Raw genomic sequence first — 144,179 nt, 5'->3', positions numbered from 1 at the left:
CTACCAGTGGTTTCCCTGGCTCCTGTCTTTGTTATAGTCCCTGTTTTCTAGTTTCCTGGGTTTTGACCCTGCCTGCCTGCCTACTGTCCTGTACCTTTGCCTCTACTGTGGATTACTGACCTCTGCCTGACCTGACCCTGAGCCTGCCTGCCGTCCTGTACCTTTGCCTCTACTGTGGATTACCGACCTCTGCCTGACCTGACCCTGAGCCTGCCTGCCGCCCTGTACCTTTGCCTCTACTGTGGATTACCGACCTCTGCCTGACCTGACCCTGAGCCTGCCTGCTGTCCTGTACCTTTGCCTCTACTGTGGATTACCGACCTCTGCCTGACCTGATCCTGAGCCTGCCTGCTGTCCTGTACCTTTGCCTCTACTGTGGATTACTGACCTCTGCCTGACCTGATCTTGAGCCTGCCTGCTGTCCTGTACCTTTGCCTCTACTGTGGATTACTGACCTCTGCCTGACCTGATCCTGAGCCTGCCTGCTGTCCTGTACCTTTGCCTCTACTGTGGATTACTGACCTCTGCCTGACCTGATCCTGAGCCTGCCTGCTGCCCTGTACCTTTGCCTCTACTGTGGATTACTGACCTCTGCCTGACCTGATCCTGAGCCTGCCTGCTGTCCTGTACCTTTGCCTCTACTGTGGATTACTGACCTCTGCCTGACCTGATCCTGAGCCTGCCTGCTGCCCTGTACCTTTGCCTCTACTGTGGATTACTGACCTCTGCCTGACCTGATCCTGAGCCTGCCTGCTGTCCTGTACCTTTGCCTCTACTGTGGATTACTGACCTCTGCCTGACCTGATCCTGAGCCTGCCTGCTGCCCTGTACCTTTGCCTCTACTGTGGATTACTGACCTCTGCCTGACCTGATCCTGAGTCTGCCTGCTGTTCCCCTGCTTTACACCCTCTCTGGATTATTGACCCCTGCCTGCCTTGACCTGTCGTTTGCCTGCCCCTGTTTACAGAATAAACTTTAGTTTCTTCAACACTGTCTGCACCTGGGTCATACCTGAAATATGATAATCCTATTGAAATATATTAGGCCAAGTGCTCTTCAGACAAGGGGGTTTGTGTGATTTGTTTTTAGAATTATAGGGTTTCATCTTTCGTCTTTATCCCACAGTGAGGCACTCTCCCTCTTAATGATAATCTAGATCTGAGAGAGAGATATAATGAGTATCTGTAGAAGGTTAGACATCATTAGGCGCGATTGTCCTTTCCCTTAAGAGCTACTCATATGATGAGAGCTACAGTGAACAGGGTCTATCTCACAGCAGACGTTGAGTCAGCACACTTTGAACAATATGCACTTCAGCTTTACAGACTGTTGGACGTATGGCCGTACAACATCTCATCTGCAACAGATTGAGTTGCTGAAATACATAATCCTTTATGATATGTAGCTTTAAATGGTCATCTGAAGAGTAATAAACCATTGAAAATATATAGCTATTCTATGTGTTGTTATTGATGGTGCATGGTAGATTGGGATGTCTGTTTGAAAAGACCGGCTGAAATTTCTGCCTGTTTTGGTGGGATGGAGTTTTTGCTTGCCTGGTGTCATCACCAGGCGGTTTAGACCGATAAGAAAGAGAGCTCCAATCTTCTCTGCCAATAACAGCTAGTTTTCAGTTTCCCCTCCCCAGTCAGACCACTCACAGACAGTCCTAGCAAGATTATTGCTTCAGAAATTGCTCTTTGTTACTTTTTGACCATTTCAATTGAAAACAATCACAGTAAGGTTTTGCACCACTGCCAACTTAATTGTTACCCAGAAATGATTTGATATTGAGATGAATACGGCTGCATCGGCACTTTAAAACACACAGACATAAGGCTAGCCGTAGTGGGGATCTATATACTGTAGGTCTGAAGGGGGGCTGACACTGATGCTGACTAAAAGTGACTAGGGATTGGAATCCATTAGTATTAACATTGGTCAGTGCAACATGAATGCACATCCACAACCATGATGATATAATCCAAGAGATAGACTACACCATCTCAGTTGGATTTATTTTGAGGGGCAATATTATTCATAAAAAATGTACTTTCATTGTAAATCCAACAAGTGCGTCTTGGAAATTGGAAATCTTTGAAAAATGTATCTAGCGTGTAGCCATAGCTAATACACTAGCCAGTCATCTGGATTTCATGATATATTGACCTGTCTTTAGAGGAGACTGTTTATGAAAGGCTTCTTCATGGCATTTAAACAAAATGATGAATTCATGACCAGCTTTCATATGAATGCAATGTTTTATTGTTGGATTTGACAGAACACCAATACAATGCATCACATGAATTAACATGTGAGGAACTGAAAATGTGCAAATACGGTCTATACTGTTTATATTACAAATGGGTCCTTAGCAAAACATGCTGAAGTAGAGAATGCATAATCAAGATAAATCTGTAAGCTGTAGAAATGTCTTGATGGTTATTTCCTGTAATGTAAAGGGTATCCTACTATCCTTATTTTGTGATAGAACAATCACTCAACCTCCTGAGTCGTGAAGTGTTTCCCCACAGCCGACATTGAGGTTTGACTCCTGTGGCATGTTTCTGTGAGGCTGTGGAGGATGAGGATGATACTGGGGAGATGGTTTGCTGTATCTCCTCCTTTGGTGCTGCTTCAGTCTGTGAGATACTATATTCTCTGGAGAGGTGTTGGACAGTAGACGACCGTCTGGAGGCATTGTGTTTGATGTGAATGGCCTGTGTCCTGTGGTGGACACTGTCCTCGTCCTTGTGTAGCCGCCGGAGCCCAGCTTGGAACAGCAGAGCCTCCTCGTTGGCCATCTGAGGGCTCTGACTCAGGGTGACAAATCCGTATGGGGTGGTGACCTTGGCAAGGTGAGGCAGAGACAGGGCAGCTCTGGTCGTTGGGTCGGGACACTGCTCAGGTTCCAGGTAGGGGCTGGGGTACGAGCTCTCCTTGTGGAGGGGAGACCGCTTTTGGATGAAGGGGTCTGAGATGGTCCGGTGGGCTTTTCGCTCAGTTGGAGACACAAAGTTTGAGGATGACGCTGATAAAGATAGCGAAGAGGCTGAAAGAGATAAACAGCCGTTGTCCACTTCAGGGCTTCCAAAACCTTCATCTGCCTCCTCTCCATCATCCTCTTGGGAATGGTGAAGACTGGGAATGGTAAACTGTGGAATACTGCTAGGTGTCAGAATATTGCTGAAGATGTTGTCCTTACTTGAGTGGCAGTCTGATCCAAAGGAACTCCCTAGAGAGCGCGCGCTGGAGGTGGCCCACAAAAGCGCACGCATCCTTGCGCAACTGGGTTTTGCACTACTGCCTATAGTTCCAATGCTGATGGTGCGTGTCACTGTCATATTCTTGTTCATTGTGATTGTTGTGTGTGTGTGTGTGTGTGTGTGTCTCTCCTGTTCACCAGTGCGCGTCTTGGGAAGGCTTGGCTAGATTGGTCTGGAGAGAAACCAGCGGGGCTTTATACCAGTGTCTTCCCCCTCACCCCCTCATGATCTCCCACTTTGGAGTACCGTGTGTGCGTACATGTGACGGTGTTTGTCTAGTAGCGGAAGCTCTAACCAAGTGTGGTTATTTCTGTTCAGAGGGATGGACCTAATTAACTAAATTAAATACATATACTAAATATTTGTGTGTATTGTAGTGTATTGTTAGATATTACTGCACTGTTGGAGCTAGGAACACAAGCATTTCACTACACCCACAATAACATCTGCTAAATATGTGTACAGTATTTTTAATAAGAACAAAACAAAGCAAGAAATTCCCCTGTAAAGAAGAAGCTGTTGACATTATTGCTAATGTTGTGCTTTTTTGTTCAGTTTATTATATTTATTCTGTAGTCTACTCAGTTTCAATAATATATTATATATTATGGTCCTAAAATCAGTGGTGGAAAAAGTACTCAAATGTTATAAACTCAGCAAGAAAAGAAACATGCCCTTTTCAGGACCCTGTCTTTAAAATATAATTGGTAAAAATCTAAATAACTCCACAGATCTTCATTGTAAAGTGTTTAAACACTGTTTCCCATGCTTGTTCAATAAACCATAAACAATTAATGAACATGCAACTGTGGAACGGTCATTAACGGTAGGCAATTAAGACGGTAGGCAATTAAGACGGTAGGCAATTAAGGTCACAGTTATGAAAACTTAAGACATTAAAGAGGCCTTTCTACTGACTCTGAAGAACACCAAAAGAAAGATGCCCAGAGTCCCTACATCTGCAGTCCGCATGCTGCACGGAGGCATGGGGACTGCAGATGTGGCCAGGGCAATAAATTGCAATGTCCATACTGTGAGAAAACTAAGACAGCGCTACAGGACGGACAGCTGATCATCCTCGCAGTGGCAGACCATGTGTAACAACACCTGCACAGGATCGGTACATCTGAACATCACAGGATGGCAACAACAACTGCCCGAGTTACACCAGGAACACACAATCCCTCCATCAGTGCTCAGACTGTCCGCAATAGGCTGAGAGAGGCTGGACTCAGGGCTTGTAGGCCTGTTGTAAGGCAGGTCCTCACCAGACATCACCTGCAACAATGTTGCCAATGGGCACAAACCCACCGTCGCTGGACCAGACAGGACTGGCAAAAAGTGCTCTTCACTGACGAGTCGCGGTTTTGTCTCACCAGGGGTGATGGTCGGATTTGCGTTTATCGTCGGAGGAATGAGCGTTACACCGAGGCCTGTACTCTGGAGCCGGATCGATTTGGAGGTGGAGGGTCCGTCATGGTCTGGGGCAGTGTGTCACAGCATCATTGGACTGAGCTTGTTGTTATTGCAGGCAATCTCAATACTGTGCGTTACAGGGAAGACATCCTCCTCCCTCATGTGGTACCCTTCCTGCAGGCTCATCCTGACATGACCCTCCAGCATGACAATGCCACCAGCCATACTGTGTGTGATTTCCTGCAAGACAGGCATGTCAGTGTTCTGCCATGGCCAGTGAAGAGCCCGGATCTCAATCCCATTGAGCACGTCTGGGACCTGCTGGATCAGAGGGTGAGGGCTAGAGCCATTCCCCCCAGAAATGTCCGGGAACTTGCAGGTGCCTTGGTGGAAGATTGGGGTAACATCTCACAGCAAGACCTGGCAAATCTGGTGCAGTCCATGAGGAGGACATGCATGGCAGTACTTAATGCAGCTGATGGCCACACCAGATACTGACTGTTACTTTTGATTTTGAAAAGTAAAGCAGGGACTCAACTTTGGTTTTAGAAGTGGGGGGGTGTACAGTTGAAGTCGGAAGATTACCGTACATACACTTGAGCCAAATACATTTAAACTCAGTTTTTCACAATGACATTTAATCCTAGTACAAATTCCCTGTCTTAGGTCAGTTAGGATCACCACTTTATTTTAAGAATGTGAAATGTAAGAATAATAGTAGAGACAATGCTTTATTTCAGATTTTATTCTTTCATCACATTCCAATTGGGTCAGAAGTTTACATGCACTCAATTAGTATTTGGTAGAATTGCCTTTAAATGGTTTAACTTGGGTGAAACGTTTCGGGTAGCCTTCCACAAGCTTCCCACAATAAGTTGGGTGAATTTTGTCCCATTCCTCCTGACAGAGCTGGTGTAACTGGGTCAGGTTTGTTGGCCCCTTGCTCGCACATGCTTTTTCAGTTCTGCCCACACATTTTCTATAGGATCGAGGTCAGGGCTTTGTGATGGCCACTCCAATACCTTGACTTTGTTGTCCTTAAGCCGTTTTGCCACAACTTTGGAAGTATGCTTTGGAAGTTGCGACCAAGCTTTAACTTCCTGACTGATGTCTTGAAATGTTGCTTCAATATATCCACATTATTTGACTATTTTGTGATGTGCACCAGTCCCTCCTGTGCTTCACGGTTGGGATGTTGCTCTTCGGCTTGCAAGCCCCCCCCCCCCCCCTTTTCCTCCAAACATAATGATGGTCATTATGGCCAAACAGTTCTATTTTTGTTTTATCAGACCAGAGGACATTTCTCCAAAAGGTACGATCTTTGTCCCCATGTGCAGTTGCAAACCGCTTTTTTATGGCGGTTCTGGAGCAGTGGCTCCAGTGTCTGAGCAGCCTTTCCAGTTATGTCGATATAGGACTCGTTTTACTGTGGATATAGATACTTTAGTACCTGTACCTGTTTCCTCCAGCATCTTCACAAGGTCCTTTGCTGTTATTCTGGGATTGACTTGCACTTTTCGCACAAGTATGTTCACCTCTAGGAGACAGAACGCATCTCCTTCCTTCCTTCCTTCCTTCCTTCCTTCCTTCCTTCCTTCCTTCCTTCCTTCCTTCCTTCCTTCCTTCCTTCCTTCCTTCCCCAACACTAATCCAGGGTTCTAATGATTTAGTTCAGAAATCCAAGCCAATCAATAGTTTGTCAAAATTGGCTGGCTGTGCTTGCCTTCCATGAGCAGCTGTCCTTACTTTGCATCTGTCTTGGATATGTGAGGCCCTTTTTTTTAAACATGTTTTTTTTCTCCTTATCTACCATGTCTGCAGATGACTGCTCTCTGTAGGTTTTGGTGGCTGAAGACTTTCACTGCTAGTGAGGATGACCACACTAGTTCAGTCCGCCAGTGTCTATCAGGCCACAAGCGTCGGGCCAAGTCCATACTGTTGGCTATCCTGCCCCGACCTTTACAGAGCGCCCACGGCTATCTCATCTGCACCAGCATCTGCTGGTCCTTATCCACAGGCATGTATATTTAAGGTTTCCATATAGTGTTTAGTCTGGAATGGTAGTGGGGAAGTAGCTATGTTAATGTTTGCTGTTTATTCCAGAGTTAGTCTCCCCCACTAAGCCCAGTGGGTAGGGAAACAAGAGAAGGCAGGATGACATTGATGAAGAGAAGCAGCAGACCTGGGTTGAGGCCCTCACTCAGGAGCTAGTGGAGGATGAGGACCCTTTTGTTGATCCTGACTATGAGGCGGGTTCTCTTGCTATGGGTTGCTTGACTGGGCCCAACCCTTCTCTTCTCACATTGGTAGTGTAAATGCATGCAATAAACCAATTTCTTCACACACTTGTTTTCCATGGTTCTTGGATGGATTTTACACTTGTGTACCACTCCCAGACAAACCTAGCAAAATTCATGCTTGATAAATGTATCTTTGCTAAGAAGCTATTTTTGTTTCTTTTTGACCATTTTAATTGAAAACATTAACAGTAAGGTACTTAATTGTTACCGGGAAATGATTTGATATTGAGATAAAAACGTCTGCATTGAACCTTTAATAACGTCAGACATGCAATGTAAGAACTGAACAGCAGATGGCAGTACCTGATTTTGGTTAAGCCTGAAACATCTAGCTGTTTTGAAAGGTGGATGACTTGATAAGCTTGCAGTTGATAGTTGTCACCATATGTAGGGAAACATAAGAGATACAATCATAACACGAGTACAAAGAGTTGGTTGCTACTTGACCCTTAGGTGTCAGTTAAGTAACATCCTATTTGAGATGCACGAATTACTCGTACACAAAATGCCAGTTAGATCTCGTCTTTGTACTTGTATTGACGCATTCAAAATCAGTTGGCAGTACGTGCATATCTAAGTTAAATACTGTACAGTTCAGATTATTTGGTTCAGAAATTGAAATGAATGATTTCCATTGCAGAAAGCAAGGTCCTTTGGATAGAGTTTTTAGGTTAGCTGTCAAACAACGGTTCTGAGCATGTACTGTGATTACGTCATTGCCACCCACAGGCCTTCACCCCTCAACGTATATGGTCATGAACATACATAACTTAAACGGAAGCATCAAAACAGCTTTGTTTTCCTGCAAAAAAATAAACTTGTTTTAATGAATCAGTGTCACATATGACAGATGAAAGCTAATTGGCTCTGTGGTACTTATGTGTCTGACAGGATACAGAGATGGGGGCAGGATGAGTTTGCAAAGGTCACCGGTGCCCTCCCCCAGCCCTGTGCCCTCCCCCAGCCCTGTGCCCATGCTCCTCCAGGGTGCCAGGCTCTAGGCTGAAGAGGACCATGTGCCCTCCCCCAGCCCTGTGCCCATGCTCCTCCAGGGTGCCAGGCTCTAGGCTGAAGAGGACCATGTGCCCTCCCCCAGCCCTGTGCCCATGCTCCTCCAGGGTGCCAGGCTCTAGGCTGAAGAGGACCATGTGCCCTCCCCCAGCCCTGTGCCCATGCTCCTCCAGGGTGCCAGGCTCTAGGCTGAAGAGGACCATGTGCCCTCCCCCAGCCCTGTGCCCATGCTCCTCCAGGGTGCCAGGCTCTAGGCTGAAGAGGACCATGTGCCCTACCCCAGCCCTGTGCCCATGCTCCTCCAGGGTGCCAGGTTCTAGGCTGAAGAGGACCATGTGCCCTCCCCCAGCCCTGTGCCCATGCTCCTCCAGGGTGCCAGGCTCTAGGCTGAAGAGGACCATGTGCCCTCCCCCAGCCCTGTGCCCATGCTCCTCCAGGGTGCCAGGCTCTAGGCTGAAGAGGACCATGTGCCCTCCCCCAGCCCTGTGCCCATGCTCCTCCAGGGTGCCAGGCTCTAGGCTGAAGAGGACCATGTGCCCTCCGTCTGAGAGGAGTAGGTAGGAGGTGTTGGAGAGCCCCTCGAAAACCCTTCAATGTATTTCCAGCACTCACCCATTTTTGTCAACAACCAACTTCTCTCTGTATACAGTGGGTGAATCTTCTCTTTCTACGTTCTACTCATAAAGGTGAGCTTCAGGCAGCAGGTAGCCTAGTGGTTAAGAGTGTTGGATCAGTAACCCAAAAGTCACTGGATTGAATCCCTGAGCCGACTAGGTGAAAAATATGCAGATGTGCCCTTGTGCAAGGCACTTAACCCTAATTGCTCCTGTAAGTCGCTCTGGATAAGAGTGTCAGCTAAAATGTAGCAGAAAGTGCACATTTTTATATGGACTATGGAACCAATAACCAAATTTGGATTAAACTTAGTCACTAGTGTAAAACTATACTGTTTAGTTTGGCAGGAAACCTTTTTGATTGCCAAATCATTTTCTCCACAGTAATCTTCAGAATAGAGCTAGATGACAAATTGGAATGAATGAAAAACTGGTTGTTTTTGGTTGTGGGAGGGAGAGAGGATGATGCAGTGAGAGCTGGATACAAAGCAGGGACTGATGGTCTCTGGGGATTCCTTTGGCTGTCTGGGTGTTTGAAGGAGAGCCTGCTCAGTCTGGGAGTGTTTGTACTTCGCTCTGGAGACAGCCTGTCTGGCTTTACACCACACGCACTTCCTCACTCTCTACCTTTCAACTACAATGTGCTTTTGAAACACAGTGCTGGGAAAGGTCATGTGTGAAAGTAAATGTACATGCATAGTTTCAGCTGTGCAAGGTTACCTGGGCATGTGGGCAATTCTTCCACAGTGTGTTGCTTTTGTCGTGCCACTTTGTCCCCTAATGAATGACATCACGCAGAGTGATGTGTCAAGGTAATCAGTTTACATGCTGTGTTTTTGCACTGAGGTTTTTATGTCTAACATGATCTAGATGCCCACACTAACTTCCATACAGGATGCTTAATGAGAGACACTGTTCAGGCCCCCTGTGGCTTGGCACAGCACACTGCAGCCATCAGCACATTGTGACATGGGCACATTGTCACCTTGACTGAATGGCAGCAGGTGCTGCCTCCTCCCCAGGCACTCTGTCTGACCTGCAAGCTATTATCTAATAGATTACAATGTGACTCTTTAATGTCAGGCTACAAAAGGGCTCTCGTACTAACTCTTCCTCCTCTTTCTCTCTGTTTCGGTCTTTCTGCTCCCTCCCTAAGCCTCTCTCCGAGACACACACAGTCTTGTACAACTAACCTTGTGGGGACACCATTCAAAATCTTATTTTCCCTAACCTTCACCCGAAAACCTAACCCTAGCTCCTTATGCTAATTCTAACCGTAACCCTAAACCTCCTAGAAATAGCATTTGATCTTGTGGGGACTAATGAAAATGTGCCAGTTGGTGAATTTTTTGTTTTACTATTCTTGTGGGGACTTCTGGTCCCACAAGTATACTTAAACATGTCCACACACAACATCTAATGACCAATAGTCCCCTTGGATTTATGCAGCCATCCATAATCTGTATAAAGGCTTTATAGAGAGCAGGGAAAGAGAGCCAGAGAACTGGCTGGGTAAAAAGGACGGGGACAAATGCAAAGAATTCCCATTTTTGGCCCTCACTGTTGAGTGCAGTGAAGGGACCCTCCAGATGACTGGCATGGTTACCTAAGGAGCCTGTAAATCACAATGAAGATTAAAGTGGGAACATTTAAAGCTGCTGTGGATGTGCAGTGCCCACCAGAAATTGTGTGCAGAAACATTTTTAATAGGTAGACATTTTTTGGGGGGGGGGGGTGTCTCATAGAGTTGATAATAGTTTGGGATGCAGATGGAGGCTCTTGAGCCATCGGGCTCCAAAACATGGACTTGTCCTTGACGTAATCTCCAATTTTTCAGCTAGAGCAACTCAGTGGTGTAAAGTACTTGAGTAAAAATACTTTAAAGTACTACTTAAGTAGGTTTTTTGGGTATCTGTACTTTACAATTTTATATTTTTGTCAACTTACTTTTACTTCACCACATTCTTAAAGAAAATAATGTACTTTTTACTCCATACATTTTCCCTGACACCCAAATGTATTCGTTACATTTGGTATGTTTAGCAGGACAGGAAAATTGTCCAATTCACGCATTTATCAAGAGAACATCCCTGGTCATCCCTTCTGCATCTGATCTGATGCACTCGCTAAACATAAATGCTTTGTTTGTAAATCATGTCTGAGTGTTGATGTGCCCCTGGCTGTCGGTTAAACAAAATTGTAAAATCGTGCCGTCTGGTTTGCTCAATATAAGGAACTTGAAATGATTTATACTTTTGCTTTTGATACTTAAGTATATTTCTAACAAAACTTTTAGACTTTTACTCAAGTAATATTTTATTGGGTGACTTTTACTTAAGTAAACTAAACTGTCTAAACTGTCTTTACTTAAGTAAAAGTCACCCAATAAAATATTACTCGAGTAATTTTCTATTAAGGTATCTTTACTTTTATTTTTAATAAAATAATCTGAATGCCTTGAAGGCCAGTAGACTAGGTTTGGCTGTACGACGTGCACCTTGTGTTTTGGTCCATCAGCTCATCATACCTACACACGGGATTAAATGGCAAGGCTGAACTCTCAGTCCTGAAGGTAGCAGGCCAGATGTGGTCAGTAACATCTCTCCCCAACAGCCCGACTCACTGAAGTGAGAAGCAAGAGATCAGGGCTTGGCTCTGGTGTGTGGGGCCGTCACCTCTCCTTCTCAGTCTGACCATGATGTCAATCCCTTTCACACATGCAGCAAACCCTCTTAGAATGAAGATGGATCATAAGAGGACACTGTGCACCTGCGGCAGACATTCTAGACTCTGATTCTTTTTTGTTAATGAGCAAATTTATGAATGCATGGTTAATGTCTAAACTGTCTATCAAAGAACTGAGAGGTACTGGTAACTGCGAAAATAAAGGAAACACCAACATTAAGTGTCTTAATAGGGCGTTGGTCCACCACAAGCCAGAACATATTCAATACACCTTGGCTTAGATTCTACAAGTGTCTGGAACTTTATTGGAGGGATGTGACACCATTCTTCCATAAGAAATTTCAGCATTTGTTTTGTTGATAGTGGTGGAAAGCGCTGTCTCAGGTGTCGCGGCATTCTCCCATTAGTGTTCAATTGGGTTGTGATCAGACAGCCATGGTTTACATCATTTTGATGCTTGTCAAACCATTCAATGACCTCTCGTGCCCTGTTGATGGGGCCATTGTCATCCTGCCTAGAAGGCCAGCATCCCAGAGTCTCCTCTTCACTGTTGAGGTTGAGACTGGTGTTTTGCAGGTACTCTTTAATGAAGCTGCCAGTTGAGGACTTGTGAGGCGTCTGTTTCTCAAACTAGACACTGTAATGTACTTGTCCTCTTGCTCAGTTGTGCACCGGGGCCTCCCACTCAAATCAAATGTTATATTCTTTATATTCTGGTTAGAGACAGTTTGCACTGTTCTGTGAAGAGAGTAGTACACTGCTTTGTATGGAATCTTCAGTTTCTTGGCAATTTCTCACATGGAATAGCCTTAAATTCTCAGAACAAGAATAGACTGACGAGTTTCAGAATTAAGGTCTTTGTTTCTGGCCAGTTTGAGCCTGTAATCGAAGCCACAAATGCTGATGCTCCAGGTACTCAACTCGTCTAAAGAAGGCCAGTTTTATTGCTTCTTTAATCAGAACAGTTTTCAGCTGTGCTAACATAATTGCTAAAGGGTTTTCTAATGATAAACTTGGATTAGCTAACACAACGGAGTGATGGTTTCTGATTATGGGCCTCTGTACATCTATGTAGATATTCCATAAAACATCTGCCGTTTCCGCCTATGTAGATAATCCATAAAACATCTGCTGTTTCCAGTCATTTACAACATTAACAATGTCTACACTGTATTTCTGATCAAGTTGATGTTATTTTAATGGACAAAAAATGTGTTGTTCTTTCAAAAACAAGAAAATGTCTAAGTGACCCCAAACTTTTGAACGGTTGTGTACTTTTATGACTAATTTACTCAAGTGTTTCCACTATTTTGGCAGTTACCTTTAATTCACACACTAGGAGCCTCACAGTTTGAGAGCAGAGACAGCTTGTTAAGTCACTATATTTCACAATTAGGGCCAGGAATGCAGATGGCCTGTTCTGATTGTCATTTGCTTGATTGGAGGACAGGCTCTTTGATTCAATATGCTCACAACACCTGCATTACGTGTCACTTTATGTTTACGTCATGCTGATTTCATTACAAGATAATTGAGAGGACAACTTCTGACATGATGTTTTTGTGAAATTGTATCCATCGTACATTTGAACTGGTGTAAAAAAAAGTACCTCATTAAAAACGAGACTTTCTGTTTGACGCTTTTGGAACATTCCCCATGAATAATGATGATGCCGCTTGTACAGAGACCTAATTTGCTTGTAGCTAACGACTTCTGGCCTCTGGATCCAAACACCAAAATAGTTCCTATTAAGACTGACGGCCAATTACAGCCATTTAACAACTGCATTTAGGCTGCGTTTAGACAGGCAGCCCAATTCTGATAATTTATTCCACTAATTGGTCTTTTGACCAATCACATCAGATCTTTTCACATCCGATCTTTTCACATCAGATCTTTTTCAAAGCTGATCTGATTGGTCAAATGTGAGAAGAAAAAAAGATCTGAATTTGGCTGCCTGTGTGAACAGGTCCAAAGCAGCCGTTTTGATATAAATATCAAATAATTTCTGGGTAACAATTAAGTACTTTAGTGTGATTGTTTTCAATTAAAAAAAGCTTCTTAACAAAGAGCAATTTCTCAAGCTAGAATTTTGCTAGTACTGTCTGGGAGTGGTCTGAGTGAGGGTCCTAATTGGATGAGCCTAATGGGAGGGATATGTAACCTGAACTAGCTGTCATTGCCAGAGAGGTTTGAAACTCTCTTTGTTATTGGTCTATTAACTTATACCGCCTGGTGATGTCGCCAGGCAGGCCAAAACTCCATCCCACCAAAACAGGCTGAAAGTTCAGGCGGTCTTTTCAAACAGCTCTTACACTAAAATTACATTATCATCATTTTCACAATTTCACAGTATCTTTCCAATCTAAGGAAAATCAAGTTCGACTGCATTGGGCCTTTAACATACACAGCACCACAGAGATGGCAATGCAATAACACAGTGAGTTCTATATATGCATAATTTCATTCTGTATATGCCCCTTGCTTGGGGATTAGTGTTTGGAAGGTGCTGCTGACTCTAGAATGTAGGGCAGAGAGATGAAGGGAGAGCTGGGATGGAAAGGAGGTCAGCACTGGTTAGAGACACACCATCCAGGAGATCTCATTCTCTCACTTTTAGGGTTGCAAAATTCCAGAATTTTCTCAAAATGTACAGGTTTTCCAGAAATCCCAGTTGGAAAATTCTTGGAATCGGGAGGGAATAAGCAAGAAATCCAGAATTGTCTAACCATGACTTCTGAAAAACCTAGGGGTTTTGGGAAAGTTACTGACATTTTGCAACTCCACTCACTTTTAAGGCTTTTTTTTATATTTGACAAAAATAGCAGCTTTAGTTTTTCTAGTTTTATAGAATATGGTTAATTTATGTGAAACAGGATAGCACAGTGGAGGGTACTAGTCCATTACTAATGGGGTGGATACAGATGTTTATAGCCTTATGTACTATATAGTGTCAGTTCATTACCATTTCTCATGTAGTCCCCTATTCCTCAGTCTGTGGGGTCTACGCGATATAAACAAAGGTTATGCAACATCTCTAGTGAATGTTTGTTTTCGTCTCCCCCAACAGACATTCATAGATGTTCTCTGCCTGACAGTACAGTAGCAGACAGGGTTGGGTGACAGTGATGGTAATATGCAGAGTGTGTGTACCTCCCCCTTTAGTCAGAGGCCCTACCTCAGCTCTTTGATGTGCCCACCGGAAGTAATGGGATTTGTCATGTCTTCAGACTTCACTGTATCTTCACTCACTCCTGTTCTGTCTGTGTACAAGAGATACAACTGGCCATTTCCCTGTTGCCTGAGCGATGCTAGGCGACAACCGATGAATGATTCAACTCATTACAAATATGTATTTCCTCTCTGGACCTGTACACACAAAGTCAAGTTTGGTATTTGAGATGAGGGCATCGCCTTAGTTTGACCTGATGGAGCTGGGGGAGAGGATGTGGAGGAGTGTTACACTCATGTTTCAATAACCTCATCGAGAGCTCATTTTCACTGACTTAGTGTCTGGAGATGAGATTTCAGATTGGTCTGCCTTGCCAGCAGGAAATTAAAGTTGGATGGTGTGAGATTTCTGTGACGCTGTCTATGTGAAGCGAGCAAAATCCACTTCTGTTTCTGACAATAATTTCTAAAGAAAGTAGGCCTATGCCGTCAGAAAATAAAATATCCCCCAGCCTTAGTGCCCTGTATAGCTTGGTGATCTCATTTGATCATTTTCTCACAAAAAGGCCATTTTGTGACAAGTAAGTTTTCATCCTGCCTTGCCTTGGCTGGCAGTTGATCATTGGACATAATAACAGCTATTTATTTATTTGTGCAGCCAAGAGAGAATTTATGGCTCCCTAAAAGCGTGTGATGGATATAAACTCTGGAAGGCCAAAACAATCTACCATTCCTTTATGCGTGTGTGCTCCCAATATTGGTATTTGTCAAATTGAATAGAATGAATGCTCTGCCAGTCATGTTATTTGTTTTAGAATGGGAAAAGGAAAACCGATACTAAGACTAAAATGAATGCAGAACCAGGGACGTGTCAGGCCAGGGTGAGTGTAGCAATGTGTTTTTGAAGCACCACGGCCTATAGAGAGACCGGAGGAGGGAGTTTTGTGAGGCATCAGTCTGGTTTTATAGTGCTGCTGGTACGCCAACCCAACATGGCAACTACAGCCAGGGTTCTTATGTAAGAAGCCATGAACAGGGAGCTCTGAATAGGACTGTTGAACCGCTAATCATGAAAAGGAGTCCCAACTACCTTCACTCACAACAAAACAAACCGTTTGACTGAAAATAAGCTGGAAGGGAAAAATGTGGAAAGGGGAGCGGTTACATAAGGGGAGCGATTAGTTTCCTTCTATGGGGTTCGAGTCATTCAGAGCACTGTGCTCTGACAATACAATAACTGATATATATTATACACTGTACGTACATACATACATACAGTTGAAGTCGGAAGTTCACATACACCTTAGTCAAATACGTTTAAACTCAGTTTTTCACAATTCTTGAAATTTAATTTAAGTAAAAATTCCGTCTTAGGTCATTTAGGATCACCACTTTATTTTAAGAATATGAAATGCAGAATAATAGTAGAGACAATAATTTTTTTCAGATTTGATTTCTTTATTCGCATTCCCAGTTAGTCAGAAGTTTCCATCCACTCAATTAGTATTTGGTAGCATTGACTTGAAATTGTTTAACTTGGGTCAAAGGTTTCGGGTAGCCTTCCACAAGCTTCCCACAATAAGTTGGGTGAATTTTGGCCCATTCCTCCTGACAGAGCTGGTGTAACTGAGTCAGGTTTATAGGCCTCCTTGCTCGCACACGCTTTTTCAGTTCTGCCCACAAATGTTCTATAGGATCGAGGTCAGGGCTTTGTGATGGCCACTCCAATACCTTGACTTTGTTGTCCTTAAGCCATTTTACCGCAACTTTGGAAGTATGCTTGGGGTCATTGTCCATTTGGAAGACCCATTTGCGACCAAGCTTTAACTTCCTGACTGAGGTCTTGAGATGTTGCTTCAATATATCCACATTATTTGACTTCCTCATGATGCCATCTATTTTGTGAAGTGCATCAGTCCCTCCTGCAGCAAAGCTGCCTGAGGGCTATGACGGCTGCGTGGTCCCGTGGTGTTTGTACTTGCGTACTATTGTTTGTACAGATGAACATGGTACTTTCAGGTGTTTGGAAATTGCTCCCAAGGATGAAACAGACTTGTGGAGGTCTACAATTTTTTTTCTGAGGTCTTGGCTGATTTCTTTTGATTTTCCAATGGTGTTAAGCAAAGAGGCATTGAGTTTGAAGGTAGGCCTTGAAATACATCCACAGGTACACCTCCAATTGACTCAAATGATATCAATTAGCCTATCAGAAGCTTCTAAAGCCATGACATAATCTTCTGGAATTTTCCAAGATGTTTAAAGGCACAGTCAACTTAGTGTATGTAATCTTCTGACCCAGTGGAATTGTGACACAGTGAATTATAAGTTAAATAATCTGTCTGTAAACAATTGTTGGAAGAATTACTTGTGTCATGCACAAAGTAGATGTCCTAACCGAATTGTCAAAACTATAGTTTGTTAACAAGAAATGTGTGGAGTGGTTGAAAAAGTAGTTTTAATGACTCCAACCTAAGTGTATGTAAACTTCTGACTTCAACTGTACATACACCAGAAACACAAAGCCACCTTGTCCAAGTTTGTATTTCGTATAGCAATGCCCACACTAATACCAACAGTATATTCTAGCACAAACAGAGTAAAAGCAGGCATAGAAAAGTGATTTAGTTGCGCTTAACACCACATCACCTAATGGGTTCTCATGGCTTGACTGGAGCACTGCCAGGCTAAAACAAAATGGAGCAGTGGTCAGCACACTCTACAGTACAGACTCTCTCACAAAACAAGCAAAAGAACCCAGTCCGGGATATTCATGCCTTGCATTTGATCTTTGTGTTTGTGTGTGTGTGCATGAGAGTGTGGACAAGTGCACGGTATGCATGGGTGTGTGTATCAGTGTATATCCATAGAGAGAATCATTCTCATTCATGAAGCTCACTTAACGTTATCTAAAAACCATTCAGCACTGAACACCCAGTGATAATTTTTTTTTACACAGCCTGGAGGTGTGTTGGGTCTTTGTCCTGTTGAAAAACAATTGATGGTCCCACTAAGTGCAAACCAGACGGGATTACGTATCGCTGCAGAATGCTGTGGTAGCCATGCCTTGAATTCTAAATAAATCACAGACAGTGTCACTAGCAAAGCACTCCCATACCATCACACCTCCTCCTCCATGCTTCACGGTGGGATCCACACATGCAGAGATCATCCATTCACCTACTCTGCGTCTCACAAAGACAGATTTCCACCGGTCTAATGTCCATTGCTCGTGTTTCTTGGCCCAAGCAAGTCTCTTCTTATTATTGGTTTCCTTTAGTAGTGTTTTCTTTGCAACAATTCGATCATGAAGGCCTGATTCACACAGTCTCCTCTGAACAGCTGATGTTAAGATGAGTCTGTTACTTGAACTCTGTGAAGCATTTATTTGGGCTGCATTTTCTGAGGCTGGTAACTCTAATGAACATATCCTCTGCAGCAGAGGTAACTCTGGGTCTTCCTTTCCTATGGCGGTCCTCATGAGAGACAGTTTCATCATGGCGCCTGATGGTTTTTGCGACTGCACTTGAAGAAAGTTCAAGAAGTTCTTGAAATGTTCCGTATTGACTGACCTTCATGTCTTAAAGTAATGATGGACTGTCGTTTCTCTTTGCTTATTTAAGCTGTTCTTGCCATAATATGGACTTGGTCTTTTACCAAATAGGGCTATATTCTGTATACCACCCCTACCTTGTCACAACACACCTGATTAGCTCAAATGCATTAAGATGGAAAGACATTCCACAAATGAACTTTTAACAAGGCACTCCTGTTAATTCAAATGCATTCCAGGTGACTACCTCATGAAGCTGGTTGAGAGAATGCCAAGAATGTGGAAAGCTGTCATCAAGGCAAAGGGTGGCTACTTTGAAGAATCTCAAATATAACATATATTTTGATTTGTTTGACACTTTTTTGGTTACTACATGATTCCAGAGAAGGTGTGTCCAAACTTTTGACTGGTACTGTACATACACATACATATAAATACATATACACACACACATATATACGTATATATATATATATACATATTTATAAAAATAAATATATTTTCCTTTATTACTTTCTAACCCTATCACCCCTCCCCTAAACTCAGCAACAACAAAAAAACTGTCTTTCAAATAGAATTCGTAAAAATACAAATAACTTCACAGATCTTAATTGTAAAGGGTTTAAACACTGTTTCCCATGCGTGCTCAATGAACCATAAACAATTCATGAACATGCACATGTGGAACGGTCGTTAAGACACTAACAGCTTACAGACGGTAGGCAATTAAGGTCACAGTTATGAAAACTTAGCACACTAAAGAGGCATTTCTACTGACTCTGAAAAACACCTATAGAATGATACCCAGGCTCCCTGCTCATCTGCGTGAATAAATTGCAATGTCCGTACTGTGAGACACCTAAGACAGCGATACAGGGAGACAGGACAGACAGCTGATCGTCCTTGCAGTGGCAGACCACGTGTAACAACACCTGCACAGGATCGGTACATCTGAACATCACACCTGTGGGACAGGTACAGGATGGCAACAACTGTCCGAGTTACACCAGGAACGCACAATCCCTCCATCAGTGCTCAGACTGTCCGCAATAGGCTGAGAGAGGCTGGACTGAGGGCTTGTAGGCCTGTTGTAAGGCAGGTCCTCACCAGACATCATCGGCAACAACGTTGCCTAACCCACCGTCGCTGGACCAGACAGGACTGGCATAAAGTGCTCTTCACTGACGAGTCGCGGTTTTGTCTCACCAGGGGTGATGGTTGGATTGCCGTTTAAGACATCCTCCTCCTTCATGTCGTACCTTCCTGCAGGCTCATCCTGACATGACCCTCCAGCATGACAATGCCACCAGCCATACTGCTCATTCTGTGCGCGATTTCCTGCAAGACAGGAATGTCAGTGTGCTGCCATGGCCAGTGAAGAGCCCGGATCTCAATCCCTTTGAGCACATCTGGAACCTGCTGGTTCGGAGGGTGAGGGCTAGGGCCATTCCCCCCAGAAATGTCCGGGAACTTGCAGGTGCCTAGGTGGAAGAGTGGGGTAACATCTCATAGCAAGCACTGGCAAATCTGGTGCAGTCCAGTTTTGACCCCCCTTTGTTCAGGGTCACATTATTCCATTTCTGTTAGTCACATGTCTGTGGAACTTGTTCAGTTTATGTCTCAGTTGTTGAATCTTGTATTTTTCTGAAAATAAACACAGTTGACGTGAGAGGACGTTTCTTTTTTTGCTGAGTTTACTATATTGTCTATATTGTAATTGTTTTTAAATGACCTGCCCAGGGACTGAGGTTGAAAATTAGCCGGATGGCTAAAACCGGCACTTTTACTGAAACGTTGATTAATGTGCACAGTCCCTGTAAAAATAAAATAAACTCCAACTCAATATACATTTTGTGGACACAGTCTATTTTAATAGTTCTCTTTTGTTTGTTTTTGGTCCTGTCCTTCCTCTACCCTCAACCTCTCCCATCTATTTCGGATGTCCATCCGGTTTGATTTCTTTTTGCCATATCTTTGAAACTGTGCTCTTAACCCATATACATTTTATTGGCATAGTATGTTTTACATTAGTTATCTTGTTATTATTTGCTGTTATTAGTCCCAACCTTAAACTCCATTCAACTCCTCCCATCTATCTCTTAACACCATCCATATTGGATACCATTTTTCTAGTAAATTCAGATTGTATAAACTATCTCCTTTGTGTTCATCTAATTGTGAAATCATGTGAATTCCTGTCCTCGTGTGAAATCCTCCTGGAAACCACAGAGAAATGTGATCCTCTCCACGGCGTTCTAATCCACCCACCATCCTCTTGTCTCGGCTCGGCCTCAATCTGCATACTGTGTGGGTGGCCTCACTGATCTGTATGAATAGTTACATTGCTCTCAGGTACACATGTATGCGGACACACGCACGCACGCACGCACGCGGACACACACACACACACACACACACACACACACACACACACACACACACACACACACACACACACACACACACACACACACACACACACACACACACACATAAATAAATCACTCCCCAGGGACATTGGGGACTATAATCAAGGCCTGGAGAGAAACAAAATGATTTGCATTGTCAGAACTCCGCAAGAAGGGAAACATTTCTATTGCAGATTTTAGAAATAACTTAATAAATAACTCCCTTATTAAGCCTTGAATATTTCCGATTGATTTTGACGTTGCATGCTAATCTCAATAAGCCAATTTAACATCTGAAATAACACCCAGGGGATTGTGCAGCATGAGCAGTTGTTACCATCCAGTTGCATCTCGTACTGTAGCTGCAGTGTTCGTAGCATACGCTTGACCTTTCAAATAAGAGGATACACTTTCAAATAAGAGGATACACATGTTGCTGAGGGGAAGTTTATCAAGGAAAAACCAGAGACATATTTCCGGGCTCTGTGAAACTGTTGCTGGGAATAGCTCATCTCCCTCTTTCTCTAAGCTCCTGTATGACTTTACCTTCCTACTGAGTATAATTCACTGGTGGAATATTTTAGACCTGAATTTTTTTAGATTCTTTACAGACTTCAGAAGTTCTTGCGAATTAAGAGGAATGGGATCATTGAGAAGCTGATTGCAGGCATGATGCTAGAGCTCTAGTAATAAGAGAGAGTGCTTTGTATCTGGAATGAGCAGAATGCCTTTAAGGAGTAGACAGTCCTCATGAAATATATTTTCTCCATAATCCCCATTTAGCTCATAAATTTCCATCGTTTGGATATTTGTGTTTGAAATCTGTATTGTGTTTAGGCTATCTCTTTCCGGTTCCAAGCGGTTTAAAGGCTCTCTTCCTTTGATAGTAATGGGAGGAATGAGCTGCCTCAGAAAGCAAAGCGGGGTTCACTAATCCTGCCCTCTATCTCCTTCCACCCATACACTTCTTATTTACTCATGACAGCTCCAAATTGAAACTGTGATCACATTTTTCACACCATCACTCTTCCCCCACTTCAATCTTTAAGCTGCTCTCTTCCCGAACACAGAAGTAGCATTTTTGCTTTCTCTCTTCCTGGCTGTCTCCTCCAAGGTTGCCTTCCTGCGTTGAGGGCGCTATCAATATCTGACCCCTGTGCGCCCCTGTTCACCCTGTCACAGTCTATGGAGAACACTTCATCTGTTAAGATGGAGGACTGCGGTGTTGGTGGAGAGCAGTGGGGTGGATTAATCACTGCTGATGTATTTCTCCCTCTGACAGCTACAGCCAGTCTTGTCATTACCAGCAGATAAAGATGAAGAGAACCAGTGGCTGGGAATTGACTGGGCCATTTGTCCTACCACTCCTCTATCGCTGGTCGTGTTGTAGAACACTTGGTGTAAGGTTTAAAGTGTAAACAGTGGCAGACTTCTGCCAGGCTCACCCCAACAACCGCTGGGTTAAATGCATTAGTTAGGAATGGTGTATATTGGATAAATACTATACCCAATGCAATGTATATAGCCTAAAGCACATTTTTGTGTGTACACACACACACACACACACACACACACACACACACACACACACACACACACACACACACACACACACACACACACACACACACACACACACACACACACACACACACACACACACACACACACACACACACACACACTCTTAATGGGATAACACAATGTATAAACAGCCGTGGCCTGTTGGTGGAGCGTAAACTGGGTGGCTGTGACAGCCGGTTTGTGTGAGGTCTGGCCCTGAGCCCAGGCTTGCTCTGGCATGTGGTTGTGGGCAGTGCGCTTGACTAGGCTTTGTATTGCTCATGAAATCCTCCATAGGCACACAGGCCAGCTCTCAGGCAGACTTCAAACAGAGACCGAGACGGGCAGCTCAGCTGTCCATATGGAATCTTCTCCCTCTACCTCTACCCTGCAGCAGGGCTCCCCACTCATTAGTCTACTTCAACCTGCGTGATGTTGGCCAGATCCACCTGCCTCTGATGAGAACTAATAACTAGCTAGAGGAATGCTGATACACAATTCATTTGCATGATCATTCAGCACAGCAGCCTGATTCATGAAGGGGACAATGAGTGGGATCAACAGCCATTTTATAGAACATAGCTGAATGGATTATGTTTTAGATTACAGTAGTACATAAGCAGGCATGTGAATACTGCAGAACTACAGGGAATGAGAAAGGGGTGAAATGTTCCCATAGAGCTAAATGTAATTGTTTTGATAATCGTAACAGCTGTTGGAAGGAGTGGATGACCAAGGTGCAGCATGGTACGTGTTCATCTTTATTATTTGGACTGAACACTGATTAACAAAAAAAACAAGGAAGAGACTGAACCGAAACAGTTCTGTCTAGTGCAGAGAGACACAAAACAGAAAACTACCCACACCACACAGCTGGGAAAAGGCTACCTAAGTATGGTTCTCAATCAGAGACAACGATAGACAGCTGCCTCTGATTGAGAACCATACCAGGCCAAACACACAGAAATAGAAAACATAGAACCCACAACATAGAATGCCCACCCCAACTCATGCCCTGACCAAACCAAAATAGAGACATAATAGGTTCTCTAAGGTCAGGGCGTGACAATAATGCTGTGTTTTTTTGCTGCCAGGGGCCCAATAATTGTCTTTCACATGCTGCACATTTGCATATAAAAACAGAGAAACAGCCAATTAAAGGTGACTTTTTCCTTGTTTAAATATAATCCATTTCCGTATGCCGTTGTTCCTTGTCGTTGCTACAAGTCAAGTACACAACCCACAACACCTACACTGTCTTCACTACAGAGCTTTCACTGTCCATTGATTTTAATGTCATATTTTCATTTCAGTAGAGAATTGCTGTGTCTGAATGTGAATTTTGTGTACAGGTGGCAAATATGTCTACTTGTATAATTTGCTTAGCTGAGGATAATATGGGCTTTGTTGAAAAACATAATGGCCAGCTGTGTATACACCATGAGCATCAAATACATTTCGATTTGTCACATGCTTTGTAAACAACAGGTGTAGACTAACAGTGAAATTCTTACTTACGGGCCAGAGAAAAATGATAGAAAAAATAAATACACAATGAGTAACTATAACTTTGTGTACACGGGGTACCAGAACATTATACAAAATCCATGTAAGAGCATGTAAATACCACGACTGTCCGGCTGGATCTGTCCCTACTGTGTTGAGCAGAGCGGCCGGGTAGGAGATCCCTGTGGGTTAGCCACTACTAATACAGGGCTTTGCTGACCTAGTGGCCAGGGCCAAGTTTAGCTGTGTTTAAGACAGTGATGAGGGACATACAGCATCTGACTAGACAGGTGGGTGATGATGATGGTACTGACCCAGTGAGCTCCAGACACCATCCACCCTACTATAACACTCCCAGGGACTGGACAAACCAATACAGACTAAACATCATAGATAGGCTATTTCCCATGTGGTCTGGGTGCCTGTTGTCTTGCATGGCAGTTACTATGTATCCTTGTTGAATAGAGATACAGCCAGGTACTCAGGTTATTTCTCATGGTGATCTCAGTGTGTTTATAATTTATTTTCCAGACCCTTGCCTCCCTCTTCCTTTTCTGTCGACTTCAGCATTATCGGGGCACGTGTTCCTGACTGATATTCACCGCCACCTTCATTTGCTGGGGCAGCTGTTTCCCGCTAATAGCGTAGGGGATAGATGTTTCATACTGTCGTGTGAACGTATAGCTGCAGTCATGTCTAATGTATTATTTTGTTTCAATTATGTATCTGTCTGTCGTGAGGATATCCATATCGAAATACTAAAGCAGGAAATTCCCAGCTCTCTCTCTCTCTCTCTCTCTCTCTCTCTCTCTCTCTCTCTCTCTCTCTCTCTCTCTCTCTCTCTCTCTCTCTCTCTCTCTCTCTCTCTCTGTGTGTGTGTGTTTACTCCACAATAAATTACAGATTTTAAGACATTTAAATCTTCTGCTCTCTCCATGACAGACTGACCAGGTGAAATATATGTTCCCTTATTGATGTCACTTGTTAAATCCACTTCAATCAGTGTAAATGAAGGGGAGTAGACAGGTGAAAGAAGGATTTTTCAGCATTGAGACAGTGTACTTGTGCCATTGAAAGAGTGAATGGGCAAAACAAAAGATTTAAGTGCCTTTGAACGGGGTATGGTAGTAGATGCCAGGCACACTGATTTGACGGTGTCAAGAACGGCAATGCTGCTGGGTTTTTCACACTCAAATGTTTCCTGTGTTTATCAAGAATGGTCCACCACCCAAAGGACATTCAGTCAACTTGACACACGTCAACTTGGATGAAATGGGTCCCATTATTTCTGATGAAAACCAAACACTGCATTCCACAGTGAGAACCTCATACCAATGGTCAACGACCAACGGTCGTCATCAAAATCAAATGTATTTACAAAGCCCTTCTTACATCAGTTGATATCTCAAAGTGCTGTACATAAACCCAGCCTAAAACCCCAAACAGCAAGCAATGCAGGTGTAGAAGCACGGTGGATAAGAAAAACTCCCTAGAAAGGCCAGAACCTAGGAAGAAACCTAGAGAGGAACCAGGCTATGAGGGGTGGCCAGTCCTCTTCTGGCTGTGCCGGGTGGAGATTATAACAGAACATGGCCAAGATGTTCAAATATTCATAGATGACCAGCAGGGTCAAATAATAATAATCACAGTGGTTGTCGAGGGTGCAACAGGTCAGCCACTCAGGAGTAAATGTCAGTTGGCTTTTCATAGCCGATCATTCAGAGTATCTCTACCGCTCCTGCTGTCTCTAGAGAGTTGAAAACAGCAGGTCTGGAACAGGTAGTACATCCGGTGAACAGGTCAGGGTTCCATAGCCGCAGGCAGAACAGTTGAAACTGGAGCAGCAGCACGGCCAGGTGGACTGGGGACAGCCAGGTAGTCCTGAGGCATGGTCCTAGGGCTCAGGTCCTCCGAGAGAGAGAAATAAATAATTAGAGAGAAAATACTTAAATTCACACAGGACACCGGATAAGACAGGAGAAATACTCCAGATATATCAGACTGACCCTAGCCCGCCAACACATAAACTACTGCAGCATAAATACTGGAGGCTGAGACAGGAGGGGTCGGGAGACACTGTGGCCCTGTCCAAAGATACCCCCGGACAGGGCCAAACAGGGCTAGCACTGGAGTAATATGATCAAATTTTTTGCTTCTAGTCAAGATTCTAGCAGCCGTGTTTAGCACTAAGTGAAGTTTATTTAGTGCTTTATCTGGGTAGCCGGAAAATACAGCATTGCAGTAGTCTAACCTAGAAGTGGCAAAAGCATGGATACATTTTTCTGCATCATCTTTGGACAGAAAGCTTCTGATTTTTGCAATGTTACATAGATGGAAAAAAGCTGTCCTTGAAACAGTCTTGATATGTTCGTCAAAAGAGAGATCAGGGTCCAGAGTAACGCCGAGGTCCTTCACAGTTTTATGATGTTGGTAGTGTGATGGTTTGGGGATTCTTTGCTGCCTCAGTACCTGGACAACTTGCCTTAATAGAAGGAACCATGAATTCTGCTCTGTATCAGAGGATTCTACAGGAGAATGTCAGGCCATTTATCTGTGAGCTGAAGCGCAGCTGGGTCATGCAGCAAGACAATGATGCAAAACACACAATCAAGTCAACATGAAAATGGTTAAAACGTTACACACTTGAAGTTTTGGAATGGTCTAGTCAAAGGTCAGACCTAATCTTAATTGTGATGTTGTGGCAGGACTTGAAATGAGCAGTTCATGCTTGAAAACCCACAAATGTCACTGAGTTAAAGCAGTTCTGCATCCAAGAGTGGGCCACAATTCCTCTGCAGTGATGTGAGAAACTGATGAACAACTACAGGAAGCATCTGGTTGCAGTCATTGCGTCTAAAGGTGACACATCCAGTTATTGAGTGGAAGGGGGTAATTACTTTTTTACACGGGCAATTTGGGTGATGCATAACTTTGTTAATTAAATAAATAAAATATGCGTCCATTTTTTGTTGTTGTTATTTGTAAACTCAGGTTCCCTGTATCTAGTATTACATTTTGGTTGAAGATCTGAAACCATTCAGTATCAAAAATATGCAAAAATAGAGAATCAGAAAGGGGGCAAATACTTTTTCACGACACTGTACATATCAACCTCAATTACCTCCTACCCCTGCACATGGACTCAGTTCTGGTACTCCGTGTATATAGCCATGTTATCGTTGCTCATTATGTATTTATTACTTGTGTAGTCATTTTTCTAGTTCTTTTTCTCTCTGCGTGGTTGAGAAGTGCCCGTAAGTAAGCATTTCACTGTTAGTCTACACCTGTTTTTAACGAAGCATGTGGCCATTTTTCTGTTTTGATTTGTTGATGTTAACATAATAACATTACATTATAGAATCATATTGTATATCATTTTAATTCATGGACATCAGTGAATGCTTCTCCAAAAATGTTTCAAGTGTTTTAATGTAATGTATTTGAAACAGTTCCAAAACAAAACATCTTGGTGGCATATCTGGTCATATTTTGTTAAATATATATAACTGACATGCTTGATCCATCGTTTTCGGTTGTCCTCATTATTGGCTTTATTAACCCAGTTATTTATTCAGGTATGGCCATGCAAAATCTTTGACTCTATAAAGCAAAAAGTAATTTGGTGAAGTTATCATATAGGGTGCCATGTGGTAATATGGTACCATACCAATACTGTCCATTCTGACTCATCATACCCCAAAATGCATACATGTATGACCTTTGACCCCCCCTCCCCCAAGGTGAGCCCATAGGGATGTCATTACCATTCCAATTGTTTCATACCTTATTGTGTTATGAAGTTAATAACATATAAAATTGCCTTAGTTTGAGAAGATAATACAGAATTACATTTCATACCCTCAATCCTGTTGGCCCAACTAACCGCATAGGGGTCATAACATACACTGAACAAAAATGTAAACGCAACATGTAACATGTTGGTCCCATGTTTCGTGAGCTGAAATGAAAGATCCCAGAAGTTTTAAATTGCTTAAATTTTTAAATTTTAAAAGTTTTTAATTTTTGTGCACAAATTTGTTTACATCCCTGTTAGTGAGTATTTCTCATTACAGCAATTATAATCTGGCCTGTGGATTTTTTGTTGTTGTTGTTAATTTATTAATTCTAGACACGTTTCATGGGAACATTGCAGGAACATTTCTGTGTATCATTTGTTAGGGCGCCACCTGATGGTCCCAAAGAAACATTCTCCCCGAAAAAAATGAATTAGACATCACTCCTTGTTACGGTTGCCAAGCCAATCAAGGCTCTGAACCACTGATCAATTTGTAGCTCTGTCTGTTGGTAAGGTTAGGGATACTTACACACAGGTGCTTTTAACATACAGTGTTTTCAAGTTACATATTTGAAGTAGGTGATTATTAATCATGTCCTCACCTGGGTTTCTCAACATCTTGGGTCATGGTACCCCGGTCTTCCCGCTACGCCACCATGTCATTGTAAGGTATCGGTTAATCTGACTATTTTCATAATTTGACTTGATTTACAGTACTTTTTTTTGCGATTTAAGGGCTTTCTGTACAGTTGTCTAATGTTGGTGGGGCATATTAACATGTTTTTTTTGTGTTTTAAGGGCTTTCTGTACAGTTGTCTAATGTTGGTGGGGCATATTAACATGTTTTTTTTGTGTTTTAAGGGCTTTCTGTACAGTTGTCTAATGTTGGTGGGGCATATTAACATGTTTTTTTTGCGATTTAAGGGCTTTCTGTACAGTTGTCTAATGTTGGTGGGGCATATTAACATGTTTTTTTTGCGATTTAAGGGCTTTCTGTACAGTTGTCTAATGTTGGTGGGGCATATTAACATGTTTTTTTTGTGTTTTCTTTTTACATTTTTACCCCGTTTTCTCCCCAATTTCGTGGTATCCAATTGTTTAGTCGCTACAACTCCCGTACGGGCTCGGGAGAGACGAAGGTTGAAAGTCATGCGTCCTCCAATACACAACCCAACCAAGCCGCACTGCTTCTTAACACAGCGCGCATCCAACCCGGAAGCCAGCCGCACCAATGTGTCGGAGGAAACACCGTGCACCTTGGTTAGCTCGCACTGCGCCCAGCCCGCCACAGGAGTCGCTGGTGCGCGATGAGACAAGGATATCCCTCCCGGCCAAGCCCTCCCTAACCCGGACGACGCTAGGCCAATTGTGCGTCACCCCACGGACCTTCCGGTCGCGGCCGGTTACGACAGAGCCTGGGCGCGAACCCAGAGTCTCTGGTGGCCCTCAACCACTGCGCCACCCGGGAGGCCCTATATTAACATGTTTTAATGAAATCCTGAATCACTATAATAAATAAAATAGCTTTTCTTGAGTGTACTTTTAACAGAGCTGAGATTTACTTCAAAGTGCATTCACTCTATTGTGTACACCAATCAAGTTGTTTCAGCTACATAAGTGCCTAGGGAGACGGGGTTAAGGTTTATTCTGGACAGGGCCTAACTATACTTGCCCAATAAGCACATGCCCTAAAGATATCCCTTATTTGGACAATGGTTAGGGTGTTCAACGTTGGTGCTGGTGGCCTGGGTTTGAGACCTGCTGGTGGAGTCACCATACTCTCACATTCTTAGCCATATACAATGTGTATACACAACATTAAGAACGAATGCTCTTTCCATGACATAGACCGACCAGTTGAATCCAGGTGAAAGCTATGATCCCTTATTGATGTTTTTAAGCCTTGAAACATGAATTGTGTACATTATGTGTGCCATTCAGAGGGTGAATGGACAAGACTAAATATTTAAGTGCCTTTGAACTGGGTATGGTAGTAGGTGCCAGGTGCACTGGTTTGTGTCAAGAACTGCAACACTGCTGGGTTTTGCAACGCTCAACAGTTTCCTGTGTGTATAAAAAGGACATCCAGACAACTTGACACAACTATGGGAAGCATTGGAGTCAACATGGGCCAACATCCCTGTGGAATGCTTTCGACACCTTGTAGAGTCCATGCTCCGACGAGTTTTTGTTGTTCTGAGGGCAAAAGGGGGTGCAACTGAATATTAGGAAGTTGTTCCTAATGTTTTGTCTACTCAGTGTAAGTAGACAGTATAACCTGCAGCCATTCATCCTCCCTGTGCTCTTGTTGCAGAAGTAATTATTCAGTAATGATAAGGCTTTGCTGCTGGTAAATGGTGTGTGTAGTGTAATCACATTCACACAGAGAGGCAGTCTCCCAGTGGGGATCTGTATTTAGTAAACATTGCCCCCCGCCCACCGAGCACCCTCCTTCAGCGTGTAGGCCAACGGGTGCAGCTAGCGCTGGCTGTCTCCAGGGCCCACAGACTTCCCTTCCCTTCTCTCTGCAAGCTGGCAGTCTCTGTGGATGTTGCAGGATGCACAGCCTACACACTCTCCCTACAGACCCCTCTTTATCTCTCCCTCGTCATCCAGCTTTCACTCCACCTCCTACCCCGTTTTCCATTTCATTCTTTCACTCATCCCATTTTTACTCACTCTCCCTCATCTACCATCTCTCTCTCCTAGTCTCTGGAGGCTACAGGGTACACACACTCCACACCCGCCTTTCTTCCTCCCCTCCCTCCTCCCCCTCCCTCCTTCCCCTCGCTCCTTCTCTCCCCTCCCTCCTCACAGGCCACAGGGTCTCCAGCGTCAGCTCAGGCCAGTGTGAGTCACCACCTCTCTCGCATAAACCACCACCGTGTCACGCACGCAGACACACACTCACCGGTACGCTAATCACCATGACTCTGCACCAAGGCACACATTTGTTCAGTTTGGGAATATGTTTCAGGTGCCAGAGGCAGTGACACTTGCAATAACCCAGCTCCACTCCACAGGTGTCAGATGCTGCACCTTTCTGCTCCTAACATCCAAAGCCTTGTCTCAGTAATCGGGATTTGATCAGAGATGCGTTTCTCTGCCCTCACAACGACCTTCCTACTGATATCTGTAGTGAGCATGCTCCTTATGTGTTTTGATAGTGTTTGGCCAGTCACACAAATCATACAGCACCCTAGTTGAGGTCAGCATACCAACCTCCCAGTCCTGGGAGTGTGTGTTACTGTGTTGCTGTGTGCCACCCCAGATCGGCCTGGTCCGCAGGGCGTGAACGAGCAGCAGGATTACTCGGCCCCTTTCACAGCTGCAGTGAAGGAGCAGTGAGGCTGCAAAAGCTGTTTACCCCCCAGCACAGCAGCTTCCTCCCTAGGGCAGACATGCAGTTGATAACAGCAGTCACACTGTTGTGGCTGAGCCACACAGACAAACTCGTGCATGTATGCTCACGCACGTATGCACATACAAATTCCAGTGCCCCTCACTATAAAAGCTGCACTCATCTGTGATTGCAAGGGCACATAGTTGCAATCCGGTCCATTTATCAGTTTTCTCAGTCTATTAAACTTCTTTCTCTCTCTTCTTTCCCTTCTCTCTTCCTTCTCTCAGTCTTTTGGTGTACGAGGATGTTTGTGAGTGTACTTAAAGTTGCCCAGAGCCAGTAGATAGACTATTACTTACTTCAAAAATGAGCGTGTTGGATTGAACATATCGAGAGCATCTGTATGGGCTTGTTGACTGCATTGATTAGAAACTTTCACTCAAGGTGAAATGTGATGGTTGACTTTGCACCAACATACGTATGCTTCTCAATATCACAATAGCTCAGCATCACATGCAAGACATTGACTCAGAGAACACTTGACTCCAACATCCATGAGTACACTTGACTCCAACATCCATGAGTACACTTGACTCCAACATCCCTGAGAACATTTGACTCCAACATCCATGAGTACACTTGACTCCAACATCCCTGAGAACACTTGACTCCAACATCCCTGAGAACACTTGACTCAAACATCCATGAGTATACTTGACTCCAACATCCCTGAGAACACTTGACTCCAACATCCCTGAGAACATTGGACTCCAACATCCATGAGTATACTTGACTCCAACATCCCTGAGAACACTTTACTCCAAGATCGTGCAACCTATGCCTGCCTCTTGCCTGGGGAAATACATGGGGTGGAGAAATCCCTAGCAGGGCTTCAGAGACCAGAGCTTCAACAGAAGACTAGAGTGTTTCCTCACGAAACCCAGACATAAAAATTCCATGATTTTCTTCTCACTAAATGTAATCCATAGAATAGTCCTTTGGAGGAAGGATTGTTTACATACACTTGTATGTGGACACCCTTTCAAATTAGTGGATTCGGCCATTTCAGCCACACCTGTTGCTGACAGGTGTATACAATTGAGCACACAGTAATGCAATCTCCATAGACAAACATTGGCAGTAGAATGGCCCGTACTGAATAGCTCAGTGACTTTCAACGGGGCACTGTCATTGTGCTGAAGCACGAAATGCCTAAAAATCGTCTGTCTTCGGTTACAACACTCACTACGAGTTCCAAACTGCCTCTGGAAGCAATGTCAGCACAAGAACTGTTCATCGGGAGCTTCATGAAATGGGGGTCCATGGCCGAGCAGCCGCACACAAGCCTAAGATTACCATGCACAATGCCAAGCATCGGCTGGAGTGGTGTAAAGCTTGCCGCCATTGGACTCTGGAGCAGTGGAAACACATTCTCTGGAGTGATGAATCACGTTTCACCATCTGGCAGTCTGACGGATCAATCTGGGTTTGGCAGATGCCAGGAGAACGCTACATGCCCCAATGCATAGTGCCAACTGTAAAGTTTGGTGGATGAGGAATAATGGCCTGGGGCTGTTTTTCATGGTTCGAGCTAGGCCCATTAGTTCCAGTGATGGGAAATCTTGACGCCAGAGCATAAAATGACATTCTAGAAGATTCTGTGCTTCCAACTTTGTGGCAACAGTCTGGGGAAGGCCCTTTCCCGTTTCAGCATGACAATGCTCCTGTGCACAAAGCTAGGTCTATACAGAAATTATTTGTCGAAAAAAATAACTCCCTCACGCGCCTGTTGCCAACCCCTGCTTTAAGAGATCAATGTAAACCCTCAGACAAAACAGCAGAGCTATCATGTAGGCTGTAATATGATTATGAACATACATTTTTGGAATGACGTTGTCTGCCAATGAGTAGGAATCGTGCTAGTACAGAAACAGAGAAATAATGATCACCCCTTCCATATGATCATTACTGGGTGATTCCTTACATAATTAGAACTGTGTTCACATTTTCTTAGCTTTGCATAGAGATTCTGCATCAGTGCACCTGAAGTGTTGTCTCTTAGGGACAATAAAGGGACAATAATGGGTGGAATAAGGCATTTAAGGGTGAAATAAGGTACAGTCTATGCGTTCACCTGAATATGACACTCTTGCAATGCCTTGGACTCCGATTTACTCTGTTATTTAACACCATGGCTGAAGTATAAAATATCGGTTTGAACAGCCTGGAGGTAAAGTTATCTCCTCATTCTCAGCTTCTTAGCTCCCAGGGAGGATAAAATGTAACTCCTATGTTGCTTGTCTGGGGTTATGCAGAGGGAGAAAGTAAATGTGCTTTTTTACTGTCTGGTCAGCAGAAGTTTAGAAATATATTAATAATATCAAGAAAAAAGTATATTTCCACGTTCAAGCAATCTCGAATGCAATGTATTGAACATCTCTATCTTCCATCATTCCATTACCATCTGGCCCTTTGTGGATGAGCTAAACCTTTTGTCTATGTTTTTCCTGTTTTCCAGACTTTTGAGATGATCCCTAAGCCGTTAGTTGGCTAGCAGAGTGAGTTGTGAAGCTGAACAGCCGGAGTAGTGGAGAGGCAGCAACAGCACAGATGTGCTCCACTGAACAGCAGCAGGGCTGTCTCTCTCCCTCACACACACATGCGCACACACATACACTCACATGCCCCTGTAGTGAAAGAGCACACCATCACCAGCTCAGGCTGTCACAGTGGCAGAGACACAAAGCCCTGTGCCCAATGGGAACTAGGAGCTGACTCTGGAACACAAAGAAGAGAGAGAGAGGGGGAAAGAGACTTCAGTTGCCTTTTCATCTGCAGAGGTAGAGGGAAGAGGTTGATGCACTATAGATAGCGGGAGCGAGGGGGAGCGAGAGGGGGAGCGAAGCAATTGCAGTCAGGCTCAGTTGCTGCTGTCAAAAGCTGGAGGCTCAGTGAGTATTATCATAGGAAGCTGGTGGAGCAACATCACAGTCCAACACACGCACACTCTTTGGACAGACGGACCGCAGAACCAGAGACGCACAGGCAACACACACACGCCGAGTGAGGACCAGGCTTGCGAACGTGGATGGACCACCGGTCAAGATCTGGGTAAGACAACTTCTACTATGCAAAAGCCACACATTCACACAGGCATGCACCCAGCACAGACATTGAACACATGGGATCCCCATAGCACTTGGGACAGGACTCCCTGTCACTGACATCCACCTGTAATCAACTGAAGGTGTAATAGCATTAATTCATTAGGATGTAACACCACATATTAGATAAGTGAATGGATACTGTATAATCATCCTCTTTTGTCTCCCTGCCTTGTGGATTTTTGTGCGGTTTCCTATCACATCACTGTCATCCCATTCCCAACCCTTCTGTTATCACTTCCAGAGGCTCTGTGTGTTGTTTCTCCATCAGCCTCAGGTCAAAGTGGGTTTGTGCAGTCATAACAGATTGTTTTCCAAGGAGCTAGACAGACATCTGATGTTGTTATCACTTTGGGTGGGTATTTTCTCTCTGTCCCTAAAACGTGTCTTCTGTATTTGCTTCCTCTGTACCACCACGTTCTGCCCGTGTCTTTGCTCATCCTCACACAATTAGAGCTTGATTACCAGGACAGAGAGGAGGCTGCACCCAGGATCGACCCCGCAGGCGTCTCACTGTGAGGGGGATGTGTTGTTGGACTGACTCCCTGTCCTGCCACTGTCAGACTGACTGGCTTAGTGGGACTGACTGAATGACTGATTCTGGAGCTCTAGGGCTTCCAGCCGCCCTAGTCAGACAGACAGACATGCAGTCAGACAGACAGACAGACATGCAGTCAGACAGACAGACAGACAGACAGACATGCAGTCATGCAGTCAGACAGACAGACAGACATGCAGTCAGACAGACAGACAGACATGCAGTCAGACAGACAGACATGCAGTCAGACAGACAGACAGACATGCAGTCAGACAGACAGACATGCAGTCAGACAGACAGACATGCAGTCAGACAGACAGACATGCAGTCAGACATGCAGACATGCAGTCAGACAGCCAGACATGCAGTCAGTCAGTCAGACAGACAGACAGACAGACAGACAGACAGACAGACAGACAGACAGACAGACAGACAGACAGACAGACAGACAGACAGACAGACAGACAGACAGACAGTTAATCAAACAGACATTCAGAAAGACATGCAGTCAAACAGACATGCAGTCAGTCAGACAGACATTCAGACAGACAGTCAGACAACAGGAACAATAGCTGCTGGTGAAACAGTCTAGTTCTCCTATCCAATCTGCCTGCCTGTATGCCTGGACTTATTTCTGATGCCAGTTTTTATTGGTTTTCCTGATGGATTTTTATGTGATAGATGAGATAAGATGCAATGAGACAAGATGATACTTTGTCTGTTATGGGATATTGGATGGGATATTGGTTAATCAGAGACAGGAGAGCACCGGTAGCAATTGCACTTACAACCCTCAGTCAATTGCGTTTAACAGCACATAGCCACAGGATAACCCTGCCCATCCATAATGAAATGGCCTAATGAATTGTTATGGCACCCATGGTGCCTCCGAGTGCAATGTATCCATTACGCCTACGGATCTCTGCCATCTCCTGCTGTTGCATATAAAGCTGTCCACTGTGCTCAAATGTGACATTACATCTCCTCAGCACTGGCAGAGCCGAGCCTCATTGTTTCCCAGCATGGCTTTGAGGCCAGTAAAACAGCCATGTATCCCCTGTAAGCAAACTTAGAGCACCACTACTGTCACAGTGGGCAGAAGAGAATGGGGGAGTGGAAAAGTGGTGGAGGACAGCAGAACACTGCCCCTGTGTGCTGTCAAACGCCTGAGGGCTACTAGTAGCATGTAAGTGGCAATAGTGAAAACATCCAGTTCGCTCTTGAAATATGGGCATTCCGCTTTAGTTGACTTCCCACTCTCTCACCTCTTCAGCTGCGTAATGAATATTCAGAATGACCTGTCCTGAACCAACTGCAGCACTGTGAGTCGGCAACATCAATCATACCTTAAGAACAGCAAACCTGGTTCACAGCTCATAGAGGTCGTTGAACAGATAGGCTCCTTTCAGCATTTTTATTTAACCTTTATTTAACTAGGCAAGTCAGTTAAGAACAAATTCTTATTTACAATGACGGCCTACCCCGGCCAAACCTTAACACAGACGACGCTGGGCCAATCGTGTGCCACCCTATGGGACTCCCAATCACGGCCGGTTGTGATGGAATCGAACCAGGGTCTGTAGTGACACCTCTAGCACTGAGATGCAGTGCCTTAGACCCCTGCGCCACTCGGGAGCCCAATATTGTCAACCTCTGTTACAGTTTTACGTGTCAGATTGTCATTTACTACATTGCCTTGTTATGAAGGTGTAATACATACAATGGAGATGTACTGATTGGAATTAGCACCATTATGTAACTTGATTCGGTATTGTACTGTGATGTCTTTGGATGTCCACCAGCTGGTGACTAAAGCCAATAAAGGAGATTACAGAAGGAGCCCTGCTTGTGTTCGCAGGCAATATTCTTCAGTTTTGTCCCACCACCACAATCCCATCATCATACCAAATCTATCCACCGGTCATTCCACCTCCTCCAACCGTAATGCATTTCCTCTGTTCCTGCTTTGAGCGGAACCCTTGTAACAACATGGCCGGTTCATTTGGCATCTGAGCTAATGAGTTTGCCTGTGACCCCTTTGTAGCACCCAGAGCATCTGCCAACGCAGATACTACAATAGCAGGTCAGAACAGAGGAGAGAGTGAGACAGGGATTTGTATTCCTTGGGGGCAGCGTTTTGATGTCTTTCTGGTCTTGGCATGAAAGAGAGTGGAATGAACTAGTCATGTCTTTACAAGAGGGCTAAAAGAGAGAGCTAGGACTGATTTGTAGCGGTTTGTATGCTTTAGCTGGTTCACTGTAGCTGGTTATCATATCTATAGGCTATTTCTGTTCCATGGTCAATGTAATTAATCTGCTACAGCCTGGACTCTGTTAAGCGCTGATAAGTAATTTGTTAATGGTTGGTTTCTCATCACATTTCAGCGATGTCAATTATTGGTCAACCATAAACTTTGTTCCTTACCCAAACACAGCCTTTAAAAACAAAGACCTAATCCTGTTGTTTTCAGAAGGTTTACAAAATGGCAGAAGATAGAGGCATGGAAGGGTGAGAGGCTGACAGTTAAAAACACGAACCTGTAAGTGTAACTGAGCGTGGCCACAGAGCCGGTAAATCACCTAGTGGGCAGTGGAGAGCCGGAGGAGGTGGTCAGGGGCTGTGAGTTCATTTCATTTGATGTATTTTCTTTGCCTGGCAGCTCGACTTGAAATAGTGTGACTTGCTGGCCATAAAACAGATCTCTCTCCAGTATGGATGTACATGAGTGGGTTATGGGGCAGCAGGGTGAGTTATACAGGCTCCATGCTACAGTAGCTGTATCACTCATCGTAGGCCATAGCCCCTCTGGCATTCCTGTATTAGAACACCTGTTTACTGTGGCCTCTGGGGGACAATGGCTCAGGTTCCTCTTTGTCTCTCAGTGGGCCTGTTGCTTGGGCCCCCTCTTTAATTACAAAATGAATGGTCTAGTCATCAAACAAGCCACAAGCTGATTGTACCATTGTGCCATAATCTGATTGATGTGAGGGCACAGGGTATCTGATTACCCTACCCATGGTCTGCCCACCACTTGTCAGCTGCAGGTGGCCTTAATTTGATAGATTTGTGTTTGTCCAAAATAGCTATTTTATTGCTTAAATGTTCCCACACACAGCCCCGACCCTGGCGAGAAGTTATAATAGAACCCTTTTGTCTGGTGTGACCAGACTTAAACCGATTGCTGGTCTGATTAATCGCTTTTCTTATGAAGCATTTCGCGCACGTTAGTTAATAGTTTACAGGGTATTAGACTGAGCTGACTGAGCTTGGGACCGGCAACCTTCAGCAGGGGAGCTGAGTGAGTGTGATGATGAAAGGTGAAGATGGATGATCAGTCAGATTGTGCTGGAGCTCAGCCATCCACCAGCATTCTCCTCAATCAGCCTCTCTGTCCAATGCATGACTCCTATCTATCATCTAAAGCAGGAGATCATGGTATCAGTTCAGAAGCATGCCATCTTTCCTCTGTGTTAAATAATAATGAGTCAGTTCGTCAAATCGTCTCCGGAGGAGGCAGCAGATACAACAGCAGCAGGAGAGCAGAGCAGGCACAGCTATATAGCAGCAGGATGTCGGGTACATTTATCTTTTATATAAGTGCTATGGCAGAGTGTGGTAGTGAGGACAGCTAATGATGGGAACTGAACCTAATTATTTCCTTCATTATGCCGGGTTAATGTATATGTGTGGGGCGGAAGGCAGAAGGAGAGATGGAAGGCAGCCTCCTCGTCTCCCTAAGTGTCCCAAGAGTTGGAGTGTATTTTTAGGGTCATGTTTTTTACTACTCTATCTGTATCTGTGTCATTTTATAAGGCTGCCTACGAGCAGGGGGAAGGGACCTATTCCATTCTCCAATTCCAATTCTTTCTGGATGTTTTGAACGAAGAAATCAAATGTGGTCCTTTGTGTCTGTCTGTACATTTTGGTGACATTTGGATGGTGAGAACCTTCTAAGCATTTTGATGACAGTTGGATGGTGAGAACCTTCTAAACAGGCTGCCTCATCCTCAGGGAACATGAATTTAGCTCAGAGAGAGTGAGTGGAGAGAGTGGAGCTGTTTGATCAGAAATACTGTACCTAGGCCTTTTCATTTCCTAGGCTTTTTTTATTTGTATTTATTATGGATCCCCATTAGCTGCTGCTAAGCAGCTACAGTCGTGGCCAAAAGTTTTGAGAATGACCCAAATATACATTTTCACAAAGTCTTCTGCCTCAGTTTGTATGATGGCAATTTGCATATACTCCAGAATGTTATGAAGAGTGATCAGATGAATTGTAATTAATTGCAAAGTCCCTCTTTGCCACGCAAATGAACTGAATCCCCCAAAAACATTTCCACTGCATTTCAGCCCTGCCACAAAAGGACCAGCTGACATCATGTCAATGATTCTCTCGTTAACACAGGTGTGAGTGTTGACGAGGACAAGGCTGGAGATCACTCTGTTATGCTGATTGAGTTCGAAAAACAGGCAAGGATATTGCTGCCAGTAAGATTGCACCTAAATCAATCATTTATCGGATCATCAAGAACTTCAAGGAGAGCGGTTCAAATGCTGTGAAGAAGGCTTCAGGGCGCCCAAGGAAGTCCAGCAAGCGCCAGGACCGTCTCCTAAAGTTGACTCTGCTGCGGGATCGGGGCACCACCAGTACAGAGCTTGCTCAGGAATGGCAGCAGGCAGGTGTAAGTGCATCTGCACAAATAGTGATGCAAGGACCTTTGGAGGATGGCCTGGTGTCAAGAAGGGCAGTAAAAATGCTGCTTCTCTCCAGGAAAAACTTCAGGGACAGACTGATATTCTGCAAAAGGTACAGGGATCGGACTGCTGAAGACTGGGGTAAAGTCATTTTCTCTGATGAATCCCCTTTCTGATTGTTTGGCATCCGGAAAAGAAGCTTGTCCGGAGAAGACAAGGTGAGCGCTACCATCAGTCCTGTGTCATGCCAACAGTAAAGCATCCTGAGACCATTCATGTGTGGGGTTGCTTCCCAGCCAAGGGAGTGGGCTCACTCACAATTTTGCCTTTGAACACAGCCATGAATAAAGAATGGTACCAACACATCCTCCAAGAGCAACTTCTCCCAACCATCCAGGAAGAGTTTGGTGACAAACAATGCCTTTTTCAGCATGATGGAGCACCTTGCCATAAGGCAAAAGTGATAACTAAGTGGCTCGGGGAACAAAACATCAATATTTTGGATCCATGGCCTGGAAACTCCCCAGACCTTAATCCCATTGAGAACTTGTGGTCAATCCTCAAGAGACGGGTGGACAAACAAAACCCCACAAATTCTGACAAACTCCAAGCATTGATTATGCAAGAATGGACTGCCATTAGTCAGGATGTGGGCCAGAAGTTAATTGACAGCATGCCAGGGCGGATTGCAGAGGTCTTGGAAAAGAAGGGTCAACACTGGAAATATTGACTCTTTGCATCAACTTCATGTAATTGTCAATAAAAGCCTTTGACACTTATGAAATGCTTGTAATTATTCTTCAGTGTTCCATAGTAACATCTGACAAAAAATATCTAAAGACACTGAAGCAGCAAACTTTGTGGAAATTAATACTTGTATCATTCTCAAAACTTTTAGCCACGACTGTACTCTTCAGCAAAATTAAGGTTATATTTCATTTTAAAACATTATCCCAGAAAGGAGAGTGTAGAACGGTGGAACTCGCACTTCTCCGCTTTCACAAATAACTGGTTCTCCAGGAGGCGCTGAAGGACTTGTCGAACATGGAGAATGTGTTCTTGGGCAGAAGGGAAAACACCAGGATGTAGTTGAGGTAGACGAACACGAAACGATTTAACATGTCCCGGAGCACATAGTTTATCAGGGCCTGGAAGACACAGTGGGCGTTGGTGAGTCCAAACGGCATGACCAGGTACTCGTAATGTCCACTGGCAGTGTTGAAGGCTGTCTTCCACTCATCTTCTTCACGTATCTGAACCAGGTGCTAGTCATTCCGAAGGTCCAGCTTGGAGAAGATGGTAGCTCCCTGGAGAGGTTCGAAAGCCGAGGAGAGGAGTGGTTTGGGGTAACAATCCTTGATCGTTATGTCATTAAGACCCCGGTAGTCAACGCACGGACGCAGGGTCTTGTCCTTCTTTTCCACAAAGAAAAACCTGCGCCGGCAGGAGTTGCAGATGGACGGAAGCCTCCAGCAGCCAGAGATTCCTCAATGTACTCCTCCATGACCTTGGTCTCCGGGCCGGATAGGGAATATAGCCGACCATGAAGTGGTGTGGTGCCTGGGAGAAGGTCGATGGCACAATCGTAGGGACGATGCGGGGAAAGAGAAGTTGCCCCGAGCCCTGCTGAAGACCTCCAGGAGGTTATGGTACTCTGTGGGAATGGCAGAGAAATCCGAGGCTTTACTTAAGCACTGAAGAGGACGTCTCGGGGAAGGCTACGCCGCTTTGAGACAATGGGAATGACAGAACGGACTCCAACCCAGGGTTGAACTCGTGGTCCAGTCAGTGACGGGGTTGTGGTTTTAGAGCCAAGAAAAATCCCCAAACAACAGGAACATGGGGGAAATCAATGAGGAGAAGCTGTATAGCCTCACTGTGATTTCCTAAATCCCGCAGATTAACAAGAACAGTGCTGTGTGTAACTCTTCCAATAGAGCGGCCATCCAGTGCCCTAGCGGCCGTCCAGTGCCCTAGCGTCCATGGGAACAGAGAGGAGTTGAGTGGGGTTAACTCAGAAACTAGGGTAGCGTCCATAAAACTCTCATCCGAAAACAGGCGATAATCCAGCTCTGCCCAGTTGCACAGTCTCAATGATTCTCGAGGGAACTCGGGTGGCTTCGGTTCTTCTCAGAAGTGCACACTTCGGGGACCTCCGGATTCCTTCAGAGGTGAGCAAGCAGCAGCGGATGAACGAATGTTCCCGAGACTCAACCTCCACTCACTCCGGCGTTCTCGTAGACCCCCATCAATCCTAATCGTAAGGGCGATGAGGGAATCGAGGTTCAATGGTAACTCCTGCGCTGCGAGCTCATCTTTTATTTCCTCCGACAGTCCATGAAGGAAGGTATCAAACAGAGCCTCCGGATTCCAGGCACTCTTGGCGACCAATGTGCGAAACTCTACCGCGTAGTATGTCACACTACGGGATTTCTGATGTACCTTCAGTAGTTTTCGAGCCGCCTCTCTCCCGGGCACCGGTGAATCGAATATCTTCCTCACCTCAACAATGAAATCTTTCAGGTTATGGCAAACGGTGGATTGTTGCTCCCAAACAGCCGTCACCCAGGAGAGTGCCCTTCTGAACTTTAGCGTAAGTAGATAAGCTATCTTCGATCGATTCGAAGCCAGCATATCGCTACGAAGGAGGTAAAAGGGGTCCTCGGGGAGCCGGGGTAGGCTGAACAATCCCACCACTAGTAGGGAAGTTACTGAGTGGATGGGAGGTCTCAGATGTGGCATGCTGCTTGCGAGTTAATTCACGAAATTGCTCTGTTAATGCCTTGAACCCCTGGTCGTGATGTTCCGCCAGAGATCGGAACCCCTCCATCAGGTTCGGAAGTAGCTTCTCCTGTCTCTTAATGGTAGCTCCCTGCAGGGAGACAGCGTGAGGGAGCTGGTCCAAGTCTGCTTGATCAGTCATGGCCAGTTCGTACTATAACGACACAAGGTGAGACCCAGATGCAGATACAGGAGGCAGATGGTTTGAGCTCTGATATTTATTAGAATCCAAGGGTAGGCAAAAGGCGGGTCGGGAACAGGCAGGAGTTCATAGCGGGGCGGCATGCAGGCTCGAGGTCAGGGGTAGGCAGAGTGGTCATGCAGGCGGGCTCACATTTAGGACAGGCAAGGGTCAGAACCAGGAATGACGAGAAAAAGAGAGACTGGGAAAAAACAGGCGCTACGAGAAAAACATTGGTTGACTTGGCAAACAAGACGAACTGGCACAGACAGACAGAAAACACAGGTATAAATACACAGGGGATAATGGGGAAGATGGGCAACACCTGGAGGGGGGTGGAGACAGCACAAGGACAGGTGTGACAAGATCATTCATTTAAAAAAATGTAATCTAAAATAATGTTCGGCACCAACAGTGCACGCACTGCATATTTATGTTTGCCAACACACATGAGAGAATTTGACTTCACTGGCTGCTTATAGAGTAGAGTGAGGAGAATACTTTGGTTCTGGAGTGAGTGAGTGTGTGTGTGTGTGTGTGTGTGTGTGTGTGTGTGTGTGTGTGTGTATGTGTATGTGTGAGCCTTTTCAAACAGGGCTGAGGCACGTTGGGTATGCGTTGTGTATGTTTTTTTCTTGGATGGCGTTCACTGTTCTCTCTGTTTGACAGGTGTACTCTCGTCTGTGTGTACTGGGTTGCCACACTCTTAAGGTTAAGAGGACAGAGTGCCTTTGGACCACTGGGATATGCTATGAATTTATCATGCACAAGTGCCTCTCTCCACTCCAGCATGTCATTGGTTGAAATGAATTATTCAGCTTTCTTAGAAATACACAACCATCACAGATTCATAGATTGGTCGGTTGTATGGCAGTAAACTGTCAGAACCTATCCCGTCATCCTCTCCAATACCCCCCTCTCTCGCTCGCTCTTTTTCTCGCTCTCATCTCAGATCAGTTGATCTCTCGTGCTTCGGATGAAGAGCTACCTTTCTTCCAAATGTGGTGAAGGCTGATTGGTGGATGAGTCGGGATAAACATTGTCTAAGGGACCTATTATCTGTGTGATGGCAGGGAGTTTGCTGTTTGTTTGTTTGTGTGCTTGGCTGGGCTGTTTGTTGACACTAACTGCCTGTGTGCTTTTATACAGCATACTGTTTTATCCCTGCCCCAGTGAGTTCCTATGTGATGTCAGAAGAGATCTGCATTTGATGTGCAGCACCCAATTACCCAGAGATCTCATTGTACAGAGTGGACCATGGCATGCTGCCTAGCCAAGCCTGTGGGAGGCTATGAAGGGAATATGGGATCTCTGTTAGCAGCTGCCCCAATCCAGGGTCAGTGAAATGACATGCTTAGACTGGTTTAGTGTGATTTCAATAGACAGTTTTCGTTTTACTGCTGTGAGCATAGCATTTAGTTGATTATCATAACGCTAGATATGCTACAGACTGTCACCATTGTTATTTGAGACTCAATTGTTGGCCTTTTGCTGGCATTTTCTATAAGAAAACATACTCTATAATATATGATCTACTGTATGTTGCAGATTAAAATGCAGGGTTGATACATGTCACATAGTACTATTCCTGTTCCTGTTGGGAGGCAGGACCAAGGTGCTAGGGTAGGAATCACATACTGAGAGAGAGAGAGAGAGAGAGGGAGAGAGAGAGAGAGAGAGAGAGCAGCTGAGTCCTCCTAAGCTTTCATCTGGGAGAACTCAGAACCTCTGTTATTTACCACGGCTCAGTGTTACCTCTCCATGGAGCATTAGGCAGACTTTAGTATGGCCACTGCACAGTGGGGTAGGATTTCTCTCGAGCTGAGATTTACACCAGAGAGACAGGAGAGATCACCTGTCAAATACCCATCCAGTCACACACGTCTGCACTCTCTGCCGCGCTTCAATTTAGACAAATCCATTTCTTCCACTCTCTCCTTCCCTGGTTCTATCAAGTTGTATAATCCCTCAACTTCCTTTAAACCAGGGGTGGGGAACCTTTTTGCCATCAAGGGCCATTTGGATACTTGTAAATGAATTTGGGGGCCATATTATTAAAATGTGCTATTTTCTGCTTTATTCATGTTTTAATGTGACTTTAATCACTGACATTGGTTGTATAGTTTAAATATGACTTGTATGTTGCTTGTGCCCTTGAGTATTTAGACAAGTGCCATGTCTATTTAAATAAATATTAGTATTGTAAATGTTGTTGTTGTTATTATGATTACTTGTTCAAACTCACCTCTAATGCGATGGCTGAAACGGCTTATCTTTGACGTATGATGTCAGCTGGCAGTGAAGATGACGCTACTCGCAGCTTGTTTTCCAGGTTTGTATCAGTCAGTCTTGAGCGGGAAATCGAATCTTTGCAAGAATCAGTTTGGAAAAGAACTTCTCACAGCAGTAGGTCGTCCCGAACACAGGTGCACATTTAAGTGCATGTCTTCTCAGAACAGGAAAATACTCAGCACTAACGTACATTTTGTAGAACTCAAGGAGAGGGAGGTTGTTGTACCTGGCTTTGAGCTCGTCATTGCTTTGCAGCTCAATGACTGTGTGTTGTAGGCCATCCTGCACATCCGCTGGTTCAACGTTAAACGGGGTTGCAAATATGTTCATCTCCACATCCTTATACTGCTCACAAAATGCGTTCGCAAGCTTTCCACATTCACCAGCATATTCCAACGTAATATCAGGCTCTTGTCCTTGCAGAGTAGGAAAATGCACTGTGTTACCCCTTTCTAGTTGGACTTGCCACAGCTTTAATTTCGCTTTGAACAATTTCACGTTTGATAGCAGATCGCTGAGAAGTTGGTTCGGCCAGTGAAGCTTCAAGTCAGACAGATACTTGGTTATGTCCACCATGAAGGCCAAATCACACCACTTGTCATCACTCAGTTCTGCGACAGGTTTCCCCTTCATCTCCATGAATTGTTTTACTTCCTCCTTCAGTCCGTAAAACCGTGAAAGCATGTTTCCACGGCTCAACCATCGTACCTCACAGTGGTAAACCACATCACCATACTCCGATTCAAGATCAATCAATAGCTCCTTAAACTGGTGGTTGTTCAGCCTTTTGCTTTTGATCAAATTGATGATCGACACTACAGTTGCCATTACGTTGTTCGGCTTCAGGGACTGTGCACATAGACTTTCTAGATGTATGATGCAGTTGCATACAATTAAATCACTTGGATCAAGACTGAGGCAACTCATTTATTTTTTCACTAATGCTGTTAACCCCTTTTTTGAGCCAACCATGGCTGGCGCTCCATCTGTAGTAAGGCCACTTAGTTTTTCAAACCGTGACTCAAATTTGCTCATGGCCGAGACAAGTATCTCAAACAAGTCCTCGCCTCTGGTGGTGCCCTGCATGGCTTCCAAAGACAGCAATTCCTCCCTTGTGTAAAACTCAGCGGTATTCCCACGCACAAAAATTGCAAATTGGGCAGTATTTGTTATGTCAGTTGTTTGATCACATGCCAAAGAGAAAAACTCAAAATATCTTTGCGGAGTCCGTCAATGTTTTTCGAACTCTTGTGCGATGTCAGTTTATCCGCTCCGTGACGATTCTTCCAGACAAACTGACACTTTGGAACAATTTAACTTTGTCTGGTGCTAGCAACTCTGCAGTGGCTTGGAGACACTCTTTTACAAATTCTCCTTCTGAATGAGGCTTTAGTTTCTTTGCGATAAGCTCACTCACTACAGAACTTGATTGCATAACATTTTCCCCATCCAAACGAGTTTCCGTAAAGGCGGCTTGTTGGGCACCCAAACACTGCTGAAGAGCAATGACTTCATCCACACCAAGTTGTCCTCGCAACTCATTCAGTTTAGCATGTTTCCAGCTGTAATGACGCTCCAAATATGCCTTTTTCATTACTGCAAGTGCATCCCCACAAATTAGGCGTACAGGTTTGCCTTTCACTCCGACCAAAAAATATGAATTTGTCCATTTGTCTTGGAAAACGCAACACTCTGCATGTACTTTTCTTGTCTTTACTGTAGCCATGTTTCTGATGTACAGGGGCTCGATGATGATGAGCAACTGAATTTTTCATTTTATTTTTGTGGAAAAACGACATCTAGAGCTTTTTTTTATATAAAAAAATGATATTTCTGAATTGGCTCGAGGACCTGATCAATCGTTCTCGTAGGCCGTATACGGCCCGGATGCCGGACGTCCCCCACCCCTGCTTTAAACCCTCTCTCTCCTATTCTCTTTGTTTCTTCAGTTGTTTTTATTAGACTGCTTTCTCTCTTCCTCTCTGTCATCCTGCAGGCTTGTCTCTTTTCTTACCCCTTGTTGAAAATGTTCCTTTTGATTTTCACTGGATCTTTCATCTGCTGTTTACTCTTCATGGTCAATCGGTCTCTCCACACCTCTATTTTATCTTCTCCTATTCTCTGTAACAAGAGGCGGTAACAAATAGTGTTCAATTAATTTCTCTGTAGATGTGGCCCAGATACTTCATTTGAATTCACTCCTCCGCAGTAGTGGTGCATGGGTAAAATCACTGGGGAAACCAAGCCAGAAAAAAACCATGTGTTGTGATAATTGCGTTGTTTGCTCTATAACCTGTTAGTTCATATGCCGTGCGACAGTATGTGCCAAAGGCCGAGACAATAAGAAGAGACAGTGGCAGAATAAATTCAACCACAGGTTTTTGTTTCATCAAAAACCAGAGAGCACCAGGAGCTGCCTCCACTATTCCAGCAAGTTTCACATTTGAATGTCACATGCACAAGTACAGTGAAATGCCTTTTTTGCAAACTCAAAATCCAACATATGTAATAATCAATAACAATGTAATACTAGAAGAAAAACACATTAGAAATAAGAAATATATAAGAACGCAATAAGTAAGTAAGTAAGCATACTATAATACAGAGTCAGTTCCAATACCATATTTAAAATGTGCATGGATACTGGAGTGATGGAGGTAGATATGTATAGGGGTAAGGTGACGGGGATACTGGAGTGATGGAGGTAGATATGTATAGGGGTAAGGGGACAGGGATACTAGAGTGATGGAGATAGATATGTATAGGGGTAAGGTGACGGGGATACTGGAGTGATGGAGGTAGATATGTATAGAGGTAAGGTGACAGGGATACTGGAGTGATGGAGGTAGATATGTATAAGGGTAAGGTGACGGGGATACTGGAGTGATGGAGGTAGATATGTATAGGGGTAAGGGGACAGGGACACTGGAGTGATGGAGGTAGATATGTATAGGGGTAAGGTGACAGGGATACTGGAGTGATGGAGGTAGATATGTATAGAGGTAAGGGGACAGGGATACTAGAGTGATGGAGGTAGATGTGTATAGGGGTAAGGTGACAGGGATACCAGAGTGATGGAGGTAGATATGTATAGGGGTAAGGTGACAGGGATACTGGAGTGATGGAGATAGATATGTATAAGGGTAAGGTTACAGGGATACTAGAGTGATGGAGGTAGATATGTATAAGGGTAAGGTGACAGGGATACTAGAGTGATGGAGGTAGTATAGGGGTATATGTATAGGGGTAAGGGGACAGGGATACTAGAGTGATGGAGGTAGATATGTATAGGGGTATGGTGACAGGGATACTAGAGTGATGGAGGTAGATATGTATAGGGGTAAGGTGACAGGGATACTAGAGTGATGGAGGTAGTATAGGGGTATATGTATAGGGGTAAGGGGACGGATACTAGAGTGATGGAGGTAGATATGTATAGGGGTAAGGTGACAGGGATACTAGAGTGATGGAGGTAGATATGTATAGGGGTAAGGGGACAGGGATACTAGAGTGATGGAGATAGATATGTATAGGGGTAGTATAGCGGTATATGTATAGGGGTAAGGTGACAGGGATACTAGAGTGATGGAGGTAGATATGTATAGGGGTAAGGGGACAGGGATACTAGAGTGATGGAGGTAGATATGTATAAGGGTAAGGTGACAGGGATACTAGAGTGATGGAGGTAGATATGTATAGGGGTAAGGTGACAGGGATACTAGAGTGATGGAGGTAGTATAGGGGTATATGTATAGGGGTAAGGGGACAGGGATACTAGAGTGATGGAGGTAGATATGTATAGGGGTATGGTGACAGGGATACTAGAGTGATGGAGGTAGATATGTATAGGGGTAAGGTGACAGGGATACTAGAGTGATGGAGGTAGTATAGGGGTATATGTATAGGGGTAAGGGGACGGATACTAGAGTGATGGAGGTAGATATGTATAGGGGTAAGGTGACAGGGATACTAGAGTGATGGAGGTAGATATGTATAGGGGTAAGGGGACAGGGATACTAGAGTGATGGAGATAGATATGTATAGGGGTAGTATAGCAGTATATGTATAGGGGTAAGGTGACAGGGATACTAGAGTGATGGAGGTAGATATGTATAGGGGTAAGGGGACAGGGATACTAGAGTGATGGAGGTAGATATGTATAAGGGTAAGGTGACAGGGATACTAGAGTGATGGAGGTAGATATGTATAGGGGTAAGGTGACAGGGATACTAGAGTGATGGAGGTAGATATGTATAGGGGTAAGGTGACAGGGATACTAGAGTGATGGAGGTAGATATGTATAGGGGTAAGGTGACAGGGATACTAGAGTGATGGAGGTAGATATGTATAGGGGTAAGGGGACAGGGATACTAGAGTGATGGAGATAGATATGTATAGGGGTAAGGGGACAGGGATACTAGAGTGATGGAGGTAGATATGTATAAGGGTAAGGTGACAGGGATACTAGAGTGATGGAGGTAGATATGTATAGAGGTAAGGGGACAGTGATACTAGAGTGATGGAGGTAGATATGTATAGGGGTAAGGGGACAGGGATACTGGAGTGATGGAGGTAGATATGTATAGGGGTAAGGGGACAGGGATACTGGAGTGATGGAGGTAGATATGTATAGTGGTAAGGTTACAGGGATACTAGAGTGATGGAGGTAGATATGTATAAGGGTAAGGTGACAGGGATACTAGAGTGATGAGGTAGTATAGGGGTATATGTATAGGGGTAAGGGGACAGGGATACTAGAGTGATGGAGGTAGATATGTATAGGGGTATGGTGACAGGGATACTAGAGTGATGGAGGTAGATATGTATAGGGGTAAGGTGACAGGGATACTAGAGTGATGGAGGTAGTATAGGGGTATATGTATAGGGGTAAGGGGACGAATACTAGAGTGATGGAGGTAGATATGTATAGGGGTAAGGTGACAGGGATACTAGAGTGATGGAGGTAGATATGTATAGGGGTAAGGGGACAGGGATACTAGAGTGATGGAGATAGATATGTATAGGGGTAGTATAGCGGTATATGTATAGGGGTAAGGTGACAGGGATACTAGAGTGATGGAGGTAGATATGTATAGGGGTAAGGGGACAGGGATACTAGAGTGATGGAGGTAGATATGTATAAGGGTAAGGTGACAGGGATACTAGAGTGATGGAGGTAGATATGTATAGGGGTAAGGTGACAGGGATACTAGAGTGATGGAGGTAGATATGTATAGGGGTAAGGTGACAGGGATACTAGAGTGATGGAGGTAGATATGTATAGGGGTAAGGTGACAGGGATACTAGAGTGATGGAGGTAGATATGTATAGGGGTAAGGGGACAGGGATACTAGAGTGATGGAGATAGATATGTATAGGGGTAAGGGGACAGGGATACTAGAGTGATGGAGGTAGATATGTATAGGGGTAAGGTGACAGGGATACTAGAGTGATGGAGGTAGATATGTATAGGGGTAAGGTGACAGGGATACTGGAGTGATGGAGGTAGATATGTATAGGGGTAAGGTGACAGGGATACTGGAGTGATGGAGGTAGATATGTATAGGGGTAAGGTGACAGGGATACTAGAGTGATGGAGGTAGATATGTATAGGGGTAAGGGGACAGGGATACTAGAGTGATGGAGGTAGATATGTATAGGGGTAAGGGGACAGGGATACTAGAGTGATGGAGGTAGATATGTATAGGGGTAAGGGGACAGGGATACTAGAGTGATGGAGGTCGATATGTATAGTGGTAAGGGGACAGGGATACTAGAGTGATGGAGGTAGATATGTATAGGGGTAAGGTGACAGGGATACTAGAGTGATGGAGGTAGTATAGGGGTATATGTATAGGGGTAAGGGGACAGGGATACTAGAGTGATGGAGGTAGATATGTATAGGGGTAAGGTGACAGGGATACTAGAGTGATGGAGGTAGATATGTATAGGGGTAAGGGGACAGGGATACTAGAGTGATGGAGATAGATATGTATAGGGGTAGTATAGCGGTATATGTATAGGGGTAAGGTGCCACGGATACTAGAGTGATGGAGGTAGATATGTATAGGGGTAAGGGGACAGGGATACTAGAGTGATGGAGGTAGATATGTATAGGGGTAAGGTGACAGAATACTAGAGTGATGGAGGTAGATATGTATAGGGTAAGGGGACAGGGACACTAGAGTGATGGAGGTAGATATGCATAAGGGTAAGGTTACAGGGATACTAGAGTGATGGAGGTAGATATGTATAAGGGTAAGGTGACAGGGATACTAGAGTGATGGAGGTAGATATGTATAAGGGTAAGGTGACAGGGATACTAGAGTGATGGAGGTAGATATGTATAGTGGTAAGGGGACAGGGATACTAGAGTGATAGAGGTAGATATGTATAGGGGTAAGGTGACAGGGACACTAGAGTGATGGAGGTAGATATGTATAGGGTAAGGGGACAGGGACACTAGAGTGATGGAGGTAGATATGCATAAGGGTAAGGTTACAGGGATACTAGAGTGATGGAGGTAGATATGTATAAGGGTAAGGTGACAGGGATACTAGAGTGATGGAGGTAGATATGTATAAGGGTAAGGTGACAGGGATACTAGAGTGATGGAGGTAGTATAGGGGTATATGTATAGGGGTAAGTGGACAGGGATACTAGAGTTATAGAGGTAGATATGTATAGAGGTAAGGTGACAGGGATACTAGAGTGATGGAGGTAGATATGTATAGAGGTAAGGGGACAGGGATACTAGAGTGATGGAGGTAGATATGTATAGAGGTAAGGGGACAGGGATACTAGAGTGATGGAGGTAGATATGTATAGGGGTAAGGTGACAGGGATACTAGAGTGATGGAGGTAGATATGTATAGGGGTAAGGGGACAGGGATACTAGAGTGATGGAGGTAGATATGGATAAGGGTAAGGTTACAGGGATACTAGAGTGATGGAGGTAGATATGTATAAGGGTAAGGGGACAGGGATACTAGAGTGATGGAGATAGATATGTATAGGGGTAAGGGGACAGGGATACTAGAGTGATGGAGGTAGATATGTATAAGGGTAAGGGGACAGGGATACTAGAGTGATGGAGATAGATATGTATAGGGGTAAGGGGACAGGGATACTAGAGTGATGGAGGTAGATATGTATAGGGGTAAGGGGACAGGGATACTAGAGTGATGGAGGTAGATATGTATAGGGGTAAGGGGACAGGGATACTAGAGTGATGGAGGTAGATATGTATAGGGGTAAGGTGACAGGGATACTAGAGTGATGGAGGTAGTATAGGGGTATATGTATAGAGGTAAGGTGACAGGGATACAGGAGTGATGGAGGTAGATATGTATAGGGGTAAGGGGACAGGGATACTAGAGTGATGGAGGTAGATATGTATAGGAGTAAGGGGACAGGGATACTAGGGATGGAGGTAGATATGTATAAGGGTAAGGGGACAGGGATACTAGAGTGATGGAGGTAGATATGTATAGGGGTAAGGGGACAGGGATACTAGAGTGATGGAGGTAGATATGTATAGGGGTAAGGGGACAGGGATACTAGAGTGATGGAGGTAGATATGTATAGTGGTAAGGGGACAGGGATACTGGTGTGATGGAGGTAGATATGTATAGGGGTAAGGTGACAGGGATACTAGAGTGATGGAGGTAGATATGTATAGGGGTAAGGTGACAGGGATACTAGAGTGATGGAGGTAGATATGTATAGGGGTAAGGGGACAGGGATACTAGAGTGATGGAGGTAGATATGTATAGGGGTAAGGTGACTAGGCAGCAGGATATAAGATAAACAGAGTAGCAGCAGCTTGTATGTGAGTGGGTGTGCGGGTATGTAGAGTCAGTATAAATGTATGTGCATTATTATGTGTGAGTGAGCAGATGATGGAGTGAGTGTTTGTTGGAGTGTTTGTGTGTGTGTGAGTGAGCAGATGATGGAGTGAGTGTGTGTGTGAGTGTGTAGCTCCTTGGTCTTACTGACATTGAGGGAGAGGTTGTTGTTCTGGCACCACACTGCCGGTCACTGACCTCCACCCTGTAGGCTGATTCATCGTCACCGGTGATCAGGCCTACCACTGTCGTGTTGTCAGCAAACGTGATGATGGTGTTTAAGTCGTGCGTGCGTGCCCACACAGTCATGTGTGAACAGGGAGTACAGGAGGGGACTAAGCACACACCCCTATGGGGCCTCTGTGTTGAGGGTCAGCGTTCCTGAGGTGAAGTTGCCTACCCTCACCACCTGAGATCGGCCCATCAGGAAGTCCAGGATCCAGTTGCAGAGGGAAGTTGTCCCATCCTAAGTTTGGACGGGACAATGGTGTTGAATGCTGAACAGTAGTTAATTAACAGCATTCGTACATAGGTAGTGTATTCCTCTTATCTAGGTGGGTGAGGACAGTCTGGAGAGCAATTGAGATTACGTCATCCATGGATATGTTGGGGCGGTATGCAAATTAGGTGGGTCTAGAGTGTCTGGGATGGTGGAGTTAATGTGTGCCATAACCAGCCTCTCAAAGCACTTCATGATTACAGAAGTGAGTGCTACAGGGCGGTAGTCATTTTGTCATGAAGACAGAAAGGATGGTAGTCATCTTAAACATGTGGGGATTACAGACTGGTACAAGGAGATGTTGAAAATGACTGTGAATATATCTGCCAGCTGCTCTGTGCATGCTCTGAGAATGTGCCCTGGAATACCGTCCGGTCCTACGGCCTTGTGGGTGTTGATCTGATTAAATACCTTTTTCACGTCTGCCTCGGCGAGCGAGATCACCCAATCAACTAGGTCTGGGACGGCCCTCACCCCAGCACGATGTTGTTGTTGAAGTATGCATAAAATGCATTGAGCTCGTCTGGTAGAGAGGCATCGTTGGGCAGATCAGGGTTGGGTCTTTCTTTGTAATCCATAAATGGACTGTAGCCCCTGCCACATGCGGCGGGCATCGGAGCCTCTGTAGTATGATTCGACCTTATTCCTATATTGTCCTTTTGCTAGTTTGATGACTCTGCGGAGGTCATAGTGGGACTTCTGTACTTATTCCTGTCCGCGGCCGTAGCCTCAGGGTTGTCTATGATAGCTCTCTGTGCGGTAGCCCTGTTCTTTAGTTTAGCACCAACCTCTGTGTTAATCCAAGGTTTTTGATTGGGGAAGCAGCGAATCCTCACCGTGGGGACAACGTTGCCGATACATTTTTTTTATGAAGCCGGTGATGGAGGTGGATAGCTCGTCAATGTTATCGGCGGAGTGTTTTAACATATCCAATCATCACTAGCAAAGCAGTCCTGTAGCATAATCTCTGATTCTAGTGACCATTTCTCAATGGCGCGAGTCACAGGTACTTCCTGTTTGAGTTTCTGCTTGCAAAGAGGAAGCAGGAGTACGGAGTCATGATCTGATTTGCCGACACAGGAGGGATGTTGGAAATGTCATGTCTTAGTGACAAGGAACTAAAATTGCTGGCGACCAGAAAAGCAACCTCTGGATGTAGGTTTTCTTGCTTGTTATAAAGCCTTGTTCAGTTTGTTAAGTGCTAGCTAGTTTTTTTTCTTATCCTGAGGTGGAATGTATACAATAGTCACAATAACAGCTGAAAATTCCAGCGGGTCGACACTGGAGGTATCACACCAGTTGGAGCTGATGTAGAGGCAAACCCTTCCCCCCTCGATTTCCCCGACTCCACTGTCCTGTCTGCCCTGTGAGTTGCGGGGTATCTTGTCCGAAATCCTTGTTTCAGAAAAGCAAAGAATATAGCATTTTCGAGAGTCCCGTTGGTAGCAAGTCCACGATCGGGGGTCATCCATCTTATTATCGAGTGACTGTACATTAGCCAGTTGAATAGAGGGAAAAGGTGGCCGGTGTTCCCTTCGACTAAATCACACCAGGCCCCCCCCCCCCTTGCCTCTGTAACGCCAGTGTTTTGTCTTGGGTAGGACCATTTCAACTTCAACATTTCACCATCATCAAATCACCTATGCTTAGTCTAACACAGTGACAACTAAAAGATACCAAAAGCAATTTAGTCCATCCTCTCAGGCCAAGGGCACAATGTATTTTATGGTTGGATCAGAATCGCTGTTATAATCATTGGCCAGTACGGAGAATTAAGTAAAGTCCAAATCCCAATCTCCAGCCATGGCTAATTTAGGAAAGGGACTATTTTAGCTCGCTAGCTAATCACCGGAGGACAATACAACAAGATGTTTCTATCAATGACGTATTTCTCTGTGATAGGAGTGAAGCCAAATCCAAACTGAATTTCCTCAACACCTTTTTTTTTGTGTGTGCCAGGACCATTCACATTTGAGCTCACTCAGTTTAGTTTGGCTACTATTTTATACTTTTATCAAGAGAGCCCAAATGCTCGCTGGCTTCCCTTGCATTCAGTGCTACGGGCAGCAACAATGACCAGACACTCTTTATGACCAGACCGCATCAAATAGATGGCCTACACATGGAGAGACAGAGGGGCGCTGTTTCGCTCTTTCGGATGCTTTCTCCAGTGATACATTCAGTCTCTTGCAAACTGAAGGAAAATTATGAAAACACAGAGAAGAAAGATACATCATTTAAAATAAAATAAATTGATTGGTCAATTGTTTTAAGGAGGCCTGGCTTCCCTTCACATCCATGAATATATACCACTGCTCCTAAATAGCCCTTTTACCAGATGGGTTTTCCTCTGAAATATGGTTTCCTCTCATTTGTGTATTTGGCTAAGCATGTAATAGGTACAGTAATTATGTTTGTAGATTAATTACCAATCACTATCTATGATGTAATTAGATATTTTCTTCCCTATGTGCCTTGAGAAAAGTTTGCAAATGTTTTCTGTGGCGCTTAATTGCATTAGCAGTCAGTGTAATTAACGTAATCTTGTCAAATAGCATTGGCATGAAGACCTCATTATTTGGCATTATCAAGACATATATGTTATTAACACTCAGAGTGTAGCTCACTAAACAAATAAATAAAGAATCCAACAGCATTACCTCATAGCAAAATATTACATCAATGCTGGACTGTGAAGCGGACCATATTCTGCCTTTTTGGTGAACAAACAAAAAGCAAAATGCAATTTCTTTTACAACTGCACCACAATACTTACCTGTTGTGTTTACTGTGGCCTGGAATGTACTGGAGTCATTTTGGATCAGTCCAAACTAGGCTCCACCCAGCTCAACCAGTTTACATCAGACACGTCTCTCCCTGCATACCTTGGTCACAGTGCTACGTGTCCCTTGTGATTGAATGAGGCGAGTTCCCCAAGGGATTTACAATGATACCATCAACTTAATTCTCCCAGATGTCAGAATTCTGTGGCCTTGTGACGCACTAGATACATTGTGCTGGCTGGTGTGCTCATGCACATGGGAATGGGGAGAACAGAGATGAACCACTCAAGTAGCTCGTGTAAAGCTAAGTTAGCGAGTGTGCAAAAATAGAGTAAGGGAATGGAGACGCTAGCTAGACACAACAATGATTATTTCCGGAGTGGAGGAATATGGGAGGTGGATGGATGAACTTGAAAATGGTGAAAGAGAGTAGAAGACGGTGATAATGAAACAAAAAGGGCGAAAGTTGTAAATGAACATAGGTTTTTGGTTGGATTACGATACACTAATGATGATGCTTTTTTTGGGCGATCCGTTTGAAGTATTGAGGATGCATTAGGAAAGCTGGAGTTGGGTCAGAGTGACTAGAAGTGGTTTAGTTTGGATTTGTGGTGTGTCAAAAGAGCAGAAGCAGAAGGCATTATGGCTCTACAAACTACTGACATAAAAAGTGGAGAGTTTAGATTGTGGGGGCAGAACACAGATAAAAGGTGTCATCTTTGGATGTTGAGGCCTCGTGGGTTACAAGGAACATACCAAGAGTAGTTGAAGCATCTGAACCGTGTAGTGGAAAGAGGAAAGCCTGCCGGTGTCATTGATGTTGGATGAACAGTATCTCCTTTATCATGTGAAGCTGGGATATGTGAGGTACGCGGTGAGTTTCCAAGTCCAAGCCATTTTGCCGGAATTGCAAAAGGTATGGCCATGTATCAAGTGTGTGCCGGAAGGAATATTGTTGAAGAAAGTGAGGATGTACGGTGTTGCACTTTCCCAATTCCCAAGAGTGCCCCGGTTAGGGTAAAGGAGTATGAAGTGACAAGGGTCAGGGCCGTACAGCAGGTCTCCTACATGGAGGCACAGGAAGTAGTTAGAGGAGCGAGTGGAGCTGAAGATAATAGTGGTGGATGCCCCACAGCCTGTGGAGATTAAGGGTTGTTCAACAGCTGAGGGAAAGTGATCAAGAAGAAGGTGGATATTGTGGCATTTTATTGCGCATGTGATTAATTGTACTGCCCAAACGAACCAGAAGTCCCAGAAACCGGCTTTACTTTTATCTGCGGCATCTCAGGCCCTAGAGCCTGTTGACATTTGAATCTGACTAAAGGAGAACATTGATTTATTTTTTGTTTATTTTGTATTTTCCTGAATATACACCTGTAAAAATATAAATGTTATCTCATATAACACCCCATACAATACAGTGGGTGGTGGAAGGCACCTCTAGCATATGTTTCTGGACAGCAATAATACCATAATCCCAAACTGTACTGTCACTAGGGGGGCATGCAGCATAGCAGAGACACAATTTTGGATATTTAACCTTTTGTTCCAGTGTTTAGACAGTTTTCTGTGTGTGTCATTTTCCTAGAGGCTGCCAGCTGTCCACAATAGCTGTCTGTTTTGGCAGCGGTGAGATTACCAGGGGTGTAGAAGGCAGAGTGGGCCGGGCGGAAAGAGCACCACCGGATTAGACGGAGTACATTGAAGTAGGCCAGGCAAACATGCCGAGGCTAAAATATGGACAACAGAGCCCTACATTCCATCACAATAACATTATATAATAATCCTTCTGTGTGCCTCAGATGTGTGTGTGTGACAATTTTAAATAATTGGTCAGTAGTAGTTATTGTCTGAACTGCACATTTTGCTGTTTAAAATTAAAAAAGTTCTATGATTACATTTTTATCTCAAGGGTAAAGACAAAGCTCAAAATAATGAATCATTTTGTACATCTGTAACGTCCTCCGTATGGAATTGTTGTGCAAAAGAAAAGTAAACAAAAACCAATCCCTCTGATAATAGACTAAAATAGCCGCCTGAATCTCATGCTGTTGTTCTGTCATTATGCTAACTAGGAGTAGGCTATTGCTTGAGAGGGGCAATCAGGTGACCTATTCTGCTTTGGTTTTTGAGCCCTACTGCGCAAGCAGGCTGTGAGAGAGCCTTTCATGTGGGTGAGGGCCGGAGTATCAGGTGTTCCCTATGTTGTTAGGAATGAGAGCCCAGGCTCAGCCTCAGTCTGTCAGCACCTCTGGTGCAGTGGTGACCCGTTCCCTGGCCCCTGGGGCCCCCTGTTGTCCCCTGTGGCCTTGTCCACCTCTTGTTGGCCCTTTACTCCTCCACTCTGCCCTTCAGTCACCTTCTTCCTCCTCCTCCTTCTCTCCCCCTCCTTCCACCCTCATCACCCCAGGTCAGTACTGCAGGGGGCCAGTCTGCAGCAGGATCACTGTGTCCAACAAGCCACCCAACCTTGACAACCAAAGTCACTTCACCAACATGTGCCATCAGTGGACACGATGTAAATTTCACTTTACCTCTTGAAAAGGATGTTTTTGACATAGTTTGCTTGAATTTTCTTTAGCACCTTGAAATTTGAGTTTTGCTCAATAAGCAACCTGACATCTGGCCCTCTTTGGAAATAGAGCAGTGCAAGACCATTAATTTAACTTGGAGGGTACTTCTGTTCTCTCAATTAATGGCTTTCCAATTCAGTACTGGTACATGAGAGTGTATGTGGAAGGCTGTTGTGAGTGAGATCGTTTATTGTTCAGTTTAAAGTGCTATGTATTTTCCCTAAGTGTCTTTGGCATGCGTTTGTGGATTACGACTAATATGTTTTATCGAGCTGAGTGACTTCCTGTGTCACTTCAGAGGGAAACTGCATCATCTGTAATGTATTTTATATTTCATACTCTGAGAGCCAGCCTGATCAGGTTGGGTAACCATAGTACCTTTATAATTACTTTTCTTTGTGGTTCCCTTTAGGCTTCATAATAAAGACAAAACCACTCTTCTCCTAAAAGGTAAAGGTGATACCTAGTCAGTTGCACAAATGAATGCATTCAACTGAAATATGTGTCCAACATTTAACCCAACCCCTCTGAATCAGAGAGATGCGGGGGGCTGCCTTAATCGATGTCCACGCCATCGTCGCCCGGGGAGCAGCTCTTGTTGGGGGTTAACTGCTTTGCTCAAGGGCTTAACTACTTGCTCAAGGGCAGAACGGCAGAGTTTTCCACCTTGCCTGCTATTACAATGTTGGAATGCGTTGCATGTGAAATACAGATCTTACTGAAACTAGATCAATATCTCTGTGAGCTCAGTTAAGGTTAGAAGTTTGATGGACAAAAGAGTGGCGTATAGACTTTAGGGAGATTGACTGTAGCTCCGATAAGTGGTCTTGGCTGGCTCCTTGTCACAGTGGAACTACTTCAGCGTTCTCATGGGAACTATTCTCACCAGAGCATTTGATTGGACTTCCTCTTCTGGAGATGTCTTTGCATGGACTATTATACTGAGATTTCACATTGCTTCTGAGAGTTTGAATCCCCCAGCATTTGCCCGAGCAAGAGGAAAGGGATTGCCTTCAATTTACATTACACTCCCTCTCTGGCAGACCTCTTCCTCAATGAAGTTTAAATGCAGTATTGGATTGCCTGAAATACTAGCCTGCCATTCATCATATCAGTTTGAGAAATGGGCATGTAGCAACTAGTTACTGTAAATTTCCTCATTTTACTGACTCTCTATTTGACTCCTCCACTCATAGTTCTCAATTTACTGACAGAAGCTAAAGGAAAAATCATCCGTAACCCTCACAGATGCTCAATGACTCCTGTTAACTGTGCTTAATTGCCCCTGTTGATTTGCTTGCAGTGAAAGCTATAGACTGAATGACGGAGAGTCCGAGATACTCTTAATGGACGCGATGAGAACGACACCGAGCGCCTGTGGGTCCCATCCTATTACATAATCTGTTACGTGTCACTGAACTGTCCTTGGCACCAATTAGAACCCAGAGAATGCAAAGAGGGTGTTCTGGCATTACAGAATCCCAACTTCATTAGCTCAACATGGATGTGTTTGCAAACAAGGACTCTTCCTGTGACCCCGTGTGTACTCTCTCTGCCTGCAGACACTAGACACTGACCTTTAGAGGGAACAGTCACAGTCACGCTGACTGCACAGGAGATGGAGATGGTGTGTGTTTGACTGTGTGTGCGTGTGTTGTTGTGTCTCTGTCTTGTTATTAAATGGGAAGACTGTTATTTTATCATATCAATTCTCTATATGTAATTATTATTCCGTGATTAAACTAATCATGTAAACTTTAATTAACTAGGAATTAACTAGGAAGTTGAGGCTCCAGGGGGAAATGTTTATAAAGTCTATTTTCATATCTTATCAAGTACAGTCTCCTATTAATGAATTATTACCTCATCAATTCTCATTCCAAACGTCGTAAAATTGCAAGGACCCAGCCTTTACTTATGAATCATCTATACACAAATTGCCTAAATTATTTATTTACTAACTAATTAAACAATTACAGAATATACAATACATAATAATAATATACAGTAAATACCATCCATAGTGGACTAAACAAAAACAGTTTGGTTATAACACGATGGATTCAGAGAGAAGAGAAGTGGGTTTCGGAAGGAAGAATAAGGAACATGGGTCTCTATCGGACCTGGGAAGCTATTCTCACATAAATACATAAGCCACTAACGATCACTCATTTGGAAAAGCAATGCATTGTATTTACATGAAGCTGGCTTCGATAGTTGAGCTGGTGTTGTGAGGCTCTGGTTTGTCCAGTCGATGGCCCCCTCGTCCTTTGTGGAATCTACCGGGTCGTCGCGTGAAAGGTTCACATGGTCTGAGAGGTCCATCTCACTCTGGAGATGCTTCCTTGTCGGTCATTGTTCTCGTACTAGATTTGCGCATATGGTCAGCTGCAGTCTGATATACAGTGGAAGTCGGAGGTTTGCATACATTTAGGTTGGAGTCATTAAAACTCGTTTTTCAACCACTCCACAAATTTCTTGTTAACAAACTATAGTTTTGGCAAGTCGGTGAGAACATCTACTTTGTGCATAACAGAAGTAAATTTTCCAACAATTGTTTACAGACAGATTATTTCACTTATAATTCACTGTATCACAATTCAAGTGGGTCAGAAGTTTACATACACTAAGTTGACTGTGCCTTTAAACAGCTTGGAAAATCCCAGAAAATTATGTCATGTCATAATTGACATCATTTGAGTCCATTGGAGGTGTACCTATGGATGTATTTCAAGGCCTACCTTCATACTCAGTGCCTCTTTGCTTGACATAATGGGAAAATGAAAAGAAATCAGCCAAGACCCCAGAAAAAAATATTGTTGACCTCCACAAGTCTGGTTCATCCTTGGGAGCAATTTCCAAACACCTGAAGGTACCACTTTCATCTGTACAAATCTGTACAAATAGTATGCGAGTATAAACACCATGGGACCACGCAGCCGTCATACCGCTCAGGAAGGAGACGCGTTCTGTCTCTTAGAGATGAACATACTTTGGTGTGAAAAGTGTGAATCAATCTCAGAACAACAGCAAAGTACCTTGTGAATATGCTGGAGGAAACAGGTACATAGCATACTTCCATAGGTGTGGCAAAATGGCTTAAGGACAACAATGTCAAGGTATTGGAGTGGCCATCACAAAGCCCTGCCCTCAATCCCATAGAAAATCTGTGGGCAGAACTGCAAAAGTGTGTGCGAGCAAGGAGGCCTACAAACCTGATTCAGTTACACCAGCTCTGTCAGGAGGAATGGGCCAAAATTCACCCAACTTATTGTGGGAAGCTTGTGGAAGGCCACCTGAAAAGTTTGACCCAAGTTAAACAATTTAAAGGCAATGCAATCAAATACTAATTGAGTGTATGTAAACTTCTGACCCACTGGGAATGTGATGAAAGAAATAAAAGCTTAAATAAATCATTCTCTCTACTATTATTCTGACATTTCGGCATTCTAAAAAATAAAGTGGTGATCCTAACTGACCTAAGACAGGAAATTTTTACTAGGATTAAATGTCAGGAGTTGTGAAAAACTGAGTTTAAATGTATTTGGCTAAGGTGAATGTCAACTTCCGACTTCAACTGTATGCTAGTTTAGTATGCACTTCTTCTTTAGATGATAAATAGTTCAGAGTTCATTTCACATGTGGCGCAAGCTCTCACGTTTCCTGTCCAGAAGAGTTGAATTTAGCCCTTTTCAACGTGGAGGACAAGTCCTCCTGTTATTTGGAACTGAGGTGACTTTTCGTCACGGAGGATTTTATTCAGTGGAAAAGGGGTTGGTTCATCATTGCCAAGCACTGTCTATTGACTTGGTTGTGGCTACTGACTTAATTAAACTTTACATGGAGGCCAATTATCTCATTTTAAAGGTTAACAGCATATTACATCATTTCACAAATAGTTTCATCTTTACTCATTCATTTTATACAAGAATTAGATGCAAGCCTCATAACTGAGGAACCTGTATAAACAGAGTTAGGGTAATGTGGCTGTATTGTCTTTCATGAGGTCACAAACATGAAACAAACATCAAATCCTGGGATGTAGTAGAATTTGGCGGGAGAGTTCCTTTGTTCTAAATCAAATCAAATGTATTTATATAGCCCTTATTACATCAGCTGCCTTACAACATCAGCTGCCTCAAATGTATTTATAAGCCCTTATTACATCAGCACCCTCAAAGTGCTGTACAGAAACCCAGCCTAAAACCCCAAACAGCAAGCACTGCAGGTGTAGAAGCACGGTGGCTAGGAAAAACTCCCTAGGAAGGCCAAAACCTAGGAAGAAACCTAGAGAGGAACCAGGCTATGAGGGGTGGCCAGTCCTCTTCTGGCTGTGCCGGGTGGAGATTATAACAGAACATGGCCAAGATGTTCAAATGTTCATAAAGGATCAGCATGGTCCAATAATAATAATCACAGTAGTTGTCGAGGGTGCAACAAGTCAGCACCTCAGGAGTAAATGTCAGTTGGCTTTTAATAGCCAATCATTGAGAGTATCTCTACCGCTCCAGCTGTCTCTAGAGAGTTGAAAACAGCAGGTCTGGGACAGGTAGCACGTCCGGTGAACAGGTCAGGGTCCCATAGCCGCAGGCAGAACAGTTGAAACTGGAGCAGCAGCATGGACAGGTGGACTGGGGACAGCAAGGAGTCATCATGCCAGGTAGTCCTGAGGCATGGTCCTAGGGCTCAGGTCCTCTGAGAGAGAGAAAGAAAGGAAGAAAGAGAGAATTAGAGAGAGCATACTTAAATTCACACAGGACACCGGATAAGACAAGAGAAATACTCCAGATATAACAGACTGACCTTAGCCCCCCGACACATAAACTACTGCAGCATAAATACGGGAGGCTGAGACAGGAGGGGTCAGGAGACACTGTGGCCCCATCCGATGATTCCCCCGGACAGGGCCAAACAGGCAGGATATAACCCCACCCACTTTGCCAAAGCACAGCCGCCACACCACTAGAGGGATATCTTCAACCACCAACTTACCATCCTGAGACAAGGCCGAGTATAGCCCACAAAGATCTCCGCCACGGCACAACCCAAGGGGGGCGCCAACCCAGACAGGAAGATCACGTCAGCGACTTAGCCCACTCAAGTGATGCACCCCTCCTAGGGATGGCATGGAAGAGCACCAGTAAGCCAGTGACTCAGCCCCTGTAATAGGGTTAGAGGCAGAGAATGCCAGTGGAGAGAGGGGCCCCTCTATTGTGACCCTCTCTCTCCCATACTGCATGGTCAGTATGAGTCTCTGAGTCTCTGCAAGGAATTTACGATGTGGTTGTAAAGTCTTAAAACTGCCCCTGTTAGGAGGGGAGGGGGTTGTTCACATCTCAACTAGCCAATTCACTGAAAGGGTTAGCATCATGACAGTATGTGTTCATGAGAGTGTGTGCAAGTGTGAATGACTGTGCATTTGTGTATTTGCACAAGTATGAGTGTTAATGTGAGTGAGAGTGTAGATGGGACTGTTTTCTGTCCTTTTCTGTCTGTGAATATGTGTAATCAAGTGCTCTAGTGGCTTTTTTGCCCCATCTCTGTTTGCATCTATTCTAATGTGATGGCAAGTGAAGCAAACGGGCAATGCCCAGCCCGGGTGAAGTGATGACTCTTGACAGGGGATTGAGGCCAGCTGAGGAAGGCTGAATGCCAAGCAAGATGGCTGCTCTCACTCACTTTCACCCTCTTGCCTCCAAGCTATCTACAGTGAACAAAAATATTAACTCAACATGTAAAGGGTTGGTCACATGTTTCTTGAGCTGAAATAAGAAGCCCTGTTAATGAGCATTTCTCCTTTGCCAAGATAATCCATCACCTTGACAGGTGTAGCATATCAATAAGCTGATTAAACAGCATGATCATTACACAGAAACAGCAGAGGGAGCACCCCGCCCCCCATCCACATCAAAGGGACAGCAGTGGAGAAGGTGGAAAGTTTTAAGTTCCTCGGTGTACACATCACAGACAAACTGAAATTGTCCACCCACACAGTCACTGGCGAAGAAGGCGCAAAAGTACCTCTTCAACCTCAGGAGACTGAAGAGATTTGGCTTGTCACCCAAAACCCTGATACACTTTTACAGATGCACAATCTAAAGCATCCTGTTGGGCTGTATCACAGCCTGGTACGGAAATTGCACCGCCCTCAACTGCAAGGTCCTCCAGAGGGTGGCACAACGCATCACCGGGGGCAAACTACCTGCCCTACATGACACCTACAGCACCCAATGTCACAGGAAGGCCAAAAAGATCATCAAGGACAACAACCACCCAAGCCACTGCCTGTTCACACCGTTACTATCCAGAAGGTGAGGTCAGTACAGGTGCATCAAAGCTGGGACTGAGAGACAAAAAAATGACTTCTATTTCAAGGCCATCAGACTGTTAAATAGCCTTCACTAGCACAGAGAGGCTGCTGCCTACTTACAGACTTGAAATCATTGACCACTTTAATAAATGGAACACTAGTCATTTTAATAATGCCACTTTAATAATGTTTACATATCTGGCATTAGTCATCTCTTATATATATATACTCTATTCTATACTACCTATACTATCTATTGCATCTTACCCTATGCCTCTTTCTCATCTCATCCATATATTTATAAGTATATATTATTATTCCATTCCTTTACTTAGATGTGTGTGTATTAGGTATTTGTTGTGGAATTGTTAGACATTACTTGTTAGATATTGCTGCACTGTCAGAACTAGAAGCACAAGCATTTCGCTACACTCGCAATAACATCTGCTAACCATGTGTATGTGACCAATACAATGTTATTTTAATTTGACAGGTCCACCCTTGAGCTTGGGACAATAAAAGGCCACTCGAAAATGTGCAGTTTGGTCACACAAAACAATGCCACAGATGTCTCAAGTTTTGAGGGAGTGTGCAATTGGCATGCTGACTCCAGGAATGTCCATCAGAGCTGTTGCCACAGAATTGAATGTTCATTTCTCTACTATAAGCCGCCTGGCAGTAAGAATCTGGCAGTACGTCCAACCGGCCTCACAACCGCAGACCACGTGTAATTACGCCAGCCCAGGACCTCCACATCTGGCTTCTTCACCAACGGGATCGTCTGAGACCAGCCACCTGGACAGCTGATGAAACTGTGGGTTTGCACAACCAAAACATTTCTGCACAAACTGTCAGAAACCGTCTCAGGGAAGCTTATCTGTGTGCTCGTCGTCCTCACCAAGGTCTTGACCTGACAGCAGTTCTGCGTCGTAACTGACCTCAGTAGGCCAAATCTCACCTTTGATGGCCACTGGTGCGCTGGAGAAGTGTGCTCTTCACAGATGAATCCCAGTTTCAACTGTACCAGGCAGAAGGCAGACAGTGTGTATGGCGTTGTGTGGGCAAGTGGTTTGCTGATGTCAACGTTGTGAACAGAGTGCCCCATGATGGCAGTGGGGTTATAGTATAGACAGGCATTAGCTACAGACAATAAACACAATAGCATTTTATCAATGGCAATTTGAATGCACAGAGATACCGTGAGGAGATCCTGAGACCCATTGTCGTGCCATTCATCCATCGCCATCACCTTATGTTTTAGCATGATCATGCATGGCCCCAAGTCGCAAGGAACAGCACACAATTCCTGGAAGCTGAAAATGTCCCAGTTCTTCCATGGCCGGCATACTCACCAGACATGTCACCCATTGAAAATGTTTGGGATGCTCTGGATCAACGTCTACGGCAGCGTGTTCCAGTTCCCGCCAATATCCAGCAACTTTGCACAGCCATTGAAGAGTGGGACAACATTCCACAGGCCACAATCGTCAGCCTGATCAACTCTATGCGAAGGAGATGTGTTGCGCTGCATGAGGCAAATGGTGGTCACACCAAATACTGACTGGTTTTCTGATTCACACCACTACTTTTTCTTAATGTATCTGTGACCAACAGATGGATATCTGGATATCTGTTGGTCACAGATATCTATTTCACTTATTTCTTTATGTGAACTCTAACTCAGTAAAATCTTTGAAGTTGTTGAATGTTGTGTTTGTATTTTGGTTCAGTGTATGTTAAGGTCCTGCACTGTACAGTGCACTCTGTCCCCCTGCCAGAAATCAATGGACATCCTTATGCAGGTATAAAGCTCCTGCTGTTCATCCTCAATGTCATCATGTTTTTCTACTGGCTGAAGATTTACTACCTTCAATTGTTAGCCATTATTCTGCCACATATTATAAGCTACACAACTCATTTTAGTTTTCAATTCCTCGACAGGAAATGGAATGAAGGTATTTCAGGGTGGTTGAACAGGTACCATGTATACATAAACAATCTGAGTACTTCACAAAAATCATGCAGGGTCAAGGATGTTTGCAAGTCATTACATTTGGTAATTGATGAACATACTTTTCAAGAACAGACATTTACGTCATTTAGCAGCTTCTCTTATCCAGAGTGACTTACAGTAAGTAGTGAGTGCCTACATTTTCATTCTGGTCCCCCGTGGGAATACAAAGCCACAACCCTGGCATTTCAAGTGCCATGCCCTACCAACTGAGCTACACAGGACATCCAAGTCCATTGAGTTCTTTCCAAATGGATTTTCTACAATGACTTCATAGTAATCAAAGGCTATAAGAGGATGCTTTTTCTGTTTTTATACTGCAAGTTGCCCAGACAACTGTGTAATACAGTGGGGCAAAAAAGTATTTAGTCAGCCACCAATTGTGCAAGTTCTCCCACTTAAAAAGATGAGAGAGGCCTGTAATTTTCATCATAGGTACACTTCGACTATGACAGACATAATGAGAAAACAAATCCAGAAAATCACATTGTAGGATTTTTTAAATTAATTGATTTGTAAATTATGGTGGAAAATAAGTATTTGGTCACCTACAAACATGATTTCTGGCTCTCAAAGACCTGTAACTTCTTCTTTAAGAGGCTCCTCTGTCCCCCACGTGTTACCTGTATTAATGGCACCTGTTTGAACCTGTTATCAGTATAAAAGACACCTGTCACAACCTCAAACAGTCACACTCCAAACTCCACTATGGCCAAGACCAAAGAGCTGTCAAAGGACACCAGAAACAAAATTGTAGACCTGCACCAGGCTGGGAAGACTGAATCTGCAATAGGTAAGCAGCTTGGTTTGAAGAAATCAACTGTGGGAGCAATTATTAGGAAATGGAAGACATACAAGACCACTGATAATCTCCCTCGATCTGGGGCTCCACGCAAGATCTCACTCCGTGGGGTCAAATTGATCACAAGAACGGTGAGCAAAAATCCCAGAACCACACGGGGGGACCTAGTGAATGACCTGCAGAGCTGGGACCAAAGTAACAAAGCCTACCATCAGTAACACACTACGCCGCCAGGGACTCAAATCCTGCAGTGCCAGACGTGTCCCCCTGCTTAAGCCAGTACATGTCCAGGCCCGTCTGAAGTTTGCTAGAGAGCATTTGGATGATCCAGAAGAAGATTGGGAGAATGTCATATGGTCAGATGAAACCAAAATATAACTTTTTGGTAAAAACTCAACTCGTCGTGTTTGGAGGACAAAGAATGCTGAGTTGCATCCAAAGAACACCATACCTACTCTGAAGCATGGGGGTGGAAACATCATGCTTTGGGGCTGTTTTTCTGCAAAGGGACCAGGACAACTGATCCGTGTAAAGGAAATAATGAATGGGGCCATGTATCGTGAGATTTTGAGTGAAAATCTTCTTCCATCAGCAAGGGCATTGAAATTGAAACGTGGCTGGGTCTTTCAGCATGACAATGATCCCAAACACACCGCCCGGGCAACGAAGGAGTGGCTTCATAAGAAGCATTTCAAGGTCCTGGAGTGGCCTAGCCAGTCTCCAGATCTCAACCTCATAGAAAATCTTTGGAGGGAGTTGAATGTCCATATTGCCCAGCAACAGCCCCAAAACATCACTGCTCTAGAGGAGATCTGCATAAAGGAATGGGCCAAAATACCAGCAACAGTGTGTGAACACCTTGTGAAGACTTACAGAAAATGTTTTGTTATTGACCAAATACTTATTTTCCACCATAATTTGCAAATAAATTCATAACATTTTTCTCTCATTTTGTCTGTCATAGTTGAAGTGTACCTATGATGAAAATTACAGGCCTCTCTCATCTTTTTAAGTGGGAGAACTTGCACAATTGGTGTCTGACTAAATACTTTTTTGCCCCACTGTATATAGCTAGACACACACATCTACTATTTTCATATACTCTACCACTTGTCTTTGTCTGATGAAGATGTAGGGTTGCACTACTAGTCCGTGGTCATCCCTCCACCATGTCTGTGATGTTGTGTAACGGGTAGAGGATAGGGTCAGGGAGAGGATGTTTATTTAAGAGTTCTACTGCCGGTGGCTGCGTCTACATGCCTCAGGTGCCACGTATGCTTATTTACTGTACCACAGCCCAGTCCTCTGTTTCCCTGTCTCTGTCTCTGGACGACCCTCTGTCACTAACTACAACGCTCCTCGCCTTGTCCCGCCTGCCCACACCCACATCTGGAAAGCACAGCCACCCCACAGGACAAAAACTGTTTGAATCAACATTGTTACCACGTCATTTCAAAGTCATCAATGTAAGGGCATTTCGTCTTTCTTTTTTTTACCGCACTTTTAACCTAAATCCAATGACATGGTGAAATGTCACAGGGAATTCATGTTAGTTGACAACTCAGGCAAATGCTAATCAAAACTAGACGTTGAACACTGCCTAGTGGGACAGGTGTCTCAACCCTCTACATTTACAAATGGCCGAGAGTGAAATCTGACACTGGAGGTCATTTACGAACGCACCCTTATATGTATTGCATTAAGTCATTTCGGAGTTGAATTATGTCCTTTTTATTGTGGGAAAGAATATGGCTCCAAAAGATTTTTAATAACAGAGAGAAGAGAGAAGAAACCACAGTGAGGTGATAATGAAAGAGCTACGATTTAGACGGAGGTTGGTAGTTGGTAAGACAACACCATTGGGTGCACAGCCTAGGAGGTTGGTAGTTGATAAGATAAAGCCATTGGGTGCACAGTCTAGGAGGTTGGTAGTTGGTAAGATAACATCATTGGGTGCACAGTCTAGGAGGTTGGTAGTTGGTAAGATAACGCCATTGGGTGCACAGTCTAGGAGGTTGGTAGTTGGTAAGACAACACCATTGGGTGCACAGTCTAGGAGGTTGGTAGTTGGTAAGACAACACCATTGGGTGCGCAGTCTAGGAGGTTGGTAAGACAACACCATTGGGTGCACAGCCTAGGAAGTTGGTAGTTGGTAAGATAACGCCATTGGGTGCACAGTCTAGGAGGTTGGTAGTTGGTAAGATTACACCGTTGGGTGCACAGTCTAGGAGGTTGGTAGTTGGTAAGATTACACCGTTGGGTGCACAGTCTAGGAGGTTGGTAGTTGGTAAGATAACACCATTGGGTGCACAGTCTAGGAGGTTGGTAGTTGGTAAGATAACACCATTGGGTGCACAGTCTAGGAGGTTGGTAGTTGGTAAGATAACACCATTGGGTGCACAGCCTAGGAGGTTGGTAAGACAACACCATTGGGTGCACAGTCTAGGAGGTTGGTAAGACAACACCATTGGGTGCACAGCCTAGGAGGTTGGTAGTTGGTAAGATAACGCCATTGGGTGCACAGTCTAGGAGGTTGGTAGTTGGTAAGATTACACCGTTGGGTGCACAGTCTAGGAGGTTGGTAGTTGGTAAGATTACACCGTTGGGTGCACAGTCTAGGAGGTTGGTAGTTGGTAAGATAACACCGTTGGGTGCACAGTCTAGGAGGTTGGTAGTTGGTAAGATAACACCATTGGGTGCACAGTCTAGGAGGTTGGTAGTTGGTAAGATAACACCATTGGGTGCACAGCCTAGGAGGTTGGTAGTTGGTAAGATAACACCATTGGGTGCACAGTCTAGGAGGTTGGTAAGACAACACCATTGGGTGCACAGCCTAGGAGGTTGGTAGTTGGTAAGACAACACCATTGGGTGCACAGTCTAGGAGGTTGGTAAGACAACACCATTGGGTGCACAGCCTAGGAGGTTGGTAGTTGGTAAAATAACGCCATTGGGTGCACAGTCTAGGAGGTTGGTAGTTGGTAAGATAACGCCATTGGGTGCACAGCCTAGGAGGTTGGTAGTTGGTAAGATAACACCATTGGGTGCACAGCCTAGGAGGTTGGTAGTTGGTAAGATAACACCATTGCATACATTTTAAAGGCCACCCTGGGTTCATGGCATCATTGTGTGCAACTAGAGGAGGATATTTCACATAGCATTACGGTGATGGAGTGTGGGTCATTGGAGGGTGACATTTAACTTAATGTTCTTTTGAGCAACAACTCTGTGGCGTTAACTCAAACTGACTTCGCTTAGACGGATAGATCGTTTGGAAGTGTTTGTCAAGGACCTCACCCAATCCCGGTTTAACCTCGGAGCAATGCTGTCTGAATGTTGCTCATACAAAATGCCAGTTTACCATTTGTCACCCAACAATGAGGTACCGTTTATAGTCAGTCAACGTAGTCAATACAATATTTTGTTTGTAAAAACAATGAAGAAAATAAAGATAAGACAATGGTTACTGGTGAAGGGGCTGGCCTGGACCATTGTCTTGTCTATGGATCTAGTATCCATACGTTATCCATATCCACCCATCTATCGTAGATTGTGAATCAGTGGTGGTAGTGGTATGGGTAGATGGGGGGTCTAATGACGCAGGTAAGGTTATGTCACTGTCAGTGTCAGTGTCTCATGACCGTGGACTGTGACATTTTTTCACTTGTATTATTCAGCGGCTGTTTCGAGAACCCCTCACGTATACAGTAAGGGTCTTTCTATAAACTAGGGTACCAGTGAGGATTTTCCTTGTTACAGCTGTTGATAAGTCATTGATAATTAAATCAGCAAATTGTTTTAATATCATTACATTCAGATTACAACTTCACACATCATCATCTAATCTAGGAAGGAATTTTCCTAATGACAGTCAAGTGATGAACAGCTGGTGTGTGTAACAACAGTGCTGGAAAAAAGGTGTTTGCGAGTAATGTCCAGAATATTTTGGAGTCTCATTTGTTAAGCTGGTGAAGACAGTTGTGCCTCGATCCACGTTGGATCTAATACTCCTAGCAAATGGATGTTGATCATCTGTTGTTGTCTGCTTGATTTACAGGAGGGTCTCGTTTGATTTAACAGAATAAGCATCAAGGTAATAAGTTCATGTTTTCATATGTTTTTGTGTCACGGAGTGGACAGGATAGACTACCCAACGCTACGCTATCCTACACAACACTATCCTACACCTACGCTATGTGTAGGATAGACTACCCAACGCTACGCTATCCTACACCTACGCTATGTGTAGGATAGACTACCCAACGCTACGCTATCCTACACCTACGCTATGTGTAGGATAGACTACCCAACGCTACGCTATCCTACACATACGCTATGTGTAGGATAGACTACCCAACGCTACGCTATCCTACACATACGCTATGTGTAGGATAGACTACCCAACGCTACGCTATCCTACACCTACACTATGTGTAGGATAGACTACCCAACGCTACGCTATCCTACACATACGCTATGTGTAGGATAGACTACCCAACACTACGCTATCCTACACCTACGCTATGTGTAGGATAGACTACCCAACGCTACGCTATCCTACACCTACGCTATCCTACACCTACGCTATGTGTAGGATAGACTACCCAACGCTATGCTATCCTACACCTACGCTATGTGTAGGATAGACTACCCAACGCTACGCTATCCTACACCTACGCTATGTGTAGGATAGACTACCCAACGCTATGCTATCCAACACAACGCTATCCTACACCTACGATACGTGTAGGATAGACTACCCAACGCTACGCTATCCTACACCTACGCTATGTGTAGGATAGACTACCCAACGCTACGCTATCCTACACAACGCTATCCTACACCTACACTATGTGTAGGATAGACTACCCAACGCTACGCTATCCTACACCTACGCTATGTGTAGGATAGACTACCCAACGCTACGCTATCCTACACCTACGCTATGTGTAGGATAGACTACCCAACGCTACGCTATCCTACACAACGCTATCCTACACCTACGCTATGTGTAGGATAGACTACCCAACGCTACGCTATCCTACACCTACGCTATGTGTAGGATAGACTACCCAACGCTACGCTATCCTACACCTACGCTATGTGTAGGATAGACTACCCAACGCTACGCTATCCTACACCTACACTATGTGTAGGATAGACTACCCAACGCTATGCTATCCTACACCTACGCTATGTGTAGGATAGACTACCCAACGCTACGCTATCCTACACAACGCTATCCTACACCTACGCTATGTGTAGGATAGACTACCCAACGCTACGCTATCCTACACCTACGCTATGTGTAGGATAGACTACCCAACGCTACGCTATCCTACACCTACGCTATGTGTAGGATAGACTACCCAACGCTACGCTATCCTACACAACGCTATCCTACACCTACGCTATGTGTAGGATAGACTACCCAACGCTACGCTATCCTACACCTACGCTATGTGTAGGATAGACTACCCAACGCTACGCTATCCTACACCTACGCTATGTGTAGGATAGACTACCCAACGCTACGCTATCCTACACCTACACTATGTGTAGGATAGACTACCCAACGCTATGCTATCCTACACCTACGCTATGTGTAGGATAGACTACCCAACGCTACGCTATCCTACACAACGCTATCCTACACCTACGCTATGTGTAGGATAGCCTACCCAACGCTACGCTATCCTACACCTACGCTATGTGTAGGATAGACTACCCAACGCTACGCTATCCTACACCTACGCTATGTGTAAGATAGACTACCCAACGCTACGCTATCCTACACCTACGCTATGTGTAGGATAGACTACCCAACGCTACGCTATCCTACACCTACGCTATGTGTAGGATAGACTACCCAACGCTATTCCTTCTAAGTATTCTGTGTATAATGACAACGGATTACATGGCCTAGTGGGCTTCTTCACAACATCATCTGGTAATGAAATATCATGACAAATACATTTTGCTTTCCATGTTGCACCTGCATTTTGGAACAATATAAGGGGCTTGAAGTAGCCTACTTTACTTGAACTTGAATTTGGAGCTCAGAAATTCAAGTATTGGAAAGGCCTACCTTGAAAATCAGACATTTCCTCAATTCGGTGCTTGAAAATGCATTGCAATTATTGTAGCCAATTTAGAAGTTCTCATGCTCCCTTATAATTATCCTTGATATCATTCTTGATCCATTTTTGTGAGAGATGTGGACACTTTCATTTTGTTTCCAGCTGCTTCAATTGAAGGATGTTGTACTACTCTGTAGCATCAGTGGCAATATGTATGTCACTTTTTGGGCAACCTGACCAAAATCTATGCTTACCGTTCTTAAGTTTTGTTTTTGCATAAACACCAGCTTCAAACAATCTTTTTTGGGTTTCACAGCGGTTTAGATGGTACAATGATTCTCTACACTATACTAGCTTATTTTGTCATACAAACGGAAATTAGGCGAACTATTAAAGTTTCAGCAACTAGGAAATGGCAGATTTCTGCATAGTGCACCTTTAAAACCACGTGTGGTTGTTATAAGGATGACAGCGTTTAATGTTGGCTTCAACTTTGCTTTCCAGAGAAATTCTTCCATTAAAAAAGGAACCTTGTTTTTGGTCAGTTTGTCATTATAAAAACAGTGATGGTGCTATTCAAATGGTGAGATGAATACTACCCCTATTCATGGCTTTGTTATCTGTGCCTGCGGCAGCCACATAGACTACAGAAAAATCGCAATGCATGTATCAAATCTATTTAGTCAGGCAATGTCCACATTATTTTTCACATATTTTAGAATGTAATAATATTTTGAATAACAATGCATTGGCAAGGTCCCCAGAAAATGCATTCTTCTTAAATTGGGAATTGCCTACTATTTGGGGAGGGGGGATAAAAGTTAGGCCCTATATGTCAAGTAGTATAAGTTGGCCCCATTATTTATAACAAAAAGACCCATAAGCCCCCTCCGTTTTTCCCTTATCAAATATGCATGTTGGACAACATCACATTCTTACTCCCATCCTCTGTGTGCCATTGGGTTTCTCCATACGATACAAAGTAATCACTGATGATTTTAATAGAAAGCCTCTATAAAGTACCTCTATAAAGCACCTCTTACTCCTCTATAAAACCTCTATAAAGCCTCTATAAAGTACCTCTATACAGTACCTCTTACTCCTCTATAAAGCCTCTATACAGTACCTCAGTTCCTCTATAAAACCTCTATAAAGCACCTCTTACTCCTCTATAAAGCCTCTATACAGTACCTTAGTCCCTCTATAAAACCTCTATAAAGCCTCTATACAGTACCTCAGTTCCTCTATAAAGCCTCTATACAGTACCTCTTACTCCTCTATAAAGCCTCTATACAGTACCTCAGTTCCTCTATAAAGCCTCTATACAGTACATCTTAGTCCCTCTATAAAGCCTCTATACAGTACATCTTAGTCCCACTATAAAGCCTCTATAAAGTACCTCAGTTCCTCTATAAAACCTCTATAAAGCACCTCTTACTCCTCTATAAAGCCTCTATACAGTACCTTAGTCCCTCTATAAAGCCTCTATACAGTACCTCTTACTCCTCTATAAAGCCTCTATACAGTACCTCTTACTCCTCTATAAAGCCTCTATACAGTACCTCTTACTCCTCTATAAAGCCTCTATACAGTACCTCTTACTCCTCTATAAAGCCTCTATACAGTACCTCTTACTCCTCTATAAAGCCTCTATACAGTACCTCTTACTCCTCTATAAATCCTCTATACAGTACCTCTTACTCCTCTATAAAGCCTCTATACAGTACCTTAGTCCCTCTATAAAGCCTCTATACAGTACCTTAGTTCCTCTATAAAGCCTCTATACAGTACCTCTTACTCCTCTATAAAGCCTCTATACAGTACCTCTTACTCCTCTATAAAGCCTCTATACAGTACATCTTAGTCCCTCTATAAAGCCTCTATACAGTACCTTAGTCCCTCTATAAAGCCTCTATACAGTACCTTAGTCCCTCTATAAAGCCTCTATAAAGCACCTCTTACTCCTCTATAAAGCCTCTATACAGTACCTCAGTTCCTCTATAAAGCATCTATACAGTACCTCTTACTCCTCTATAAAGCCTCTATACAGTACCTCAGTTCCTCTATAAAGCCTCTATACAGTACATCTTAGTCCCTCTATAAAGCCTCTATACAGTACCTCTTACTCCTCTATAAAGCCTCTATACAGTACCTCAGTTCCTCTATAAAGCCTCTATACAGTACCTCTTACTCCTCTATAAAGCCTCTATACAGTACCTTAGTCCCTCTATAAAGCCTCTATACAGTACATCTTAGTCCCTCTATAAAGCCTCTATACAGTACCTTAGTCCCTCTATAAAGCCTCTATACAGTACATCTTAGTCCCTCTATAAAGCCTCTATACAGTACATCTTAGTCCCTCTATAAAGCCTCTATACAGTACCTTAGTTCCTCTATAAAGCCTCTATACAGTACATCTTAGTCCCTCTATAAAGCATCTATACAGTACCTCTTACTCCTCTATAAAGCCTCTATACAGTACCTCAGTTCCTCTATAAAGCCTCTATACAGTACATCTTAGTCCCTCTATAAAGCCTCTATACAGTACCTCTTACTCCTCTATAAAGCCTCTATACAGTACCTCAGTTCCTCTATAAAGCCTCTATACAGTACCTCTTACTCCTCTATAAAGCCTCTATACAGTACCTTAGTCCCTCTATAAAGCCTCTATACAGTACATCTTAGTCCCTCTATAAAGCCTCTATACAGTACCTTAGTCCCTCTATAAAGCCTCTATACAGTACATCTTAGTCCCTCTATAAAGCCTCTATACAGTACATCTTAGTCCCTCTATAAAGCCTCTATACAGTACCTTAGTCCCTCTATAAAGCCTCTATACAGTACCTCTTACTCCTCTATAAAGCCTCTATACAGTACCTCAGTTCCTCTATAAAGCCTCTATACAGTACCTCTTAGTCCCTCTATAAAGCCTCTATACAGTACCTCTTACTCCTCTATAAAGCCTCTATACAGTACCTCTTACTCCTCTATAAAGCCTCTATACAGTACCTCTTACTCCTCTATAAAGCCTCTATACAGTACCTCTTACTCCTCTATAAATCCTCTATACAGTACCTCTTACTCCTCTATAAAGCCTCTATACAGTACCTTAGTCCCTCTATAAAGCCTCTATACAGTACCTTAGTTCCTCTATAAAGCCTCTATACAGTACCTCTTACTCCTCTATAAAGCCTCTATACAGTACCTCTTACTCCTCTATAAAGCCTCTATACAGTACATCTTAGTCCCTCTATAAAGCCTCTATACAGTACCTTAGTCCCTCTATAAAGCCTCTATACAGTACCTTAGTCCCTCTATAAAGCCTCTATAAAGCACCTCTTACTCCTCTATAAAGCCTCTATACAGTACCTCAGTTCCTCTATAAAGCATCTATACAGTACCTCTTACTCCTCTATAAAGCCTCTATACAGTACCTCAGTTCCTCTATAAAGCCTCTATACAGTACATCTTAGTCCCTCTATAAAGCCTCTATACAGTACCTCTTACTCCTCTATAAAGCCTCTATACAGTACCTCAGTTCCTCTATAAAGCCTCTATACAGTACCTCTTACTCCTCTATAAAGCCTCTATACAGTACATCTTAGTCCCTCTATAAAGCCTCTATACAGTACCTTAGTCCCTCTATAAAGCCTCTATACAGTACATCTTAGTCCCTCTATAAAGCCTCTATACAGTACATCTTAGTCCCTCTATAAAGCCTCTATACAGTACCTCAGTTCCTCTATAAAGCCTCTATACAGTACATCTTAGTCCCTCTATAAAGCCTCTATACAGTACATCTTAGTCCCTCTATAAAGCCTCTATACAGTACCTTAGTCCCTCTATAAAGCCTCTATACAGTACATCTTAGTCCCTCTATAAAGCCTCTATACAGTACATCTTAGTCCCTCTATAAAGCCTCTATACAGTACCTTAGTCCCTCTATAAAGCCTCTATACAGTACCTCTTACTCCTCTATAAAGCCTCTATACAGTACCTCAGTTCCTCTATAAAGCCTCTATACAGTACCTCTTAGTCCCTCTATAAAGCCTCTATACAGTACATCTTAGTCCCTCTATAAAGCCTCTATACAGTACCTCTTAGTCCCTCTATAAAGCCTACATACAGTACATCTTAGTCCCTCTATAAATCATCTAAACAGTACCTCTTAGTCACTCTATAAATCCTCTATACAGTACCTCTTAGTCCCTCTATAAATCATCTTAACAGTACCTCTTAGTCCCTCTATAAAGCCCGAAGAACACATGAACATAATACGACATCCATTATAGAGCAGACAGCGGCCATCATCAGTCACAGTACTTGCATATCGCCTGAGAACAAAAACACACTTACGTTTTCTATTTACCTCCTTGTCCATCTCCTCCGACCTGCCCTGTCACCATAATGTCCACAGTGGTTCCCCATACCACTCCTGGCCTGCTGTCCTCCAGTGGTGGCTGCGTGTCCTTGGCTGCTGTGGAGGGCCCAAGGCCCAGACTGGTATTGCAGCAGTGATCCATCATAGGACTATGAGGTGGAAGGTAGAGGGGAAGTCTGGGAAATAGAGCCCATCCAGAGAATCGATTTTCATGCTGGCCTACTATGCCAAGTGCCCACGGGCTTCCCCATGCTGGCTGGGTATTACTACTTCTGATGATGGAACCTCAGAGAGAAGTACTGTGTTTTAGACTGAGGAGGACATGCTTATGTAAAGTGTGAGTGGGTATGGTGGTGGAGCTGAAATCGATGTGAGTCTATCACTTGCAGTGGAAACGCTGGAGAGATTAGATGTGCTGCCTGCTAGAGAGATTAGATAATGTGCTGCCTGCTGGAGAGATTAGATGTGCTGCCTGCTGGAGAGATTAGATGATGTGCTGCCTGCTGGAGAGATTAGATGTGCTGCCTGCTAGAGAGATTAGATAATGTGCTGCCTGCTGGAGAGATTAGATGTGCTGCCTGCTGGAGAGATTAGATGATGTGCTGCCTGCTGGAGAGATTAGATGATGTGCTGCCTGCTGGAGAGATTAGATGATGTGCTGCCTGCTGGAGAGATTAGATGTGCTGCCTGCTGGAGAGATTAGATGTGCTGCCTGCTGGAGAGCGCTACACACACCCACACCTCTTCCTTGCTACCTCTAAGCAGTATCCAACACCCACATATCCTTAAGTATGATCCCCAATTAGAGACAACGATAATCAGCTGCCTCTTATTGGGAACCATACTCAATCCCAAAACATAGAAACAAAATTACTAGAACACCCCCCTAGTCACGCTCTGACCTAAACACCATAGAGAACCAAGGGCTCTCTATGGTCAGGCCATGACAACTACTTAAGTCATATTTTGTGGTCTCTGTACTTTACTTTACTATTTATATTTTTGACAAGTTTTACTTTTACTCCACTACATTTTCCAAATGCACACTCAATCATTCATGGGGGATGACATGTTTACGTTTGTCTTGTTTGGCAGAACTTCTGCCCTGTCCTCTCTTAATGTCCCTCATGTTTCATCATGTGGAGGCCTCACATTACAGGCCCTCAGGTCAGCCCTTCAAATCCATAACTCTGAATTGGTAACTGTAAATAAGGACAGACATCATTTGGTAAACGGCTCTTCTCATCTACACATTTTCTGAATTTGCCATCCACTTTGTCCGCTAATAGCTGTTATGCAAACACAGGTGAACGAGGAGGAGCGAACAAACGAGGCTGAGGTGAATATAGTGTTGCAAAGATAGAGGGGTGCAACACAACCCCCTCTATATTCTAAATCTGTCTCTGTTGCTAACCTGTGCTTGGTACTTTGGAGCTGAAAAGCCACACGTTGCCAGAATCTCTCTGGGTGTTTTCGGGGGCTGCTAGGTAATTCGCTCCGGCCAGAGAACTGATGAGTTCAGGGTCACTGTATCCACCCACTCCACGGTCTGTGTTCATCTGGCTGGCGCTGTACAGTATAGTATGGTCTCTTTAGGAGAAATGGGAGAACTATTGTTCTTGGCTGTGTGCCCCCCATAAGTACAATGACTTAATATATTATTCATTCGTTTTTACATCGACCCATGTCTGGGGAATTGCCATATGATATTACACTCCCATTGTTTATTCAATACCTCTGCGGCTTAAATTTGATGAATTTGAAAATCACACAGGGCCCATAGAAAGATATGCTAACAAGACCATCAAGTAGGCCATCATTTTATTTTGCTCAAAAGGACCTTGTATGGGCTTTCCAGGAAGATACTGTAACATTTAAAGGGCAATTAGATTGCGTTGTGTGGTCCTTAAGCCTGGCAAAATAAATCATTGAAATCGATAGCATTTGCATTTCCTAAATATGCCTGACATGCATTTCCTGTGTCTCTTCAAAGCTGTACTGTACAAATGCATTTATCCCTTTAAACTGATCAGAAGACATTATTATCAGCTAGTTTTAGGCTGTGACAGGTCGACTAATGGGTATACTTATTCCTATGGCTCAAGATCAATTTAAATCAGAGCGTGTAGATCTTAGGAACATGAAAATAATGTTTAAATCATCCGTGGGACTGGAAATTCCTCAGACCGTTTCTGTTTCCTCTTGAGTGTCACGGGTCCTCTCTGATCACACTCTGTGTTGTGTGTGTGAAGGTGTGAGGGGGTTGGGTGTGTGCATAACATATTGTGTCAGAGGGGAGGAGACTATAACACAGTGTTAGAGTTCTCAGAATTCTTACTAATAACCCCCCAAAGGAAATGACATTAATCTGGGACTTTAGCAGCATTTCTGTCTAATTGATTCATACATTTATGGCACACTGTGTAGAGTGCATATTTCATGAGGCGTTGCTATGTTTAACCATTCTAGGGCATGCTCCTCTGTTCATGATTTCACTGTGTTCATTTATGGCCTGTAGTAAGTAGAGTATCTGTGTGCTCGGGTGACACACAGAACACATGGCTTGGGGACTTCCTCATGCATGAACTAATGGGAGTGACAGGTCTCATGGGGTTTTAATACATTTACTCCTTCGTAAGCCCACCATTTAATGAATATGATGTTATGGAACGCGTTAATCCTGGGATGTTTCATGTCAAAGGTATAAACTGGAGAAAATGATGGATTGAGGAAGGGATTAACGCTCTGATGCAGGTGGTCATTATCCTGTGGAGTGGTCTGTTATATGAGATCCAGGCAGAGTTCTTTCAAGCTTCAGAGAGACAATATGGAGATGTAATGGAAGTATTATAGTGTTGTGCGCTGGGTCGTAGCCTTGTGTGATGGGTGACGTTGCCTGAGAGCTACACTAAAGAGTCAATTGAACACTATAACACTCGCTCCCGGATTGAACACTAGATTTTCTGCCCAGCGGTATTGCTTGATGTTGGAGCATGGAGGCATGACAAACAGGGTATGAGTCAGTTAGACAGAGTCTTGGTGTGATCTTTAGATCTTTAGATCACACCATTGTTTCTGACCTATTTATGATGAGTAAATTAACTTTTCACTCATTATCTTCTGGGGTCCTTCCTCTAAACAGAATAATAATTTACTAGGAACTCAGACCGGGTTTCCCATGGTGTGTAACCCTCTGAGACTTGACTCAGAGCACTAGCTGTAATTGTACTTCAGTGCGAAGTTAATTAAAACCAGTAATTGTAATTCTACTAATTTACAGGGTTTGATCTCAACTGTTGGAGGGGATATACATGCACTGATTTGTCTTTGTCTGTTTCATTCTCTCTCTTGGTCTCTGTGGACAGGTGTCTGGTGCAGTGATCCAGCCCCAGTGGTGCAAAGGTAGTGAGGGTACATGGCAGCCGTTCCAGGCCTGGGGTGGCCTGGCCTGCTACTGTTGCTGCTGACTACTGTGGCCTCCACTCAGAGCCAAGGCTGTCCCCAGCGCTGTGAGTGCATGGCCAAGCTCAAGTCTGTGGCATGCCAGGGCAAGCGCCTGTCTGCCTTCCCCGACGGCATCTCCTCGGACACACGTCTGCTGGACCTGAGTGGGAACAGGCTTCGCTGGGTGGAGCATGGCGACCTCCTCTCCTTCCCTCGGCTGGAGGATCTGGACCTGAGTGAGAACATCATCACCGTCCTGGAACCCAACGCTTTCTCCAGCCTGCAGAGCCTGAGGGTGCTGTCGCTGAGGGGGAATCAGCTCAAACTGGTCCCCATGGGCGCCTTCTCACGCCTCACCAACCTCACCACACTGGACCTGAGCGGGAACAAGATTGTCATCCTGTTGGACTTCACCTTCCAGGACCTGAAAAGCCTGAGGAACCTGGAGGTTGGTGACAACGACCTGGTCTACATCTCCAACAAGGCCTTCCTGGGCCTGGTGGGTCTGAGGGAGCTCACCATTGAGAGGTGTAACCTGACCTCCATCTCCAGCCAGTCCCTGTCCTACCTCCGCAGCCTGGTCACTCTGCGCCTGCGCTACCTCAGCATCTCCTCCCTGGAGGACCAGAACTTCCGTAAACTGGGCGGGCTGCGGGGGCTGGAGATCGACCACTGGCCTTTCCTGGAGCACATCTCCCCCCACAGCCTCCAGGGCCTTAACCTGTCCTGGCTGTCGATCACCAACACCAACATCACCTCTGTGCCCACGGCCGCCCTGCGCAGCCTGCCCCACCTCATCAGCCTCAATCTCTCATACAACCCCATCTCTGTGCTGGAGTCCTGGGCCCTGAGGGACTTGGTACGTCTAAAGGAGCTGCACCTGGTCAACACCAACCTGATGATGGTGCAGCCATATGCCCTCGGCGGCCTTCGGCAGATCCACCTGCTCAACCTGTCCACTAACGCCCTGGTAACCCTGGAGGAGGGTGCCTTCCAGTCCGTCAATACCCTGGAGACGCTGCGTGTGGATGGGAACCCTCTGTCCTGTGACTGCCGCCTGCTCTGGATCCTCCAGCGCAGGAAGACCCTCAACTTTGAAGGGAAGTCCCCAGTGTGTGCAGGCCCCATGGAGGTGCAGGGCAGGGCCCTCAGCGCATTCTCAGACTCTGCCCTCTTCGACCACTTTACCTGCCAGAAGCCCAAGATACGCAACAGGAAGCTGCAGCCAGTGACTGCCAGGGAGGGCCAGGTGGTGTCTTTTGTGTGCCGGGCGGAGGGTGAGCCCACACCTATCATCTTCTGGGTATCTCCCCAGCGCCGCCGGATCACTACCAAGAGTACTGGACGTGTCACCGTCCTACCCGAGGGAACGTTGGAGATTCGCTACGCCCAGCTGACCGACACCGGCACCTACATCTGCATTGCCAGCAACGCTGGGGGCAATGCCACCTACTTTGCCACGCTGACCGTGAGTTCACTGCCTCTGGACGCTGCTCTCATGGCCAACCGCACATACTACACAGGTGACCTCAACGAGACCAATCTGAACGACACCAAGGTCTTCCTCAAGTTCACCTTGGACCTCAAGACAATCCTGATATCCACAGCCATGGGGTGTTGCTTGTTCCTTGGCGTGGTGGTTTTCTGTTTCCTGATGCTGTTCGCATGGAGCCAGGGCCGGGGACAGCACAAGAATAACTTCTCAGTTGAGTACTCTTTCAGAAAGGTGGACGGCCCTGCAGCCAGCGGCGGACAAGGAGGGGCCCGCAAGTTCAACATGAAGATGATTTGAATCAGAAAACGGGTCACTCTGTTTACTAGTAGACTCAGATGGGGACACAATAATAACTTTGGACTTTATGATTCGGATCCCTATTGGTTCAGAAATCAACACATTAGGTGATCTAAGACAATGTACTAAAACTTTGTTTTGTATTTGTAAATGTCTGTATCAACAAAAAGTAAATAGGTAAATGGATTTGGTACAGACACATTTTCTCTCATTTGCTATTTGTGTATTGTGGTTTATCTTGTGTAGATGAGTCTGGATGATAGTTAAAGATGTCACTAAATCCCATTGACTGTTAAGATTCAAAACACAACACCCCTGCACAGCTCCATCTGTCTCTCTGCAGTGCACCCTCCCCTTTTAAGGTTCTTAAAAGGAGAGGGTGACCTGGGGCTCCGAGGTATGGGAACGCATGGAAAAAATGACCTTTATATTAAAGCATTGCATGCATTATCACCGCTTTTGCTTACTGGCATAGAGCAGTATAGTAGAGGCGCCTGTAGAAGTTGCACACATGGGGCAAACATGGGGCAAACATTTGTAGTCTAGGGTCCGGGAAAAATGTGGCCTTTTATATTTCATGCAATTCTACATCATTTTAGATGACTGGAGACTAGCAGAATATTTTTTATACCTCACAAATTATGAAATTGTCAGGCTACTTTGACACTGACAAACTGAGAATCTGAGATCAAGAAAAACGACCTTGTCTTGAATCCATCAGTAGCCTAGGCCTAGGTTTGTGGAGACACATATTGTACAATATGAGGAGGAAAATATAGTCATAAAAAGCTTCCAGTTTCACTGACTCAACCAATGATGAGCAGCTCACTCATGGACATGGCCGATGCGCTCGTGCCAAAAGCTTGTCGCTCTCGTTTTACTTTGTAAGACAATGCTGTTTGCTTAATAGGCCTATTTGGAAGTTGATAACTTGGTAGCCTACAATCAGATTAGTATAGTCTTTTCGGCAGGATCCCTTTCATTTCCAACCTGTGTTTTCTCGCGATTGCATTTTAAATATTGCGAAAGGCCTGTTTTGGCTGCATGCTGTTCACTGACAGATTTGCCTCGCGTTCCTGACTCTCAGCATGCCTTGTGATTGGGCTACACACAATCCACAGCAAGGCTATTTAAAAAAAAAAAAAAAAAAGAGATATTGATTCTCTGTAGCTAAATTATAGTCCAACTCCTGATGTAGTATTCAGAATTATGTCATTTATTTCTGAACATGGAGGTAATTCTATTACTTTGGCAAATGTATTTGAATTCATCATGGGTGCTGTGGCACCTTCAGCACCCCTCCTGCGTATATGATTCTATTTTTTTATTTATTTTTTTATTTATTTATTTTACCTTTATTTAACCAGGTAGGCAAGTTGAGAACAAGTTCTCATTTACAATTGCGACCTGGCCAAGATAAAGCAAAGCAGTTCGACAGATAAAACGACACAGAGTTACACATGGAGTAAAAACAAACATACAGTCAATAATGCAGTATAAACAAGTCTATATACAATGTGAGCAAATGAGGTGAGAAGGGAGGTAAAGGCAAAAAAGGCCATGATGGCAAAGTAAATACAATATAGCAAGTAAAATACTGGAATGGTAGTTTTGCAATGGAAGAATGTGCAAAGTAGAAATAAAAAAATAATGGGGTGCAAAGGAGCAAAATAAATTAATTAATTAAAATTAAATACAGTTGGGAAAGAGGTAGTTGTTTGGGCTAAAAAGGAAATAAATGATGAAGTGCAACTCTGGAGAGATGAGAGTTGAGAGGCTCATGTCTATCAGAACAGGGAGAGGGAGAGAGCTCATAGAAAGTGAATCTCATTCTAGTTATGTGAGGGATAGATGCTGTCTTCTCTCTCTCACCGCAGCTATGGCCATGCGTTGGTGTATAAAGGATACAGTGTTGCACCAACCATAAACCCCCGCTGGCCAACACAAATCAATTCTTAGAATATTAGGCACGTTTTAACATGACATTTTTAAGGGGGCATTCAGGAGAATTACAAAGGAGAACTTGAATTAACTCTGACAGCTTTTATTAGGATTTTTACATTTCAAACAGTGAGAATTATTTGTCATGCCATGAGAGGTACCGGATCCCGATAAATGGGTTCTGGAAAGAAGCAGTCAAAAACTGAGAGGTGCCGGCTCGCTCAAATTACGCCCTGCTTAACAGTATTTTATATTGTACACTCCCAAGCTAAAACCATACAGAATGACTCCAAATGCAAACTACATTACAGGAGACGTCCAAGCTCATCTGTCATTCAACAGCATTAAATGCTGCTACAAATTTGACTAGTTCCATTTTTCAAATGGATTTGTTACGTAAAGTACCCTGAATGACGAAGTGAAAAATATATAAACCTGGTGTACAGGTGAGTTATCACAAACAAAACCAGACACAATTTGCTGTGGGATCAGATGGTGGTGTATTTAGCAATAGTGACATGCCCTCAGACTGCACCCCATCTGAAAATGTATACAAAACGTTTTGTGTATGTATATTGTTGTTGTTGGGTGTTCAGATTTGTTGTCTCAGTTTCTAAATTACTTGCTATATAACCTTTGTTAAGTCATCATTGTCTGATTGCAACTCAATATTAGGCATGTGTTCTTAATGTTTTGTACCCCCAGTGCATTTTGTAATCTTTAAAAGCTATTGTGGTTGATCATAATATGTTGTAAGTCAGATTTTATGTGGATAATTCTAAGGAAAATGTCCTAACTGGTAATACCCAGTAATTTAATTATTATCAGACACAGATTGCCTGGCACAGAGATTTTCCCTTTCTGTGCTTTCTAAACAATTTATGAAGGGCAAGCGTGCAGTGTATTTGATCAGTTTCCTCTTTTAGGCTTAGGAAAGCAGTGGGAAGCCTGGTGACCAGCAGTGACAGTGTTTCTCATCAGGACCCAAGTCTCAGAGATATGCAGGAAAATGCTAATGTGACAGAGACCTTGGATGCTGGAAGAGAGGTCACAATGGAATGGAGCTAGGCTGTGCTAGAGGGCCTTCTGTGCCCAATCACATGGGCTGACATCATTTGCGTTCTGCAGATTAATTAGAATAGGATCAGAAATTATGTGAAGATTACACTGTTCTTGAATATTTGTAAAATGTGTATTTGATTATGATAGCAGTATTTTGTATATTTTGGAAGAGGTTTTTTGAACCAGTAATAGGCAAAACTGTTTAATCATCCCTCTTAGCACTTTGTGCAGGTTCCTAGCACATCCTGTAGTCAACATCCGTATTAGCACTGTGCAGCTGCCTAACACATAATCATTATTCTCTTTCCACACTACAGAAGAAAATTCGTATTGGGATTTAGGGTGCTAACGTAGCACGGGATGTGTGAAATATACTTCTCAGCCTGAAGTGTCCCGATTTGCGCCAGCGAATAACTAGCATTTCGCACGGCGCTGACTTTTCAGGAGGACGGTCACGTGTGCTAGCAAGGCAGAGGTCATGAGTTTGCGCCAGGTATGGACCAAATCGTGAGAAAGTGGTACTTGCTAAGCAAACAGCGTGACATCCTTTACACACTAATTTCTGATCCGTCATCGGGCTGATTTAAAGTTAATATCAACATCTGCCTGTCTATCTGTGGTTTGGCACTATGTCACGCTAGTTCACTGGCTCCATAGATCATTCCCTCACTCAATGTCCCATTGCCAACAGTCCCAATAGTTTACATTTGCAGCCCTCTGCTGGAAGAAGCGTAATCTACAGCATCGTCACTGGAGAGAGGTTCACTTCATTCTGAATATATGTACAACAACATGTAGAACAGAGAATCATGTCAGCTCTTCATTGCATTTCTATCTGCAATGTTCAACAACTTTTGGCAACTGATCCTGGACCTGAATGCACTGCACCTTTAGCATCAGACCTTCATTGAATACTAATAATAAAATAACTACTTTTGTGTTCTGGGAAAAATAACAATATGATAAACATTCCTGCGCTTCAGCATCCTAAAGATTAAATTGGTGTGGTTTACATTGTCCTGCAAATGTTGGGAGAATTTTGTATATTACTGTATGTTTCATATAAAAAAAATACCCCAATTCAATTAAGCACCCTGTTTGTAACATATACAGTGCAAGTATTCAAACCCCTTGACTTTTTCCATATTTTGTTACGTTACAGCCTTATTATAAAAATGATTAAATACATTTTTGTAATCAACAATCTACACACAATACCCCATAATGACATCACAATACCCCATAATGACATCACAATACCCCATAATGACAAAGTGGAATCAGGCAAAAAAATGTTTTTGTAAATGTATTTTAAAAAACAACAACAACTGAAATACCTTATTTACATAAGAATTCAGACCTTTTGAGCTGAGACTCGAAATTAGCTCAGGTGCATACTGTTTCCATTGATCACCCTTGAGATGTTTCTACAACTTGATTGGAGTCCACCTGTGTTAAATTCAACTGATTAGACATGATTTGGAAAGACACACACCTGTCTATATAAGGTTCCACAGTTGACAGTGCATGTCAGAGCAAAAACCTAGCCATGAGGTTGAAGGAATTATCCGTAGAGCTCCGAGACAGGATTGTGTCGAGACACAGATCTGGGAAAGGGTACCAAACAATGTCTGCAGCATTGAAGGTCCCCAAAAACACAGTGGCCTCCATCATTCTTAAATGGAAGAAGTTTGGAACCACCAAGACTCTTCCTAGAGCTAGCCTCCTGGCCAAAAATATCAATCGGGGGAGAAGGGCCTTGTTCAGGGAGGTGACCAAGAACCCGACCGGCCACTCTGACAGAGCTCCAGAGTTCCTCTGTGGAGATGGGAGAACCTTCCAGAAGGACAGTCATATCTGCAGCACTCCACCAAGTAGGCCATTATGGTAGAGAGAACAGACAGAAGCCACTCCTCAGTAAAAGGCACATGACAGCCCACTTGGAGTTTGCCAAAAGGCACCTAAAGGACTCTTAAGACCATGAGAAACAAGATTCTCTGGTGTTATGAAAGCAAGATTGAACTATTTGGCCTGAATGCCAAGCGTCACGACTGGAGGAAACCTGGCACCATCCCTACACTGAAGCATGGTGGTGGCAGTGTCATGCTGTGGGAATGTTTTGTCAGCGGCAGGGACTGAGAGAATAGTCAAGATCAAGGGAAAGATGAGTGGAGCAAAGTTCAGAGAGATCCTTGAAAACCTGCTACAGACCGCTCAGGACCTTAGACTGGGGGAAAGGTTCACCTTCCAACAGGACAATAATCCTACGCACACAGCCAAGACAAGGCAGGAGTGGCTTCGGGACAAGTCTCTGAATGTTCTTGAGTTTCCCAGCGAGAGCCCGGACTTGAACCCGATTGAACATCTCTGGAGAGACCTGAAAGTAGCTGTCCAACCGGACAAAGTTTGAAAGGATCTGCAGAGAAGAATGGGAGAAACTCACCAAATATAGGTGTACCGAGCTTGTTGCGTCATACCCAAGAACACTCGTGGCTGAAATCGGTGCCAAAGGTGCTTCAACAAAGTACTGAGTAAAGGGTCTCAATACTTACAGTACCAGTCAAAAGTTTGGACACACCTACTCATTCAATGGTTTTTCTTTATTGTCACTATTATCAACATTGTAGAGTAATAGTGAAGACATCAAACTATGAAATAACACATATGGAATCATGTAGTAACCAAAAAAGTGTTAAACATATCAACATATATTTGAGATTTGAGATTCTTCAAAGTAGCCACCCTTTGCTTTGATGACAGCTTTGCACACTCTTGGCATTCTCTCAAACAACATCATGAGGTAGTCACCCGGAATGCATTTCAATTAACAGGAGTGCCTTGTTAAAAGTTAATTTGTGGATTTTTTTTCCTTCTTAATGTGTTTGAGCCAGTCAGTTATGTTGTGACAAGGTAGAGGTGGTATACAGAAGATAGCCCTATTTGGTAAAATAACAGCTCAAATGAGCAAAGAGAAATGACAGTCCATCATTACTTTAAGACATGAAGGTCAGTCAATATGAAAAGTTTCTTCAAGTGCAGTAGCAAAAACCTTCAAGCGCTATGATGAAATTGGCTCTCAGGAAAGGAAGACCTAGAGTTACCTCTGCGGCAAAGGATAAGTTCATTAGTTACCAGCCTCAGAAATTGCAGTGCCAAAGGTGCTTCAACAAAGTACAGAGTTCAAGTAACAGACATATCTCAACATTAACTGTTCAGAGGAGACTTTGTGAATCAGGCCTTCATGGTTGAATTGCTGCAAATAAACCACTACTAAAGGACATTAAAAAAATAAGAAGATACTTGCTTGGGCCAAGAAACACGAGCAATGGACATTAGATTGGTGGAAATCTGTCCTTTGGTCTAATGAGTGCAAATTTTAGATTTTAAGTTCCAACCGCCATGTCTTCGTGAGACGCAGAGTAGGTGTACGGATGATTTTCCCACCGTGAAACATGGAGGAGGAGGTGTGATGGTGTGGGGGTGCTTTGCCGGTGACACTCTGCAATGATACGCCATCCCATTGTGTTTGCGCTCATTCGTTTTTCAACAGGACGATGACCCAACACACCTCCACGCTGGACAAGAAATACAGTGATTTGACCAAGAAATAGAGTGATGGAGTGCTGCATCAGATGACCTGGCATCCGACCTCAACTCAATTGAGATGGCTTGGGATGAGTTGGACTGCAGTGTAAAGGAAAAGCAGCCAACAACTGCTCAGCATATTTTAGAACTCCTTCAAGACTCCTTAAAAAAAAAACAGGTGAAGCTGGTTGAGAGAATGCCAAGAGTGTGCAAAACTGTCATCAAGGCAAAGGGAGGCTACTTTGAAGAATCTAAGTTTAACACTTTTTTGGTTACTACATGATTCCATTTTTGTTATTCCATAGTTGGTTCATTGTTATTCTACAATGTAGAAAATAGTAAACATAAAGAAAAACCCTTGAATGAGTAAGTGTGTCCAAACATTTGACTGGTACTGTACGTAAATGTGATATTTCAGTTTCTTATTTTTAATACATACATTTTTTTGTATATATATATGTTTTTGCTTTGCAATTATGGGGTATTGTGTGTAGTTTGATGATTAAAATGTTTTATGTAATCCATTTTAGAATAAGGCCATAACGTAACAAAATGTGGAAAAAGTCAAGGGGTTTGAATACTTTCCAAATGCACTGTATGTCTTCTTGCTGCTTGTTGAAATATTTGCCACTTTTCTACATAGGCCTACCTGTATTCGCGCAGTGCCTTCTGGCTAGATCAGAGCTGCCATATGATGTAGTGTGGGGAGGTCTCACTATTCCCTCTCCCGTTTTTATTCTATTAATTCCACTGATAAGTTATGCAGTCTCATCCTTAAAGTTTGCTGTCTCAGCCTGGTCTCATATACTAGACGTAACATAGTAAAAGTAAATCCGGGATACTCAAATTTGTATATGTTACGTTCACCATGGTTATATAAGACAGAAGGTTACTTAAGGCAAAAACAGATGTATGCTGGTTGGGCTGGTAGGTGTATAAAGTGGAAAGGCATCACGGATCCTTAGCATTTGAGCTACTTTGCAACTACTTAGCATGTAAGATAACCCTAACCTTAACCCTTTAACCTAACTCTTAACCCTTAGCCTAGCTATTGTTAGCCACCTAGCTAACGTTAGCATTAGGCAGTTAGCTAACTTTATTTACAACAAATTGGAATTCGTAACATACTGTATTGTACACATTGCAATATGTAACATATGTGGATGATGGATGATGGACATCTACAAATTAATACCATATGAAACGTCACCATTTTTAAAACAGTCTCTGCTTGTATTGTTTGCATTAAATAATCATTACTATAACTAATTATTGTACTGTACAATGACAGATACATATATTTGAATTGGAGCCAAAATAATATACATTTTAGTGCGATTATGAAACGTCAATAACAAATACTTCAAAATAAAAACTTTAAAGAAAGATCTGGTTGATTTGACTATATATACAACACTGAATGGCATGAAAGATGGAAAAAATAACGATAATTGAAATGATAACTGGAACGAGTTGCAGATGTCTCCATGGCCAGGAGGAACAATCTCTTAGTTTGTTGTCATGACTCTCCTGTGAGGATCCAAATATCAGGTTTACAATGGATCAATTTCTATCAGACCCCTCTCACCCGCAGAGGGTGAGAGGTGTGGGGGGTTTTGTGACACCTCATGCCCGGTCATAAATTGTATGCAGCAGAGGAATCTTTTTACCCTTTCATATTGATGATTGGAATGTGACTTTGTTACAGAGACTTTTTGCCGCCAAAAAACTCTAACGTCCAAAAGAGAACACTGGAACAATATTCCTATCATCAAATGTGGGGAATGATGAGAGGTGGTCTATGGAAAACTAATGTCTTTTTTGTGATGTCATTAAAAATGGAATAAAAATTTTCTAACAAAAATATTGTAACTTGAACAGTATACACGCTGTACAAAGATGATGCAAGTGTTTTTGTTAAGATAGGAATGAAATGTTTGTTTTCAAACGAGATCATAGTTTTGATGATACTTTGCTCCAGTAAGTAGCCACATCCAAGGGAGCTCAGAGAGCGTGTCAGCATGACGGAGCACCCCCTTTTTACCAGAGTGTATAAAGGATGAGTTGAGAATTAACATATCAGACCAGAAGGACTCAAGCTACAGCCTAGGTCTCTATTGGTTACAACCCTGAAAATCAACACGAGGTGAAGACGACAAAGTAGCCTCTCTAACAATCAATGTTACGGCTGAGTAGCTGTTCTAAGCACTGTATCTAAGAAAGTGAATTTAAGTAGGACCATCCTGTTACTCTCTTCAAACCATCGTCTACTACACTGCTCTCATCACCCCGCTGGGGATCATTGACCTGGCTGATGAGCTGTCTTCAGTGGACCACTCTTCCAGAACGAGGGAAATTAAACACCAACCTGTTAGTTCTGCTTCAGACTACAGGACAAGGCATTGAAGCCACAGCCAACTAAGAAGAAGGACATTATGGCCTCTTGTGGACAGTCAGAGCCTTACACTTAAGAGCTCATGAGAAGGCCCAATGGAACCCTTTCCACAAAGGCCTGGGCCCAACAGAGATAAACGACAAAGGAAGACATTCAAACACGTAAATATGTTCATGACTTCTTACTCCAAATTGGCGACGGTTCGATGGCAAAGTGTTATGATTACTGTGAGCATAGTTCCAATTGTATTAGTGTTTTCTCTCTTTCTCCATTTTCCCCTCTCTACTCCTCTCTCTTTTGATAAACAATCTGTCGTGTTGTTGTTAGTCCACTAGGAACCTGTTTCCATCGTATGAAGTTTCTAATCAATAACCTATACCATGTGTGTGTATCCTGTGTTATCATTTAGTTAGTTAGGAAATAAATAATAATAAATCAGTTTGTGTGGTACAGAATGATCAGTAAAGCTGGGGTTTGTGCAGATGCAAGAAGAACGTGACGTTCAGAATTATGAGACTGATATGAGGTAATGATTAGTAAATTACTGTTGTCAACATATATAACTTATATATCATCTAGAGTTTAATTCGGGAGATGGTAACTCGTTAAACAACTTCTTCCATGGTGCCCCTGTAATGAACACAAGGGGAGACAGAGAGCTGGTTTCAAGCGCAGGGCGCAGCAGGTGTTTATTGCAAAGGACCACAGGAGGAGGCAGGTAGCTGGGTCCAGGGGCAGGCAGAAGGTCATACACAGGGGGTCCAAAAGGGCAACAGTACAGGCAGGGAAAAGGCTAGTAACGTAGTCCGGGAGATCAGGCAATAGGGAGATAACAGGAAATCCAATAGGCTAAAATACAGGCAGGGTACAGGCAAAATGCGTTGTTAGTGAGGCAGGCAGAAATTATCATACATGGGAGGAGTAACTCACGGGAAACCCAGCACTCTGAAAGATGTGTCACAAAACAAACAATACCTCACAGTGATGGGGTGCAAAGAACTGAACTAAATAGTGTGTGATAATGACATACAGGTGTGTGAACAGGTGATTAGAATCTGGAGAGTGAGCTGCATTCAGGGGATCTAGGTGTTTGAGAGTGTGAGCTGGAAAGTGGGCTGGAAAGTGAGCTGCGTTCAGGGGATGTGAGTTGGAAGCAGATGTTACAGCACCAAATCCTAATGAGTTGATTGTTACATGATTAATCGAACAAAACAATACTCACAACACTAAAAGATCATTCTGATTAACATTAATATACAGTGCCTTGCGAAAGTATTCGGCCCCCTTTTGCCACATTTCAGGCTTCAAACATAAAGATATAAAACTGTATTTTTTTGTGAAGAATCAACAACAAGTGGGACACAATCATAAAGTGGAACGACATTTATTGGATATTTCAAACTTTTTTAACAAATCAAAAACTGAAAAATTGGGCGCGCAAAATTATTCAGCCCCCTTAAGTTAATACTTTGTAGCGCCACCTTTTGCTGCGATTACAGCTGTAAGTCGCTTGGGGTATGTCTCTATCAGTTTTGCACATCGAGAGACTGAAAATGTTTCCCATTCCTCCTTGCAAAACAGCTCGAGCTCAGTGAGGTTGGATGGAGAGCATTTGTGAACAGCAGTTTTCAGTTCTTTCCACAGATTCTCGATTGGATTCAGGTCTGGACTTTGACTTGGCTATTCTAACACCTGGATATGTTGATTTTTGAACCATTCCATTGTAGATTTTGCTTTATGTTTTGGATCATTGTCTTGTTGGAAGACAAATCTCCGTCCCAGTCTCAGGTATTTTGCAGACTCCATCAGGTTTTCTTCCAGAATGGTCCTGTATTTGGTTCCATCCATCTTCCCATCAATTTTAACCATCTTCCCTGTCCCTGCTGAAGAAAAGCAGGCCCAAACCATGATGCTGCCACCACCATGTTTGACAGTGGGGATGGTGTGTTCAGGGTGATGAGCTGTGTTGCTTTTACGCCAAACATAACGTTTTGCATTGTTGCCAAAAAGTTCAATTTTGGTTTCATCTGACCAGAGCACCTTCTTCCACATGTTTGGTGTGTCTCCCAGGTGGCTTGTGGCAAACTTTAAACGACACTTTTTATGGATATCTTTAAGAAATGGCTTTCTTCTTGCCACTCTTCCATAAAGGCCAGATTTGTGCAATATACGACTGATTGTTGTCCTATGGACAGAGTCTCCCACCTCAGCTGTAGATCTCTGCAGTTCATCCAGAGTGATCATGGGCCTCTTGGCTGCATCTCTGATCAGTCTTCTCCTTGTATGAGCTGAAAGTTTAGAGGGACGGCCAGGTCTTGGTAGATTTGCAGTGGTCTGATACTCCTTCCATTTCAATATTATCGCTTGCACAGTGCTCCTTGGGATGTTTAAAGCTTGGGAAATCTTTTTGTATCCAAATCCGGCTTTAAACTTCTTCACAACAGTATCTCGGACCTGCCTGGTGTGTTCCTTGTTCTTCATGATGCTCTCTGCGCTTTTAACGGACCTCTGAGACTATCACAGTGCAGGTGCATTTATACGGAGACTTGATTACACACAGGTGGATTGTATTTATCATCATTAGTCATTTAGGTCAACATTGGATCATTCAGAGATCCTCACTGAACTTCTGGAGAGAGTTTGCTGCACTGAAAGTAAAGGGGCTGAATAATTTTGCACGCCCAATTTTTCAGTTTTTGATTTGTTAAAAAAGTTTGAAATATCCAATAAATGTCGTTCCACTTTACTGTTTTTGTTAACAGTCTGCACAGGCTCAGAGGCACATATCATGGGTGTTTTGCAGTCTATGGGGTTGTGTTTCGAAGGTTTCATCTGATTGTCAAACAAATCACTTCAAAAAGTAGGCTACATGCGCAGTTCTTTCCACCATAATAATTCCATAATAATGTATTTTTCTTATACTCCGTACTTCACCGTATAGCACAATGACTACTTTCACCCCAAATTTAGACAAGTTTCTGCTTAAAATTCCCAACATTCGTTAGGCCATATTATAATTTCTGGCATTTGGTAGGCCTTTTGTTTGTCAACTATAGTTAGATATATGCAGCTTCTCTTCTGTCAGGACTTGTTGCCCCAGAAAATTGAATAAAGTAGTGCTCACCAGAAAATTGTCTTACTTACATCACTAGAATGAATGCATTAATCTAGTTAACAAGTTGTCTGTTTCGTTTACGAACCCGAGAGAAAACTGAATAACTCCAAAACAGTGGTATGATTGGAAAATGTCCAATGTCATCAGTTTGACCGATTTTATGACCATCAGGATCCTTAGAAACTGAATTGCCACCAACCAAGTATACCTTACTCAATTGTCTAAAAGATTGAATGACAAAATCTGGATGCTATCTTGCTAAGACCTACTACTAAGGTGACAAAGGTACAAACAAGGTTCTAGTACATGATGGTAGCACATTTCTCATTAATGAGAGGTCATAGAAGTCCAAGTATGACTAAGTGAGATGAGGGGGAGAATACCAACGCAACATGGAAGAAGATTAACTTCAACAGAACTAGTGATACATTCTGTGTATAATACAGATGTGACATCTTCGTGGTTAGTTACATGTAACTGCTGTAACCACCAGAAAGACGCTTAGCCACATAACGGAATGGGGTTGGGGTCTCTATGAGTCACGGGCCAAGTTGTTTGTCTTTTAAGACCCCCTCATCAACCTTCTAATGCTTCTTACTGTAGCCTATGTCTCAATTTCTGTCACAGAATAGAACAGTGACATCCCACTGGGCACAGAAGTCTATTTTAGATTTACTTTTGGTTGAGTTGTCATTCAACTAACATGAATTCAACATGAAATCAACAAAACATGTCACAATGGCATTCAACATGAAATCAACAAAAAATGTCACCATGACATTGGATTTAGGTTCAAAGTTGGGTGAAAAAAATATGAAATTCCCTTACGTTGATGATTTTTTGCAAATCCAATCAACATCATCACATAGAATAATTTTGTTTAAATTACGTGGAAACAATGTGAAACCAGGATAAGATGCCTGGCTTTGCTAACTTTACTTGCTAACAATACATTTTTTTCCACCATGTCTCGATCATCAAAATGCCACATCTCAATTGACTCGTCTTGCCAGTAGCTATCCAAGAGAAAAAGTCAAATTCATGATAATGTTCATTTTGAGGGTTATTTTGAACATGGACTATTTAACCTTAAAGTAAACAATGCATGTGAAAAACTTTTCGAATTGCTTTATTTTCCAACCCGAGCAAAGTATGGTGTTCTGTATTAAATGTTACTGTACTGCAATTTAAAGAAAAAGTTCATTGTCCCTCTATCAGAATAATGACTTCAGTCAAACCTTGTCCTCCTCTCTGTTGTTTCCATGTCATTTCAACAAAACAATTCTATGTGATGCCTTTGAATCAACATGGAAAACTAATTGGATTTTCAAAAAGTCATCAACATAAGGTAATTCAGTATTTTCTTCATCCAACTTTTTCCCTAAATCCAATGTTGATTTAATATTGAATTCACCTTAGTTGAATGACAATCCTATGTTTCACGGAATCGTGGCTGAATGATGACATGGATATTCAGCTAGCGGGATTTACGCTGCACCGGCAGGATAGAACAGCATACACCCTAAGACGTGGGGGGGCGGTCTGTGCATATTTGTAAACAACAGCTGGTGCACGAAATCTCAGGAAGTCTTTAGATTTTGCTCGCCTGAAGTAGAGTATGTTGTGAGAAATTGCAGGACACACTACTTGCCTAGAGAATTCTCAACTATACTTTTCATGGTTGTTTATTTACCACCATAAACAGATGCTGGCACTAAGACCGCACTCAGTCAGCTGTATAAGGAAATAAGCAAACAGGAAACCACTCACCCAGAGGTGGCGCTCCAAGTGGCGGGAGACTTTAATGCAGGGAAACTTAAATCAGTTCTACCAAATATCTATCAACATGTTAAATGTGCAACCAGAGGGTGAAAAAAAATTCTAGATCACCTGTACTCCACACACAGAGACACGTACAAAGCTCTCCCTCGCCCTCCAAATCCGACCACAACTCTATCCTCCTGATTCCTGCTTACATCAAAAATTAAAGCAGGAAGCACCAGTGACTCGGTCTATAAAAAGTAGTCAGATGAAGCAGATGCTAAACTACAGGACTGTTTTGCTATCACAGACTGGAACATATTCCGGGATTCTTCTGATGGCATTGAGGAATACACCACATCAGTCACTGGCTTTATCAATAAGTGCATCGAGGACGTCGTCTCCACAGTGACTTTACGTACATACCCCAACCAGAAGCCATGGATTACAGGCAACATTCACACTGAGCTAAAGGGTAGACCTGGGATTCTATCCCGGAAGCTTACAAGAAATCCCGCTACGCCCTGCGACGAACCATCAAACAGGCAAAGCGTCAATACAGGGCTAAGATTTAATCATACTACCCTGGCTCCGACGCTCGTCGGATGTGGCAGGGCTTGCAAACTATTACAGACTACAAATGGAAGCACAGCCGCGAGCTGCCCAGTGACACGAACCTACCAGACGAGCTAAATCACTTCTATGCTCGCTTCGAGGCAAGCAACACTGAGGCATGCATGAGAGCATCAACTGTTCCCAGACGACTGTGTGATCATGCTCTACGTAGCCGACGTGAGTAAGACCTTTAAACAGGTCGACATACACAAGGCTGCGGGGCCAGACGGATTACCAGGACGTGAGCTCCTGGCATATGCTGACCAACTGGCAGGTGTCTTCACTGACATTTTCAACATGTCCCTGATTGAGTCTGTAATACCAACATGTTTCAAGCAGACCACCATAGTCCCTGTGCACAAGAACACAAAGGCAACCTGCCTAAATGACCACAGACACGTAGCACTCACGTCCTTAGCCATGAAGTGCTTTGAAAAGCTGGTAATGGCTCACAACAACACCATTATCCCAGAAACCCTAGACCCACTCCAATTTGCATACCGTCCAAACAGATCCACAGATGATGCCATCTCTATTGCACTCCACACTGCCCTTTCCCACCTGGACAAAAGGAACACCTATGTGAGAATGCTATTCATTGACTACAGGTCAGCGTTCAACACCATAGTACCCTCAAAGCTCATCACTAAGCTAAGGAACCTAGGACTAAACACCTCCCTCTGCAACTGGATCCTGGACGTCCTGGCGGGCCGCCCCCAGGTGGTGAGGGTAGGTAGCAACACATTTTCCACACTGATCCTCAATCCTGGAGCTCCCCAGGGGTGCGTGCTCAGTCCCCTCCTGTACTCCCTGTTCACCCACGACTACATGGCCAGGCACAACTCCAACACCATCATTAAGTTTGCAGGCGACACAACAGTGGTAGGCCTGATCACCGACAACGACGAGACAGCCTATAGGGATGAGGTCAGAGACCTGGCCGGGTGATGCCAGAATAACAACCTATCCCTCAACGTAACCAAGACTAAGGAGATGATTGTGGACTACAGGAAAAGGAGCGACAAGCACGCCCCCATTCTCATCGACGGGGCTGTAGTGGAGCAGGTTGAGAGCTTCAAGTTCCTTGGTGTCCACATCAATAGCAAACTAGAATGTTCCAAACACACCAAGACAGTCGTGAAGAGGGCATGACAAAGCCTATTTAAAAAAAAAAAAAATTTAACCTTTATTTTACTAGGCAAGTCAGTTAAGAGCAAATTCTTATTTTCAATGACTGCCTAGGAACAGTGGGTTCTACAGCTGCAACATCGGGAGCATCCTGACCGGTTGCATCACTGCCTGGTACGGCAATTGCTCGGCCTCCGACCGCAAGGCACTTCAGAGGGTAGTGCTTACAGCCCAGTACATCACTGGGCCAATGCTGCCTGCCATCCAGGACCTCTACACCAGGCGGTGTCAGAGGAAGGCCCTAAAGATTGTCAAAGACCCCAGCCACCCCAGTCATAGACTGTTCTCTCTACTACCGTATGGCAAGCGGTACCGGAGTGCCAAGTCTAGGACAAAACGGCTTCTCAACAGTTTTTACCCCCAAGCCATAAGACTCCTGAAAAGGTAATCAATTGGTTACCCAGACTATTTGCATTGTGTGCCCCCCCAACCCCTCTTTTACGCTGCTGCTACTCTCTGTTTATCATATATGCATAGTCACTTTAACTATACATTCATGTACATACTACCTCAATTGGGCCGACCAATCAGTGCTCCCGCACATTGGCTAACTGGGCTATCTGCATTGTGTCCCACCACCCGCCAACCCCTCTTTTTATGCTACTGCTACTCTCTGTTCATGATATATGCATCGTCACTTTAACCATACCTACATGTACAGTGCCTTGCGAAAGTATTCGGCCCCCTTGAACTTTGCGACCTTTTGCCACATTTCAGGCTTCAAACATAAAGATATAAAACTGTATTTTTTGTGAAGAATCAACAACAAGTGGGACACAATCATGAAGTGGAACGACATTTATTGGATATTTCAAACTTTTTTAACAAATCCAAAACTGAAAAATTGGGTGTGCAAAATTATTCAGCCCCCTTAAGTTAATACTTTGTAGCGCCACCTTTTGCTGCGATTACAGCTGTAAGTCGCTTGGGGTATGTCTCTATCAGTTTTGCACATCGAGAGACTGAAAATGTTTCCCATTCCTCCTTGCAAAACAGCTCGAGCTCAGTGAGGTTGGATGGAGAGCATTTGTGAACAGCAGTTTTCAGTTCTTTCCACAGATTCTCGATTGGATTCAGGTCTGGACTTTGACTTGGCCATTCTAACACCTGGATATGTTTATTTTTGAACCATTCCATTGTAGATTTTGCTTTATGTCTTGGATCATTGTCTTGTTGGAAGACAAATCTCCATCCCAGTCTCAGGTCTTTTGCAGACTCCATCAGGTTTTCTTCCAGAATGGTCCTGTATTTGGCTCCATCCATCTTCCCATCAATTTTAACCATCACCTGTCCCTGCTGAAGAAAAGCAGGCCCAAACCATGATGCTGCCACCACCATGTTTGACAGTGGGGATGGTGTGTTCAGGGTGATGAGCTGTGTTGCTTTTACGCCAAACATAACGTTTTGCATTGTTGCCAAAAAGTTCAATTTTGGTTTCATCTGACCAGAGCACCTTCTTCCACATGTTTGGTGTGTCTCCCAGGTGGCTTGTGGCAAACTTTAAACGACACTTTTTATGGATATCTTTAAGAAATGGCTTTCTTCTTGCCACTCTTCCATAAAGGCCAGATTTGTGCAATATACGACTGATTGTTGTCCTATGGACAGAGTCTCCCACCTCAGCTGTAGATCTCTGCAGTTCATCCAGAGTGATCATGGGCCTCTTGGCTGCATCTCTGATCAGTCTTCTCCTTGTATGAGCTGAAAGTTTAGAGGGACGGCCAGGTCTTGGTAGATTTGCAGTGGTCTGATACTCCTTCCATTTCAATATTATCGCTTGCACAGTGCTCCTTGGGATGTTTAAAGCTTGGGAAATCTTTTTGTATCCAAATCCGGCTTTAAACTTCTTCACAACAGTATCTCGGACCTGCCTGGTGTGTTCCTTGTTCTTCATGATGCTCTCTGAGCTTTTAACGGACCTCTGAGACTATCACAGTGCAGGTGCATTTATACGGAGACTTGATTAGTTTGAAATATCCAATAAATGACGTTCCACTTCATGATTGTGTCCCACTTGTTGTTGATTCTTCACAAAAAATTACAAATACAGTTTTATATCTTTATGTTTGAAGCCTGAAATGTGGCAAAAGGTCGCAAAGTTCAAGGGGGCCAAATACTTTCGCAAGGCACTGTACATACTACCTCAATAAGCCTGACTAACAGGTGTATAACCTTGCTACTGTTATTTTCAAATGTCTTTTTACTGTTGTTTTATTTCTTTACTTAACTACACACACAAACCTTTTTTTCGCACTATTGGTTAGAGCCCGTAAGTAAGCACTTCACTGTTGTATTCGGCGCATGTGACAAATACACTTTGATTTGATTTGGCAACTGAAATAAAAGTAAATCAAAAATAGACTTCTGTGCCCAGTGGGATGTCACTGTTTTATTCTGTGACAGAAATTGAGACATAGGCTACATGTCTTCCCCCTTATAATGTTAGTCACTCTGTTAGGTCAGGTCTCTTTTCTCGAAGAACAGGCCTGTAAAAGCTTTCTAGAGATGAAGCTACTTTGTCATTTCACAAAGGTGAAGATTCAACAAGTCAGTCAGTGACACTCAGAATTCATGTCAGTACAAAAGGTGAGCGATGAAGATGTAGCTACTGAGATGCACAGTGGTTGTATTGAAATAATGTCGATTCCACCTTGGTTCTCATCTGTTAGTAACACCAAAAGATGTTGGCTGACAATGTAGTGGGACAAAAAAACATAACTTGGCCATGTGCCTCATAGAGACCCCAACCCCATTCCGTTATGTGGCCAATCATCTTTCTGGTGGTTACAGCAGTAACATTTAACTAACCACGAAGTTGTCACATCTGTATTATACACAGAATGTATCACTAGTTCTGTTGTAATGTACCTCCTATGTGAAGTTGGTATTCTCCCCTCATCTCACTTAGTCATACTTGGACTTTTCTGACCTCTCATTAATGAGAAATGTATTTGTATTTATTATGGATCTCCATTAGCTGCTGCCAAGGCAGCTGCTACTCTTCCTGGGGTCCAGCAAAATTATGGCAGTTTATACAATTTTAAAAACATTACTATACATTCACAGATTTCACAACACACTGTGTGCCCTCAGGCCCCTACTCCACCACTACCACATATCTACAGTACTAAATCCATGTGTATGTGTGTGTATAGTGCGTATGTTATCGTGTGTGTGTATGTGTGTGTGTATGCATGTGTCTGTGCCTATGTTTGTGTTGCTTCACAGTCCCCGCTGTTCCATAAGGTTATTTTTTAGTCATTTTTAAACATTTAATTGTACTGCTTGCATCAGTTACTTGATGTGGAATATAGTTCCATTTAGTTATGGCTCTATGTAGTACTGTGCGCCTCCCATTCTCTGTTCTAGACTTGAAGACTGTGAAGAGACCTCTTGTGGCATGTCTTGTGGGGTATACATGGGTGTCCGAGCTGTGTGCCAGTTGTTAAAACAGACAGCTCAGTGCATTCAACATGTCAATAACTCTCAGAAATACAAGTAGTGAAGAAGTCAGTCTCTCCTCCACTTTGAGCCAGGAGAGATTGACATGCATATTATTAATATTAGCTCTCTGTGTGCATCCAAGGGCCATCCGTGCTGTTCTGTTCTGAACCAATTGCAATTCTCCTAAGTCATTTTTTTGTGGCACCTGACCACATAGAGCAGCACCTTATCATGGACATACTTTTCCCCATCTTAGCTACTGTTGTATCAATATGTTTTGACCATGACAGTTTACAATCCAGCGTAACTCCCAGCAGTTTAGTCACCTCAACTTGCTCAATTTCCATATTATTTATTACAAGATTTATTTGAGTTTTTGGGTTTCGTGAATGATTTGTCCCAAATATAATGCTTTCAGTTTTACAAATATTTAGGGCAAACTTATTCCTTGCCAACCACTCTGAAACTAACTGCAACTGTTTGTAAAGTGTTGCAGTCATTTCAGTGTTGAGTCATCCGCATACATAGACACTCTGGCTTTACTCAAAGTCAGTGGCATGTCGTTAGTAAAGATTGAAAGGAGCAAGGGGCCTAAACAGCTGCCTGGGGAATTCCTGATTCTACCTGGATTATATTTGAGAGGCTTCCATTAAAGAACACCCTCTGTATTCTGTTAGACAAGTAACTCTTTATCCACATTATAGCAGTGGGTGTAAAGCCATAACACATACTTTTTTTCCAGCAGCAGACTATGATCGATAATGTCCAAAGCTGCACTGAAATCTAACAAGACACAATCATTTTATCATCAATTCCTCTCAGCCAATCATCAGTCATTTGGGTAAGTGCTGTACTTGTTGAGTGTCCTTCCCTGTAAGCATGCTGAAAGTCTGTTGTCAATCTGATTACTGTGAAATAGCATTGTATCTGGTCGAACACATTTTTTTCCAGAAGTTTACTAAGGGTTGGTAACAGGCTGATTAGGTGGTTATTTGAGCCAATATAGGGGGCTTTACTATTCTTGGGTAGCGGAATGACTTTAGCTTCCCTCCAGGCCTGAGGGCACACACTTTCTAGTAGGCTTAAATTGAAGATGTGGCAAATAGGAGTGGCAATATCATCTGCTATTATCCTCAGTAATTTCCCCTCCGGATTGTCCCAGGTGGCTTGTCATTGTTGATAGACAACAATCATTTTTTAACCCGTTCCACTCTGACTTTACGGTATTCAAAAGTCCAATTCTTGCCTTTCATAATTTGGTCCGATATACTTGGATGTGTAGTGTCAGCCTTTGTTGCTGGCATGTCATCCCTAAATTGGCTTATCTTGCCAATTAAAAAGTAATTAAAACTTCTTCAGTATAGGTGGGTCCCCTGCAGGACTGTTGAGCTAACGTAGGCTAATGCGATTAGCATGAGGTTCTAAGTAACAAGACCATTTCCCAGGACATAGACATATCATATATTGTCAGAAAGCTTAAATTCTTGTTAATCTAACTGCACTGTCCAATTTACAGTAGCTATTACAGTGAAAGAATACCATTCTATTGTTTGAGGAGAGTGCACAGTTTTGAACATGAAATGTTATTAATAAACAAGTTAGGCAGATTTGGGCAGTCTTGATACAAAATGTTGAACAGAAATACAACAGTTCATTGGATCATTGGAACTGTGACATGCTTAACACCCCTGCCATCCTACAATCTAAGCTTGATGCCCTCAATCTCACACAAGTGATCAATGAACCCACCAGGTACAGCCCCAAATCCGTAAACACAGGCACCCTCATAGATAGGATCATTTACAAATTAGCCTCCAACACTCTACTCAACAAATTGGATGCAGTCTATCACAGTGCCATCCGTTTTGTCACCAAAGCCCCATATACTACCCACCACTGCGACCTGTACACTCTTGTTGGCTGGTCCTCGCTTCATACTCGTCACCAAACCCTCTGGCTCCAAGTCTTTGCTAGGTAAAGCCCCGCTTTATCTCAGCTCACTGTTCACCATAGCAGCACCCACCCGTAGCACGTGCTCCAGCAGGTACAGTGGGGCAAAAAAGTATTTAGTCAACCACCAATTGTGCAAGTTCTCCCACTTAAAAAGATGAGAGAGGCCTGTAATTTCCAAATAAATTCATTAAACATCCTACAATGTGATTTTCTGGATTTTGTTTCTCATTTTGTCTGTCATAGAAGTGTACCTATGATGAAAATTACAGGCCTCTCCCATCTTTTTAAGTGGGAAAACTTGCACAGTTGGTGGCTGACTAAATACTTTTTTGCCCCACTGTATATCTCACTGGTCACCCCCAAAGCCAATTCTTCCTCTGGCCGCCTCTCCTTCCAGTTCTCTGCTGCCAATGACTGGAACGAACTGCAAAAATCACTGAAGCTGGAGACTCTTATCTCCCTCACTAGCTTTAAGCACCAGCTGTCAGAGCAGCTCACAGATCACTGCAACTGTACATAGCCCATCTGTAAATAGCCCATCCAACTACCTCATCCCCATACTGTATGTATTTATTTATCTTGCTCCTTTGCACCCCAGTATCTCCTCTTGCACATTCATCTTCTGCACATTCTACCATTCCAGTGTTTAATTGCTATATTGAAATTACTTTGCCTTACCTCCCTTATCCTACCTCATTTGCACATGCTGTATATAGACTTTTTCTACTGTATTATTGATTGTATGTTTGTGTATTCCATGTACAACTGTGTTATTGTATGTGTCGAACTGCTTTGCTTTATCTTGGCCAGGTCGCAGTTGCAAATGAGAACTTGTTCTCAACTAGCCTACCCGGTTAAATAATAAATAAAAAAATACAAATCAGTCTAAAACATTGCACATACACTGCTGCCGTCTAGTGGCCAAAATATAAATTGCAACTGGGCTGGAATAATACATTATGGCCTTTCTCTTGCTTTTCAAAGATGATGGTACAAAAAAATACAAACAAATTGTTGTTTTTTTCTTTGTATTATCTTTTACCAGATCTAATGTGTTATATTCTCCTACATTCCTTTCACATTTCCACAAACTTCAAAGTGTTTCCTTTCAAATGGTACCAATAATATGCATATCCTTGCTTCAGGGCCTGAGCTACAGGCAGTTAGATTTGGCTATCATTCTTTATAACATTTATCTTTGTTTCATAGTATAGTTTATTTTGATTTACTTTAGTCACATGATTTCTTAATTTGCAAAACGTTTGCCTATTAGTTGGGCTGCCAGACCACTCAGGGCTGCGGGCCAGAAGATTGAGAGTTCGCCGACTACCGCAGACGAGCTCACTCTCCCTGCCTGTTTCATTACACTACGATCGGAGCTGGCTGTAGACAATGATCAGCTAGGGGGAAATCAGATTTTCAACATTTTGATGCCATATTTATTATTATATAAAATATATGCAACGAATTTTCCACCTGTGCCAATACACCACAGAACCAATAAACAAAGCATACCGACTTCAGGTGCTTCAATATCATGCTTTAATAAATAAACTTTGTCAACCTCGACAAACAGAAAATACATCCCTCCCTACCTTATAGGCTATATCCAGTATCGAAGGCTTGGTTTAACAATCTCTGAATGTCATTCAACTTTTCTGTGTTTTGAAACAGATGTTTCTTTCCATTCATCTAATGGCCGCTGCACAGTTTGGATTGATTGATTGAATTTATTTGTCAGTTTAAATATATTTTTTTTTAAGTGACTGGGATTGCACACTAATGCCGGGGAGTATTTCTATTGTGATCCCTATATTTGACATAAATACATATACAATTACATAGATACAGACACATTACAGAGATAGAGACGAAAACATTCTCAACCTCGAGATGAGTATGAGGGGGACATTTATACAGGTGAATTTGGAAGTTTACGTACACCTTAGCCAAATACATTTAAACTCAGTTTTCCACAATTCCTTTCTTTTAATCCAAGTAAAAATTCCCTGTCTTAGGTCAGTTAGGATCACCACTTTATTTTAAGAATGTGAAATGTCAGAATAATAGAAGAGAGAATGATTTATTTCAGATTATATTTCTTTCATCACATTCCCAGTGAGTCAGAGGTGTACATACACTCAATTAGTATTTGGTAGCATAGCCTTTAAATTGTTTAACTTGGGGCAAACATTTTGGGTAGCCTTCCACAAGCTTCTCACAATAAGTTGGGTGAGTTTTGGCCCATTCCTCCTGACAGAGCTGGTGTAACTGAGTCAGGTTTGTAGGCCTCCTTGCTCGCACACGCTTTTTCAGTTCTGCCCACACATTTTCTATAGGATTGAGGTCAGAGTTTTGTGATGGCCACTCCAATACCTTGACTTTGTTGTCCTTAAGCCATTTTGCCACAACTTTGGAAGTATGCTTGGGCTCATTGTCCATTTGGAAGACACATTTGTGACCAAGCTTTAACTTCCTGACTGATGTCTTGAGATGTTGCTTCAATATATCCACATAATTTTCCTACCTCATGATGCCATCTATTTTGTGAAATGGACCAGTCCCTCCTGCTGCAAAGCACCCCCACAACATGATGCTGCCATCCCCGTGCTTCACGGTTGGGATGGTGTTCTTCGGCTTGCAAGCCTCACACTTATTTCTCCAAACATAACGATGGTCATTATGGCCAAACAGTTCTTTTTTTGTTTCATCAGTCCAGAGGACATTTCTCCAAAAAGTACAATCTTTGGCCCCTTGTGCAGCTGCAAACTGTGGCTTCTTCCTTGCTTCCTTGCTGAGCGGACTTTCAGGTTATGTCGATTTAGGACTCGTTTTACTGTGGATATAGATACTTTCTACCTGTTTCCTCCAGCATCTTCACAAGGTCCTTTGCTGTTGTTCTGGGTTTGATTCTCACTTTTCGCACCAAAGTACGTTCATTTCTAGGAGACAGAACACGTCTCCTTCCTGAGCGGTATGACGGCTGCGTGGTCTCATGATGTTTAAACTTGAGTACTATTGTTTGTACAGATGAACGTGGTACCTTCAGGTATTTGGAAATTGCTCCCAAGGATGAACCAGACCTGTGTAGGTTTTGGCTGATTTCTTTTGATTTTCCCATGATGTCAAGCAAAGAGACACTGAGTTTGAAGGTAGGCCTTGAAATACACCCACAGCTAGACCTCCAATTGACTCAAATGGTGTCAATTAGCCTATCAGAAGCTTCTAAAGCCATGACATGATTTTTTTACATTTTCTAAGCTGTATAAAGGCACAGTCAACTTAGTGTATGTAAACTTCTGACCCACTGGAATTGTGATACAGTGAATTATATGTGAAATAATCTGTCTGTAAACAATTGCTGGAAAAATGACTTGTGTCATGCACAAAGGAGATGTCCTAACCGACTTGCCAAAATTTAACAAGAAATTTGTGGAGTGGCTGGAACCAAGATTTAATGACTCCAATCTAAGTGTATGTAAACTTCCGACTTCAACTGTATATATATATATACTACATTACCAAAAGTATGTGAACATCTCATTCCAAAATCATGGGCATTGATGTGGAGTTGGTCCCCCTTTGCTGCTATAACAGCCTCCATTCTTCTGGCAAGGCTTTCCACTAGATGTTGGAACATTGCTGCGGGGCCTTGGTGACATTCAGCAACAAGAGCATTAGTGAGGTCAGGCACTAATGTTGGGCGATTAGACCTGGCTCGCAGTCGGCATTCCAATTCATCCCTAAGGTGTTCGATGGGGTTAAGGTCAGGGCTCTATGCAGGCCAGTCAAGTTCTTCCGCACCAATCTCAAAGAAAAAACACGTTTTTTTTGTGCACAGGGGCGTTGTCATGCTGAAACAGGAAAAGGCCTTCCCCAAACTGTTGCCACAAATTTGGAAGCACAAAATCATCTAGAATGATGTAGCATTAAGATTTCCCTTCACTGGAACTAAGAGACCTAGCCCGAACCATGAAAAACAGCCCCAGACCATTATTTACAGATCACTGCACCTGTACATAGCCCATCTGTAAACAGCCCATCTATCTACCTACCTCATCCCCATACTGGTATTTATTTATTTATTTTGCTCCTTTGCACCCCAGCATCTCTACCTGCACATTCATATTCTGCCGATCTACCATTACAGTGTTTAATTGCTATATTGTAATTACTTTGCCACCATGACCTATTTATTTGCTTAACTTACCTCATTTGCACTCACTGTATATAGACTTTTTGTTTTATTTTGTTCTACTGTATTATTGACTGTATGTTTTGTTTATTCCATGTGTAACTCTGTGTTGTTGTATGTGTCGAATTGCTACGCTTTATCTTGGCCAGGTCGCAGTTGCAAATGAGAACTTGTTCTCAACTAGCCAACCTGGTTAAATAAAGGTGAAATTTAAAATTAAAAATTCTCGGGCACGTAGCGTTCTCCTGCCAAACCCAGATTTGTCTGTCAGACTGCCAGAAGGTGAATTATGATTCATCACTCCAGAGAACATGTTTCCACTGCTCCAGAGTCCAATGGCAGCGAGCTTTACACCACTCCAGCCGACGCTTGGAATTGCGCATGCTGATCTTAGGCCTGTGTGTGGCTGTTCGGCCATGGAAAACCATTTCATGAAGCTTCTTGTGCTGACGTTGCTTCCAGAGCCAGTTTGGAACTTGGTTGTGCGTGTTGCAACCTAGGACAGAGGATTTTTACTCTTTATGCGCTTCAGCACTCAACGGTCCAGTTCTGTGAGAGTGTGTGGCCTACCACATAATTGACCAGGGCAGCTCTAGCAGGGCAGAAATGTGACAAACTGACTTGTTGGAAAGGTGGTATCCTATGACGGTGCCACGTTGAAAGTCACTGAGCTCTTTAGTAAAGCAATTTTTTAACCAATGTTTGTCTATGGAGATTGCATGGCTGTGTGCTCAATTTTATACACCTGTCAGCATAGGGTGTGGCTGAAATAGCTGAATTGTCACACCTACTCCCGGTCCCTCTCTCCAGCTCTCGACGTCGGTCTACTAACCACCGGCCCTGGCAATTACGCATACCTGTTCCCCATCATTACGCACACCTGCTCCCCATCATTACGCCCACCTGGACTTCATCATCACCTTCATTACCTTCCCTTTATTTAGCCCTCATTAGCCTCAGTCATCAGCCAATATTGGTTTGTTTTCATGTGCAGTACGCATCCCCTGTTTTGTTAATTTGCCTTGCATCTTTGTTATTAAACTCTCCTTCTGCACCTGCGTCCTGACTCCCTCCATATACGTGACACTGATCCACTCATTTATAGGGGTGTCCACATACTTTTGTATATATGCATATATATAGTGTGTGTATATGTATATATTTACAGTACCAGTCAAATGTTTGGACACACCTACTCATTCAGGGGTTTTTCTTTATTTTTACTATTTTCGACATTGTAGAATAATTGCGAAGACATGAAAACTATGAAATATCACATATGGAATCATGTAGTAACCAAACAAGTGTTAAACAAATCTAAATATATTTTCTATTTTAGATTATTCTAAGTAGCCATCCTCTGCGTTGATGACAGGTTTTCATACTCTTGGCATTCTATCAACCAGTTTCACCACGAATGCTTTTCCAACTGTCTTGAAGGAGTTTCCGCATATGCTGAGCACTTGTTGGCTGCTTTTCCTTCACTCTACGGTCAGCACTCCATCACTCTCCTGCTTGGTCAAATAGCCCTTACACAGCCTTGAGGTGTGTTGTCATTGTCCTGTTGAAAAACAAATGATTCTCCCACTAAGCGCAAACCTTGTGCCTTGAATTCTAAATAAATCACTGACAGCGTCACCAGCAAAGCACCCCCACACCATAACACACACATACAGAGATCATCCATTCACCTTCTCTGCATCTCACACGGCGGTTGGAACTAAAAATCGCAAAATTGGACTCATCAGACCAAAGGACAGGTTTCCGCCAGTCTAATATCCATTGTTCGTATTTCTTGGCCCAAACAAGTCTCTTCTTGTTATTGGTGTCCCTTAGTAGTGGTTTATTTGCAGCAATTCAACCATGAAGGCCTGATTCACGCAGTCTCCTCTGAACATTTGCTGTTGAGATGTGTCTGTTACTTGATCTCTGAACTTATCCTCTGCAGCAGAGGTAACTCTGGGTCTTCCTTTTCTGTAGTGATTTTCATGAGACATTTTCATCATATCGTTTGATGGTTTTTGCGACTGCACTTGAAGATTTTCTGCATTGACTGACCTTCATGTCTGAAAGTAATGATGGACTTTCGTTTCTCTTTGTTTATTTGAGCTGTTCTTGCAATAATATGGACTTGGTCTTTTATCAACCCTACCTTGTCACAACACAACTGATTGGCTCAAACACATTAAGAAGGAAAGAAATTCCACAAATTAACTTTTAACAATGCACACCTGTTAATTGAAATACATTGCAGGTGACTACCTCATGAAGCTGGTTGAGAGAATGCCAAGAGTGTGCAAAGCTGTCATCGCAAGGCAAAACGTGTCTACTTTGAAGAATTTCAAATATAAAATATATATTGGTTTATTATTATTTTTTGTTACTACATTATTCCGTATGTGTTATTTCATAGTTTTAATGTCTTCACTATTATTCTACAGTGTAGAAAATTGTCAAAATAAAGAAAAACCCTGGAATGAGTAGGTGTGTCCAAACGTTTGACTGGTACAGCCAATATAAAGGAAGAGAAGCTTAGTCCTAACCCCAGAGAGATAGAGATAGGCCCATGGTATGCTATAACACAGACATGCATTTCTTTATGTCAGATGACTACTGTGTCTGCTATACAGATATACATGTAGCCATAATGAAGCAGGATTATTTGTTAATTTCCAATACAAATATTTTGTATAAATGTAAGCATTATATTGTTAAATTATAGGAGTAACTCTGGAAGGCCTGATACAGTCTTCCTCACCTCAAGTTCAACTGTCGGAGTCAGTTGGAGTGCCATGGCACACTGCCTTCATATCATAGGCCTGCAGTAGCTATAGCTTCATAACAATAACCACACCATACCAAACCTTCATAAGCCTGTCTAAACTTTAATAGGATAATATCAAAAGTAAGTCAGGCCATTGTTTATTGGGGAAATACGAGCAGAAGAGCTAATGAAAACCAAGGAAAAAACGCACTCCCCTCCCCTTTGCTCCCCAAAAAAACACACAACCCTCCCCAAAGCTAAAAAAAAGTTTGTCAACCCTCTCCTATTTTAGACCAACCAGTAAATTTCGACCTATCCCTTAGAAAACATGTCACAGGTGGCCCATCTCTCCACCTCAAAGTCTATGAAGTATCTTTGAAATGCTGGCAGGCAGAGAAGACAAAAATAATATGTCTGTAACCACAACCCAAAAACATACTCCTCACCAGGGTTGTTGTCAGGGTCTGAGTTTTAGTGCAGTCTTGAGAACAGCAAAAACAAGCATAAATAACCCCAGCATTTATCACATTGGTTTCTGTAGCTTCACCCACCTGTCTCTCTGAAAACACATAGCTATTAGCTATACAATTAGCCGCTACACACTAACTCAGTACCGAGATTAAAAACTATAATTTAATACATGAGGGATCTGTTAGCAGAAAAGTATTTTATTAACAAAGGTAAATAATTAAGTTTGCTTTACAGAAAACATTTTCTCTTCAGTTTTACAGCCAATTTCCTGCAATTCTACACATTTTGCCCTTGGGTGGGGAGACATTTTGTGCAATTCTGCACATTTTGCCATGACTTTTGCCAGGATAATATGATATCTGAGTTAGAGTGACTAACAAAATCAATGGGGGCTCTGTGGAGGTCAGGGCAACTGGGCACGTGCCCTGCGTTTTCGATTGGTAATTCGGCCATGATTACTACAAGTTTAGATAGCTGGCTAGACTAACTAGATTAATTGACCAATCTAAAAATATTTAACTGACATGGGTTAATTGAGTGACTGTCAATGAGTGACATATACCAAGAGGAAAACTGCTGCAACAAAGTTTTGAAATTGCACCTTGTATGTTCTACTATTGTAACTCTCAACAGTAAGTTGAGACCCCAACAGATTTTATAAATGTAGTATTATTATTTATATATAAATGTTTTAAATTACAGAGGTCTGGAGCTCGGCGTCCTCATGTGTAGCTACAGCCCTGCTCCTCACTCCAGAGAGGCACTGAACCACAGTGCTATCTTGCTATACCAGCCAGCCAGCCAGGCAGCCAGCCAGCCAACAAAACCTTAACATTACCCACACAGTAACGTAAACACTTGATTCGATAAAAAAAAAAGATAAATTCCATCCACCACCCCAGAGTCCCTCAGTACTATGAAACATAGCTTCATCCCGAAGTCCAGCTAGTTCAGCATGATTGCCAGTAAAGTATATTACATTGTATTTAAACCAGTTAACTTGGGCAGTAAGGAAGCATGGCGAAACCTGAGAAGCAACAACTTTCAGAAAATAAATCAAAAGACAAATGTCTGTTTTAAGTTGGACATAATGCATTTCTGTAAATTTGGTGTCAATGTTACAGCGCTAAGAGCATGGATCCTTCATGTTCTCAGTGCTGTGGTTGGTCTGCTCTGTGCTGCTGTGCCATGTGCTATGTGGTCAGTCAGTCAGATACATAGAGCGGGAGCGGGGGGGAGGCCCTGTCTCTGACATCCCTGTGGACAGTAGGAGCTCTGATGGTCTTCAGCCTCAGCTTGTGCGGTAATGCAGCACTGGAGGAGGCTGCTGGGACCTGCTGTTCTCCCTCCTCATCTGAACCCCCTCTCCTAGGGGTGGGCCTCAGCAGGGGAACCCCCGTCCAGGACAATAGGGGAGAGGGGAGAAGCGGGGGCAGGAGAAGGGAGGATGAGTTTGCAGGGTGGACAACACCAGGGATTTCTAAGAAGTATGGATAGGCCCTTCTAGTTGGTAGAGCATGTGGATTGATCATGGCAGGAGCCAGTTGTCCAGTCAGGACAGGGGGTAGGTGGTGGTAATTTGGCAAAGTAGAGGGGTCTCTGTAGCTGGGCCTCCTACCCCAGTAGACGTCCTTGTCCAGGGGCTGGGTTGGGCTGCTGGGTGGCGGAGAATGAGGGCTGTGGGTATGGGCATGGTGGAGCCGTAGCAGGCTGCTCTGGTGGGCAGCATAGCCCGCAGGGCTCACCAGGCCAAAGTGGAGTTTGAGGGCCAGCAGTTCTGTGTTCAACCGGGCGTTCTCTTTGTTCATGGCCGCCAGGCGGCTCTCCAGCACATAATCGTTTACCCTCCTCTTCTCCCTCGAGCGCTTGGCCGCCTCGTTGTTCTTGCGACGCTTCTCCCAGTATGTGACGTCCTTCTTCTCCTCTGGAATGAATTCTCTCTTGCGCCTCAGGCCCTTGTGTATCAGCGCCCCCTCTAGGGAGGTTGTATGACCATCCTCCACTGTCTCCGTGCTCCCATTTGGAGATACTGACATGGGCTCCATCTGGTCTCAGTATAGAAAGTAGGATGGCTATTTCTTGGTTGGGCAGATAAAAGAAGGATAAGTAAGTTCTCGTGCACTTCGTTCAGGTTTCTGTCTAGGATTTCACCTGTGAAGGGAATGTTTATTATTAGTTATTTGCAAAATCCTATGATTAGGCTATACATTTTCACATTTCTGCTATACAGTCTGGGTCACAGATCAGAACATTTACTAATTTCTGTGTTTGAGCATTGAAATCTTTGAATGACATGGTGTTGTAGAGCCACTAACACACTCATATCCCACTGTCTAACTGGATATACAGGCTGAATAAAGCAGTGGTGTATATGGTGGAAGGGCAGAGAGGAGGAGTTGTCTGAGGTGTAGCCATCCCCTCTAATGTAACTAAAATAATGTAACACCTTTTGCTCTTAATGTCTGAAAGACGTGTACATTTAACGTGTGATTCATCTCGTAGACAGAGACCAGACAGTATGCATGGCCTACACATTAAAATGCTCATGTTGGAGAGTTGGTATGATATAGTATAAGTATATATAAGTATATATAGTCTAGTCTTTGCTGTGCCAGCTTCCTTCAACTTGACTAATAAACTCATATTGTTTTCCTAGATTACTATTACTTTTTTACTACCACTATTTTGTCTGACAGAACGGGCAAGTCAAGTGGTTGAGAGTTACGATCACACTCAATCTGCTTGATGCAGATCAGGCCCGTTTTAGAAACAAGGAAGGTTTTGGTTTCACAATTCTGCTCTCTCCCTCTCTCACACTCTTTTTTTCTCTCTCTCTCCCTCACACTCTCTTCTTCTCTCTCTTTCGCTCTCCGTCTCTCACACACTCTCTCTCTCTCTCATACGCTCTCTCTCTCTCTCTCTCTCTCTCTCTCTCTCTCTCTCTCTCTCTCTCTCTCTCTCTCTCTCTCTCTCTCTCTCACACACACACACACACACTCTCTCTCTCTCTCTCTCTCTCTCTCTCTCTCTCTCTCTCTCTCTCTCTCTCTCGCAGTCTTTTTTTTTGTTATGGTGCACTGACTTGCCCACCCCTTCACAAGAAGCTACTGCTTGCCTGCAGTGTGCTCATCTCTGGTTCCATATCCTCTACCTCCCTTTCATCTTCTATCGCCTCTGTATGAGATAAGAGGTTAGGTGCATGGACCCTAGCCACTGGAAAATAGAAACCCTAATACAACCCTAATAAAAGTATCTCCTGAACCATTACATGCTTATTAGTAAGAGCACCATGTCCCAATGTGAACTCTGATCTGTCTGGATGTCAGTGGTATGCAGCTCAATAGTTGAGATTGATTGGTCGCGGGCTGGTTTGGGTTACAATGCTGATGGCTGTTTGACGTTGTTTCTCCACCATGTTTCCTACAGCAGAGAGAGATGAGACCATAATGCACCAACTGTCAGCACCATGACGCCAGAAACATAGAGCAACAGAAGAACAGAAGAACTACTAGAATAATCCGAAGGAGACCAAGTGAATGTACAGTTGAAGTCGGAAGGTTACATAAACTTAGGTTGGAGTCATTAAAACTCCTTTTTCAACCACTCCACAAATGTCTTGTTAAGAAACTATAGTTTTGGCAAGTCGGTTAGGACATCTACTTTGTGCATGACACAAGTAATTTTTTCAACAATTGTTTACAGACAGATTATTTAACTTATAATTCACTGTATGACAATTCCAATGGGTCAGAAGATTACATACACTAAGTTGACTGTGCTTTAAACAGCTTGGAAAATTCCAGAAAATTATGTCATGTCTTTAGAAGCTTCTAATTTACATCATTTTGAGTCATAGGAAAATCAGCCAAGACCTCAAAAGAAATCAGCCAAGACCTCAGAAAAATATTTGTAGACCTCCAAAAGTCTGGATCATCCTTGGGAGCAATTTCCAAATGCCTGAAGGTACCATGTTCATCTGTACAAACAATAGTACACAAGTATAAACACCATGGGACCATGCAGCCATCATACCGCTCAAGAAGGAGACACGTTCTGTCTCCTAGAGATGAACATCCTTTGGTGCGAAAAGTGCAATCAATCGCAGAACAACAGCAAAGGACCTTGTGAAGATGCTGGAGGAAACAGGTACAAAGTATCTATATCCACAGTAAAACGAGTCCTATATCGACATATCCTGAAAGGCTGCTCAGCAAGGAAGAAGGCACTGCTCCAAAACCGCCATAAAAAAGCCAGACGGTTGCAACTGCACATGAGGACAAAGATCTGACTTTTTGGAGAAATGTCCTCTGGTCTGATGAAACAAAAATAGAACTATTTGGCCATAATGACCATCGTTATGTTTGGAGGAAAAAGGGGAGGCTTGCAAGCCGAAGAACACCATCCCAACTGTGAAGCACGTGGGTGGCAGCATCATGTTGTTGGGGTGCTTTGCTGCAGGAGGGACTGGTGCACTTCACAAAATAGATGGCACCATGACAAAGTCATATGATGTGGATATATTGAAGCAACATCTCAAGACATCAGTCAGGAAGTTAAAGCTTGGTTACAAATGTGAACTGAAAAAGTGTGTGCCTGACTCAGTTACACCAGCTCTGTCAGGAGGAATGGGCCAAAATTCACCCAATGTATTGTGGGAAGCTTGTGGAAGGCTACCCGAAATGTTTGACCCAAGTTAAACAATTTAAAGGCAATGCTACCAAATACTAATTGAGTGTATGCAAACTTCTGACCCACTGGGAATGTGATGAAATAAATAAAATCTGAAAGAAATCATTATCTCTACTATTATTCTTACATTTCACATTCATAAAATTCATAAAGTGGTGATCCTAACTGACCTAAGACAGGGAATAGGATTAAGTGTCAGGAATTTTGAAAAACTGAGTTTAAATCTATGTTGCTAAGGAGTATGTAAACTTCCGGCTTCAGCTGTAGCTCTAGTCCATAAGTTACTATAGACAAGATTATAGAAAGGTTATAGACAAGACCATAGACAAGGTTACAGACAAGACCATAGACAAAGTTATAGACAAGACCATGGACAAGGTTATAGACAAGTCCATGGACAAGGTTATAGACCACGTTATAGACAAGGTTATAGACAAGACCATAGACAAGGTTATAGACAACTTTATAGACAAGGTTATAGACAAGACCATAGACAAGGTTATAGACAAGGTTATAGACATATTTGTAGACAAGGTTATAGGCATATTTATAGACAAGGTTATAGACAGGGTTATAGACAAGGTTATAGACAAGGTTATAGACAGGGTTATAGACAAGGTTATAGACAAGGTTATAGACAAGGATATAGACAGGGTTATAGACAAGACCATAGATAAGGTTATAGAGAAGACCATGGACAAGGTTATAGACCACGTTATAGACAAGGTTATAGACAAGACCATAGACAAGGTTATAGACAAGGTTATAGACATATTTATAGACAAGGTTATAGACATATTTATAGACAAGGTTATAGACAAGGTTATAGACACGGTTATAGACAGGGTTATAGACAAGACCATAGACAAGGCCATAGACAAGGTTATAGACAAGGTTATGAACAGGGTTATAGACAGGGTTATAGACAAGGTTATCGACAAGGTTATGAACAGGGTTATAGACATGGTTATAGACAAGGTTATAGACAAGGTTATAGACAAGGTTATAGACAGGGTTATAGGCAGGGTTATAGACAGGGTTATAGACAAGGTTATAGACAGGGTTATAGGCAGGGTTATAGACAGGGTTATATACAAGGTTATAGACAAGGTAATAGACAAGGTTATAGACAGGGTTATAGACAAGGTTATAGACAAGGTTATAGACAGGGTTATAGACAGGGTTATAGACAAGGTTATAGACAGGGTTATAGGCAGGGTTAAAGACAAGGTAATAGACAAGATTGTAGACAAGGTTATAGACAAGGTTATAGACCACATATAGACAAGGTTATAGTCAAGGTTATAGACAAGGTTATAGGCAGGGTTATAGAAAATGTTATAGAGAAGGTTATAGACAAGGTTATAGATAGGGTTATAGACAAGGTTATAGACAGGGTTATAGACCACGTTATAGACAAGGTTATAGGCAGGGTTATAGACAAGGTTATAGACAAGGTTATAGACAAGGTTATAGACAGGGTTATAGACACGGTTATAGACAAGGTTATAGACAAGGTTATAGACAGGGTTATAGACAAGGTTATAGACAAGGTTATAGACAGTGTTATAGGCAGGGTTAAAGACAAGGTAATAGACAAGATTGTAGACAAGGTTATAGACAAGGTTATAGACCACATATAGACAAGGTTATAGTCAAGGTTATAGACAAGGTTATAGGCAGGGTTATAGACAGGGTTATAGACCACGTTATAGACAAGGTTATAGGCAGGGTTATAGACAAGGTTATAGACAAGGTTATAGACAGGGTTATAGGCAGGGTTAAAGACAAGGTAATAGACAAGATTGTAGACAAGGTTATAGACAAGGTTATAGACCACATATAGACAAGGTTATAGTCAAGGTTATAGACAAGGTTATAGGCAGGGTTATAGAAAATGTTATAGAGAAGGTTATAGACAAGGTTATAGACAGGGTTATAGACAGGGTTATAGACAGGGTTATAGACCACGTTATAGACAAGGTTATAGGCAGGGTTATAGAAAAGGTTATAGACAAGGTTATAGACAAGGTTATAGACACGGTTATAGACAAGGTTATAGACAAGGTTATAGACAGGGTTATAGACAAGGTTATAGACAAGGTTATAGACAGGGTTATAGACACGGTTATAGACAAGGTTATAGACAAGGTTATAGACACTGTTATAGACACGGTTATAGACAAGGTTATAGACAAGGTTATAGACGGGGTTATAGACAGAGTTATAGACAACGTTGTGGACAAGGTTATTGACCTTGGGGCTCCCGAGTGGTGCAGCGGTCTAAGGCACTGCATCTCAGTGTTAGAGGCGTCACTACAGACCCTAGATCAATTCCAGGCTGTATCACAACCGGTCGTGATTGGGAGTCCCATAGGGCGGCGCACATTTTGCCCTGCGTCATCCGGGTAAGGGTTTGGCCGGGGTAGGACGTCATTGTAAATAAGAATTTGTTCTTAACTGACTTACCTAGTTAAATAAAGGTTAACTAATCATTAAATATAAATAGACAGGGTTATAAACATGGTTATAGACAGGGTTATAGACAGGGTTATAGACAGGGTTATAGACAAGGTTATAGACAAGGTTATAGACAGGTTTATAGACAAGGTTATAGACAGGGTTATAGACAAGGTTATAGACACGGTTATAGACAAGGTTATAGACAGGGTTATAGACAGGGTTATAGACAAGGTTATAGACAAGGTTATAGACAAGGTTATAGACAAGGTTATAGACAAGGTTATAGACAGGGTTATAGACAAGGTTATAGACAAGGTTATAGACAGGGTTATAGACAAGGTTATAGACAGGGTTATAGACCACATATAGACAAGGTTATAGTCAAGGTTATAGACAAGGTTATAGGCAGGGTTATAGAAAATGTTATAGAGAAGGTTATAGACAAGGTTATAGACAGGATTATAGACAAGGTTATAGACAGGGTTATAGACAGGGTTATAGACCACGTTATAGACAAGGTTATAGGCAGGGTTATAGACAAGGTTATAGACAGGGTTATAGACAAGGTTATAGACAGGGTTATAGACAAGGTTATAGACAGGGTTATAGGCAGGGTTAAAGACAAGGTAATAGACAAGATTGTAGACAAGGTTATAGACAAGGTTATAGACCACATATAGACAAGGTTATAGTCAAGGTTATAGACAAGGTTATAGGCAGGGTTATAGAAAATGTTATAGAGAAGGTTATAGACAAGGTTATAGACAGGATTATAGACAAGGTTATAGACAGGGTTATAGACAGGGTTATAGACCACGTTATAGACAAGGTTATAGGCAGGGTTATAGACAAGGTTATAGACAAGGTTATAGACAAGGTTATAGACAGGGTTATAGACACGGTTATAGACAAGGTTATAGACAAGGTTATAGACAGGGTTATAGACAAGGTTATAGACAAGGTTATAGACAGGGTTATAGGCAGGGTTAAAGACAAGGTAATAGACAAGATTGTAGACAAGGTTATAGACAAGGTTATAGACCACATATAGACAAGGTTATAGTCAAGGTTATAGACAAGGTTATAGGCAGGGTTATAGAAAATGTTATAGAGAAGGTTATAGACAAGGTTATAGACAGGGTTATAGACAAGGTTATAGACAGGGTTATAGACAGGGTTATAGACCACGTTATAGACAAGGTTATAGGCAGGGTTATAGACAAGGATATAGACAAGGTAATAGACAAGGTTATAGACAAGGTTATAGACAAGGTTATAGACACGGTTATAGACAAGGTTATAGACAAGGTTATAGACAGGGTTATAGACAAGGTTATAGACAAGGTTATAGACAGGGTTATAGACACGGTTATAGACAAGGTTATAGACAAGGTTATAGACACTGTTATAGACACGGTTATAGACAAGGTTATAGACAAGGTTATAGACGGGGTTATAGACAGAGTTATAGACAACGTTGTGGACAAGGTTATTGACCTTGGGGCTCCCGAGTGGTGCAGCGGTCTAAGGCACTGCATCTCAGTGTTAGAGGCGTCACTACAGACCCTAGTTCAATTCCAGGCTGTATCACAACCGGTCGTGATTGGGAGTCCCATTGGGCGGCGCACATTTTGCCCTGCGTCATCCGGGTAAGGGTTTGGCCGGGGTAGGACGTCATTGTAAATAAGAATTTGTTCTTAACTGACTTACCTAGTTAAATAAAGGTTAACTAATCATTAAATATAAATAGACAGGGTTATAAACATGGTTATAGACAGGGTTATAGACAGGGTTATAGACAAGGTTATAGACAAGGTTATAGACAAGGTTATAGACAAGGTTATAGACAGGGTTATAGACAGGGTTATAGACAGGGTTATAGACAGGGTTATAGACAGGGTTATAGACAAGGTTATAGACAAGGTTATAGACAAGGTTATAGACAGGGTTATAGACAGGGTTATAGACAGGGTTATAGACAGGGTTATAGACACGGTTATAGACAAGGTTATAGACAAGGTTATAGACAGGGTTATAGACAAGGTTATAGACAAGGTTATAGACAAGGTTATAGACAAGGTTATAGACAGGGTTATAGACAGGGTTATAGACAAGGTTATAGACAAGGTAATAGACAAGGTTATAGACAGGGTTATAGACAAGGTTATAGACAAGGTTATAGACAGGGGTATAGACAAGGTTATAGACAAGGTTATAGACAGGGTTATAGACACGGTTATAGACAAGGTTATAGACAAGGTTATAGACAGGGTTATAGACAAGGTTATAGACAAGGTTATAGGCAGGGTTAAAGACAAGGTAATAGACAAGATTGTAGACAAGGTTATAGACAAGGTTATAGACCACATATAGACAAGGTTATAGTCAAGGTTATAGACAAGGTTATAGACAGGGTTATAGACAGGGTTATAGACAAGGTTATAGACAAGGTAATAGACAAGGTTATAGACAGGGTTATAGACAAGGTTATAGACAATGTTATAGACAGGGTTATAGACTGGGTTATAAACAAGGTTATAGACATGGTTATAGACAGGGTTATAGGCAGGGTTAAAGACAAGGTAATAGACAAGGTTATAGACAGGGTTATAGACAGGGTTATAGACAAGGTTATAGACAAGGTAATAGACAAGGTTATAGACAGGGTTATAGACAAGGTTATAGACAATGTTATAGACAGGGTTATAGACTGGGTTATAAACAAGGTTATAGACATGGTTATAGACAGGGTTATAGGCAGGGTTAAAGACAAGGTAATAGACAAGATTGTAGACAAGGTTATAGACAAGGTTATAGACCACGTATAGACAAGGTTATAGTCAAGGTTATAGACAAGGTTATAGGCAGGGTTATAGAACATTTTATAGAGAAGGTTATAGACAAGGTTATAGACAGGGTTATAGACAAGATTATAGACAAGGTTATAGACAAGGTTATAGACACTGTTTTAGACAAGGTTATAGACCACGTTATAGACAAGGTTATAGACAAAGTTATAGGCAAGGTTATAGACAAGGTTACAGACAGGGTTATAGACAAGGTTATAGACAAGGTTATAGACAGGGTTATAGACACAGTTATAGACACGGTTATAGACAGGGTTATAGACCACGTTATAGACAAGGTTATAGACAGGGTTATAGACACGGTTATAGACACGGTTATAGACAAGGTTATAGACAAGGTTATAGACACGGTTATAGACACGGTTATAGACAAGGTTATAGACAAGGTTATAGACAAGGTTAGCAGGGACAAGGTTATAGACAAGGTTATAGACAAGGTTATAGACACGGTTATAGACAAGGTTATAGACAAGGTTATAGACAAGGTTATAGACCACGTTATAGACAAGGTTATAGACAAGGTTATAGACACGGTTATAGACAAGGTTATAGACACGGTTAGCAGGGACAAGGTTATAGACAAGGATATAGACAAGGTTATAGATAAGGTTATAGACACGGTTATAGACAAGGTTATAGACAAGGTTATAGACACGGTTATAGACAAGGTTATAGACACGGTTAGCAGGGACAAGGTTATAGACAAGGTTATAGACAAGGTTATAGACACGGTTAGCAGGGACAAGGTTATAGACAAGGTTATAGACAAGGTTATAGACACGGTTATAGACAAGGTTATAGACACGGTTAGCAGGGACAAGGTAAGGTCCTACAGTGGTGTGTTGCAAACAACATGGTTTGTAAATGTGAAATAGACAATAATACACTAGAGATTTACACTACATTTATTTGCCAGTTATGTAACATGAGACCAACAATTATGTAATTTGAGCTTAGTGTAAGTTATGCGATCTGGAGATATGAGCCTATAGCCTTGAGGGAAAGGCATGTGTTCAACTTCATATGGCTTATGCTGCTCTGCTCTCACTGTACCCTGAGACGAAGCTCAGTAAAATGTCAGTGTAAAATGAAGTAAGCTACCGATCTGGGGATTTACTCTCTCAGAGTTAAAATGTTGTAAACATACCAGCAATGACTGTGCCCTTGGGTGAGACCACTTACTCATCAAACCTTTGATCAAGTGTCTGATCACAATCACAACTGTAGGTAATACAGTGTGTCCATTCTAAATAGCTATAATCACACTGGCAGACACACGTCTGTGTTGTACAAAATTCCCCAAAGGTTGTCATGTCTATGAAGGTCAACATTTTGCTCTGAGAGATGAAAATAATTTGTTAATAATCATGGGTCAGAGGCATGTTCCCACCTCACTCCCTTTTAGGGTTGTCAAGATACCAGTATCGTGATACTCAGAAGTATCATGGCATGCAAACAAAACATGATAATTATTATTATTATGAAGCGAACTACATTTCTTGGGGAAAATCATTGTAATATTGAAAACATACAAACAGTCTTATGTTGTCATTCAGAATCACAATTGCTCATTTTCCTAACTATAGCACACACTATTTAACAAAAAGCAGGTTTTTAAAGAGTTTAGTCTTCTTTGTGTTTTACTTTTTTGTCATGGAAAGTGCAGTATAAAAGTATTGTGATACTGGTATAGTGAGAGCCCTATTGCCTTTGACCAAGGTTTCAGCCTTTGGCTATTTAATATGATGAGTATAATGAGTCTTTTTAACCGCACATGCACACATGGGACACGCTCTCTTTATTGTCTCGATTTGTCAGATGTGTGCATACTGGTAGCGAAGTCAGGTGCAGGAGAGCAGAGATTTGTGAACAGGCACACTTTATTTAGGCAAAAGTGCAGAACGCGCAAAACAGTCACAAGAATTGTGTTTAACAATAAACATCTTCGTGAAAAATAGCACGGAAAAAACAAGCCAGTCTGGCGCGTCAACAATACACACGTAACACAAACAATCTTATACAAAGACATGATGGGGAACAGAGGAATAAATACATGTAGATTGATAGGGAATGAAAACCAGGTGTGCAGGGAACAAGACAAAACAAATGGATACATGAAAAATGGAGCAGCGATGGCTAGAAAGCCGGTGACATCGACCACCGAACGCCGCCCGAACAGGTAGAGGAGCCGACTTCGGCGGAAGTCGTGACACCATTAGGCAAAATTAAAGCTTCTTAACGGGCAAAATGTACAATCAGATATTACACCTCTTGTTGACCACTGTATTTAACACTTCAGAGATGCACTGAAAAATATGTTTTCGCACAGGATTTCACACACGAACCAGTGCTGTATAAAGTGCAAAAACATAACTATTATAGCTTTTTACCTCAACTTATAGTGAAATATCCTGCAAGTTCTCGTTTTCATTAATACTTTGCGAGCAGTCTCGCTGTCTGTCCTATTTATTAGATATATTATTATTAGGTAGATCTTTGTCTGAAGCAATTTTGCAACATCAATGAGATATTACGAAAGCTAACAATATTGAAAAAGAGTTTAAAAATGGAAATGTTGCATGTACGAGAACACCAGAAAATACAACTTTGAGATTTTTACTATTCATGTAGATCACAGTAGACCAGCATTGTTGCGCGTTGCTGATACTTACTCTTTAAAGTGGCAGTCAAAGCAAAGGACATAAACATTTACCCAAAGACTGAGATGAGAGACAGAGATTAGTGCTCTGCCTTGTGGTGGAGAGCACACACGTTTAGAGGTCAAAATACCTATATATAGTCTACCCACTCCCCTACACCAGATATAGCTGGACTTCTCAACGTTTCCCTTGCAGTTGTACCTTCTCTTTATATTGTTGTATGATGAGCTAGAAAAATTGCAGGCCATGATAATTTCTTAATGCATATCTTCATCAATTGATAACTAGAAGCAACCAATCTGTTTATGGCGTGTACAACCACATCCAGACCATTTTAAACCTCATTGACATTGCTGCTGTACTGTTGCACAGTATTTCATGCGGTGCTACATATTTACAGCCTGGTGCTAGAGGTGCTGGAAGTAGAGCAGCTCTGTGTCGAGATGGCAGAGTGGCCTAAATGGGTACAAACTGGAAAAACTTGCCCCAACTCTTCCGTAAAAAGATTGCAGTCAGATTGCAATATAACAGCAGTATACTGAAAATACTGCTTCCAAAATAACCATTTTTTTTACTGCAGTAAGTTTGCAGTGTAACTGCAGTTAAAGTGCAGTATAACTGCTGTTCAACTGCGGTACACTGCAGTTATTTTGCATTTATTGAGTCCAAAATACCACAGTCGACTGCAGTTACTGAACTTCTACTGCAGTTTCAAAACCTCAATCTTTTTTTGTAAGGGAACAGTGAGTTGGAGGACATTTGTCAGGGGTCAAGGGCTGAGAACTAGCAAGTGGAGAGCACTGATGCTGTGTACAGCGTTAGCGATTAGGGAAGCTTGAAAGCACAGGACTGCAGCAGAGAGAGTTGCTCAGCTTCCTGAACAGTCCTCTCCAGAGACGAGAACCTCACTGCTAGAGTTCTGCACCTGCTTCTTAGTGACATGCTTATTATAGACCCTGCTTTTTAGTAAGAAACTCTCAAACTTCTTCTTTTGACACCTATCTGTTTTTCTTGCAGCAGTCACAGCACCAGTTGGTCTGTTGTTGTTTCCTTCCTTGCTTTGTGAAGTACTTGAGTCTCTCTCCCTGGTTCCTAATAGGAAACCATTGGTTAACCTCCTGACTTTTGCTGTTTATGTTTTCGGCGAACTGTCACGGTGGCAATGATAGAAAATATCCAGTACCTCTTAAATTCTCCAGGGAATTTTGCCTTCATTACAAAGCATGCTTTTTCAGTTAACGCATACAATCTTCAAAAAATAACATATCAAACCAGTTAGGATTGTATTGTATTTCTTGCATTGTATGTGTCTATAAGAAAAGTACTTTTTTATTAATAACACTTTAATTGACTCTTATTTATTAGCTCGTCACCAGAAGAAGAACAACAACAACAACGAGTTCCATTATGAATTTTCTGGTTGTTCTACCGTCTACAAGCTTTATACAGTATGTAGGGAGAAGTAACTAAGCCTTTAACTCTACAAAGTTTGTAGCGTTTTCAACAGGGAATAAAAGAGACGATAATATCTGTCTGATGTCTCTTCTTTTACAATTCTATATTTTCACCCTCTTATATAGAACAATAATCGGTCAATTAAAAATATTTGTCATTGCTGTAATCACTTTTATGTAAATGTAGAAAGGTCTTACAGGTCCTACACTGCCTGACTACATTTCACATTTCTCCTAGTTTACACTTATGCAACACATATGCAATAAATAGCATTATTGTATTGGTTTTTGTATGTTGTACAAAATTATTCTAAATAAGTTAAAGAAAGATGTTAATTTGTTTAAAAAACTAGCTCCTATCCAGTGTCAACATTTTATAAAATGTGTGATCTTTTTTAAATGGGGAAGTCACCTCATTTAAAATATACCCAGATCTGAGATACCACATGTAAAATAGACTTGCTATGATAACACACCAAAAATCTCAAAACTAGAATTGTGTAAATCCAGACTAACTTTTCAAGTCTGAAAATATTCGTTAGGAATTCAAGAGTGCAGTAATATTCTCTGATGACTGCTGCAACCTGAGACTTGAGAGTTAGATCAGACGGCAGAGCATGACTCTAAAAAATGACTTATTGTACCCAATCAACTCCTTGATATTTACCTCACTCTCTCTGTAGCTGTATACGTCATATGTGAAGGGAACTTGAATTTAGTTGGGTGAAAATTAGGTGAAAATTAACACAGGATCTTACCTTCTGCTGCCAGACAACTATATTCCAGTGAGTCCACCACTGATGCAACATGACAATGACCTCACTCAAAGTGCCACCGCCCACCCATTGCGTTTCTGTGAGAAACAGACGGCAACTTACAGAACTGTATAATCATCCTTCCACTGTAACTCAAGTGAAGTTCACCTACAGTAATGTGGCTATGACCACCAATACTAAGTGTGACATCTCACAACCTTTTGTTTTCTCACTCCTAGCGCATTAAGTCTGTCTGCCTGTTTGTCTTTCCACCCCTGCACCATCGAGCCTAGCCCATCACTTGTGTTCTGTGTGTCTGTATCCCCCTCAGTCCCCCTCAGTGTAAAGTTTGAGGCTTACGCATGTTATCGTCTGGGAGATGGGTTTGATCAGAGAGAGCCTGGAAGGGTCAGCCTTTAGATCTGATGATACCTGGCTTACTGGGTCCGTCCCAGAAACGTCATATATTTGTTTCTCTCTTTCTAGCCCTTAACCATCACTATGTATTCTATGTGGTGATAAGGCAGCTTACTTTATGATGCATAAAGTCCCTCATATGACCTCAAGTTTCCCACAAATGTTCAATAAAAATGTTAGGAAGGACATACAGTACTTCTTTGTCCACTAGGTTAAACACTGGAAAGTGGAATCTCTGAAAACTTTCTATTGCTTTATTATTAAATATTGTTTTGCAAATTTGAGATCAAGATCCAATAGGGAAATTCCAGTGGAATGGCAAAACATCATAGACCTAGTGTGTCACCACACTTTTTAATTCTCCAGCATCAACAGTTAGGCTACATTTGTTCACAACTGTCACGAGCTTTCTAGTTTGTTAATAAATGGTTAATAATTACTTCATACAATTTTACATAAAATATTTTGAGGATTAACCTGTATGATTCAGACGATTTTGACAAACAATACTATATTGACAAAGCATGTCATGACTGAGATTCCGTGTCTGGTAGTAAAGTACTCCATCTAGTGGCTTATCATAGAAACAGGTGCTGCATTTTACTGCCATGCTGTGCAGTGTACAGAGTGCTGTACTGCAGTATCCTCTGCTGGAGGTCTAATAACTGTTAACATGTAGAATAGTGCTGGTCTGAGGACCATGCTTCAAGAGTTCATGAGTTGCCCAATTGATTCTCTAATGTGATCTTGTTTTGTTACTATAACTGTTACTATACTGGTTTTGTAGTTACTGTCTACAAAATGGTTAGTTATAGTTGTAGTTATAGTAGTTATACAGTACCAGTCAAAAGTGCGGACACGCCTACTTATTCAAGGGGGTTTTCTTTATAGACATCAAAACTATGAAATAACCCATATGGAATCATGTAGTAAGGAAAAAAGTTGAGATTCTTCAAAGTAGCCACCCTTTGCCTTGATGACAGCTTTGCACACTCTTGGCATTCTCTCAACCAGCTTCATGAAGTAGTCACCTGGAATGCATTTAAATTAACAGGTGTGCGTTGTTAATAGTTCATTTGTGGAATTTCTTTCCTTCTTAATGCGTTTGAGCCAATCAGGTGTGTTGTGGCATGGTAGGGGTAGTATACAGAAAATAGCCCTGTTTTGTAAAAGACCAAGTCCATATTATGGCAAAAACAGCTCAAATAAGCAAAGAGAAACGACAGTCCATCATTACATTAAGACATGAAGGTCAGTCAATGCGGAAAATGTCAAGAACTTTGAAAGTTTCTTCAAGTGCAGTTGCAAAAAACTTTGAGCACTATGTTACCAGCCTCAGAAATTGCAGCCCAAATAAATGCTTCACAGAGTTCAAGTAACAGACACATCTCAACATCAACTGTTCAGAGGAGACTATGTGAATCAGGCCTTCATGGTCTAATTGCTGCAAAGAAATCACCACTAAAGGACACCAATAATAGGAACTTGTTTGGGCCAAGAAACACGAGCAATGGACAATAGACCGGTGGAAAGTCCAAATTTTTGATTTTTGATTCCAACTACTGCATCTTTTTGAGATGCAAAATAGGTGAATGGATGATCTCTGTACAAGTAGTTCCCACCTTGAAGCATGGAGGAGGAGGTGTGATGGTGTGGGGGTTCTTTGCTGGTGAATGTTAGTGGTTTATTTAGAATTCAAGGCACACTTAACCAACATGGCTACCACAGCATTCTGCAGTGATACGCCATCCCACCTGGTTTGCGCTTAGTCTAACTGTCACGACTTCCACCGAAGTTGGCTCCCCTGCCTGTTCGGGCGGTGCTCGGCGGTCGTCGTCACCGTCCTACTAGCCACTACCGATCCCTTTTTCGTTTGTCTGTTGGTTTTGTCTTATTAGTTTCACCTGTGTGTATTTTTGTTTAATTAGCCTCCTTATATTTAGTAGGTTGTCCCGCCCTTGTTTTGTGCGGGATTGTTTTTGTATTCCTGTTATTTGGTGGTGTTCATGAGTTTTATTCTCCGGACTATTCTGGTCCTGCTTTGGATTATTCACCCTGTGTGTTGGGTTGACCGTTGTTTTGTGCGCCGGAGAATAAACTGTCTAATAATTTAAACCTGCTCTCTGCGCCTGATTCCACCCACCTTAGTAACTCGTGACAGAATCCACAATGGAATCAGCAGGAGCAGCCGCGTCTCTTCTCCCATCGATGGAAGAGAGGGTCCTCCATCACACCAGCGTGCTTCACCGGATTGGTTCGGCCATGGACCAAATGATGGAGAGGATGGATCGATGGGAGAGGAGTGGCCTTCCCACCTCATCTCCAGCACCCCCTTCTTCAGCACCTCCTGTTCCTGCGACCACATCTGGCTCCGGGGCTCTTCGGCTGACGCTCCCACGGGAGTATGACGGAACGGCGGCTGGGTGCCAGGGTTTCCTTCTTCAGCTGGAACTATACCTGGCTACCGTGCGTCCTGCTCCCTCCGGAGAGGAGAGCGTGAGCGCCCTCGTCTCCTGCTTGACTGGGCGAGCCCTCGAGTGGGCCAACGCAGTGTGGAATGGTCCGGACTCGGCGAGGGATAATTACCCAGAGTTCACCCGCCGATTCCGAGCTGTGTTTGACCATCCACCAGAGGGTCGGGCGGCGGGTGAACGGCTGTTCCACCTGCGTCAGGAGACGAGGAGCGTACAGGACTTTGCTCTGGAGTTCAGGACCTTGGCCGCAGGAGCAGGGTGGAACGACAGGGCCTTGATCGATCATTTCAGATGCAGTCTCAGGGAGGACGTCCGCAGGGAGCTGGCATGTCGGGACACCACATTCACACTGGATGAACTCATTGACTTGGCTATCCGTCTCGACAACCTGCTGGCTGCCCGCAGGCGTTCGGATCAGGCCCTGTCGTTTCCACTTTCCAGCCCTCCTGCCCCTATCCCTATGGAATTAGGAGGGGCGGCTTCGAGGGGGACCGGAGGAGGAGTGTCCTCCTGCACCAGTTGTGGTCGACGAGGGCACACGTCCGACCGGTGCTGGAGGAACTCGTCTGGGAGTCGGGAGGACAGGCGGAGCACTGCTCGATCACCCCAGGTGAGTAAGCATCAGACTCACCCAGAGCTTCCTGTCGGTCATGTGTATGTGTTGACTTCTTTCCCTGGGTTTTTTCCCTCTCTACAGCATAAGGCGCTAGTCGATTCAGGCGCAGCTGGGAATTTCATGGATCGTGGGCTTGCGTTTAGGCTAGGGATTCCCCTGGTGTCGTTAGACCTACCTTTCCCTGTGCACTCCTTAGATAGCCGACCATTAGGGTCAGGAGTAATTAGGGAGGCTACGGTGCCGCTGGACATGGTAATGCAGGGGGATCATAAGGAGCAGATTAGTCTGTTCCTTATAGATTCACCTGCGTTTCCAGTGGTGTTGGGGGTTCTCTGGTTAGCTCAACACAACCCGGTGATTTCATGGCGACAGGGGGCTCTTAAGGGGTGGTCAGAGGAGTGTTCAGGTAGGTGTATAGGAGTTGCCGTTGGTGCGACTACGGTGGAGAGTCCAGACCAAGTTTCCACCGTGCGCATTCCCTCTGAATATGCCAATTTGGCTATCGCCTTCAGTAAAAAGAGGGCGACCCAATTACCACCCCATCGTCGAGAGGACTGCGCGATAAACCTTCTGGAGAACGCTGCAGGAGTCACGTGTATCCATTGTCCCAGGAGGAGACGGTAGCGATGGAAACATCTGTTGCTGAATCGCTGGGACAGGGGTACATTCGGCCCTCCGCATCACCCTTCTCCTCAAGCTTCTTTTTTGTGAAGAAGAAAGCTGGAGGTCTGCGTCCGTGCATTGATTATAGAGGTCTAAATTCCATCACAGTGGGGTTTAGTTACCCACTACCTCTCATCGCTACGGCGGTGGAATCATTTCACGGGGCGCGCTTCTTCACAAAACTGGACCTGAGGAGCGCGTATAATCTGGTGCGTATCCGGGGAGGAGATGAGTGGAAAACCGCATTTAGTACTACATCTGGTCATTATGAGTACCGGGTCATGCCTTACGGGTTGAAGAATGCTCCAGCCGTCTTCCAATCCTTCGTAGATGAGATTCTCCGAGACCTGCTCGGGCAGGGAGTGGTAGTGTACATCGATGACATCTTGATCTATTCTGCCACACGCGCGGCGCATGTGTCTCTGGTGCGTAAGGTACTTGGGCGACTGCTGGAGCATGACCTGTATTGCAAGGCGAAGAAATGTGAGTTTTTCAAACAGTCCGTTTCCTTCCTGGGGTATCGTATTTCCACCTCCGGGGTGGTGATGGAGGATGACCGCGTTACAGCCGTGCGTAATTGGCCGACTCCGACCACGGTGAAAGAAGTGCAGCAGTTTTTAGGGTTTGCCAATTACTACCGGAGGTTTATCCGGGGTTTTGGTCAGGTGGCTGCTCCCATCACCTCACTGCTGAAGGGAGGACTGGAGCGCTTGCGTTGGTCAGCAGAGGCTGGCAGAGCTTTCAGTCGTTTGAAAGAGCTGTTCACCAATGCGCCCGTGTTGGCGCATCCGGACCCCTCTTTAGCGTTCATAGTGGAGGTGGATGCGTCCGAGGCTGGGGTCGGAGCCGTGCTGTCCCAGCGCTCGGGTGTGCCACCCAAGCTCCGCCCGTGTGCTTTCTTTTCGAGCAAGCTCAGCCCAGCGGAGCAAAACTATGACGTAGGGGACCGGGAGTTGTTAGCTGTAGTCAAGGCTCTGAAGGTGTGGAGACATTGGCTTGAGGGGGCTAAACAACCTTTTCTCATCTGGACTGACCATCGTAATCTTGAGTATATCCGGGCAGCGAGGAGACTAAATCCACGTCAGGCTAGATGGGCCATGTTTTTTACCAGGTTTCGGTTTACCATCTCATACCGGCCAGGCTCCCAAAACACCAAAGCCGACGCGCTGTCCCGCCTCTATGATACCGAGGAGCGGTCCGTTGAGCCAACTCCCATCATTCCACCGTCATGTCTCGTGGCACCGGTGGTATGGGAGGTGGACGCGGAGATAGAGGAGGCCTCTAACTGTCCAGTGGGGACTCAGTACGTGCCGAGGGGGGTCCGGGACAAGCTGATCCGGTGGGCTCATACTCTCCCCTCCTCGGGTCATCCTGGCATCGAGAGGACAGTGCGGAGTCTGAGAGGGACATACTGGTGGCCCACGCTGGCTAAAGACGTGAGATTTTATGTCTCCTCCTGCTCAGTGTGTGCTCAGAGCAAGGCTCCTCGGCACCTGCCTAGAGGGAAATTACAACCCCTCCCCGTTCCACAACGGCCATGGACACACTTATCGGTGGACGTTCTTACCGACCTTCCCCCCTCCCAGGGAAGTACTACGATCCTGGTCGTTATGGATCGGTTTTCTAAGTCCTGTCGTCTCATCCTGTTGCCCGGTCTCCCTACGGCCCTGCAGACTGCGGAGGCCTTGTTTACCCATGTCTTCCGGCACTATGGGGTGCCTGAGGACATCGTTTCTGATCGGGGCCCCCAATACACGTCCAGAGTGTGGAGGGCGTTTATGGAGAGACTGGGGGTCTCGGTCAGCTTAACCTCAGGTTTTCACCCCGAGAGTAATGGGCAGGTGGAGCGCGTAAACCAGGATGTGGGCAGGCTTCTGCGGTCCTATTGCCGGGACCGGCCTGGTGAGTGGGCAAGGTACTAGCTCAGAACTCCCTACGCCACTCCTCAACTAACTTGTCCCCTTTTGAGTGTGTGTTAGGTTACCAGCCGGTCCTGGCCCCATGGCATCAGAGCCAGACCGAGGCTCCTGCGGTGGAGGAATGGGTACAGCACTCCAAGGACACCTGGAAAGCCGTTCAGGACTCACTACGGTTAGCGGGAGAACGGCAGAAGAAGAGCGCTGACCAGCACCGCAGTGAGGCCCCCATGTTTGCACCGGGGGACAGGGTCTGGCTCTCGACCCAAAACCTGCCCCTCCGCCTGCCCTGTCGGAAGCTGGGGCCGCAGTGTGTGGGGCCGTTCAAAGTCCTGAGGAGAATAAACAAGGTGTGTTACAGGTTACAACTTCCTAGGTATTACCGTATTAACCCCTCGTTTCATGTGTCTCTCCTCAGGCCGGTGGTGGCTGGTCCCCTGCAAGAAGGTGAGGTGCCTGAGGTCCCTCCGCCCCCTCTGGACATCGAGGGGTCCCCGGCGTACACAGTTCGGGGCATTCTGGATTCGAGACGCCGGGTGGGGGGTCTACAGTACCTCGTGGACTGGGAGGGGTACGGTCCGGAGGAGAGATGCTGGGTTCCGGTGGGGGACATTTTGGACCCTTCTCTCCTGAGAGATTTCCACCACCTCCACCCGGATCGCCCGGCACCTCGTCCTCCGGGTCGTCCTCGAGGCCGGTGGCGGCGCGCTGCGGGAGCCGCGCGTCAGGGGGGGGGGGTACTGTCACGACTTCCGCCGAAGTTGGCTCCCCTGCCTGTTCGGGCGGTGCTCAGCGGTCGTCGTCACCGTCCTACTAGCCACTACCGATCCCTTTTTCGTTTGTCTGTTGGTTTTGTCTTATTAGTTTCACCTGTGTGTAGTTTTGTTTAATTAGCCTCCTTATATTTAGTAGGTTGTCCCGCCCTTGTTTTGTGCGGGATTGTTTTTGTATTCCTGTTATTTGGTGGTGTTCATGAGTTTTATTCTCCGGACTATTCTGGTCCTGCTTTGGATTATTCACCCTGTGTGTTGGGTTGACTGTTGTTTTGTGCGCCGGAGAATAAACTGTCTAATAATTGAAACCTGCTCTCTGCGCCTGATTCCACCCACCTTAGTAACTCGTGACACTAACTATAATTTATTTTTCAACAGGACAATGACCCAACACACCTCCAGGCCATGTAAGGCATATTTGACCAAGAAGAAGAGTGATTGAGTGCTGCATCAGATGACCTCCCCTCCACAATCACCCAACCTCAACCCAATTCAGATGGTTTGGGACGAGTTGGGCCGCAGATTGAACAAGCCAACAAGTGCTCAGCATATGTGTTAACTCCTTCAAGACTGTTGGAAAAGCATTCCAGGTGAAGCTGATTGAGAGAATGCCAAGCGTGTGCAAAGCTGTCATCAAGACGACTTTAATGAACCTAAAATAGAAAATATATTTGGATTTGTTTAACACTTGCTTGGTTACTACATGATTCCATATGTGCAATTTCATAGTTTTAATGTCTTCACTATTATTCTACAACCCATATATCATATTGAATGAGTGATGTTCTCACACTGTAGATTGGGTGTGAAGGGCCTCAGAAAAAAATGAGACGAAATCAAAATATTTTAAAAATATGTTTCAAGAGGCATGCCCATGCTGTCACCTTTGAGCAGCAATGGTTTCACACCCCAAAACAGCATGACTTTTACAGTGTCCTCTCACCAGCTCAGATACATTCACATAATATGTATGGTATTAACAACTCAAATAAAAGTATTGTATTTTGTTATTTGAGAAGATGTAGGCTACTGAAGGAATTTGATATTAGAATCACTTGATGTTGTCTTGGCTAGGTGTGTGTTTTAAAAGACTCGTAGGTGCACAGTTTGCAAAAGTGTAAAAGCTAAATGGTATGAATTTATCAAAGGCCTAGTGCTTTTCTTACTACTGATGTACCCAATTGTCATACTTGAGTAAAATTAAAGATACCATAACAGAAAATCACTCAAGTAAAAGTGAAAGTCAGCCAGTAAAATCTACTTGAGTAAAAGTCTAAAAGTATTTGTTTTTAAATATACTAAGTATCAAAAGTAAATGGAATTGCTAAAATGTGCTTAAGTATCAAAAGTAAAATTAAAAGTGTAAATCATTTCAAATTCCTTATATTTAGCAAACCAGAAAGCACACTAAAATGAGTCCTATAACGACATAACCTGAAAGGCCGCTCAACAAAGAAGAATCCATTGCTCCAAAACTGCCATAAAAAAAGCCTGACTACGGTGTGCAACTGCACATAGGGACAAGGATCATACATATTGAAGAAATGTGCTCTGGTCTGATGAAACAGAAATAGAACTCTTATGACTTATGTTTGGAGGAAAAAAGGGGAGGCTTGCAAGCCAAAGAACACCATCCCAACCGTGAAGCACGGGGGTGCTTTGCTGCAGGAAGGACTGGTGCACTTCACAAAATAAATGGCATTATGAGGAAGGAAAATTATATGGATATATTAAAGCAACATCTCAAGACATCAGTCAGGAAGTTTAAACCTGACTCAGTTACACCAGCTCTGTCAAGAGGAATGGGCCAACATTCACATAATTTATTGTGGGAAGCTTGTGGAAGGCTACACAAAAGGTTTGACCCAAGTTAAACAATCTAAAGGCAATGCTACCAAACACTAATTGAGTGTATGTAAACTTCCGACCCACTGGGAATGTGATGAAAGAAATAAAAGCTGAAATAATTAATTCTCTCTACTATGATTCTGACATTCACATTCTTACAATAAAGTGGTGATCCTAACTGACCTAAGTGAGTTTAAATGTATTTGGCTAAGGGTGTATGTAAACTTCCGACTTCTATTGTATGTGAATTGTATTGTTTACACCTGCTGTATCCTGTACAAGTGACAAATAAATGTCGATTTGTTTTGATTAGAAAATGTCTCCTTTCCCACGACAATGCATTGAAGTAATGTCTAACTTTCTGCAATGTGCAATAGTTGTCAATAACGGAATTCTCAGTGTGGGGTAGAGGGGATTACCACCCACCAACCAAAAAGAGCACCCAGTTTCAATGCTTCACACCACAGAAAAAACGCTATTTGAACTGTAAAATTCCTATAAGGCTAAGCTAAATGTTCAAACCGATGTCGCTCATCTCCGTTTGCAGATGTCAAGGCATTTCAAATCCATATTTGCAGCGTGCGTTAGGTCTGCTTGACGTGTTAGTGTCACTTATTCTTGACATTATGCTAATAAAGCAAACGTTTTTTCCCCACACCTAATAGGACAAAGTGATTGAAAATGTTACTTTGATCGCCTTCAAGCCTGCCCTACCCTATATTGCTTATTTCAGAACTAGACAAATATTTGATTATCTTTGAAAACGTGTATGTTTCATTGGTGTAAGTATTCAATAATTCATTGAAAGAAAATGCAATCTGTCTATTTTATCCCTAATAATTGAATCTTCACTGTAATTGTAAAAGTTGTTAAACCAGTTGTATTGCTGCGGTTAGACAAATTACACTTGTAGGCCTATAAGGTATACAGCAGAATTAACTCGTTTTTGATAAAAACAGATGAAATTAGAAAATTCAAACAGTTAATTGTAAACTTGTGTTCGATTAAAATATATTGTGTTTGAAAGGCATTTGTTTAGAAGAATAATTGTGTGAAAATTATAATTTTCTTATTCAAAATAAGTACATTACATTCTCAAGGGTTATTCCGTTTCTCGGGAAATACCAAATTGATGTTTTCCAAAAAATACCAAAATGATATTCCTGCATGTAATAGTGTGACATTCATTCAATGAAGTTCATTCATTCCCAGTTCACTCTCAAAATTTATTTTCCATACATAATGCATTTATAGAAGTATTTGAAATGATAATTGCAATTGTTGTTTAGTAACCTTTAATTAAATACAGTGTCCGTTTCTTATCTGACATTATCTGACATTTAAAAGACTCTTAGAAAAAAGGGTTCCAAAAGAGTTATTCGGCTGTCCCCATAGGAAAACCTTTTTGGTTCCAGGTAGAACGATTTTGGGTTTCAGGTAGAAAGGGTTCTACGTGAAACCATTAACGGTTCTACTTGGAACCAACAAGAGTTCTTCAAAAGGTTCTCCTATGGGGACAGCCGAAGAACCCTTTTAGGTTCTAGTTAGCACCTTTATTTCTAAGAATACCGTTACAACATGTATTAATATCTCGGTCCGATTTCTTCTTAGCGACTCTGTTAACTAGAAGCTGTTTGGACTGCGGTACCTTCTGAACTGAGCCAGAGTGTTGAACCTTCCCCTGAAGCCCCTGTGTATGTCCAGGAACTGGTGCTGCCTCTCACGCTCCTCCAGTGGCAGGTGGAGAGGCAGGCTGGGGTACAGGGCTGACTGGGGGAGGCTGGGGAAACCCCAGGGCATCAACAGGTTGGTATGCATTGAGGAATGACTAAGATCGGGCATCAGCAAATTCTGGGGTGGGCATGAAGAGGGGGTGATGATGGAGGAAGTGGGGAAAGGGTGAGAGGGGGGAAGGAAGGCTCTATTAGAGGCAGAAGGGGGTTCCTCGTTGCCAGGAAGATCATTGCTGGAGGAGATCTGGTGGTGAGCTGCTTTCTCTTGTTCAGCCAATCCAGCACTCTCTTGAGCACAGGCTCTTATATGTGAGAGGAGGGATTGAGGGAAGAAACTAGGAAGACCTGAATCAAAACCAATCTGAGGACTACGTTGATTGAGACCCACACCACCACTGCTGGTTATCAATGTAGGGTTTACCATGGTTCTAAGGAACAGCCCTTCCAGATCCTGCTGGTCACCTAGGAGGGAGGTGGGATGGCCCCAGAGCAGTGGAGCTGAGCTATAGGAAGGCAGCGTGGCTGGGCCTGCCTCTTTCCCCAGGTCCATGTGGTACTGCAGGTTGAACACCTTGGCCCTCAACCGGGCGTTTTCCTCACTCAGGGCCAGCAGATGGCCCTCCAGTATAAGGTCATTCACCCTCCTCTTCTCCCTTGAGCGTTTGGCAGCCTCGTTGTTCTTTCGGCGCTTGTCCCAGTAGCAGGCGTCCTTCTTGTCATTAGGGGTCATCTCTCGCTTGCGGCGTGTAGTCTCAAGCCTCAGTAGTCTCTGGCCCAGAAAGGACGGCCGGGCCACAGGGAAGAGGAGGCCAGGGTCCGTCGACACCTCCTGCCCACCACTACTCTCCAACGAGGAGGAGGGCTGGCATATACCCTCCTGGGGCCCGTCACTACTCCGTGGGGTAGACATGTCACTCAGTAGGCTTTGAGAGAACACAGAATGTATTTATTTATCCGGGAGTCATACTGAGACCAAGTCTCTTTTACAGGTGAGCACTTTACAGGATAGGCTCTATAGTAAAATTGTTTTAAAGGAAATATATTGGACTTTGAAATATTTATCTTACACAGTAATTGACTTGATAATAGTTGACTTGATACAAAAAAAAAGCCAAGGTTGGAATTTCAACAAAATATACTGGAAAAGGTGATATGCTTTAGACTATTACAAAATATTGAGAAAACTATAAACTGCACAGTGGTGTAGGTATTTCCCATCATTTTCAAATAACGTTTTGGTAAGCTATAGTGACCATATTTGGATGTTTTAGGCCTACCTTTGTTTCGCTGTCATGATGTGAAGTGATAATGAGACAATGAGCATCTTGCGCTCTGAAAACTTTTAAGCTTCTTGTGTGTGCGTGTGCACCCATGGTGTGTTTATTTCTGTGCACGCGCATCTATGTGGTTGGAAACCATGCTTACTTTCAGTAGTCTTACCTAGCTTCTTCAGGAGTTCTGAAAGTGGAAATCCTGAGCAAAAAAAAAAGTTAATCAAGAAATGACTGAATCAAGAAATGACTGAATTACCCATCCTACAGTATGTATCGCTACTGTAGCCTACCTTACAAACATCCTCTCCATAGAAATGGGTCAGTGTTTGTGTATCTATGGTTGAGCCATAGGCATGTGGTGAGTGGGGGGGGTTGTCCAAGCAGTAAGTGGGGGACAGTCTTGTGGGGAAAGGAAGCTTTGTGTTAAACATGTTGCTTGCGCTCTCCTGTGAGTCATCCACAGGTCTTCTATAGTTCTGAACTGCCAAAGCCTGACAACTTCTCAGATTCTGTGGTCATGATGACTCATAAAGTCTTGTCTATATTTCCGAACAACTGAAAGGGTTTAACCACAGACATTCAGCTGAATTTGTATCTAGTCCGACTTACCGCAAGCATACCTTTTATGCCATTATACTGTAGAAGTCAAAAAGCACTTTGAAAAAACTGTCTTTGTGGGAGTACGGATCCATTTTGAGATTTAGTAGACAGGGCTTGTTGTGGTGCTCAGACTTATTATTGGTAGTGATTTCAAGATTCATTCTATACTTTACAGGTACCAGGGGGCAATGATTGGGAAGCTACTCTAAAAATATAGTTCACCAAGCTTCCAATTACTTCACACCGGAAGAAGTTAAGCTACACTAAAGCTAAGCTTAAGAAAAATACAGTTTGGTTAACTAAAGTAACTACATCCAAACTACTTTGTGAAAAATTATCATATGTAAATCTGTAATGTCATAACTACAAATTGCAAGACAGATCACTTTGGGGTCATATGTTAACAGAATGTGTCATTTAGCATATTAAACACAAAAACAATGTTTCAAGTGAGATTTAGGCAGGTCTGATGCGGAAAAAGAAGGAAATGATTTTATTTTATTTTTGCATTAAATGTAGTGTATAGTTCCAGTAGTTCCAGTGCATCGGAAAGTATTCAGACCCCTTGACTTTTTCCACATTTTGTTACGTTTACAGCCTTATTCTAAAATGTAGTACATTGTCCAACCCCCCTTATCAATCCACACACAATACCCCATAATGACAAAGCAAAAACAGGTTTTAAATGTATTTTTGCAAATGTATAAAATAAAAAAATCACATCACATTTACAAAAGTATTCAGACAATTTACTCAGTACTTTGTTGAAGCACCTTTGGCAGTGATAACAGCCTTGAGTCTTCTTGGGTATGATGCTTGGCACACCTGTATTTGGGGAGTTCCTCACATTATTCTCTGCAAATCCTCTAAAGCACTGTCATGTTGGATGGTGGAGCGTCACTGCACAGCTATTTTCAGGTCTCTCCAAAGATGTTTGATCAGGTTCAAGTCCGGGCTCTGGCTGGGCCAATCAAGGGCATTAAGAGAGTTGTCCCGAAGCCAATCCTGCGTTGTCTTGGCTGTGTGCTTAGGGTGGATGTCCTGTTAGGGTAGATGTCCTGTTGGAAGGTGAACCTTCAGACCAGACAATCTTTTTTTCATGTTCTGAGAGTCCTCCATCATTCTTTCATGTTACTGAGGAGTGGCTTCCATTTTATATATTTTAATTTTACATTTATTTAACTAGGCAAGTCGGTTAAGAACAAATTCTTATTTTCAATGACGGCCTAGGAACAGTGGGTTAACTGCCTGTTCAGGGGCAGAACGACAGATTTGTACCTTGTCAGCTCGGGGGTTTGAACTTGCAACCTTCCGGTTACTAGTCCAACGCTCTAACCACTAGGCTACACTGCCGCCCCATCTCGCCACATAAAGGCCTGATTGGTGGAGATCTGCAGAGATGGTTGTCCTTCTGGAAGGTTCTCCCATCTCCACAGAGGAACTCTGAAGGTCTGTCAGAGTGACCATCGGGTTCTTGGTCACCTCTCTGACCAAGGCCCTTCTCCCCTGATTGCTCAGTTTGGCAGGGCGGCCAGCTCTAACAAGAGTATTGGTGATTCCATTCTTCTTCCATTTAAGAATGATGGAGGCCACTGTGTTCTTGGGGACCTTCAATGCTGCAGAAATGTTTTGGTACCCTTCCTCAGATCTATGCCTCAACACAATCCTGTCTCAGAGCTCTACGGACAGATCCTTCAACCTCATGGCTTGGTTTTTGCTCTGACATGCACTGGCAACTGTGGGACCTTATATAAACAGGTGTGTGGCTTTCCAAATCATGCCCAATCAATTGAATATACCACAGGTGGACTCAGAGCAAAGGGTCTGAATACTTACAGTACCAGTCCAAAGTTTGGACACCTTTTCATTCAAGGGTTTTTCTTTATTTTTGTACTATTTTCTACATTGTGGAATAGTAGTGAAGTCATCAAAACTATGAAATAATCACCTAGTAACAAGAAATGTGTTAAACAAATCAAAATATATTTCATATTTGAGATTTTTAAAAGTAGCCATCCTTTGCCTTGATAACAGCGTTGCCCAGTCTTGATATTCTCTCAACCAGCTTCAGAAGGTAGTCACCTGGAATGCATTTCAATTCACAGGAGTGCCATGTAAAAAGTTAATTTGTGTGATTTATTTCCTTCATTAATGCGTTTGAGCCAATCAGTTGTGTTGTGACAAGGTAGGGGTGGTATACAGAAGATATCTATATTTGGTAAAAGACCAAGTCCATACGCAAGAACAGCTCAATAAGCAAAGAGAAACGGCAGTCCACCTGTCACGACTGCCGCCGAAGTCGGCCCTTCTCCTTGTTCGGGTGGTGTTCGGCGGTCGACGTCACTGGCTTTCTAGTCACCACCGATCCATGTTTCAGTTTAGTTTTGTTTTGTCTGTATCACACACACCTGGTTTCAATTCCCATATCATGTTCCTTATTTAACCCTTTGGCATACATTTCTGTTCTGTCCGTGATTGTTGGTGTCTTAAGTGGTTGTTGTATGTGCTAGTGTGTATGTATGTTCCTATTTTGAATTTTTGCTTGACTTTTTGAGTAAACTCCATTGTGTTGCTCAAACCTGTGTCCTGCGCCTGACTCCGCTACATCTCTGCACCCAATCGCTGACACCATCATTACTTTAAGACATAAAGGTCAGTCAATACGGAACATTTCAAGAACTTTCAAAGTTTCTTCAAGTGCTGCCACAAAACCATCAAGCACTATGATGAAACTGGCTCTTACCTGGACCGCCACAGGAATGGAAGACCCAGAGTTACCTCTGCTGCAGAGGATAAGTTCATTAGAGTTACCAGCCTCAGAAATTGCAGCCCAAATAAATGCTTCACAGAGGTCAAGTAACAGACACATCTCAACAGCAAATGTTCAGAGGAGACTGTGTGAATCAGGTCTTCATGGTTTCGAATTGCTGCAAAGAAACCACTACTAAAGGACACCAATAATAAGAAGAGACTTGCTTGGGCCAAGAAACACGAGCAATGGACATTACACCGGTGAAAATCTGTCTTTTGGTCAAATTAAAGATTTTTGGTTGCAACCCTTGTGTCTCTGCGGTTCCCACAGTGAATGCTGTAGCTCCCTTCAGTAACCACGAGCACAACCGTTCCTTGATTTTAACTGGCGGCTTTATTCTGTAGTTTTAGTCAGAATTATCACCTTCCGTGAGAACTATAAAGTAAATGAAAAATACAGTTAAGCACACTCTTACAACCTTATCTTACGAGTGACTTATTAGCTTGGTATAACTCTGAAGTGCTTACATACATAACAGTTTAACCGGCGTTATAACGGGTTCAGATTAAACACATGAATAAAGGAAAAAATACCTCATTGGCTGCTTATTACAGAAGGGAGGAAATCAAACTTCACACTTATTATTCCTGGCATGAATTCACACTTCATCCTAACATACACTCTTCAACCTTTATGAACTACACCCGATGACATGAAAACTTAGCTAACGCAGCGCAGGATTGCCTTCCCTCCAAAAGTGTGTTGCTACAATAAGGATCCCCGTTACAACAGTATTAGCTACGTAGTTCCGCTTGTATTATCATTTCCCCCGCACAGCAGACACGTAAACAATTCAAACAAAAGACAACGACATAACCTGTAAGTCTAACTGTCAGTTACAAATCGTGGAGGAGGAGGTGCGATGGTGTGGGGGTGCTTTGCTGGTGACACTGTCAGTGATTTATTTAGAATTCAAGGCACACTTAACCAGCATGGCTACCGCAGTATTCTGCAGTGATACACCAGCGCTTCGTGGGATTATCATTTGTTTTTTAACAGGACCCAACACCCCTCCTGGCTGTGTAAGGGCTATTTGATTAGGAAGGAGAGTGATGGAGTGCTGCATCAGATGACCTGGCCTCCACAGTCACCTGACCTCAACCCAATTGAGATGGTTTGGGATGAGTTGGACCGCAGAGTGAAGGAAAAACTACCAACAAGTGCTTAGCATATGTGGGAACTCCTTCAGGACTGTTGGAAAAGATTCCAGGTGAAGCTGGTTGACAGAAGTCAAGATTGTGCAAAGCTGTCATCAAGACCAAGGGTGGCTACTTTGAAGAATCTTAAATATTATATATATTTTGATTTGTTTAACTCTTTTTTTTTACTACATGATTCCGTATGTGTTGTTTGTGGCGCAGCGGTCTAAAGCACCTCATCTCAGTGCTTGAGGCATCACTACAGACACCCTGGTTTAATTCCAGGCTGCACAACCAGACGTGATTGGGAGTCCCATAGAGCGTTGTACAATTGGCCCAGCGTTTGGCCAGTGTAGGCCGTCATTGTCAATAAGAATATGTTCCTAACTGACTTGTGTAGTTAAATAAAGGTTCAATAAAAAAGTAAAAAAATGTAAATATCAGTTGTCTTCACAATTATTATACTATGTAGAAAATTGTTAAAATAAAGGAATAACCTTGAATGAGAAGACTTTGACTGATACTGTATTCTGTTTTTTTATTTTTAATACATCTGAAACATTTCTAAAAGCTTGTTTTCGCTTTGTCATTATGGGGTATTTTGTGTCGAATGAAGAGGATTAAAAAAGAATCCATGTTAGAATAAGCCTGTAACATAACAAAACGTGGAGAAGGGAAATGGTCTGAATACTTTCTGAATGGACTGTAGCTACACTGCTACATGGCAAAGAAGTAATTAACTACAGGAAATATTACCTAGATTTGACTTTAGTTCAACTACCACCAAGCTACTGCTAAATGTTTTTAAATGACTAGTTGAACTACATGTAGTTCACTACTTCCCAACACTGCCAGGAGGGCATATCTATAATAGTCTAAAGTAGTTTAAACTCATTTATCTGCACTGAACTGAGAATACATGGTGGCTGAAAACAATGTGGTGGACGGCCTATCGGGTATTTTCTCAAAACTGTCCAGTTCTTTCACATTAGTGCAGATGGAGGTATGAGGAGAGGAAGCCACTTTAAACTATTGAGATACAGTACAGGTTTCAGTTCATTGTGTGGCAAAACCACTTCCTGCCTTTATGCTTGCATGGGATTTTCCTCCTCTGCATACATAGGCCTACAGTATGTCAACAAAGCGACACGCTAGCTAGCATATCTATAGGCAACTAGCAGAACCCTGTCCATCTCACCGCTTCATCCTCCCAACCCCCATCTTATCACAGCTAACAGATACAGGGTGTTGCATCCATGCACAGTCTCACATACAGTACTTCCAGAAAGTGGTTCATTGTGGTGTCCTGTAAACGAGTACACATCAAGTATTGTTTGACAGGTTATGACTCCTCATCTTACATGGCTAATTAAAGAGTTGATCAAAAAATTACTTTAAAAAAAAAATACCTTTTCGGCCTTGTTTCTTTTGCTTTCTGTTTCGAGCTGTCAGAAGTGTGTGCATGTGCATTTTGACAATTTAACATAATGTAATGTGAATGACAAGACGTCGTTCTATTTCAAACCAAATCATGTCTTCATGTTCACCATCTTGGTCGAAAGGCCCTTTTGAAATATTGTTGTCTTTGCATGATTCCTGCTCCTCTCCTGTCGGCTAAGTTGCTAACCACTCTACACAGGAAGTTTCACTGCCTCATTTAGCTCACAAGTGTCACCTCCTGCCTCAGATGCAGTGTGACTGGGTGACAGGGTGACAGGTTGACTGAGAGCAGAGG

At 43.2% G+C, this 144,179-nt stretch overlaps 2 protein-coding genes across 2 annotated transcripts; one reads left to right on the top strand and one right to left on the bottom strand.

The window, feature by feature from the left end:
- The first annotated feature begins 33,232 nt into the window (after positions 1–33,232).
- Positions 33,233–84,471, top strand: LOC109898768 (leucine-rich repeat and immunoglobulin-like domain-containing nogo receptor-interacting protein 3). The gene is made up of 2 exons (XM_031833250.1): positions 33,233–33,740; positions 80,932–84,471. The coding sequence occupies exon 2, from the start codon at positions 80,982–80,984 to the stop codon at positions 82,800–82,802; it is 1,821 nt and encodes a 606-aa protein (XP_031689110.1). The 5' UTR covers positions 33,233–33,740; positions 80,932–80,981; the 3' UTR covers positions 82,803–84,471.
- Positions 84,472–110,921: 26,450 nt separating this feature from the next.
- On the bottom strand, positions 110,922–126,239 carry LOC109897472 (nuclear factor interleukin-3-regulated protein-like). Its single transcript, XM_020491963.2, has 2 exons — positions 126,183–126,239; positions 110,922–113,442 (listed from the first exon to the last, which is right to left on the bottom strand). The coding sequence occupies exon 2, from the start codon at positions 113,334–113,336 to the stop codon at positions 112,497–112,499; it is 840 nt and encodes a 279-aa protein (XP_020347552.1). The 5' UTR covers positions 113,337–113,442; positions 126,183–126,239; the 3' UTR covers positions 110,922–112,496.
- Positions 126,240–144,179: the final 17,940 nt, after the last annotated feature.

Source organism: Oncorhynchus kisutch, linkage group LG10 (genome assembly GCF_002021735.2).
Source record: "Oncorhynchus kisutch isolate 150728-3 linkage group LG10, Okis_V2, whole genome shotgun sequence".
NCBI lineage: Eukaryota > Metazoa > Chordata > Actinopteri > Salmoniformes > Salmonidae > Oncorhynchus > Oncorhynchus kisutch.
The sequence above is the reverse complement of the archived record's forward strand: the minus strand, read 5'-3'. Positions and strand labels throughout refer to the sequence as shown.

Coding starts and splice junctions, on each gene's coding strand:
- LOC109897472 (XM_020491963.2), bottom strand. CDS start 113,336: ATGGAGCCCATGTCAGTATCTCCAAATGGGAGCACGGAGACAGTGGAG.
- LOC109898768 (XM_031833250.1), top strand. CDS start 80,982: ATGGCAGCCGTTCCAGGCCTGGGGTGGCCTGGCCTGCTACTGTTGCTG.